This window comes from Rhopalosiphum padi, chromosome 2 (genome assembly GCF_020882245.1).
Source record: "Rhopalosiphum padi isolate XX-2018 chromosome 2, ASM2088224v1, whole genome shotgun sequence".
Classification (NCBI taxonomy): Eukaryota; Metazoa; Arthropoda; class Insecta; order Hemiptera; family Aphididae; genus Rhopalosiphum; species Rhopalosiphum padi.
Window position 1 is genome coordinate 65,371,760 of NC_083598.1, and position 144,179 is coordinate 65,515,938.

Genomic DNA, 144,179 nt, shown 5'->3' on the forward strand with positions numbered 1-144,179 from the left:
TTTTAGGTGAATGCGGTACATAGAACGACATCGGTGTAGGGATCGCGGATATGAGAAACAGCAGGAACGAAACATGGTGGCAAGTCAACACTTCCGCATGTTTTTTGGCGACGGTCCATTTACTAACGAGGACGGCGGTCAACAGCAATCGCAATCAAATGGTGAGCGGATAATCACTAATATAAAAAAAACGACACAACGGCTCTGGATGACGGTGTAATTAATACGAGACCGTAGACACATTGCGTATTGGTAACAACTAGACGAGTCGATATTCGGTTTGCGGGAGGTGACAGAACAACCTGCGGACAACGCAAAAAACCTACTGTGGCACTGTGCGGTAGGTATCTTGACGTTTTTTGTGACGAACTTGTAGCATGTATGCTACATAAGCAATCGGAGACATGCGCACACAATAATAAATTAGTATATCCAGCATCTGAAATTCTGAAGTACAAATGGTATTTAGCGATAATGCAAACAGCGTGGAATTATACAAATAGATACAATATCGCTGTCCAATACGTCTCAAAAGAACAGCGTATCTAACAGAAATAATATCAATTGATAATCAAAAATAAAAACTGTACCTAAATATTCAGTGACACTGCCACACGGGTACACACAAAATAATGCTTAACATCTCTGGGTGAAGCGACAATGTCTTGGTGCGGACACTGCCGTTTTGGCGCCGACTAATATAAGTATATAACTATACATTTGAATAATTTATTTTGTTTTAAATTATAAAATTTCAAAGTTATATTACATAGTTATAAAATGTAATTAAAACTGATAACAAAATGTTCTACATTATATCGTGTCAATAAAGTATAACAATAAAAGCAAATCATCTTGTCTCCCGAAATTTCGGTTTTCGGTGTCGTTGAATCATATACCCAAATCTTTAGATCATATATTACATGGGATCTAACACGTCGATAGACAAGAAAGGTCCACGTTATCTATATCGTGACGATAAAAATAATAAAACAATAAAAGTAAAACTTTTGGCTGAAAGCGTCGTGACTCGTGAAGACAGCGAAGACGGACAAGATGGTACTGAACGAGATCCGTGTACATAATGTAAATATAAATATACTCACAGTAGTTGTAGCGATGGAGTATACCAAAACAACTATCAATTTATATTAGATATACTCGTACCTAAATATATTAATAATATTTTAATATTTAATATACTTGTATTGTTTTTACAAAGATGTATCTTTTTTTGTGACGTTTGTGGCAGTAAAAATGCTACGATTTTAAACTATACAACATTTCTGCGAGAGAAAAGTGAATCTATAGTTGTTACTTTAAGGAGTCAAAAGAAAAAAATTGCTTGTATTTTTCTTAATAATCGGAATAAACTAACAATAACTTAAAGAAAAACGGACATTTTTACACAAACCCAAGATTATATTATTAAAATAATTATTTTGAAACCATAGTAACCTTAAAACTTTTTCATTTATTATTATACTTTCAAAACTTTACAGTTCAGATACAGGATTATAGAATAGAATATAGAATATGGACATATAAAAAAGTAAAAAATTCAAATTTATTTTTCTCATATGAACCATAGCAACCTGTGGATGATTTTTTAAAAAAAAGAACCTAATTCAAGTCTTTATTGCAGTAAATGGTTTTCGCGAAATATTTACAAATAAGCTAAAATGTTAAACAAAACGTCGCCCTAACTTTTAAAACAATCATAATTTCGATTACTAAAAATGTATTACTAAAGGCCTCAAAAAACCAGTTTTTTAAAAAATAAACTACATTTTAAGAGTTATCTGGGTGAAGGAGAGAAAGTTTTCAACTTCGAAATTTCACATCCATGATTAGGTGTGTTTCCAAAACAATATATGGACATAAAAGTTAGTTTTATATTTCTCATATGAGCCATAGTGACCCATAGATGAAAAATAAAAAAACTTAATATAGAGACTTATTTTAAGAGTGTCAGGTGTTTATTAGACTTTTATAAATATAACAGAATGTTCAAGGAACCGTAGAATTGTTTAAAATATTAATGCATTTGATAATCTAAAAATGTACTACGAAAAATATGCATTATCTGGGTGAGGGAGTAAGTTTTGAATTTCGAAACTTTATATTCGTTATACATTCCTTCCCCCTCGTAATCAATGTAACACAATATTGCCGTAAAAATATATTTTCTCTTTGATGATTCGCGTGTGGAGCCATCGATCGCGACGTTGTAGTAAGACTGTAGTTTGTGTTTATTAGATGAATGTTTGTTTTTTAATACCTATTATGACTTGTGCCGGCATTGCCAACCAACTACATAGCTTAACATTCAACTTTTGGGTGCGATGTGAAATGAGCGGTGCTCAATGTGTACTGCACTACTGTGTATAGTAACACCAGTGTTTGAGATTATCCGGAAAGTACTGATATAATGCCCGGATAATGTATAATCTTAATTAAACTTTGCCTTAAAAAATCAGACACTGTACACAAGACGAACTTTCAAATTATTCCTCAACATGTACAATTTTCACTGTCCGTGTATATTATGTACTTAATAGAGTCAGTGCTCAGTTTTCTAGTCAAATAAAGAACTGTTGTTTGAATAAATTATCTACAAAACTAAATAAATAACTCGTGAATAACAATAACATACGTTTTAATGTGATAATAATTTATTTAACTATTGGATCTAGTGTGATGCTCGACTACACAACACCGCGAGTATTTGATTTCTAATTATTTCAATTATATCAGTCAACGAAGTTTTGGCTGCACAATTTTGTTTACGTATTGTTCACTGGATCGGTTCTGGAAGTAAGCACATTTACTTATACATTTTTGTTGCATAATGTCTTGCAGTAGTTGACAAACCGACGAAGTACGTAAAACTGTGGTTGTTAGCTGAAGCCGTCGGTTAGGAGACGACAACGGTGCTGCAGGATCGGGAGTACGAGAAAGAGGAGGCACGGAGTTCGCGGGTGTCGCACGATCGGTTAGAGACGCACGCGTTGAACCCCATCCGAACGACACCCGCGCGTCTTTTTACAATCGCGCGGTCCGACGGCGGCGGCCACACGGTGGACAACGATCAAACGTCGACGGCACCAACAGCAGTTATATGGCAATAGTTACTAATTTACGAGAGCTCGCGACAATATCAATCGTTACGTAACAATACGGCCGACTGCTTTATGGACACGAAACGTCATCGTAGATAACGGTATATATAGTCGGAGCGATAGTGTACCGCATCGCGCGCACAAAGGTATAACGACAAACGGTAGAAAAGTTGGCGGGCGGCGGCGGTGGAACAGTCGGCGAAGAAGCCGGACGACGGCAATGATAAAAACATTACAAACGCACTAAAGCGTTTAACGTCGAGTAGATGCGGCCATGAAGCGGTGGCACACTCGGACGCGCGTCGCAACACCGGCGCGGTGGCCGACGAACGATCGAACGCAATCGCGGAGACGCATAAAAACAATGCGGCGATCGATAAAGCAGCCGATCCAAATCGCAAACGGTATTTTGCGATCGTTTACAAAAGTACAATGTGGGTGTCGGAGACGTCTCGACAATATATTGTGTAAAAGTAAAAACAAATAACAAATGTCGTGTGGTATAGGGATTCACACAAACAATAGTCAGCACGTCTTTGAATGCAGTGACGACGGCGTCTAGTTGCGGTGGTACAACGGCATTGAACGAGATCCATGTATATATATATATATGTATGTACTGAATGTGGCTGTTATGACAACACTGACATCGTGTCACGGACTGCATGTTATGATATTAACGTCAATACATCGTTGACAATAATAATATGCACAACGGGACAGTGTAACAATAACAACTGTAATACAAGGTGACCGGCCGGCGTTTGCATCACCAGCGAGGACGCGCGATTTTGGTGTGATGCGTCGCCCGAAAATAGTGAATGAAACGGGCCGTAGGTATTGACGACGAAACTGATGCGCCGCCGATAACACACAACGAGGACGACGCACGGACGATCGGTACACAATATGTGGTGATGGCAATGCAAATTACACATACCGAGACGAATGGTGGTGAATCGTCGGGCGGTTATACGGTTTACGCACCAAAACGATATTATATGGTTTTACACGGAGTGCGCCAATACACTCGTCACTCACAATACTAACTATTTTAATTGTATGCACACCTATATCGTTAGTTATTTGGTCAATACTTGCAAAACTTTTAAACGGTTATAATCTTCAAACAAAAACGAACATTGTTATTATTACCTCAGACCTAATACGTTCTGTTTCAAAACACTTTCAACGCTAAAAATATCCATTTAACTATACCTATTATTATAATATGTTCTCGGCTAACGGTATACTCACGCCGAGTGTGTCGAGTTCAATCAGCTGCAAATAGTACGTCGAAACACTTGTCGATTAATAATATTTATTTTATCATTAATGTGTTGATCTACGCGTAAATGTAGTCAAATTGTCTGCACAATGCGCCGGACGAGCCGAGTAAACAATATGCGATACACATATAATATATTATTATTATATTTATATTTATTTGATTATTTTAACTTTAATACAGGCGTTATTAGCCATAAAGATATAGTTATACTATACAGTATCGGTTATTTATTTATTAATCGTTCATTATCGTGGCCACCTGTTGACCCATAACAATTTTTCTGGATTCTAACATGAAATCCGATAAGTAGGTATACCTATATCCAAAAGGAGTTTTATCCCATTTTAACTCCTTCAGCTTATAATACAATGTGGGCGCAATCCACCACCTCCTCAAAAATGGGAGCTGTAGCCAATTGCCTCGATATTATAATAGAGTAATGACTTATGATTATTGATATTGTTTATAAATAATCGGGTATATTTTACTCACGAATATAAGTAATAATAACGTAATGTAATTAATTTTTTTATCGTGAACCTATACATAGACAGTAGGTACATACTGCTTAAAATTTAAATGTAATAATACTTATTTTTAATTGAAATTATGACTTGTATAGTTATATATAATGGTTATAAACTTATAACTGATAAGATACAGTCAATTTCGATTCGGCAGGTACCTATTAGTGCAATAACTTTACTATTCTTCAGTCAACGAAAGTTACTTTTTTATTTTTTTTTGTATACGATGTAATATTAATATACCTAAAAAATAAATGACACAATAATTACTGCCTATATTTTTCAAGGGTAAACATCTATACACGTTTGTTATTAGTTTATTTTTTGAGTGTCTAGTCGTCAGTCGATATTTATTGGCGTAAATTGAACCTCGACGAGCTACTGTGTTGTAACCTGATTTTTTCAAAAGTCTAAAGCCGCGGTTGAGTGTCTAATTGATCTGTCATAACCGATGTAAACCAATACTGATCTGAGCAATCCACCTACAGTGGATTGAGTACTCCGTGCTATCGCTAGTGCTTTTTATTCCGCCAATGCAGTTTTTTAAACATAATAAAACCTATAATTTTGGGACTGACTGAGCTAACTATCAACTATGGAGACTGAAGCTTTTAATTTTTAATAGGAAAACAATATTGTTATATCAAAAGCAGGTATAAACATTTTTAAAAATATTTTTTTCATAAAATTTGAATTTTATTGGTACAAAAGAAAATGGTTTAAAAAATTATGTTTAGTAATGTTCAAATTATTAAATCTTGAAACGCATCCATTAGACCGGATCAATAGATCTATTATATATCTATATTATACATTTATCTATCTAGATCTATTCATCTAAAAATTAAGTGTACATAATAACTAACTTATAACTATATAACTACTTGTTTGAAAACTTTATTGATATTCTCAAATACCTATCTAAATTTTCAAAGAATATACCCTGAAATTTAAAACGTATGTACATAATTGTTATTCTAAAAATCAAAAAAAAAATCATAACAATAAAAATCGTTTAGCATATAATTTTTTTTTTCAAAAATTACTTGCAATGCATAATATACGGTCAAAGTATAACTACGGTTATATCAGATATAGGTGAATATTTAATATCTTATACATAATATAATACTCTATAGTCTATAATATACAAATATAAAATATGTATATATATATTTTATTTTTCTGTTGTAAAGTCAGTCTATACAATATCATAATTTATAATATTTATAAAACAAAATATAATAAATATTTCGAATGTCTTTTTTTTGTTCGATCACTAATTTACGTATTATAATATATTTTTGAGTATAGTGATATGTGTGTACCTAAATGTATACATATTTTCGACGGTTTCGTACACTCCGGCGACAGTCTGAATAGTAAGTTCGACAAATATTATCAATGCGACGGAGTAATATTATATACAATATAATATCGTTTGAAATATTGTAATGTGTCTGTATAATTATTATATTATATTCAATTATATTATTATAACGTGCCCAATGCGGATGCTGATGATGCGCTCGAATAGGAATAACAATATAATATATATTATGATGCATCAGCTGCAGTGGATGGTCGGTAGGTGGGTACAAGGATATTTTCATAAGCTACACAGGTTCAAGTTTAAAGTGTTCGGCGATCTCCTTTAGCGTTTTATTTTCAGTTTCTGGTAGACAAAAGTAGAAGTACACGAGCCCGACGATCCCTACGCAGCCAAACAAAACGAACGTGTTATAGAAGCCGATAAACTTCTCAAGGTCCATGTAGAACTTGGTCATGAAGAAGCTGAGGAAGAAATACACCGCGGAACAAATACTGCAACCCAGGTTTTTACTTCTGGAAACAAAAATTCAAAATACACATTAGTTAAATAGGTACATTATAAAAACTGTAAGGTTTGAATTTGGCTGAAAGGCGAAAGTTACAGTAATATATTATAATTCGGTGTTTTGTGGTTTTTAAAATCTTCTAAACACTAACAATTACTATTTAAATATTATATACTATAATATTAAACTTAAGAAAACTCGATGTCAGCCTTTTTTTTGACATTGACAACCTATCTCTTTTACACTACAGTGACTAATGATCACAATATATTATTGATTTATATAGTATGTGTCATACTATATTACTAAGCGCGGACGGCACACAATAGTGATATTTCATACGACAAGCATTAAAAAAAATTGCCTATATCAACTCCTTTAATGCGATCGGTATCGAACCATAAAATTAACATAACATTTATAGGAAGGTAATATTGCATTTTTACATATAATTAATAAACGTGAAGTGAGTTACACCCTACGACCTAGTTATGGAACATTTTGGTTTATCTAAAAATGTAGTAGCCATGTTTTAAACTGAAATGGAGCCCCTGCACGGTTAACGTAAACTATTTTTTTCCAAATCAAGTAGCACAGTGCACAATGTACATAGTGTACAAGTGTAAAATATATTATTATTTTATACGTACTTCATCGGGAACACTTCACTCATGAGGATCCATCCGATCGGCATAATTCCTAGTGACGAGGATAACGTTGAGCCGAAAAATAGTGCCAATTTCGCCCAGGACGTGTACTCGGTGTCCGCATAAAACTGTCCAATAAAACCGATGAGTAGGTAGGACATCGAACAGACGGTTATGGTTGATAGCACGAGGCATCTCTTGCCCAGCCGGTGAACCAACAGGATTGTGAATATGTTACCGATGATGCTAAATGCGGGGTAGGCGGACTGCGCCAGACCGAAAATAATATATATATATATTAGTAGGTGAATAGAATAATTAAAATAACGTTCAAATAATAATAATAATATTAATATAATATATACAGGTCTAAAATTTATATGAAATATGGAATTTGTGATAAAAGTTACTGTTAATTACTGGTAACTGGATGAATTTATTTAAACAGTGGTTATAGTTATATTGTTTGATACTTATTAAATAAAAATTAATAAAATTATACATTGTGATCACCAAATTGTCAACAATTAACAAGCCATCGTTACTCTAATTTTTCGATTTTTAATAGGTGGCTATGGTGCACTCGGGGTGCGTATTTGCCCACCGAAATACTAAAAAATCCAGGTAGGCCCTCTGAAAATTTTAAGACCCGAGCCCCCTACTAGATAGGTAGATTTTTCGCTTAGATTTAATAGTATACAATATTTTTAAAAATTTTAATTAATAAGTAATAACTACCAATTATGGTGTCCTAAAAAAATAGAAAAATACGTAAAGGGGAAATAACGATTTTCGTCGATAATAATTTTGATAATACAACTTTTGGTGAATAAATTTAAGTGATGGTAAACCTATATTATGCATGTGTTCATTAAAAAATAGATATAGTATAAACACTCGCTGACTGATAGATATTATAGAATATAATATAGTAAATATAGTAATATAGTAATAGGTAATTATAGTAATTATAGTATACACAATATTTGGCGTTTGCCATTTTGACTTTTGCTGTTTTATTTAGTACTTAATATTTGTATTTTATTTTTTTGTTATTATTTTTATTTTTTTTAATAAAAATGTAGATTCCGTTTATTAGTTCATCAGACGAAAAACTATTTAGTATACTTTAAGAAAAATGGTAATTTTATTGTCATGTTGTAGTCACTACAACGTAGTATAACAAATATAGGTAAATAACTTTGCTATGTTATAGGAATGAATGAAATACACGGGAATCTTAATTGATATTAAGTGAGCCCTTATTGTATTTAGTTTCCCAGTAGAGAAAATGAACACAATTGGTACCTACGCGGCTACGCGCCTGAGTGCACCGCACCAAAACTTTTATGATCAAACCACCACTGCAGCTAACCACAAACACGAAACTAATAATTTTGATTTTGTAAGAATTTGTCGTACTCCAATTTCAATGCTTGATGATTTTACAAAACAAGATTATCGTTCGTGACATGCACTTGCTTATGATATTGTTGACGAGATAAATTCAGAAACTTTTCCGCGTTTATATTATGATGACCCAAATGATAAGAATATGATTTTTTCGACCATTCGAAGTTCGAACAATAAAGAATATTATATTTTAACTTTACAGGCGATACAATCACGGTTTTTGCTATTATTTTAAAAATGAAATAATTGTATCATATTATATCAATGTTAATAGTAAATAATACCGATATAGATTCTATATCACAGAAATATTTAGTACAATACGAAAATACAGGACTTTTTTAAATGTAAAGTATAAACACGAGAATTTTAGGAAAATACCATACAGCATAATATAGCAAATTTATATTCGATAGAATTCTTTTTATGTTGTGATTTGAATATTAAAATTTATAGTGATGTTAGTCAATTATTATAAAATTTAAAGGTGAAAATATTATCTAGGCCATAGGGCATTTCGTTGGTTTTTATTTATATTTTAATTTTAAAGTAACTTATAGATACACATAATTATGTAAGTAAACTATAATAATTTTAACATTTAATTTGCTTTATAATTAAAATACCAATAAAAGACTACGAGAATTTTTAACGATAAAATTTTACGATAATTAACCTATTTCATATTTGTCTTCAATTTGATAGCGGAGAAACTCAACTTTAAATTTAATTTAACGACATTAAATTGTTCCTGAAAAACATAAACGCTGTACGTTAGTAACATAGTGAATATACATTCTGATGTAACGTCCTCTTAACAGCAGTGACGTGGAGTAAATACACTCATCTACATTTATTTTTAGACTATTATCGCGGTCGCTATACAATTTCGTTGTAATGATAATCGTATTTTATCTTTATCATTATTATTTATAATCATATTAATGATAATAATAATTGAAAAAAATAAAAGATAAATAATTTTTAACCTATTTAATTTATATATTTAGTTTTATAATATTATTCATGGGTCACATAGGATAAATTGTATTATATTTAATATTATTTATTTATTACATTTTTTTAATTTATAAGCGTAAATCAAAGTAGTTTAAAGATAAAGGAATAAACCATTCGTATATAGTTATGTACACTGTACATATACAAAATATACTAATTAACTAATTAGTTATCACTTATACACTAATAAAATTAGTGCCATTTTTGTATTACCATTGCCCACGCAGGTTCTACTTGTGTGTTGAACGAAGCAAATATATTCATCAGATATGGCGCATACGGTACCCCAGACATTATGTTCGAGAAGAATATGTAAATTAACATGAGTTTGAGTGGGCTCCAAAGTCCCGGATGTGAAAAGCTACCCAGAGACTTCTGCTTTGCTTCTTCTGAAAACCCCGTTAAAAATACACAACAATTAATATTATAGTATAATATTATATTACGAGTATATTTTAAAAACATGCATAAGTATATAAATGATTTGTAGAGAACCAGGCATGTTGAAAAATGTATCTAAACATCAGCGTCATATCTCAAAGGGTATCAAATGCCTAAATTCTATTTGTCCTAACTTAATCATAAATAATAAAAAAATATATGAGGATAAGAGTATTTCGTGCATACTACCTTCAAACGAAAAATATCCTATAAAAGCATTTGTATTGTATAACTATTTGTAATAGTGATCTTAATTTATCGTGACGTGAACGTCAAAGCGATCGACGAATTATATGGTATTTCTTATTTACCCGATTTGGCCGATAGAGAAACGTATTGAACCATTTCATGAAATTCTGTGGCGCATTTCTCTTCGCTTACGTATCCCCGAAGCTTCATTAAGACCTTTCTTGCTTTGCCAATCTTCCCTCTGGACAACAGCCACATCGGCGAGTCGGGAGTCTGCGTAGAATAAAATACACTGTTAGTGGTTTCGGTAGTTCGCTTAAGTAAATTCAAATACATATTATACACGAGGAGCTTCGTGCAACGTAAGACACTCTTTGTATTTCTCATGTTCATATAACAAGTGTCGAATTAATCATCTCGTATACATATTATGTGTATATTATGTAAGTTCTTCAAATTTCGTACTACGCATTAATATATTAAAAGCGAAATTTGTTTTGGTTTATCACATAAAAATGAAAACAACGGAACATTAACATATTACCAAACGTATTAAAACGTGCGTTTCTGTAGCAGTAAAGACTCACTATCTAAGGTGGATTTCGTGATGGTTTAAAAAACCATGTGTATATGTTACGATTGTTACGGTAAAAGTATTAATATGTAAAATATTATATATAGTGGAATATTAAAAAAAAAAATATGAAGTTAGTGATGACTGATGATATCGTTAGACTTTAAAAAAAAATCAAAACCATATGCCCCTCTCCAGGGCAAACTGGTATTTTTTATATGAACTAGAGGAACTTACCATTGACAGTGTGACCATGTTGGCCAGGGGCACGGCGACTGTGATAATCAATGACTGTTTCCAGCTCTCGGTAATGGCGTACGCGGTGGAGACAAAAAAAAATCCGACGAAGTAGAAAACGTTCAGGGCGGACGTCAACGAGCCCCGGAGCTTAGGCTCGCAAACCTCGCCACTGTACGATATGCTCAGGCCAGTGGCGAAACCTGTGCTGAGGCCCATCAGCATAGAGCACGCGTACAAGGAGCTCACTGTGATCGGGAAAAGGATCACAACCAGCACCGAAGACAGCTGGATGAGATTTGTGAGCGCCATGCACACCCTGTGGCCTAACCGTGCCTGGACCAACGACAAGAAAAGACTCCCGATGGGTGGTGACAGGTATACCAGACTTCCTACGGAAATAAATAATAATATACACAGTTTAATAAACAATGGTACATAAAATATCACTACAATCCTAATAGTATGTATATTGCAATACGTTGTACATACGTACTGCCCTGCTACTGCGAAAAGCAGTAACTAAAAAAATATCAAAAATGAGGTTTTGATGTCATATTGTTAATGAGATTATTCTAAGTATAATTTTATCAAGGTTAAATACACAAAAATTGACATCTAGTAGCTTAAAATGCAACTAAAAAAAGTCGTAACTACAATACATCTACAAAAATCGTACTTTTCCTAAAGTAAAACGCAGTAATTATCAGTTCCTAAAATTAAAAGCAGTATTTGCATTGAAGTTACTGCGTTTACCATTAGGATCAAAATATTAAATGTTGTTACTGCGTTTTCTTCTATTAATACAACAACTTTATTATTATCATTTGCCGCGCAACTGTCGTAACTTGTTTTTGTCTATCTAAGTATCTAATGATAACTTGGCATTAAAATGTATGTTTAATTATTATTTTTAATATATTTATTTTAATTGTTATTATTCTATATAATTACATTTATATATAAATTATAATTATTATGTCCGCCCCATCAAACAGAGTCAAAAAGTTATTAAACCATACTAAATCTAGTATAATTATTAAAGAGACAGTTAAAAATAACGCAATCAAATGTAATTCCAATGTAACAATGCAAACGAATCAAGAGTCATAAAATTCAAATAGTACAAAAATGGATAACTAATATGATATTGATAATAGTGATAATACTGCATTTTATACATTGCACCACTATATGATATAATGTGAGTAATGCTAAAGAGAAAAGCAGTAACTGTAATATTATATTATTATGTGAAAATTGTCAAAAATAATTTATTAATCACAAAACTAATAGCAATTTTTGAATTTCTAGCATAAATTTTCATCTATTTCAGTCAAAAGGTGTACTTAAAGTTAAAGTTTTCAATTAATTAAAAAAATTACAAAAACACAAAAGTTTAAATTTCGAAAATGGTGTATACAATACATAAGACATTTAAAATCCTATCACAGATTAAACTTCTTCAGTATTAAAAACGTTTTTTATTTTATTTTTCAATTTATTTTTATTTTGTTAAGTCTGTGGCTTTGCGAAATAAAATAATATTAATGTAAGATAAATTAAACGGTTAAATGTTTTACAGAGTAAACAGAGTTAATTAACCAAGCATACTCATTCCATTTTTCCTTTGTAACAATATTATTATTATAATTATAATTTTTTGAATTTTTAAGTATGCTTTATGTATATTTTTATTACTTACATATTATGTTTCTTATACCATTTAAAGAGTAAGTTATAGAGATACAAACTATTTTGTTTTTAAATAATTGTTAAGTAGATGATTTTTTAATTTTTTTATTATATCTATTTAAATTACAATTCGAACGATCGTCATAATACATCTTAGTCCAATTACCATATATATCAAACCTATTATTATGGATCTAGATAGATATTAATTTTCTAAAATAAAAAAATGTTAAGGGTGATGCAGACTGTTGGTTCTTTTTAAAAACTATATATATATCGCCAATGTTTATAGTATTTGCGAACATATGACACTTAAGTATATTTAAACATTTAAAAAATCATAATTTGAATAATTAATACATTAAAACATAATTGTTGGTGAATCTTCCTGTATATATTTAAAAGAAATGTATTCTACAACATAATTTAACTAAATTGAATACATGCCGAATCCCACTCGATATTATATTATCAATCACATAAGGCAATATTAATAGTTATCAAATATTTTATTAATATACACTTTTAAAAAAAAAATTTTAATCATATGGTTATCATTGATTCGTGCACTTGAATGTAAAAGGTTATAGCAGTTGATTGCTGTTGAATGTTCATAAATAATTTTAAATATGTCGGGTTGCACCGTAAATAAATTATATATAATAAAGCATCCATATTAAAACAAGTTCGGGGTGAAGTTCAAGTTATCATAACTAGCATGTATAAATAATATAATGATTAAAAATCTGATAGCGCTCTAAAATATTGAAAAATGTTTTATAGTACCTATTAGAATGCCTAGTTATTATTAAGTGTCATTTATATCCGTCTTATACTTTTATATAATAATTATTTTTTGCACAAAAAGTAATATAAACAAAAATATTTTTTAAAACAATGATAATGATTTATGTGTGTTCTAGCTGATGGGGAGAGAGGTGTTTATATACAAGTTTATTATCTATTTAAAAGTTATCATTATTATACTTTAAATTTGAGCTCCCGTTTAAGATTCATCTCAACCTAGATATTGTCGTATCTAATTATAATTTGTTACGTATAAATTTCAATCATCAGTTTTGATTAAAAAAATCCTTATCTATAATTCAATAGAGACTTAAGACCGAAATCATTACTTTTTTATAATACTTTACGGCTGCAAATTATGTTTGAATAATACAACAACAATTAGCACGTCTCATAGCGTGACTAAGACGTGCACCGTTATCGTCTTATCGATCATAAAATAATATTATATCATATTGGTTTAATTTCATTTACATTAAAATAATTTCTATTAACGTTCAAAATTGTTTTTCTTATGACCTTGCGTTATGCAATATAATTCAGCGACTGGCGGGCATGTATGTTATAAATTATAATATTTACCTAAAGGCTCCTGTTTTCAGATACACTAATTTAACCAAAACAAATTATTTAATTATCGGCTAGTATAGATGAAGCAGACTAGAGATACCTGATTAAGTGGCCATTAGTATATTATTAGTATAATGATATGCTACTGTTTTCAGCAAGTAAGAAATGATTAAGTACTATAACGTTATAGTTTATTCAGCTTTTAATGTTCATTAAGATTTTCAGTTGGTTAGTTGGATAAGTTTTAGTGATGTTGACAAATAATTATTATTATTAATTATCAATTTAAAAATTATTACGTGATAAAATAAACAAATTGTTTTTACTATAAATATCTTTAAGGTAGGAGGTCTATGCGCCGTCTATGCTCCATCCAGCCCTTCTTAAATTACGTTTATCGTCAACCTGCATCAAATACTACATCGGAAGTGAAAGTTTCGTTATGTACTCTTAAAAGGGTTAAATCATATCTTAGTTCGTCCGTGAATGGCGTTCGTTTAGATTCTTTGACTACCTATATTAAACATTGAAACACAGCTATTGCTGAGTTATAACGAAATAAATGAAGACTTCATCAGAACAAAAGCTAATCAAATATTATTTGATATTTATTTATATGATCCTTGAATAAATTATATTAGTATATTAACTACTTGATAAATAGTTTACTTCAATTTTCAATATTATAACTTAAAATTTATATAATATATATGTATATATAATTTTCTTTAAGTAGTATTTGATAATATTCTTATATAACATTGTATTATGTAATAGATAAATTCAGTTGTTTCAAATACAATATACTAAATTAGGACTAGGTAAGGTAATAATGCATGAGGTAATACCCAGTATCAAAATTATATATACGCCTCTGTACATCGATAATATTTATGAATATATTATATTTAAACTAACCATTTTTATATTTAAACTAAATCTTGAAATGAATTAAATAATGTTTCAATTTTTGAAAATACCAAAATTATGAAAAGACAAAGTTAAAATTAAAGATGCAAACACAAAAAAATCAATAATAATACAAGTAATAATGCAAATATAACAAACGTTCCACCATTATGTAGAATTTATATAATTTCTCGTGTTTAATGAATTTGTAAACTAATGTAATGGTTTAATATGAAATTTAAAAAAATGTGAACGCGGTAATACCGACTATCTTTTATTACTATACCGTCAAATAAACTACAGTTTATCACGTTTATGTACATTTACAAGCCAACAATAAAAATTTATCTTTTTGATTTGTTATGTATTATGTATGTTATTGAAAAATTGATTTTATTTCTGGTGGGCTAAAGAAAAAGTTCACCGAATCTATAAATAAGTGAAAATTTCACCTATAGAAATAATATCAATTATTCATTAATTTTCAAAAAGTATGTGTAGTAAGTAGAAACTAATAAATTAATTTATTTTAAAATGGCGGTTTCCGTTTTAATATTTAAAATATTTTTATACATTAATAATTTTCTGAAAAAACTATAGGTACACCATAATTCTATATTACCCAATTTTCATATACCTACCTAACTTATGTCCCACATTAACATAACACCAGAATACCTATCTATGCAAAATATGCAATATGTAATACCTATACATTTTTAAGAATACGCGAATCAATGGATCCAGTTACTAGTATACATAATGAATATTGATATTTTTAGTCACACAATTACAAAATTGCGAACGCCTGAGTACTGGAGATGTTTTAGTATTTTAATTTACAGGATGATTCATTAAGCCTGCGCTGTTTTATCTTGTAAAAATGCTATATTCTCGATTTTTCAAATCCTTATATTTACATTATACATCTAAATATCTACATTTTTTTTTACATCTGATAAGGATATAGCAATACAAATTTTTTTTCAAACAAAATCTATTCATTTTTAATGCAGTTTTTTTTTTAATGTTAATGTGACTAAATTGAAATCCTGATATATATTTATTTAGATTTATGTACTAAGAATCTTAAAACTATGATAATAGTTTTAAAAATATTATTGGGGCTATACGATTTCATTAATTAATATATTACCTTATCTGTTTAAATTTTATAATAATATCAATATGTAATAAAAATCTGAGTACTTATATAATAATTACTAGACTAAATATTACAATTATTTTGTATTTTATGTAAATCCATTATTAAGGAATACACGTATTATATAAATACATGTAATTTTATTTTTTAATAACTAGAGAAACTAATCGTTCCAAATTTGTTTATTTACATCAACATTAAAAAAAAATCATCTGCTCATCAATTTACTGTAAAAATAAAAAATTGGTTACAAAAAAGATGTAACGTTACAAAACTACTTATTTGAAAATATAGACTAAGTATATTCAACAATCAGAACTTAATGAATGCATTATGAACGGATAAAGAGCATGAGTAATGACTAATGAGTATGCTCATGAGAATCACTCTGTGGCCTGTATAAGAGGGCTGAAATTTAAGCAGGCTGATTTTTTTTCTTACCACTAATCCGTTTTTATTTTGTTGACCTCCCCATCCCTCATCACTAAAAAAGAATAACTCAGTGTTAATAAATATTATAAGTCAATCTATACATATTTTTAACGCAAATACAATTTTTTGTTTTTAATGAAATGAAAAACTATAGGAGAACAATAAACACTTATTTCTTCTTTTCTCAAATAACACCCTTACTACGATATCGTATAGTATTACGCATGCCATGAAAAATAATATATACATATAAATATTCTATCGATTTTTTTACAACCTGAGATTATTATATTTTGTTATTTTTCTAGTTTTGCGATGAGATAATATTGAATGCCTTTTGACCGTTTGATCTCTTTTCTATGGTTTGATGCTTCGCCACCACGATACACAAGTACACAACGACAGTAGAATGGTCAACGGTCACCGAACCGATTATTGATTATATTATTTTATCGTATGCGTTAAATGTAGTATATTATCAAAAATATTATTATTATAAAATATATATTAATATTATATTGTTTGCTGATTTTTGTTATAATATCGGTGATTATCAGCCCCGTCGTTTAAGAAGTATTCCTGTTATAAATTCAATGTATCTACTTATAGAATAAATAATAATAAATCAATAGCACTTCCAAGCGATTTCTAAAACAACTCACCGATCCATGATATCTGCTCGTCCGTTATACCGGGCACGGTGTTGTCGCCTCTACGGTTTAATGCCCCAATGATTATCGTCGGCATCATCACGTCTATTCCTTGTTGGACGTTCAAGAAATATGTTGTCGTTAACACCAAACACTGTTAAAAACATATTTTATTAGATCATTAAATCAACAATAAACGTCATATGAATATATGAACACAATGTGGATATATAATAATATGTGTTGGTGCTCCACATATTTCGTATAACATAGGTAGCTATGTAGGGCTCAGATTCCGTCGATTTTTTTCAATACTGTACTCTATTACTGAGCGAATTACAGATATATTTCATCCGAACACGAATTTGAAGTTCATACCACAAAATCATCTTTTATAAATCCACCAAGTCATGTGTACATTCAATAATTTGTAAGTAAATGGTTGGTATTTTCAATGTAATCAGTTTTAGTATATTTTATATCAACAACATCCGTGACTCAATAAATAGAGTAAATAAAACCATAGAACCAATCTGGTTTTTAAATAAATTTATATCGTTTATAGGAAAGTAAAATACAATAAGTATGTAATATAATGTACATATTATACAAATCACTCATGTCGTGAATTATTATCAACAATTTAAAATATATTTTAAATAAAACATTTTTGAGTTGATAAAAAATTGTATTATCTATGTATAGGTAGTTATTAGTAGTGATGACGTTTAATTACTTGTACTAATGTGGATTTTATCCCGTAACCAAAGTCCACTCCTTGTTTCATTTGTATTTTCGTTACTCTGACACTGAAAGTAATAAAATTAACAATTAATTAAAAAATTATGCGTGAGATAATAAATTATACAAAGTGCTCAATAGTTGACTAAAAATATATAGCACATACATTAAAGTAAATAAAAATATTTTTATATCTCTATAAACGTAGGTACATAGTTTTCAAATAATTTTTTTTCACGGGTCAAACAAAAATAATACATTCTGGAGCCTGGACATGATATAGGTATAGAATATCGTTTTTTTTTAAACTAAAATCAAGTTCTAAGTACTCCTATAAATTGTAATGTAAACATTTTTATTTAAATGTAAAAACCTCTCATTTGTCATTATATTTATGTAATTTTATTATTTATTGAGTTCCGCTTGAGTCTATTTATATATAATGTATATTTGACAGATTAACGTAAAAGTAACCACTCAGTATCTTATAACATTATAATTAAAAACTAAATTATATCCTTATTATTATAAGTGTTTTTATTATTTTTACAATATTTAGTTTCACCAAACACAATTTTGAAAACAATTATACAGATATACTGTTTTGGACAACTATATAATATTAGGTACGTATAATATATCTATACTGCAACACAATAAATATTTAACGATGAAATGTTATCTATACTTGTAAAAAAAAGTAGTAAGTTCGTTTTTCAATGTAACAAATTAAACAGTATTAATTGAGCATCCAAAGCACACGAAAATGCAAGATTATTGATAATTTTTTTAAATGAGTTAATAATTTATAGAGATCAGTTTGATAAATTAATAGAAGCAAACATTTTATTAAATAGTTAGAAAATAATTCATGAATTTAAGCATAAATGTCTTAAAACTACAAATAAAATGTTATCACGAGTTTGGTAAGGACCATAGATTAATGAGCTTAGAATTTTTTTATAGTATCTAATTATATTTTATTGTTCTCTCAATAGTATAATACATTTATCTGATTTATTATAAATCTAATCTACAGATAACCCTACGTCCCTACACTTTATATATAGTATCTTTAATAATATTTGTTTAGCTTTTATTATTTTGCAAGCAATAAAAATATCAAGTCTATCTGATTCAAAAGTTTCTGTCAAAACAACAAAATACCTAAACAACATAAATTAAACATTTATTGCGGAAATTCATAGTATAGAAAAAATTCTAACTTGGTTAATATAAAATAATTAATATATATTATCATAATGTACAATATATATTAAAATACTTTTAAAAAAGGCATGTTGATAAAAACGAAAAAATAATAAAAATACATTTCTTGTTTGGAAGGCTAAATATGATATTTTAAACTGTTTGTGGACATAACGCATACCGGTACTTAAACAACAATACTATTTATACACTTTTAACAATATTATTACATATAATTATTATATTATTGTTGCAGTTTTGTTATTATCGTTATGGAACGCCGTACATAGTAAATGTATTCAATCGACAACGGTTATAAAAGATATGCAAAATATATTATCGCATCAACACGCGTTGATCATTGTAAACGGCAATTTAGTTGTTTTGTTTTTTTAGCTTTGCAGGAACATAAAATCTTTCATTTAAGACCCAACTTCATATTGAACTAACCATAAATAAATCAAATATGTAGATATTATTTATGTATTCAATTTTACACAGACGCGTGAGTAAGGTTTGCTGGTAATTTAAATTATCAGTATTGATATAATATATTTAAAAAAAATTATAGTCGTCGACGAGGACAAGAATGTTTTTTGTTTTATAGATTTATTAACTTTAAACAAACAAACACTTTGCACTGGTGTACCGGTTAATATAGGTTATTTTAGAGTGCACTATGATCAAAATCAAAACACGTGTTCGTGTTGGACAAAAAAATGTAATCAATGTCGAACAATGTGTAATGGTTGTATATTGTATACAATAGTGTGAAAAATGAGTTAAGACTAAAATACTGAACAAAAATAGAATTTTTTTAATAGACTTAAATAACTTTCACAAGATTTCGTACTAGCAAATTATATTATACGTACATCATAATCAATTATTAGTATTATTATATGAAATGAATGCGTTAAGTAAATTTGAATTAAATGATAAATTAAGTAAATATTTGAAGATATAAAGTTGTTTATTTTTAAATTATTAATAAGATAGGCTGAGTTAGTTTTTGACAAAACAAATTGTATATAATATAATATTATTTTATTTAACATGATTCACTATTATTAATAATTACCTTTATCTTAAATACCTAAAAGTTATAAGTCAATAATAACGTACAGTAAAAAGGTGTGAACAGTAGAAGTATAATTATTATACGCGGTAAAAATAAAATATTTTGAAAATTTTATCGTGCACCTAATATTGGCAGTAAATAATAATATACGTATTGCGAACGGTTGTTTCAAACCAAGTTTCATAGTATTATACTATTCTTATAGTATATACGTTTTATGTTTAATTGCCGTTTTCTGAAGTAATTTTATCATAAAATATTTACTTGTTTTTTAAGAGCACAATGGGTGTATTGCAATAATTACATTATTAACAAATTTTTTACGCAATAGGAGTATACACTTCAACTGCGAGCAGGTATAATGGTATAATAGTAGTATTATAATGCATATTGTGTCAAATTAATATACATTAGACATTAGAGTCAACATACCAGAGTTGATACTAGATATATGCTGTAAGGTGTATGTGAATTTTTTATTACAAACTTTGAGAATGATCACTAACATGTGAACGAAATCACTTATTTAGCGTTTTGCGAAACATACGCAAATCTCCCGCGGGATTTTTAAAAGGTATTTACGAACTAAGACAGCTTTAATTACCATGATAAATCTTCAAACTGTTATTATAATGAAGTAACGTTTCCTTTATGAGACTTTTCGTCAACCCACAGACTTATAGGTTTTTGGAGATGACATAGATTCTCGTGATGTATTTACTAATACAACATGTTCATAGTAAATGTAATGCTAATTGTTGTGAAATAATTTACAAAATGGAAAATAGATTTTCTTTTCCATTTCACTAACATGGATTCATACTCGATGTTTGCGCGGAAGTATGTTATGTATACTTACTTGTTCCTTCCTAGTTAATTTTTGATTCATATATGGCCTAACCGCATAAACTACTATAAGTATTATCTCAAGTATCAAAATACATCGTATTGGTAAAAAATGAAACACATTACACGGAAATCTCAGTATGTGACTGTCAATTGAATTCTCACAAAGACATTTTGAAATAAATGTGTAAAACTATGAAAATCGAATAAGTAATAGTCGAATACATGCAGCGAGTAAACAATATAGGTTTTATAAAACAATTTAGGTGCACAGTAAATATTTTTGTGTGAGAGAAAAATTGTTAGTCATCTATAGAAATGAACTCTGGGAGGATAATATTATGCATATTTCATATTATACTTACGTGATACTCGAAAACACACTGTACACAAGAGACAATTTTGGATTTCGGACATCAAAAAAAGTTTTTTGTTTCTATATTTTTATAACGATTCAGAAACGAATCTCTATATATAAAATATATAAATATATATGTGTGTGTGTGTGTGTGTGTGTGTGTGTGTGTATGTGTAATTGTAATGCAATTTCAAACAGAGTAACTTACTGAGCCGAAAACTATAATAAAATATCGACCGGTGAATTCCAGAGAAGTGAATATTGCAGCTCTTCAGGTTTTGTTCTCACGTGGTTGATTTGTAGTGCCGTTGTGCAGTGTTCAGCAAATCAAAGTATATCATTTTATTATTTAATTAATACAACCAGGTAATTAATAACGTTTTATCATTAATAAGAATTATTAAGAGAATAAATTATTAAGAATTATATATAATAGTTTACATATTTATTCAGCACGCGTACGCGATTAGTTATAATTTGTACGAAATGTCTACTGGATCATGTTTCCGATATCTTACCGGTCAACGCGTTGGTCATTCAAATTATACTGTAACAGTTGCTGCAATTCACCGCTATAATAATTGTAATAATATAACATGTATTAAATAACTATTACTATCTAATATATATATATAATATTTGATACAATGTATGGCACGAAGTTCCATTGATAAAGTTTTATAATGCAAACAAAGGTTATCACAAATATTCGTTTCCATCCTGATAAACAAGGTAAACCTACCTACACTGCAATTCTATAGTAGGGATATTATAAAAATCGTGGCTCGTATAATACTTATTATCTTGATACATTTTCATAATTAAAAATTAGCAATTTTTCTGTATTGAATTTTTGCTTGTAGTGCTACGGAATTGTGAATGGTTTAACCTTTGAGTTTTGTACCTATGCTTAAATTTTTCATTTACACAATGTTTTTAATGAAACTAAATTTTAAAGTGTTTGAAAAATGTTCGTGTTTTTGTATTTAGAATTATTTTGTTATCTTTTCAATACAAATTTTAAAAAACCATTTCTATAACTTTTTTATGCTGTATTATATAATAAAACAATCAATCTTAATCATTGTGCATACTTATTATGATATACGTATAACTATTTTTACATAGTTAAATATGACCATTAATTTGTTAATATAAGTAGATATTGAATTCACCATCTTTAAAGACCTTTATTTGTTTTCACTGATTTACTTGACCTAACACGAAAGGTTTGATTAAAACAGCTACTCATTAATGACTTTTGACTTTATTATATTCAAATTTATTCTTTTTACCAATTAATTTCACTTGTGTACTTTTCTTGTACTTACTGCAATTTAATGTAAAAACAATAGTGAACAGAATCAAATATTAATAACCAAATATAATTTTTACTTAAACTTTGCTTCTATTTTTATATTTAAGTTACCGCTATATCATGTATTATTTCAGTTTGTTTTTATGTTTCCCACGTACATCCTATATTCTATAGTTTCTATTCACCATATGATTAATTTTTAATTTTTTTATTATCAACGTGTAACAACTTTGATGATTATACTTATGATTTTATGTGCGTATGTGTATAATGAAATCCAGCTTAAAAATTTTAACTTTAGACATTTTTTAATTTTTCTTGTAAGAATTTCTATTTGTTTTTCAATATAAAAGTACCTATATCAATGAGTTCTAAACGAATAATCATACAAATCAATTTACGGTGTAAGTAATAGGTGTTAACTATTAAAGTAATTATACTAATATACTAACTATCAGCCATTTCTGTAGGATTTTTTAATAGATATTTGTTTAAACATTTTAAAAATAAAACTACGATTGAAACATTTTTTACAAAATCTATAACCATTTACCAATTGACTTACCTCGTCTGCAGTCATCGCTCACCATTCTTCATTAATTTACAATGAATTGTAATATAAGCTAAAATATTTATTCTTTTTGTTTATACGATATTCCAATAAAAATATTATTTTCAACTTTTCAAAAAAATAAAATCGATGGTAAAACTATTTTTAAAATTGTTTATTTTCAAGTGTGCCGCTTACTAGATATTCTTAATAGTCACAAACAAGTTGACATATTACCTTAAATGCAATTAAAATTAATAGGTATATTAATTTTATTAATATTATTGTTTATAACATAATTATTGTTCGGTTGATGTTAATGTGCATTTTTATGGTAAGATTAAAGATAATATATAAAACAACATATGACTTTGAATGGATTTTGTTATCAGTCGATCAAGCCATAATGTGGTTCGAATTAATCACAATGCGCTACATCTAAATTAGATTCAAATCTTAAACTTTAAACTATAATAAAATAATAATATTATTTAAATCGATTTGTTCAAACTAATCAGATTATACTAATATAGTGTTATTTTATTGTTATTGCACTTAATTAAAATGAAATCTTTTGTCGTTACGACAATATGGTTACAATGCAATGATATTTCAACGATATTAATATTTTTACTCAGTAAATGTCATTTACAGAGCAACCCTTATTCTTAAATACGCCGTCCGCTAAAAATAGCTTTGTATAGACCACTAAATTATTTCTAGTGCTTGACTCGAAATAAGAACCGGAAATACGCTACTAATACTATATGCTTTGTATACCTATAATGACATAGACTTAGACTTAATATTATAATACGTTTATATGTATACCTACCTACAAATTCTAAATTATTTATTTTTTTAATGAAAGAATAATAAAATTTATATAAATAATAGTGAATTTTTATGAGGAAGCATTATGTGAAAAAAATCTAATCAAATTCAGAATTAGGTATTGAGCACGGACTATATATTGGTATAATATTATACCTCATAAATTTGATACCAGAACGTTCGCACTCCAACATTAGAAGGTAAATAGTACTGAACACTGAGTAGTGTTTAGATTAGCTCAATTGATAATATTGTTTTAAAAATAATGATGACGGCCAATAAATATGTGTTATTTTATTTTGCATTTAAGAAGTGGCGAATTATTGATATCTTATCGATTTAACTTGATCTTAATAAGAATATTATTGCATAATATTTTGATATCTGCTCTCTGACTCCAAACGAAAAATGCCGAATAACGCCACTAAAAACTGTTTTTAAAATCCAATGATTTAAGATTAACTAGGCTTGTTTAAAATAATAATTAATAGCATTAAAAATATATACCTTAATACCTACACTAAAGATAAAAACTAAACGCATAAAAATAATATAAACCAATCTATTTTACATAAGACGTCATAATAACAATACATAATATATGCGTCTTAACTTACAAATTAGGTATATACTATAATACTAATACTAATATAAAATAATAATAATAATAATAATAATAACAACAAAAATAGTCACGTTTAAATGTTGACGCATAATATTACTGTAAGCTGGTCTGTACATCGATTTTCGTGTTTTTGGACTTAAAATGTTCCGAAATCTCGTTTAGTGTCTTGTTCTCGGTCTCCGGGAGCTGAAAGTGCAAATACACCAGACCAATTATACCTAACGCCCCGAACAAAACAAAAGTGTTGTAGAAACCCGTGATCATTTCGAGATCCAGATAGAATTTGGTCATCAGGAAACTCAAAATGAAGTATGTCGCTGAACTAAGACCGGCTCCGACGTTTTTACTTCTGAAACACGACAACACGATGAGAAAACTTATAAGAGTTACATCGTATTTTTAGCTATAAACAAAAAATGTACTACAGTGAGTTTCGATTACTTTAATTTCTATCAGTGGTTTGTAGAATCAATAGTTTATATTTAAATCAAAACATAAAAACATATATTAAATAATTTAAAAGGAATGAACTTTTATTAGAACCATTGTGTACCGTAAAATTGAATTGCTTTAATGCATGAATCAGTCAGAGAATATTTTAATTATAACAATATGACTTATCACTTTTGTAAAATAGTAAACTAATAATATGGAAAATGAATTATGTCATGATAGTGCGTGTACGCTTAACCATTGTTCATTGGTTTTTTCTTTGTCGAAAATTGTTTTCAACATTAAATACCTATAATGTAGGTTTATGTAGTAATATAATATATAGACTTTTTTCGGTTAATAGAAACAAAATGACCTACACCAACATCCATCATTAAACGGAACTCACTGTTATAAGACTTGTTTAGCATAATATCAATAATTATCAATTATAATGTCACGACGTTGCTGTTTATGCATTAAAAGTGTCTAAATTATAGTTATTATGTAGGTATATCATATAGTGAACGACGTGTGCTTACCTCATTGGGAAAATTTCACACATGAGAATCCACACTATAGGCATGATTCCCATAGACGAAAAAAAAGTTGACATGAAAAACAATACAATTTTTATCCACGACGTGACCGGAGACGAAGGCAATACATTTCCGATGATACCGATGGACAGGTAACAAATTGAACAAGTGGCCATTGTGCACAAAGCCAGAAATCTCTTTCCCAATTTGTTTATGGAGCATATGGTTAGCACGTTACCCGCTACGCTAAACGCCGTGTACATCGTCTATATACAGTAAATATACACACGAACTCATTAATATTATCAGATTTTATGTTATTTATTAGCATTTTATTAATTTTACAGTCAACAACTTAGATGTTCAAAGTTTCTTTTTCGATTTACGAGATTTATTTTAACATAGGTACCTATGTATGTTTTTGGACTATATGGAAGTATTTTAATTTTCTGACTCTAACCGATTTTGGGTATCGCTAAGTATCACTAATTATTATATTTTTGGTTTAACTTAAAATTTTAGATATCTAACACCTAACCTAAGATACCTAAATTACAAAATAATAACGAAAAACCCAAAAACATATAATATATGATTCATACATTTTCCTTGAAGTAAAAAATATCGAATATTTTATTCCAAAAATTGTATACTTAACTCTTCTTAGCCCCTATCACCCAATCCAACACCCCCCCTATCATCTGTAGTTTAACTCTAGAATATAGAGTGCTTTATTTATTTCCCTCGAGTAATATATGAAAAAAACATTTATACTTTCATAACATATAATATATTTATAAACGTAAATTAAATAATATCATGTGTGAAGATTGTGAGAGCTTGATTTATTATTATTATTATTTTGTGAAATTAAAGACCTGTGTTTTATACAAGACTCGTAAGAAAATTTTCTTTCTTTTATTTTTAACCAACGCCTCATCCCTTGAGCCAACATCGTGGACTTTTTATATATTCAGGTTTTATTCCGCAGTTTAACATCTATCTGTATTTTGTACATAGTATATTGGAAATAAAATAATGTAATTCTTAAACATGCTGTACGAATTAAGTGAACATTATATTTTAATAATAAATAATATTTTCAATATTGACTAACCGTAGCCCAAGCAGGATGAAAAGACACTTGGAATGTATCGAATACGGATATCAGATACGGTGTGTACGGTATACCGGACAACAAGTTGGTAAAAAAAATCATTATTATGAGCAGTTGCAAAGGTTTCATTGTTTCGGGTTCAATGAAGCAATACAACGAATCTTTAATAGAAGACATTTTCTGTTTTTCTCCTGAAAAAAGTTGAGCATTTTAAAAATAGATAAGTATATGTAAATACACAGTATAGTAATTTCTTACATACGACCAAACATGTATATATTGCATATAAATAGTTCAATGCATATGAGAAGTCATAAGCTGAGTTTTTGTGTTGTATATTATATTTTTTATCAGTAAAATTTATTATTATAACGTATAATAGTCACTCAATATATGCCAAAACTACACAACGACGAAAAAATTAAAAATATATTATGATTCTTTTGAATATTTATAAGATAATGCATAATTTATGATAAAATATCAAAATTATGTTTTAAACAAATAATATGTTTAATTATTACATAATATGATAAAACATAGAGTTTCAGTGAATATTTTTGCATTTAGGTAATTATTAAATAAATAATTTTTATTAATGCGCATTGTTTAAACTAAATGAAAATTTTCATTGCAACAAATATTATTATTATACATACTTTTTCTTATAAAAAATTGCTGATAATTCAGATAATTGTATTATTTTGTTATTGAAATACACATGCATTAGTAAAGTTCTCAAAAACGTTGTCTAGAGTAAAAATTGACTGTATGCGTTATTAGATTATTATATATTTATTATTTATATTAAATAATAACCATCTGTTGGTAAATTTTTCAGATTAATTTCGGACGCGTAATGAACCATGTCCCGAAATTCAACAGCACACTTTTCCTCGCCTGCGTCACCTCGGAGTTTGTTAAACGTGTTTTTCGCCTCATCCGTTCTACCACGGGACACCAACCACATTGGTGAATCTGGAGTCTGAAATGTTATTTAATTTTTAATTTTTAATTTCATATTTGTTTTTCCTTTAAACTAATATTATGATTATTGTACGATTACAATATCATCGACCATCGTTAAATGGAAGAGCAAACGCAATTGTTACAAACTAATCAATGACATTTTTAGTATACAAAAAAATGTTTTATTAATATTAAAAAATAAATCCGTTAACAAATACTAACCATCCTACTGTATAGTATATGATGAGTATGCCTCGTCATCGAGTAGGTCATAATAAAGGTCGTGTTAAATTTTAATTCATTAATAAATTATTGAAAAATGATTTTGAACAAATTATTAAGATGACTTAAGTTTTTGGAAACAATGATTATCAAATAATTATTTAAAAGAAAATATTTAAATGTTCGCGAATATTGGTATTTTTTTCCCGATTACCTTAAAAATAACAGATATTTTTCAATTTTTACCTGCCAAAATATTAATCACATTTCATTCTAAAAACTAAAAACATTCCTCGAAGACCAAAGTTGATGGTCGAAGCTTTTTTTCTACTAGATAAAATGTCCTCAGGCACAAAATTACATAAAATCAATATTACATTCGCTCCACTGAGAATTTAATATCGAAAATCACTATTGTTTTGGTTTGAATGTAGATTTTCATATCCCTCCCGCCTCATGTTTTTGCGAATCGTTATTTTAAACTCGATTTTAAATCGACGTAAAAATCGATTTACTTTCAAATATCGTCCATCGCAAACGCGTCACACGTACTTACCTTAAACAAGACCACAACATTGATGAGCGACAAGATCGCGGTGTAGAGGACGGACAGTCGCCAGTCGGCGGTGACCGCGTACAGCATGGTGATGCACAGGTAACCGGCGAAATAGAACAGGTTGAGCACGGCGGTGAGCGTGCCGCGGAGTTTGGGCTCGCACACTTCGCCGCAGTACGACAGCGAGAAGCTGGTCACGAAGCCCGCGTTGAAGCCCATCAGTGCCGAGCTGGCGTACAGTCCGGCCGGACCGTCGGACAACATCAACGTGGCCACGGACAGCAAATGCGTGACGTTGGCCACCATCATGCACGTCCGGTGACCGAAACGGTCCTGCACGAAGGATACGACCACGCTGCCCACCGGCGGGAATAGGTAGATGAGACTTCCTGCGCACATATTTAAGTCGGGATATTAAGCATGATATTATTATACGTATATAATGTGGTTAGATTGGGTCGGGCGAGTTGAGGTTTATAGACTTCCCGCGCCCACTGCTCGTATACTTTATTTATTATTTCGACAAGTTATCCCGATAAATAATAAATAATATTTCGTTCTATACATTTTTTATATATATTACGATTATTTTACATAGCGTAGTGCAAATGGTGTGAGCTGCAATCTATCAAGTACGATGCGAATAATATTTTTTGAATTACAACAAAACAACAATAACTATACAATCGTCGTTATTTTTCGTTTAAATATCTGATTTCGTATAAACATTTTAACTAATTGAAATGATTATAAAAAACAAATCGTACATAATAATATTTATTTTTGAGTTTTTTTGTTGCTGATAAACAACTTAATTCTGTATTAAATTGTAAAATTTGAATTTCATACGTTTATGAAAAGAAATTGTGCCTATATATTTTCGGTATTTTTAAATTGTAAAGTATTACTTATGAGAAATCTTACATACATTTTACATTCTATACATCTTTCAAATTTTTTTTATTAATCATAAAATGTATACTTGTCACAAAAAAACCAATTCTGTAAAATATATATAAAAAAAATTATGGCAAATAAACATTGTATAATCCGATTTGCTAAACATTTACGCGAAAACATGACACGACAACTATGTCATTCCTCGTGATGATTCGACTTTCACCACGTACCTCCATGAGATATTATTAAAGCATATTCTGTTATACCACTGTGGTATTTACGCAAAGAATGTATTTATGCGAAAAACATATTTACTATTATATTATGTTTAAATGTCTATAACACATGTTATCATGTATGGTTCTATTTCATATTTTATATAATTATTATGTAGATTGATGACTAAAATGGCGTGCGTTTATAGCACCCTCCTCCCCCCGCTTCTAAAAAAGAAAGTTATATTTATTTATTATAAAATTGAAACACCCTCTCTAAAAAAAAAATCCAGGCTACGTGCCAAATTGAAAGTATAATACAATATATTATTCAAATAAACCGATACAATAAAGTACAGCTAGCGATCCATCTATAATCAGCTATGTTTTTTTTGAGTAAATTGTAATGACTTTTTTTTTTAATCAAATGTCGCTTACATCGAAATATATCAACATATTAGTTTAAATATAAAATATATATATTACACATAGGTAACTTAGTATAATGTATACGCGATATTGTCATTATTGTAATCGCGAGCAATATACTATTTTGACTCTCACCTATCCAAGAAATCTGTTCTTCCGACATGTCGGATAGAGGATTGTAGCCGGTGTTGTTGCGTTTGTCGGTCACGGCGCCAATGATTATCGTTGGTGTCATCATATCGATGCCAACTTTCATACTAAAAAGATAGGTCGTTGTCAATGCCACGATCTGGTACATAAAAAAATAATCAACAAGAGTGATCTTCGTATCATATTAATTGAATATCGTAAATCTTAGCTGAATTCAATAAATTCAATATAGATAATGTAATGAGCTATAGCAATATATTCTTCAAAACAATATTATTTTTTTAAGTATTTGTATTTTGTAATATATGTATATCCCAATTGTTTGGCATCTTAAAATTTATAATAATCCATAATAACATACTATTTCCGTTAATTTGTACATTTTGGATTATCTAACTATTTTTTATTCCCCAATAACTATATAATAATAAAGACGAGCTCAATAGTACGTTTTGGCATACCATAAAAAAGTACATTTTAGAATAATTTACGAAAAAAATATTTTTTTATTATCTATATCAGCGGTTCTCAAACTTTTTTTTTTACGTACCACTTAACTATATTATCAATCAGTCGCGTACCACTAATGATTAAAAATAGAACGATCCAAATTCCAAATTGTATAGTTAAATACATTTATTTTAAATAATAAATCAGTAAAATACTACAACTGCAGTATAATTATTTTTTATTTATTAGTTTTTTAAAATAAGATATGAATTGGAAGAAATAATTGAATGGGTTTATTATCCAAAAACGGCCCTCCGCGTACCACCATGAAGTCTTTCGCGTACCACTAGTGGTACGCGTACCACAGTTTGAGAACCGCTGATCTATATTATACTTCATAGAAAAGGTTCATTTTGGATTAACCAGTCACTTTTAATAGCGTATTTGACCGGGAAACGGTACGTTTTGATCTATTATTCTAATAACACCAATTAGAACATTCTAAAAGAATGCACAAAAAAACATTCTTAGAATCGATTTCTAGCAATTTTTCCAAAAAAATCGATACATAATTGGAATTTTAAACTACCTATGGAAAAAGTACGCTTTGGATATCCACCCCTGTGTTATCATCTAAACGTGACCACCATCATTTATAAATTATAAGTTTATTGCACCTACCTGTGCTATAGTGGAATTGATTCCATAATTGAAATTGTTTCTATTTGATTTCATCGAAAATATTGGCCACTTCATGTTTCCTAATATTATCAACTATACGGTACAATATTTAATATTTATAGGTTCGTGACAATAGCAAAATTTGATGTGTATATTTATTTCAAACCTTCTTTTCGAAGAATTATCTGGAATTAAAATGTATACATTTCAATATTAATAATATTATCAAAAATTATGTTTTACGTTTATCCTCCTCACGCATCTGCTGTTGACAGTGTTTGAGAAAAGAGTTTAAATTCCACAATATTTCCGTAAAAATTAGAAAATTGATGTATTTTACTTTAAAAGTTAAAATTACCAATACTATACTATCAATACTATTATGTGTATAATAATTGTATGTATAATTGAAACATTAATATGGTTCGAATGTAGCTGTACATAAAACTGATTGCAGATTATAGTTAAAAATCATCGAAATATTATGAATTATTATTTTATATTCATAATTAAATGGAATTATTAATATTTTAATGTTTATATCGATATTCTATTTTAATTAAAAAATATTTTATTTAACTAATAAATAATTTATTCTATTAGCAATTTTTGTACATTTAAAATTATACGGAGGGAAATTAATATAAATTGATTAGTTATTAACAGTTGAATTGCAAGAGTAAAAAACTTTGATCACAATATTTTAGTAAAAATATTATAGTAAAGACAAGTATAAGTATACATCTAATCAAAAATAAGTTCTAACCTAAATGTTTTATAGAATAAATAAATAAATAAACTTTAAAGTAATTATTTAATTTGAAAAACTATGATTCTGCCTGATTTTAAATATACCTAATTAGTAATTATATAGTTGTTATAAGCGATGATCGAATGACTATTTTGAAAACAAATGAATCCGAAAACGTAATGACACGTCATATATCTCCGAACTTTATAACACACGATACCTACAATATATTTATTATATTATTACAAAATATGAAACACCGAAACTCCGTTGTATTATAAATATGTGCATTCAATTCGACATGACTGCACCTATCGATGCATATCATAATACTAACGAGTTTAAAAAAATGCAGTGGCCGCGTACAACCTGTAAGATACCTACCGAAGTTGAATATATAGAATGATGGTACCTACCTAAGGAATAATGGTGGGGACAATGTGAATGTATATTTTTGGGTAGGTATATTGCTTTACCAACATAATTTGTAATGAATAGGTCAGATCGTACGAATTCATTTTATAGCTGTATAATATTATTATAATATTATATAGCTGTGCTATAAATATTATAATATTATTAAATTGTATACAAAATATTTTTCAAAAAAAAAACCAAGTACCAACAATATCATTTAGATACTTTAATTAAAATAGATAACCTTTAGACGAATAATTTTACACTAGATTCTGAGATAGAAGCTATATGTAAATAATTATTTTGAATCTATTCTTAATACAAATCCCCCTTTTATCGCCAGCAAATTAAAATAAACTACAAATTTCATAGGTCTTATTGATATTTTCTAAAAAAAATAACAATACAAATAGAAAATATATTTAATTTTTGCTCTGTACCTATAGAGAAATGTAAATTTCATACCAAAAGGTTGAATTCTGTCTCATTTGGTGTTATTTTTAATGAAAATTTTATATAACTATTTAAATAATAATATTATAATAACTTGCGATATAAACGGACATATTATTATTAATTTTATAATAAATATCTATTAGTAAGTACCTGATTTATATGCACCTAAAATCTTAAAAATAAGATGATTTATGCTTTATAATTTCATAAAAATGTATTAAATACTGAAAATAATAAATATAAGTAACAGTTTCTAAAAATGTTGAGATAGTTAAATTAATCCTATGATTTTTAAAAATTATTCAAACATTCATATTTAATCTATACTATAGTTATATACTAGTGTATATTGTTTAATTATATTTTACATTTGTGATTTGTGATTATAGCATATAGTTACATATCTAAAATTCAGATTTATGAATTCAACAAAAAATAATAGTAATAACATGTTTTAAATAAAAACTTACTTTATATTAAGAGTGGAAACTGACGAAGTAAAAAATATTTTTTTATAAATCATAGTTTGTAATGATTTACATTTTATTATAAAATATTCAAATTAAATCCCAATATGACAATATATTCTTAAAACATTATTTTGCACAAAATACTCTTTAAACTTGAAATATGCGTTTTATGCGCTAAAAATAGACATGAGAAATGAGACCTTATCCAATGCTTACTTACTCTCATTAAATATACAAAAACATAAAAATCCGATCTTAACTAATAAGTAATGACTTATAATTATAATAATTTATAAATAAAATAATAATTCATCGTGCGTATCACGACAGCACTGTACTGCGCACGCGTGTTCCCTCATAACATAATAGTTGTATTATTATATTGTATTCTGTTTTCGGCGGCAGTCTGTGGTTTGGTCCCGAGACGGGTGCACCGAGTTACTCTGTTAATTTTTTTTTTTTTACATTATAGTTTTAAAAATGTTTTATGTTTTTTTCGTTTAGATAGAGCAGCCACAATTCATTGTAATACGTGCTGCGTACATGTGTCCAGAACGTTACTATAACATTATGCGACGAGTCAATCATTGCAACGTGAGTATAACTATTAATAAGTGATAACTATAAAATATGCGTAACTATACATCTTTGTGAATTGAGCAGATTTATTATATTCGTAAACAGCATACAGCTATATTATACCACGTTAGGTACGAAAGGTAATGATAAATATTAAATTATTAAATTTATTTTAAACAATGCAACTTATTGGATTAATTTAGATAAGTAATATATCAATGTTCCAATCTACGTCCCACAGTTTAAAAAAAAAACTCACCCAATTAACGTATGAAATTTATTAACGACATTTATTTAGACCGGCTCGGAATGAGTTATGTTATTTAACAGATTGGGCCATTAAATTGGCTATGCAATATTATTATATGCCTAATAGAAAGAGCCGTTTTATCATACTCATCGTTTCAACTAAAATTAATGAATTGTACACAATTCAGAAGTTACCCAACATAATGTACCTATACTTTTATAATTTTCTTCTCGTAATGTGATCGATCGATTTCATTGTTGTTGCGTTTTTATTTATGATTCTTATAAAATATAAGACGCCGGTGTTCATAGTTATAACTTATAATGGTATTAAAGGCATAACATATATAACCAATATAATACACAGCGTGGCATTATATAACAATGCTCGTAAATGCGTTTATATGATGGAATACGATACGTTTTAGCTGACACCGGTAATCGACATTTGGCATTGTTGTCGTATGCAGAATAAAAGATTCGTCGTTTGCACAAGTCCATTCTCGGAAACAACAGGACAAAATACATTTTAGATATTTGTAATTCGAAGCATTAGAATAAATGACGAAATAAATTAAAATTCAAAATGTCATAAATATCGTAATGTTTATATTTTGAAGTGTACGCTTTGCATCAAAATGTATAGACTTGAACACACAACATTATTATTATTATTATTATTACAATATTTATATAATAAATTATGTAAATATAAACAAAACGTTGATAAATCATTTGAATGGACAGACTTATCGGAATGACGCATACATAATATAACACGTTTTTATTTTATTGTATATATTATACATTTAACTGTAATCAAATAATATTTTTTTGATTGTGACAAAAATTAATTTTATAACAATATAATATAATATATGTGAATCAATACAAAATAAAACATGATATACTTACATATTTTTTTTAGAAATCCACTTTATTCCAAATACTACGTTTTTTGTCAACCGAAACGAAGAATGTTAAAGAATTTAACGAAATCCCTGGACCATTATCTCTACCTCTAGTTGGCACTCTTTACCAATACTTACCGGTTTTTGGTAAGTACAAATTTGACCGATTACATTACAATGGGTTGGCAAAGCTCCGTCAGTACGGACCGGTTGTTCGGGAAGACATTGTGCCCGGCGTTTCCATAGTGTGGATATTTAAACCGGAAGACATCGAGACGCTTTACCGGAAAGAAGGCAGGTACCCAGAAAGACGTAGTCATCTGGCATTACAAAAGTACCGATTAAGTAAACCAGAGGTATACAACACTGGAGGACTTTTGCCCACGTGAGTTTGAAATACATGTTACATATGATGTATCTGAAATTTAAGCACTAAATATTAGTTATAGCCGTTATAAGACGTATTACCTATTAAGTATCATTATTAACAACAAATTTATTATTTTATTCTATTAATAGGTATATTATAAAAAAAAACAAACATAATGTCTCGTTTTTGTTGTCTATAATTACTAAAATATAAGGAATAATATTTTTGTTAGTAACTTTGTGAAAGATAAATTTTCATTTTTAAATTGATTGAATATTGAACTATCTTAAACTTTAAAATTATAAAATCTGGAAACAAAACTCGTTATACGCAGCATACTCAAACTCTTTTCTTGTTCACAATACACACGCCTTATAACTTATAACAATGGGTGAAAATCAATACATTTTTCGCATTGAAAATCAGTATTATAAAAATCTGATAGGTAACCGCTATAGATATCCAAATACGAATATTACCATTTTAATTACTATGCTTGTGGTTTTTATCATGTAAACGTATTATAGGAATGGCACAGATTGGTGGAGACTTAGAAAAGCGTTCCAAAAACATCTGAGTAAGGTTCAATGCATCAAGGAGTATGTGGATAGTACGAACACAGTAGTTGGAGAATTTATAGACCGGAGAATAAAACGCAAAGTACGCACAGATGATTTCAGCCCCGAACTATCTAGACTTTTTCTTGAACGTAAGCGTTTTTTCACAGAAATACGTATATAATTTTTCTACGAAATTGTATATTATTATTATTATTAAATTCAAACACTCAACAGTAACGTACTATGTCGCATTCGACGAACGACTACAGTGGTTCAAAGACGAAGAATGGGACTCAGATTCGGAGTGTTCGAAATTAATCAAAGCGGCTAATGACATAAACAGTGCGATATTGAAGACTGATAATGGACCACAACTATGGAGAAAGTTTGACACCCCCATGTATAAAAGTATAAAAAAAGGACATGAACACATTGAAAAGTAGGTCATTAAATGAATTAAGCAGCTTAACCAGCATAAAATTTACCAATTTTATACTCGACCAAATTTAAGCATCATCTATAGACAATATTAATATTCAAGTAGACAATTATTTTTTAGTCATTCAAATTCCATGATAATTATCATATTATATAGAATTAGACTATTTGTTGTATGAATTAAAATTAAAATCTAAAACTAAAGATCTTGCACAGTTATCAACTCAGTATCTATTATCTACCGATATCGTGCAGGTTATAATATTCTAAGCCTTTAAAATTCTAATGTATTAAAGCTATTGAAGTTTTGTAGCTACAGCCTTTTTGCACTAAATTTTCTCCAATTTATTTATCTACTGAATAATCTAAAATCTGAATAATGAAATTTAGGATCATCAAGAATTTTTGACATTAAATTTACGATACAACAATCAGAAGCTAGATTTAGGTTGAGAAAAGTTAAGACAAATGTATATTTTAACCATTTGTTATCTTTATAAACTGAAATTAACCTTAATACTAAATTAAAATGTACCATGACTATATTATGTCTATATCATATTGACTATAAAATGTTATACTTAAAACATTATAGCGCTACCTTTAAATTTGAATTACAGAGTATCATTATCATAATCTACGAAGGTAGATTTGGTACAAAAATTTGTCGATGAAAACTTACCTTTTTTTTGTTTTGAGTTTTGACGCAGATGAGCTATATCCTATACCTAATAAGAATTAATTTTTTTTTTGCAAAAATTGTTAATATTCCCGTATAGAGTCTAATCAAATATTTATAAGTACTTTAAATCCAAGTATATCTTTATGTTATTTTTTGTTTTAGAATCGCACTAAAAGTTGTAAGTAAAAAACTAACCAGTATTAAAACGACAGACTCCAAAACATCATTGTTAGGAGAATACTTGAGTTCAAAAGAGACGGACTCCAAGGACGTAATTGGAATGACTGTTGACACTTTGTTAGCTGGAATCGACACGGTAATATTATATTATAGATAAATTTATTTTATTAAATTACTACACGACTATAGAATTGTGTCATGAATTAATATAAAAATCGTCTTAACTAATAAAATGTATGTAATTGTTTTCATAACAAGAATTTTTACCGTCTTGTTTTACTAGCCTACAATAGAAATTACAAAACTAATATAATTTTTGCAAATGTATATCAGCACTGTTTTTAATTCACCCTTGTTCTTTAATGTATATTATGTTATATTATTCGGATTAATGCGGGTCCCGTACTCCCGTGTAATGATCATCAAGTTTGTCATCCCCTTCAATAACAATAAATATTTTCAAATAATAATTTCAATCCAGTTTTTAATACTATATAGCAGCGGTTCCCAAATTGTGCACCGCGGTGCCCTAGGGGCACCTCGAACACTTTCTAAGGGCACCGCGGTCCACGTAAAATTAGTTATTAATGAGTATTTTTTTTGTTCTGTCTTTCGTGTTATTCACAGCAGGGCACCGTGGCTTGGGTCCAAAAAAAGGCACCGCGGAAAATAAAGCTTGGGAACCGCTGCTATATAGTATACAGTTACAAAATTAATTGTATAATTTGTGTAAATTGTATTAAATTATTATAATCCCTTTCAAGGTTAAATTATTATTATTATTATTATTATTATTGTTATTATCATTATTAATTTAGTTTCACCCGTAAACATATTTAGAAAATCAATAATTGATTATTACCTTAGAATTTTAAACCTTAGAATTCACCAATAAAAATTATAATTACACGATTCTGCATCAAAATAACAATTCTATATACAAATCCAGTACGAATGTACGATCATGCTAATGAATTCTCTAGTGGTTAAAACAATAATTAAAATACCTGAAGATTTTTAATCGGTTATGGATTTGAGACGGGAAGCACGCCTGTAGACCATGATTTGTGGGTTCGTCTAAACTAAACATACGTATATTGTAATGCGAATGTGATACACGTATGAGTGTTTACTACTCGTATTATTATTGTTATTTATCGTTTTATGAATATTTTTAAATGGGCTTATAGATTTTATAGAAGGTTTATCTGTTCTAGGCGACGTATTCGTGCTGTTTCGGACTGTACCATTTGTCGTCGAATCCAGACGTGCAGAAAAAAATGTTCATTGAGGCACAAGCTCTACTTCCGGACAACAACACGCCGGTCAACTATGAAATTTTGGAGCGAGCCGTGTACGCGAAAGCGGTCGTCAAAGAGATGTTCCGGATGAATCCGATATCGGTAGGCGTCGGCCGGATACTACCAGAGGAGTGCGTGTTTTCGGGATACAGAGTCCCGGCAGGAGTAAACGAGACATACCTTATTATAAAATATAATATAATAATTCGAGACGTCACCATATAATATATATTTCAAACGCATTTACTGTGCAGTTAATGACTATAGAAAGGTTTTTACTCGAAACGTGGACGACTACTGTACACTCAATCGATACCAGAATTCTCGACCACCGGCTACATATTCAATTTTAAATTTTTTAACCTTTTTTAAAATCATCAGAACGTTATTTTTGAATAAAACAAACGTACTTCATGATCGATAACAGTCATCTTGTAAATTAAATTATTTATATATTTTTAATCACTACATTTTTTTTTTATATATCTCGTTAAGCTTGATAAGTTTCTTAAGAACCGTAGTCCGTAATGACTGTATGACGTTTCATTTATATTATGTTATAATAGTACCTACCAAATTTATGCTGTCGGCAGCGAAGCCTTGATGAAGTAATAATAAACTAAACATTTCATTTTCTGAACATTTTTATAGTCGGTCGTGGTCACGCAAAACCAGGTGAGCTGCCGTCGGGAGGAATACTTCCGGCGACCCGACGAATTTGTGCCGGAGAGATGGCTAAAAGACAGCGTCGATTACCAGTCGGTTAGTCCATATTTGGTCTTACCTTTTGGTCACGGACCAAGGACGTGTATAGCGAGACGTCTGTCAGAACAATTCCTGCAGGTCGTGCTCATAAAAGTAAGTTGTATTTATGAATCACACACGAACTAGCGCATTATACAAATTGTATAAACAGTGTGTAATAGGAATATACCTGTAAAAAGTTTATCTTACCTACGTATGTTTTAGATTGTCAGGAACTTTGAAATGACTTGGACAGGACCAAAGTTGGACAGTAAATCTTTATTGATAAACAAACCGGACGGACCGATATCTTTAATATTCAAGACCAGAGACTGAACAATATCATATTAATTTTAAGTACTTCACTTAATATAAGAATATAATATAGCTTAATAACAAATTATAATTTATAATAAAATATAATAAACTTGTAACTTTAAAACCTGTTGTTTGGATATGCATGTTATGAAAATTAATTTAATTTTTTTGATGGTGCTTGAAACCGGTTATAAACGGTTAAAACTTTATTTTTTTTCCATTTGCTAACATACTGTCCCTAAAATTGAAGCATTAAAAACAGTTCCCGAAATGCAAACTGTTAAAATGTACTATGTTGGTTTCAAGCATTGGCTCTTCGTGACTCAAATTTAAGTATACATATATATATAATGCATATCTGAAGTAATTTGTCACACGACAAATAGAAGATAATCTTTTTATTAAAATTGTATTAAATTTTTAATCATCTAGTTCTCTCGAACTGATTGTAGATCAATAATTAAAAACGTTTTTTAGAAATAATAATTTAAAAAACATGATAAACAAAATTGAATAAAAATAGTTTTAAATAAATTTAGCAATATATTATTATGTATAAGTATAACTCATAGAGTCATAAGTATAGGCGAAAATTCATTGAAATTTTTAGGAGGGGGGGGGGCTAAATTAACTAAACAAAATGTAAACATTTTGTTTGTGAAAATTTAAAAATAAAATCAGATTGAGAAACGCTGTCATAATAACTAAGCATCTTAAGTGCACATTTCATTAAAAAATTAAGAAACGGATCTTCTTAATTATATAAATCCATAATTCATCTTGATTGCGGACATTCCTTTTTATTTAAAAATACTCGAGTTATGTATACAATTTATCAATTATCCAATCTTACAATGTAAAAAGTTATAAATTTTAATAATTTAAAATTAATAACAATTTTTATACATTGGCCATGTGTATTAAATAACTGTATTGAGTTTATTAATTTTTTAATTGACAAATAATAATAATTAAATATTTAATTTTTTTTTTTTATTTTTTTATCTTTTTTTTTTTTTTTTGTCACAAATTCAAAAACATCAGAAATGCAAAAATGTTGATGTTTTTAAAGTTGTGACAAATAAATAGTGAATATTTATTATTCAATTATAGTTGGCATACGCTGAAGTAGTGGTCTTGATTAATGGAGGAGGTGATGGCAAAATGATTGGCTTTTGTTGATCATATAATGAATTTTTTTTTTGAGAAATTGTCTGAGATAACAATTCAGAGTTAAAAGAATTAACTGGCTTTAGAGGTACACCAATCTTTTGTTGTTGATATGGTAATGGTATTGATATTTCTTTTTGTATTTTAATTTGTTGAAACTGTGGAGGTGGTGGCGAAAAATTAACTAATGGCTGTTGTACATACGAAGCGGGCGTTGAAACTTCATTTTGAATCGGTATTATCTGAGATGTTGATTCACTGTTGAATGTCTCGGTTACTTGAGGAGGCGATAGCAAACTAATTATTGATGGTTTTTGCTCGTACGGTGCATTTACTGATACTATTGTTTTTCCTGGTATCGCCGGGTTTAATGAATCTTTGTCAGGAGTCCTTATAAATATCGGAGTTTGTGGTGGCAAATCAATTATCGGTTTGTTTTGTTGTACGTTTGGTTCAGATATTGATACTTCTTTTTCGATTGCGATCGGTTTATGTACTATTTCAGTATCAGAAGTCTTTATATATTGTGGAGGCGATAACAAATCAATTAAGCCCTGTGGTTTTTTATATGGCAGAGATATTGAAACTTCTTTTTCAATCAGGTTTGGTTGAGACGTTGATTCAGCAATGCCGTTTTTGGTTATTTTAGGTTGTGATTTCAAACCAAAATTGGTTGTCTGCGGTTGTTCATTTGCTGGTGATATCGATACTTCTTTTTGCATAAAAATTGGTACAAATACTGGTTTTATGACAGGAACTTTTATATACTGAGGAGATGTAGGTCGATACGCGATAGGTGGTACACGTTTGTCATCCAATATTTCTACAGGTTTTGGCTTGTTAATCTGAATGAATGGAACAGCAGACAATAATGGTTTTTTCTCAATTAGCGAATCTTGTTGATAAACATCTTTAATCGGTATATTATGTGGTGAAAGTGGAATCAGTTTTGACGGGTTACTTTGTTTATCGTTATCTGTCGTTAACACTGCTACATTATCATTATTATTATGTACTTCAGTTGGCCGGAATAATGAATAAGATACGGGAGATTTAATAAATTTAGAAGGTGATGGAAAAGTCAGCGGTGGCTTGACAAATTTGTTTTGTAGACTTTCATCCAATAATTTAACAGGTATTACATCGACTAACTTATGTTGTGGAGCAGAAATTAATGATTTAATTTTGTTCGTCTTATCTTGTAAATTTAATTGAAGGTTTGGGACATGCTTAGGATTTTCTCCAATAAGGTTTCCTTTTTGTAAAAGTGATACTGTAGAATACAATGGTTCTTGATGTACCATTTTATGAAAATTAATGTCAATTTTTTTTAGTTCTACAACTTTTGGTTTTTGAGCCACTAATAAGTCATTCTGCAAATTTGCACCAAATGCATTATTTACAGGAGTCGACTTCATTTGCCACTCATTTGTTATTGAAGGATCTGGTTTATTAGGTTCGTTATTTTCCTGTGTATGAAGGTTATAGCATCGTAAGCTTGCATGCCTTTTTACGGGATTTAATGATTTTCTCAAATTTTTAACTAAGCCCGGATTTTCAAAATTACCATCACTATCTGAATCAGATAGAGGTTCATCATTATTATTATAAGCAGCTGGTGGTGGTAAATTTTTCAAGCGATCACAAATATGTGTAGTAAACCGTACTCGGTCACGAAAATTATTTGATAATAAATCTTCAGCTCCATTTAATTCAATACTTTCAGTTACAGAAAATATAAAGTTCCATAGTAAGACGTGAATAATTGTTATCCACAACAATTTAGGTGCCTGGAAAGACAATGAAAAAGTAAATAAATACAAATTTTATAAATAGTTAAATATTAAAATTATAATTAAAATCATATTTGCTTAAAAAAAAACCTTAAAGTCTATAGTCCTTATATTAAACATCGTTGTACTCAACCAGATTCTCCATAATCACTGAGGTAGAGTTTAGAGTCATAGTTTAGAATTCCGAATTTTAGAATACCAAACTTAGACAAGCTATGTTTCAAAATATAAAATGGTTAAAATGCTGACTTTTAGTCTAAAAGTTTTAGATACTAATTTTGTTTACTACATACTCGTACATAGTAGCATTAGAAATATTATTTTGCATTTTAGCACAGTCAACAGTTTATAATAATTTTATATAACACTAGTCACTATGTAGGTATGACGTAGGACACTGGATTAATGTGAACTATTTTTTAATAATTCTCGTTTTCACTATCACACATATATAACTAATCACAGATGCGGAACTGTATCATAATCACACATTACAGTTAGATATAATAACAAGATAAAACTTATTAATTACAATTATAGTTTAACACAATATTAAATTAAAAAATGTATACTGTGATATTTCTATCTCCCCAATCCCATCTATGTAATTTTATTGTAATTTTTTAACAAAGGTAATAGTAATTTACAATTTATATCCAAGACAAAATTTTTTTATAAGTTTTCTATTCTTAACGAATTTTTTCAAAAGTTTCATACTCTAAATTATACTAAATTTTCTAAAACTTGATTTTCTAAACATGAATCTAAATCTTTCCACAATACACGATTTGAATAAGCGAACTCATAAGTCGTAAAATATTTAATACTAGAATAAATAATCAATCCAATTCCAACATTATCTAAAATTAAAAATAATTTAATAACTAAAAAAGTATGTAAATAAATAACTATTCATTGTATCTCGAGGTACCTGGTCATTCAGTAGTTACGGATATGAATGTATTAAAATTTAATTAAATGATAAATTATTGCATAGAAAAATTATTTTGAGTGGAGAAGTTCTATCAGCCTATATTACTATATGTATATTTTACAATACATTTATATTGTAATTATAGTTATTTTTTACTACGATAATTACTACTTAAAATAAACCTTGTTATACATTTTAAAGATTTTCTTGGATGACCATGAATGGTCAATTTTTTTTTACAGGCATTTCAAAAAAAAAATCTTAGAAAAATAGAAAATTTCAATTGTCTATAAATAGCTTTAAAAAAGTCAAATTTTTTGAATATGTAATCATAAATAGATAACGCTAATTTAAATACTTGGTGAAAATTTCATTTATTTACAATGATTCGTTTTTGAGTTACAGTAAAATAAAAAAAAAATCGATTTTGTCGAAAACTGGTTATGCGTAAAAATTACTGTTTTTCCGTTACTTTTTAGGGTTTTTTTTTTACATTTGACCCCTCAAAGTACTAACTAGATTTATTTTCCTTATCAAAGAGGGGCTGAAGTCAAAGTACTATTACTACTCCAAACCAGGATGACAGTCACAAAAATAAAAAAAAATAATAAAAACTTACATCATTGTAAAATTAATACATTCATCACTCTATTCAGAATCTAAAAATTTAGTTTTAGCTACAAAATAATTTATGATTTTATCAAAATTTTAACTTTAAATAAAAAAGACACAAAAATACTTAAAAAAAATAATTCTTATTTTAATATTCTTAAACTACAATAATTACAATACATTTCAAATGTCTATAAAATAACTAAAAATTAGTCTAAATATTTTATAAATTATATTAAGTATAGTGGTCGCATAAGACCAAATATATTATATTTTTGATAATTTAAAATGATAACCTAACATTATAATATATATTTAAACTTTTTGACCAAAAAAAATGATCTCCAGAAGGAGGAAGAAAAATCCAAAATCTTGGTTTACCATTATATTACTTAATTACTTAATAATTATGCTGCTGATACATATTATACTGTTTAAGTACATATAATATATCAGTCTCTCCAAAAAAATAAACTGTAAAAAGGTATTTAGACTTATAAGTTATAATAACTAAAATGAAGTAACACTTAAAAGTAAGTATAAAAAAAAAAATCTATAAAAATATTTAAAAATTTATAATTTACTCTATTTTTAATTGGGTCTTAACTGCTGAGACTTCATCAAAGTATAAATTATTATCCTATTTTTAATTTTTTATAGTACTTAGATTCAATTTAAAAACTGTTTAAAAGATATTCTTACATAAATATCCTATAATCATGTATAATGATAGGCAGAATACCAATAAAGTAATGTATAGTTGTAACAATATGACTAATAATCTAAAACGATAAAAAAATTTTAAAATTATGATACATATTATACCTACTACAATTTGTAGTTTTTTTTATTTTTATCTACATATCTTAAATTCCAAAATAAGGTATTGAGGAATTAAGTTATTAGGAACTCTAAATAGTCATGATTCATATTTAATGCTAAAATATCACGTATGAACGTTCATATAACGTTCATTATATCTTATTTATATAATTCAACAAATCAGATTTAAGCAGATAAGTACATTAGATAATTAAAACATCAATATTTTATAAAGATCTTGGATCATAAAACATCAAACAACCCATAAATAATAATTATAATCATAAAAAAATTCATTTTCAAAATTTAAAAAATATTTATAATTAATTTAATAGTTATAATAAAATAATATATTGTTTGATGAGTATTATACCAAAAAATAATATTGATTATAAATTATAACAAATAATTATTTAAAAATTAATTTTTACTTATTATAAACAAATACTGAAGTACTTATACGGAAAACTTACAATTTACAAACCGTAAAAAAGTATTTTATAGAGAATAACGATTAGGAGCATTAAATTTGTTATATTTTATAATATGCTGTTTATTAATTGTTATAATTCAATTATTACTTATTAGTTCAGCAAAACATCTGAAAATTGTAATATTAACTTCGTAAAAAATTCTAACTAGTAATTTTAATTTATTCAAGATGAAAGAAACACTATATTAAACATTATATTATATTATAATATTTATGATTTATGAATATTAAGATGTAAAAACGATACACAGTTAATTAGCAACCTATAGAAAAATTATTTTTAAATTTTAACTCGTAATATATTTTTAACATTAAAACTGTAGATTTACATGTACCTACTTAACATATTATTAATAATGAAAATTAATAATATAATTCAACATTCTTCCAATGGGAAGACCCTCTCTATGAACCATGTCTTTTTTATTTTTATTTTTTTATTATTATATCACATTTACTTATGATTCCATGTATTATACATAAATCGTGTAATAAAAAAAACTTAAAATTCAACAAATAAAAATGTAAAATCCTAATAAATGAAAAAATTCAAACTAATGAATATAATTCCAAATTAATTCTGTTTAATGCTTATTACTTTAATATTTATATGATATAAAACTGAATGCTCTCTAAAAGTGATAAATATTTATTGGTTTGGTCAAAAATTATTAAATAATATATGGAAAGTAAAAACATTATACAGAAATGTAGTTTAAGTTGTCGTTCCTACTAAAATATAATACAATTTGATCCTATAATAATTTATGCTTCCAAGTTCGTGAATTTGTTTAACTATATAATATTTACCTCAAAATTACCTAAAAAACAAGTTTATAAATTATATTCAATTAGGTACATCAAAAATAATAATAATTCTATGATTTATGCGAAGTAATATAGTTTATTATCTAGTTATAATAATATAGTTTTATAATTTTTAATAAAATTAAAGTATTTATCGTATAAATGAAACAACTTACCATGACTATTCCGGAGTTCAGCCTAGAGTCTTGTCTGTACTATTATTAATGCCAGACGCTAAACTAAGTTATAAGTAGGTAACGATTCAAATTCTTTGGGCGTCAATAACGATAACACATCCTAAAATCATTTAAGCAATATATATATATATATATGAATATATACATACGAATTGTGATTGTTTGAAATGACATATTTCAGTTTAAAACCATACTGGCTAGACTGTTGCTTATCTTGAAAAAAATGTATTACATTTTCTTCCTAATCGACAATTATTGTTCAAGATACAACTTACAAAAAAATCGAAAGAATGTCAAAACTTGGAATTTCACATTTTCATAGTAGCATAATATGTATATATAAATAATTCGATTAACTGTTTTTATCCATAGTAATGTATCTAACATGTTTAATCAATAAAACACCATAATATATTATTATGAAATAAATCATAAATAAATAAAATATACATAATTTTTAAAAATAAAGTGTACTGGCTAAACGCAATACCAAGTAATTATATCAATGGAAGATATAAAAATGTAATTACTACTAAAAACTATAACTTATAACTTAAAATATATGTAAATATAATAATTATTTGTGTTTACAGTATATGTATTATTATACATATTAGGAGGTACCTACTTAAATTTTTAAAAAATATGTCTAATTTTTTAAATATAACTAATTAATTTAAATAAATTATGGGCATCAGAGAATTATATTTTTTCAAGGTTAAGTTATGATAAATTGTAGATTAGAATATTCTAAAAAAGAATAATAATAAATATTTTAATTTTTAAATTAATAATTAATTTATGAGATATTATCTTGTATTACATAAGAAATTAACACTTTTATGTTATATCAACTTAATAACATTCGGACTAACTTTTACATAAGTATAATTTTACAAAATGTTTGCAGAAATTCTATTTTCAACAAAATCGATTTTGTTTTTAGTGTAACTCAAAAACGAATAATCATAGATATTTAAAATGTTGACCAAATCTTTGTATAATCGTTTTCTATAAATAATATAATTTTCAAAATATTTTTGTTATTTAATTGAAAGTTTTTTTTACTTCTTTTATTATAAATATCAATAAGAAATTATTCACTGGGTAAAAATGTAATACGAAGTTATGTGTTCGTTTACTGATTAAAACACATAACATGAAATATGGTTAGTGATATAGGGTGATAGGCTGTTTCCACTCAGAATCGTTTTTCATTATTTCATTAATAACATTACGTATATAATTGACTATCAAAATTAATATATCCATCACAGTAACCTATACTCGACACCTACCGTAAACAAAAGTGGTATCTAATTGCACAATTTCACTTCATTTTTTTAAATTCAAATTTAGTTCAACTTAGTTTTTTTTAATCATAACAATGTTTGATTTAAATGTTTAATACTTACTTTTACATGAGACGACTAGACGATTAATTATTATCCCATTCGTTATTGTTCATTAAGGACACACGATTAACACTATTTTGTAATTTTGTAGATTTAAAACAATTTACGATAACTCTTTAGTTAGGTAGTTTTAAATTACAACAGTTCTCAGAGACTGCACAAGCCTAGGGCTGTTTTCAAAGTATATGAGGTAAAATGTTTTTTACGTCGATTAAAATACAATAAACTTAAAAAAAATAATTTTTACAGGAATACATTATACATTTTTCTAATCAGGTATTATTTTTTAAAGACAACTAATTATAATCGCTATTACGTTGAGCAACTTAAAAATGCATAAACAAATCAAGGTATGCGTTATTAATTTTATACTTGACAATATTATAATATATTCCAATTTTATTATCAATAATTTAAATATCTCAGAGTCTCAGACTAAACACTTGTGAAATACTTTAACAAATATACATGTGAATTACCTTATGTACCTATTTGAATACTTAATTTTATAGTATTGTTGATATTTTTCGTACTATAATTTTTTTAGATATATAAGCAACGCTCAAAAAGTTGAAAGAATTTGAGAATTTGCTCTGCTATATTATAGGTTATTATGAGTGTTATGACTTATGAGTAACATGCCTCGTCATTGAATAATTCCTCGCAATAGATGATCCCTACTTGAAAAATAAATAAATAAACTAATTTCATAAAAAATTGAATTTAAAACGCCTATAAAAAAAAGTAGCTATTAAATTTTGTAATTTTTTAACCACAAATAGTAATACGTATAAATTAAACCTTGTATACACCTTCAAAAAAAAAAAAATGTTCTACGTGTATTAAAATAGGCCTAATTAGAACATCTCAAATTTAATCAAAACAAAAATAATTTAATATCATTTCTATAAAATCGTTAAATAAATATTTGATTAAAATGTCGAGTCTACGGTTATTCCTTTAGTATTAACAACAAAATCGATTTTGTCAAAAACTGATGTTTCGTAAATAATCCCGTATTTTAGCTGTTTTCATTGGGTTTTAAAAATTATTAAAAAAAAAAAAAAAAATGAGATCTTTCCTTTTACAATGTATCTAAAAGATCAAATTTCTATCAAAACATACCTAAAGTGTTGACGATTGGAGTATTTTTTCTGTCTCGAAAACTACCATAAAAATCACAAAAATGAATAATTTATTGTAAAACCAATACATTTTTCTCTCCACTTAGAATCTAGACAACCTATAACGTCATGCCATAATATTGGGTACAAATACATAAATTGGAAAACGTGAAATGATGACAAACTAATTATCTCAACACATAATATTTGTAATAATTAGTTGAAGTGGTACCATGATAACTATAATATTATGTACATTGCGCAGTGTTATATGTCTATACATATTATAATTATTAATTAATTGTTATTTCAGTAAATGTGCCTTGAAGGTGGCCAATGTTTATTAAAATTAATATCAGCATGTACTTTCTTTTACATTAGTTTTTGGTTAATATTTAAAAAGCCCAGTTCATGATCGTCCTCATAGTCGGCGACTCGATAACAGCAGCCACAACAAGTACAATTTTCATTCAAATATAAATAAACAACAACGATCACAATGACGATGGCCGTTAATATCTATAGAATACACATTAAACGTGTATATTTTATGTAATATAATACATATTTGCTGTTTTACTTAAATTATTACAGATATTTTGTCGTTGTGGATAAGAATTGCATTTTACATAATAATATTATTACAATATAATAGTTTCGGATGTTTTGGTATTTATTTTCCGCAGGTGCAATTCATTGAGTTGTTAGTGTTGTTGTTGGTTAACTACTGTCTATTCTCGGCGACTGCGCCGGCAACTAGTTCAACAAGTCCAAAACGTATTTGGTAAGACATGAGAGCGTCTCGGACACAAAAGGCCAGTTCATGCTAGCGTAAGTTTATTTTTCACACAAAATTGTAATAAGTTCCTACACAGTACACGCGTATTTGAAAGGTTTTCTGATTTCCAAAAACCTAATGGTTAGGTCCTAACCTAACAGTCGTTGTCAAAACACAAGCAAACAAAACATGGATTTTAAACTAACGAGTGGTGCTACAAACTGCATGCGTCTAGTTTTAGACCTACATAAGTGTTCATAAACTATTTTCATACTTCCTCAAATTAACCATAACTGAACCGACCGAACCATTTGTAAAACCTCGATAAGATGGTCAGTAAAAACTACTGTAAAAATTGTCTGTCGATGTTATAGGTAGTTATTATTGAGTATTTCGGTTCACCATTTTTATTTTCTGTATTAACCTACGACTTTACCTTCCAATACTCGTATCATTTATTTAATAGTTATATAGGTAAATTGTATTTGACAAGATATTTAGCCCCGTCGTCTCATTCAAGTATAACTGTATTATTAATTATAATTTTATTAATTGTATTAGCTGTTAAGTATTAATTATTAATCACTACATAATAAAAATTATTACAAAGCTTATAAAACAAAATTGACACCACAATAGCGATAAAAAGTGTGTTTTATACGCGGACCACTAAATATACAAGCTGCATACTATATAGGGAATATTATCTTTGCCACGTCATGTCGGTAAATACATACATTGAAACACCAGTTTCCCTGTTTTTAACATAAATTAATAAATATATATTTATGGTAAAAATGATTTACCTGAAATCCGTCATTCATTTTATAATATAATATTACGGGCTAAATGTTACAATTTAGGTACATAATATTTATTTTTTTCGTTGGACACTTTTACATAACATATTATTGCCCATTGTCGAATTTCAGTTATGCGCTCAACGACGGAACTACTTAGATGAAAAAAGGAACGCTGGTATAAAACGACGATGGAACCGGTTTCACATTAAACCAAGAGGGGTCGTACTCGTCTGTCACCCCCGAAGGCGGCAACGAGAAAATGTCGTACACGGCCGACAAGAACGGTTTCGTAGTGAAGGGATAGGTACCCTCTATAATATGAAATATAATTTATCAAATACATAATAATTAATAATGATGCGATATAAGCTGCGTAATATATTTTGGTATAATGTATATATTATATATATTAATATAATGTCATTTATAACATTAACGTAATATTTTTGTTGATTTTCTACGTTTATTCTCCCATCAGGTACGTAACTCTACGCCTAGCGAGAGATGTAGACTCGATAAATTGTATGGGTAAAAATGAATTTACGTGAATTTTTCATAAGGTTTTAACCGTTGTTAAAATCCAGTGTTCAGAGAGGTTTTAAATGTTTTTACAAGCATAATAACTATAATTATAATGTAGTAGGTAACTACTGATACACTATTTCGGTAGTCTATTATAATTTATAGTCCTTATTAGACGTTACACACAGACATACCATATTTAGTCTTTATACACATATTCAAAAAATAAACGCTGTGTATTAAACACACGTGATCAATAATGTATTAATGTTATGACTCAGTTACACAGTTTAAATTTTATAATAAAATATTTAATATTAATATTTATATAGTTATATATTGTATTACTTTATACTCATATTACCTATTTATGCACTCAATTTTTTATTTATTTATTCATTCATTTAAAATTCATTTAAAACCATGGTATTATTCTGTTTTAATTAGTCACAAATGTTATCACTAATTATGTAAATTATGTTTATTAATGTATATCGATATGAATGATTTCAGATATAGGTTGTTACTTATTAGTTATTAGGTATGGGTGAAATGTCACAAAAAAAAATTATTTAAAAACTTTTTAAGCTACCACATTTTATCAGCAAATTCCACATCACTGAGCAGTGTATATCATATAAGCCAACCAATTTCCAAAAAATGTGCATTTATCATTATTTCTTAGTTTTTTACTAATTAAAAATATTATTAAAATATATTATACTTTTGTTTATTTTTACTAAATTATATATACCAATAATATTATTATTATTTACAAAATGACAAATATTTCATTCCTAAAGATTGTATTAAATTGTTGTTGATAGATAAAGCATACTAATAGATTATAAATTATTGTATTGCTTGGTCATTAGTCTTATTACCGTCTTAAATCAATTATTGTTGATTTTATTATATTATAATAAAATAAGTTAGGTACCTACATTTTAAAAATATATTTTTAATCATAAATCAGAAGTAACGCAATTAATTTTATAAAACATTATTACATAAGATTTTTGTTTATAATTTTAAAATGAAAAAAATGAAGATACTAAATAAATCAATATAAGCATTAACTACGCGTATCTACATACTTATAATATAATAATTACCAAGTATAAAATATTTTGTTACTATGTAATGAATAATAATATTACGTATATGTATTATATTTTTGCAAATTAATGCAATTTTAAAGACCCTTATCAAAAATATTAATTACTAGCAATTTAATTAATAATCATGCCCAAGATAACCAAAATATTAAATAAACAATTATACAAAGTTGTTATACACAGATTGTGTTTCATAATTTGTATTGACATTTGTAACAATTATGAAGTGCAAACATTTACAATAAAAAATTTCATTTTAGTTTTGTTTTTTTTTCTATTACGAAACTATTAAATGATCATTATATTATTACGTGTAATTATAAACGCATGCAATTATTATTTTCTTTGATTTCTGAAATATTTATAATTTTTTTAAGGAGCGACATAATATATCTATATGCACATCTCACAGAAAAGATTTAATAACTTTCTGCAACTTTATAATATGAATGAAACACAATCTGGTCTCTCTGTATATACAAATCAATTACATGTCTTTATTAATATTTCAATATAAATTTGTCGTATAATAAAATAATTAAAACGCGTATAAAATATTAATATGCCAAAACTCTTTCTATTTTTATTTTAGTCAAAGTACAATTTATAATTGCACAGTGTAATTTTTAACATAAAACACTAAATTATTCGAATAACTGTTTTACATATATGTTAGACACCTAATAGGTATTTAAAATAAGTAGGTACCTACGTACAAATATAAATATTTTTTTCTTCCATCGATATTTCTATAATCTGGATTGTTTTAAGGTTTATATTTAAAAATGTTAAACCATTGTTTTTAATTTCATGCTGTGTTGCAAAATATTTTTCCCGAACGTTCATATTACACATATTTTAGATAAATCATTAATCATTAATGTGTATGAAAAATGTATTCGGGATCTCTTTTATTGTTGTAAAATCGGTCCTACAATAGTTTGTTATATAAAAAAAAGATCGATTGTGCAGTTCAGCCGATAAAATTACATAAAGTATAATGTAACCTGATTTAATCTACAAGCAACAAATAATGTATTTTTATTAATCTTATCGTGTATAGGTACATTGAAAGTCACTTAAACACTTAAAAAATATGAAAATACCTCAAAAGAAAGAAGAACATGGCTTTAATTTTTTTTAAATATTTTTAAGAATTACAGCTACACTACTTTTCAATAATAATAATAATAACAATAATAAAATAATAAACAAAGCAAATGTAATTACAAAATGTCTTTGAATCTTCATAAATTAATGAAATGAAAATGAAAAAAAAACATAATTGGATTCGTTCTCTCGTAATAATGATGCAAGTGTCTACTCTAACTATATAGATATAATTACTCTGCTTAGTTATTAAAAATAAAAGTAATTTAGAAGCAATTTATTTATTGTCTGTATCAGAGGTATCCAAATTTTTTCATTGCACGTCTCTTCACAATATTTTGGTGACTCTCAAATGTATTCAGTATAAAAAAATATAATGTTTACATTATAAATAAATCAATATTCAGACAACAAATAAAATAATTATGTACATAGCACTGAAAATAAATGGTTTATATTTAGTATAAATTAATCGTAATCATCAGTAATAATAATGACGTGGAATGAAAAACGACAATATAATAAATATAAATAAAAATGTATTATTTTTTCATCTATACTCTTTTGGAATTGCGCAAACAATTTCATTTTTTTATATCATTGATGTGTCTTGTATATGTAGTGTGCATATCTATAACTATAATTTTAAAATTCATTATCCTGTTTACACATTAAACTTTTAATATCTGAAAAGCGGAAAACCGAATTTACAATTATTCACCTAGTTTAATATTTCTTAAATGATAATTATTTCGCAATTTAATTTACAATCGCCCAATTAATTATTAAACAACACAAACGAAATTATTGAGCGTTTCAAACAATCGTAGAGAAAATTGTATTTTGTTGTATTATAGTTTTTAGTGTATTCATCGATACTCTAGTTTAGTCATGCAATTTGAATTTAAAATCAACAAAAAACAAACTACAGCTATACCTAGTCGTTTAATGATCGATGTATTTTGTATTTTCATCTTTTCTAGCTCTACGTTCAAAATATGAATTCTATGAGCTACTTAAAAACGAATATTACAATTATAAAAATGTATTTAACAATTTATGTTTAATGTAACAATTAAACAAAAATGTGAATATATCATATTATTATAATGTAGGCAAAGGCAAGAGAAAATATACATTTTTATTATTTATCTAACCATGCGTTCTAAAAACCAAATATTTTAATTAGTCCACTGTATTTTATTTCATGTACATTTAATTTCTATGTTCCAACTAAACTATATGTATAATACTATAACTACAAAACTATATAATCAGTTTAAAATAATGATATGAACAATATAAAATTTGCGCGTGGACATAAAAGCTGATACAATATTATATTATAATGATATATTATTTTACTATGGACTATGTTTGGATGTTTTGGTTACACTCTGGCGGGTACATCGTTGGTCGATTCGACAATCTTGAAACCATCCTTGTCTGCTGTATACGTCACCGTAATTTTGATACCTTCGGGAGAAATGTATGAGTATGAGCCCTTTTGAATCAAAACGTAATCGTCTCCTTCGTCGTTCAATACCAACGTTCCTTCTCTAGTCTGTGATGTCCCATCATCCACCTGATAGCTATAATTATACGTCATTCCTTATTATTATTTACCATCGATTTACTTTGCATAGTGTAACCCATGTAGGGTGATTCAACAAGTAGGTAACCTGAATAATTTGGGGTTTTTCCTTTAATAATACATTTATTAAAATTCTAATTTTTGGAATTTTTAACTTCATAAGTATTCTTAAACACGATTCCTCTAAATACTTCTATTTTTAATGCACTTTGTCTTTGTGCTGGTATAAAATTTACCTTTTCAATTGAGAACCACCCTTGTTCATTGTAAATTTTTAAGTCGGATTTATTTATATGCATATGCCATTTACATTTAAGATCAAACAAGTAATTTTTAATTATTTTATATTTTTATTTACTGATTATAATTATAGAAACTGAGATGATTTATTAAAAAGTTAAATTACTTTCAATTAAGGCACATAATAAGTTATATTTGTTTTTAGAGTAACTTCTAAATAACTAAGCTATTTTCAATAATATTCAGTTACTATAATCACTAATCAGTATTAATTAATTTAATAGTCACGTTAAATTATTTTTTATAAAATTTGCTTATTGTGCTTCGGCGTATAATATTGTATAACCGGTAATTCACCACAGTACAATCTTTAGACTGTATAAGAAATCAAAGTATAATTGAAAATTTGGTCTTGAAATACCTATTCTTAACAATTTTAAAAATCTAATATATTTTCAATAGGTAATGCATTTTATTTTAAGTCGTTGAAAAGTTAATATATTTTTAAATGTACAATAAAAGATGAGTTTATTGTATTTCTATCGATATCAAATGACAAATAGTATTTAACCAACTACTAACCATGGTTACTGCAGTAACCAGTATACTATATAAACGCTGAGTAGCTTAGTGCTTAGCTATAATATCCTAGAAATCGACCAGATGAAAAAGCAGTATGTTTATTTATTAACTATGTAACTCACTTGAGGCTGAACTGTCCGCTATTGTCGTAGATATAGTCATTTCTCAACAGTTGCGCAATCACAGGGGTCTTTGGTTTTTCCGTCGGATATGTAGGCACTACGGCAGCGGTAGACCATTGCGAGAAGACAAACACCGCCAAAACTAAAATCTATATTAATGACGATACAAAGTAGTAATAGAAAATTTTAATTTTGAAAACACAATTTATTATTATGCTCATTGGCGCAACTAGGGGGGACTTAGGGAGGAGGGCGTAGCTCTCTCAAAATGTATTTTAGCCCCCAATTTTTTTTTATTATTTAAGATTTAATAATTATGTAAGCATAAGGTAGTGAGATATATCCTATGCAATATATCGTAGATAATTATTGTAACAGAATTATTCAAACGTAAATATAAAATATTAAAGTTTATTTTACAATATGTAATTTAAATAATTTATTAATAATATTTTTATCTAATAAAATAATATTATACGTGCATGCGACTGCGGCCAGTAGCATTGCGGCGAACACCGTCCAATATTTTAGTTTTATTTTGGTGATTAAAATTGGACAAAAAAAACTTATTCGGTATTTTTTTGATAAACCAAAAAAAGTATCCAGTCGTACTCGTACAGTTGTTACTTTTGAAAATGAAAATAACCGAGACGGTCCTTCTAGTTTTTTGGAAAGCATGAAAGTAAGTAAATTAAATTAGGTATTTATTTGTGGGGCTGCAGCCCCCCATACTATTTTAAACTTAATTGCACCAATGATTATACCTGCTATTATTTTAATTGTCTTATACTAATAAAACTATAGAATATAAATGATCGGCTTACCGTGGTTGTATTCATTTCGTTTTTCGTCGATCGATAAAATGAAAAAAGTTTCAGATAGATATGCGTATGGATGTCCAATTGTGTTGGTTCCAGTAGTTGAACTGGCTAGGTGAACGATGTACATGTCAATTTATAAGGTTATTTTTTCGATAACAAAAATACCTTATTTTTCGAAAGAAAATATGTAGACATCATTAGATCAAATGATATATACGTTAGCTGATCAAAAACATCGATTAATTTCGTCTACATTGCTTATATTTAAAAAATCATTAATTTGCACCCATGATTTCTCTGCGTGCAGTAATATTTGAAATTATTCGTACAAAATTGACCTATAACTTGATAATATTTTTGTACACTTGTAAAATAATATTTTATTGATTCAAACTAAAATATTGGCTACATATTTAAATAAATTATTCAACGATACTGATAAATATAAAATCTAGTTTGCCAGCTTGTAGGAGAAATATAAATTATCAGTAATTATATTTTAAATAATAATCGTAACAATAACAAATAGGTAATGAAAACTTGGATAAAATCCTAGGCTAGGTTTGGTATAGCTTATTAAGTTCGATAATGTCATTAAATCAATCACAAAACTTTTATGGTAAATTGTGTAATATAATATATTAATATTTCAATAATTTAAATACGTTCGCTGTAAATCACAATTCAAATTTACTAAGACAAGTACGCGTATTAGATACGTGAATAATATAATATAGTATAATGCCACTCTGATTTAACATTTTTTATGAATATTGTATTAATTATATTATTAACATTATACTTAAGAAAAACTTCAATATGACAAGGACACTTAACTATTCTTTGATCTGCCACTGTTCTCTCGTGAAACTAGAAATTTGATAAGTGATAGTGTTCTGTTTATGTGTATACCAAGAATAATATTATGTATACGCCTAATTATACACACATTAACAAAACTAACAAAAAATAATTAGTATTTTGTACCTAATTTGCACTTGTATCATTAATTCTGAATAATACATACGAGTATTATATAAAAAGGGTTCTAAAATTTCATGAAATTTATTTTTTTGAAATATTTCATTTTTATTAAAAATAAAAAAAAAACATAAAATAGGTTATAAGATATAAAAAATTAAATAGGTTAATTAAATATTTATAACTTATAAAGTTTAACCTTATGCACTATTATATTTATCCTTTTATTACCTATCTAATATTATTTAACCTTTGTATAGTTTTGCTTATTGCCTATTTAAATTCAAATAAAATATAAATATAAAATGTATAATATAGTATAATTTGTATTATAATTATATTAATAAACATACTAAAAAACTCAAAAATTAAAAAAAAAATATTTTTCAATATTTCACACTCATAACAGTCATAACCATATATATATATTTAGTCTAAAAACAAGTAACAATTTTTTTTGTTAGGTGCGGGGCGTAAAAACACAGTCAGAAAACTCAGAACATCAGTGGTATAAATAAAGTTCTGGTAATTTTAAACATATTTTTATTCCTACAAACTACAAGTGGAAATATGTGATAACGAAATTGTTCAGACAAATTCGTATACTAAATAAAATAATATAATATACGTAATCATGAATTGACTATGAAACCAAACAAAGTCATAAAGAATAATAAAGTAAGTAAAACTATTTACTATTCAAACTATATTTGGTTTATTATGAAAAAAAAAAAACAAAAAAAAAAATTAAAAAATAACATACAATTGTATAGAATAACATAATATTTAACATAATATTAGATAGCTGTGACTTTATACGAGTAATACATAAATAAATTACTAATATTGAATATTATATTTTTATGATAGTATAATGCACTAAGATTGTTTGTAATAACTATAGCAATTAAAATAGGAATATAATATAACAAATAGTTCATAAATACATTATGACATATCTACATTAAATCGGATCTGTGTTGTATAAATAAAAAAATAGTAAATAAATAATAAAAGAATTTCATATTATATACCTTGTGAATGTGTATTTTGTTATATTGCCCATTTTCACCCATCGTGTTTATATTTAAGTATTGTTTTGATATAAATCAGGAGCAGTTTGTCTAAGAAATCACAAATATTAGATATAAACGAAATTTAAAATTAATATGAATAATAATATTATTTGTGTATGTTACGATGATAATTACATGACATTATCGGCAGAGAATATTTTTGATAGCAGTTTGAACAGGCCTTTGAAGAACACATACAGCGGATGCTTAGAGCCGACCTTAGTGTATTTTTCAGCACTGCGTGCGTACCGGAAAAAATCATGCGTTTTTCCACCAAATGAGCTGAAACCAATAAATTGAGTATATTAATCAAGATTTTATTATAATTGTATAATATATTATCATATGATCACGTAACGATCTGAAAATTCTCAAAGATCAACAATAATCAGTGTCAAACTAGCATAATATACAAGACCTAGGTTATGGTTTTTTCGATTTTTTCCTCATATATTTGACCTTTGTATCACATGATCAAAAGCGTAGGGAGGGAAGTTAACCTTTTGATACATTTTTACACAAGTCATACATTATATGCTAACTACTGATATTAGTGAAAATCCAGGGATAAATAAATTTACAAGTATTTATAATAAATAAAAATAAAAATAATTTAATACACTCCCCTAAAGTATAACATACTTGTTACATGTTTTCAGGCTCGGGAACGATATTTTAATTTCTAAACGATTTTGGGTAACGCTACCTACTCGATATTTATCAAAATCATATAAATGATTCATAAATTTGTTATCAAAGATCAGTAAAAAATACTCATTGTATGAAGAAAGTATCAAATAAATAAAACATTCCCTTCAAAATATATTGAAATGAAAAATAATTATACATGACGTGTCTATAGGTATTAGGTACATTTAATTTATAAATGAAATAAATGTCAAAACTCACTACCTATGTTGTACTCATATTTTTTAACGTTATACCTACATAAATTATCTACATTGTATTTAATATTCATAATGCTAGTCAGCATCTAACTTAATGTTCACATTGTATACTATGCCAATAACCTTAGTTGTTGCGGCTTTAATAAAATAAAAAAAAAAAAAAATGTCAAAATTCTTTTGGAATAAATCTTTAATAGATCATTTTAATTAAATAAATAAAGTATTTTTATATTTTTTTTTTAACTTATGTATGGCTGTATAAGAGTATAGATAGATAGTATTTAGCGCTTTTCAAAATAATATTTTATCAAATTATCGAGAAACGAGCTAAAAAGCCATAAGGAAATAATTAGTTTCTATGTATTATTTTCAACAACGTTAAACATAATTGCTTACTAACGTGCCTATTATCAACTGTTTACTTAACGAGTAACTTCTTACTTATACATAACGTAAGCTCAACGAGTTGTTTAATGTTTACCAATACCAAAATTCTACTCGGAACACATTTATATTACAATATTATTAATATAACCATATGTTTCAACCCTAAAAAAAAGTTTATATCATATAACATTAAAATTAACAATATCACCTATTTTTTTCAAAAGAGAAATCAATTACTATTTTTTCAATAATCAACATAATGTGAGTAAAAAATTATTTAAAACCTAATATTTTATGAAAGAATAAAAATGAAAAAAATACAATATTTTGAATGATATTATATAAATAAGTATTTTCATACAATATTCCATATCAAATTGTGCCAATTGGGGACTGTTATTTTTATTATACATAAATTAATAAAGCATATACATCAATAATTCAGTATAATAATATGTTATTTAGTAATTTATTATTACTTATAATATATTGAACAACGTACTTATCATTCGAATCATCATAATCTGTAGAAACGGCCGCAGAGTCCGTTCCGATGACGATGACGATGACCAGTGCTAGTAAAACAACCACCTGTTGAAAATTTCAATAGAAGTGTTAATGTTCAGAAATAAAAACAAATAGCTGATTTTTGAAACTAATAAATCAGTATAGTGTACGACATACCGAGAATGTTTTCATTTTGAATTTGTAGTTGATGTTGCAGATGAAAAATGATGAATTGTTGGCCGTTCGAAGAATAGACAATAAAAATTATTGGTCAACAGAGCACAAGCAATGACTACAATTCTTCAACTGGCGAATAGAGCATTCACTGTTCGGCATTTATTTTAATAAAATAATTGATTAATTGCTATAATAACTATGTTATTGAGTATAATATCTAATCTGCATAGAACCGTTACAAATAAAAACGTCGTTAGGTCAACTGAAATATTTTCAAAGTAGTGCATCATCTACGCAGTACAATTAAAAATACTTACAAATTTTTACTAGTTTATCTTTGATAATGTGCTACATTTAAGCTAGATTTAGAACAATTTTTCAAAGGGAGAGGGGGAGAATTAATTGGAATTTATAAGTATTTTTAATAATTTTTAACACCAGCTACAGATGTCAGATACAATAATATTTATCCCTGAATTTTTAATAGAACAGTTAATTTGTTATGACAACTATAATGTATATTCTTTATTTCAAATTAATTATGAAAAATAGAAAATACTTTTAAAAATATGATTAAAAATGTAACGATTTATAAGCTTAATAATTAAAATAATTTCTATATTATTAGTGAACTTGAGTAATATATAAAAGCATAATATTTATAAATATTATTTTAAGTATATTAAATAAATATTAATTTAATTTAGGCAATAGTTGGTATTCTACATGTATAAGTGGTTTATTCTTATTGCCGCTATCCATATGTCTAGTTATTAATTTATAATAACATAAATTATGTTTTTTTTCCAAAAGAACTAAATAATAAAAGTGTTTACACAGTCTACACAATGGTATAACGTGAAACTTGGTGGTCCAAGGGCCTATATGAGGTAAAGGCCCCTTAAATACATAAATTGAATTATTAAATAGGGATACAAAAAAAAATCTAGCACCTACTAGAACTTATACATATTGTGTTCTAAAAAATTAACTTTTTAAGCCTTCGTTTAGTTCATACATATTTTCTTAGTTTTTTATTTATTTATTATTTTTATGTTATTATAAAAGTACTATAACTCCCAAGTTAGACATAACTAAAGAGACCGAGGCCAGGGTCCTGGGTTTAATATTACCACTGCAAGCTATATATTTAATATTACACTAAAAAATCAATTCGTTGCTACCATGTAAAAACTATATGATTTACTTAGCGCCACTATGTTTTTTTGTAGTGACATATTGGTCCGATTGGTCTGTGTAAAACATGCCTTACTATAAATAATTCCAAATAAGTGTTTTTATAAAAATCAATTACAATGAAATATTAATCAAATATTTAAAAAAAAAAAAAAGGGGGTTGTTATTTGAGCAAAAACAGGTAATTTTACTTTAAGGGCTATAAGCACGGGTTAAACTTAACCAATCGTTCAATCGACATATAAATTTTGTATAAACATTGAACCAATTTAAAAATAAAACTGAACAAATCCAACAGAAAAATAAAAGTCACCCTAATATATAGGTAGGTATGCACTTTTTTAACAACTCTGTCAAATGTCGTTTCTCTCTCTACTTTATACGTATACTCCTCGTGGTTAACACAATTTGTTTTAAGAACTTAAACTAACAATAATCTTGTATAGGTATCGTAATATTATTTCTACTGTAATTTGTAAAACGTCAACACTTGTAATATGTGTATATTTTAATATTTTGTATGGTATGATAAGATTAAATAATTATTTATAAGAATTTTAAATTAGCCAATTATACATTAAAGCAATAGAGTACATGAAATTAAATTAACAAAGAATGTGGTATGTTTTTATAATTGTTCATAAAACAAAATGGCATAATAATAATAAATATTTATCTACGTCTTTATAAACAAATACACAGTAAATAAATCACTATGGTCAAAAAGAATTTAAGAGTTAAATAGGGTACAGTAAATATATAGTGTAGATCTATAGAATGGATCGAATTAGTTTCGCTGTAATCGTCTTGGATAGAATCAATTGCGTATTTTTTTTTTGAAACGGCATGTCCACAGCATCTACAGTAACCAAATTGATTTAATTTATATTTTGAAATCATAAATAGCTTAAACGAACCGTTTGTTTTATTATTGTATAGTCATCTAGAAATTTTATTCGAAATGATTTTTTTTCTTATGAAAATTAACTATTCTGAAAAATCATCAAAACAAACCACTATACAAATTATATTACTAGACATAATCTTATATCCGAATGATTATAAAATAAAAATACTAATTCAATAATTAATAATGATAATTAAATTAATCAAATTAATGACACCAATAATTATACCGTAAATTACAAATTATGAATTGTAACAATATGGTATCTATCAAAATTCGATAATATAAGTATATTGACCTTTGTAACTATTTTTACTGTAAATCGTATATGAATGTTAAACTAAAAAATATACTAAAAATGATTAAATTTGTTATTTATTTTTATTATTAAAACAACACAATTACTTTATCAATAAAGTATATAAATTATTTATTTTTATTTTTAAGCAATTGTACAAATTGTATATTATATCTTTGAAATGAAAAATAGTCGTATCTAATTATAAAATAGCTGGTTAAGTATTCAAAAGTAAATTTTTTTAGTTAGATAATACTAAATCGAGAACTAATATCGATGATAGAAATACGAATGATTAAAAAATAGAAATACCAAACTTCAATTATATTACTTTGTTTAAAATTTAAATTTGCAAGTAAAAATACAATTGCTAATTGTTATAAAACATAATATTTTATGTACCTATACTGGCTACTACCTATTAGATACGTATCGTGTATTTTTATATACTTATATGACAGTTATAATTTTTTCATCATAAGAAAATAATGTTTACAATCTGTGCTGAGTACCTAGGAATAGCACGCTACAATAAGTAAACATGATAATTATTAATTACTATTTACTATACATTTTAACAGTGAAATAATATGAAGACGAAAGTCAACTAATGACAAAACCCAACGTGATATATGAGTTTAGGTTAATAAATCATTGCTATATTTTTTCTTGGGTCGATGAGTGGGATTTATTGGTTATGATGAAATTGGACGAAATTTGCAATACAAACGAGTTAATATGGAAATGTAGTTAGGAGTAAAAAGATTTATAATGTTTATTGGATAGTTGGTCAACTGATTCTATTTTGAGATCAGTGTAGTATGTAGTTAAATACAAAACAAAATGCAGAGGTTTTCATAGAGAGAATGATGAGTGGTTGATTGGAATGCTTGTATAGTACGAAATTGGAACGACATGGCCACAGCCCCAAATTTGAATCGCATATATTCATATGGGACCCAAAAGAGATTTGTACATAATACGTTTGCAGCAAATTAGGAGATTTGATTTTAAAATTAGACGAATTAGATGTATTATAATCATAAAAATATGAAATATAACCTATGCAATTTATTTTTCCATTACTTTACCTACCACGGACGTTCGGAGTTTAATTAATTACTCTAATTAAAATAATATTTGTTTATATATAAATTATATATATTTATATTTAAATAATATATATCTTCAGTTCATTATTGAATATGTATTATTTTTACTATGTATGTCTTATTATGTATAAATACATATATTATATTTATATAATATAATATATAATTATAATTTTTATATATTCATGTAAATGTCCTTATTTTATTTGTTATAAATTGTAAATATCCAGTTTAGAAATATGTAACTAATTTTTAACCAAGTTAAATTACCTTTTTCTTATTTAACTTGCGGGTTGAAAAAAAAACTAAAATGATTACGTATTAAATCATTTCAATAATTTAAATTTAGTCGTCTAGTGAAAATGTCTAAATGTTTGTAGTATAAAGTACTTACTAATATTGCCTATACATTACGCCGTACAACACATTATGTAAAGAACTAACCAGGTCACGGAAATGATCAATTCACCTATATCTAATAAAATAACTTTTCTAGTTTTTACACATATAATTTAGTATAACTTTTCTTGTTTCACTTTATAAGCTTTAAATTGTACATGGAAATGTTGGATTTAACTTAAATAGCTATTAATAAATATTAACAAATATTTTAGACCTTTTTAAATATAATCTCGATTGAGAAATTTAAACATAATGAATTAACAATTATAATTTATAACTAAATTTAACCATAAAACATTGAACTGTCTATGACACATAATTAATGGTTATTTTATGGCAATAATGCAATATGTATTATACTAGTCATTACTCTAAATAAATGATTATAGATTAAACAGTTTAACAATAATTATAGCAATAGCTTCCATCAATATGAAACTTATCTCTATATTCAGGTAAAATCACTATGATACTTGATAAGACATAGAAGAATCTTGAAAGCACATGTGTAGTAAACAAAAATAAACCCAATTCATATATATATATATTATAATGTATATAATATATTAGCTCTGCTTGACAATTTTATTCGCATAACATGTATTTTAAACATTTCAAATTAAATAATATTTTATATTGATTATCTCAACTTAGTGTTAAGATAGTAACTTAGTTACTTAGTTTTAAAATAAAAAAATTGACTAGTTCTTTGCCTATAACTCTATAAGTATATCTACATATAGATTACGTATTGAATTACATCATAGTTTGTACTACACATTTGCGTCAACTTATGATTATATGTATATCAAATAACATGAAATAATGCTAATCAAAAAAATAAACACAATTTATCTTTGTAATTTATAAATAAAATATGAGAAATTAATAATTGGTTTCCTACCAATTCTATTGAGTATTGTTCATTAAACTAAATTATTTTTGTTATAACCCAAATGAAAATATTTTTCCTAATTCAAATTTTAAATTGAATTTAATGAATACTTTTAGTTGAATTGAAAACTGTTTATTAATATATATTATTATACAGTGAAGTATACATTGAATTTATATCTATTGTGTAGTTAATATTTATACTTCATTTATGGTATCATTAAACATAATACAAATTAATAATAAGCTATTATTTAATTTCAATTCTACTTCTTTTGTAAAAAAAAAAAAAAATCATTTATTGACAACAAATTATCTTAGTAGGTATAAATATCAATAATACATATATTTTTTTTAATATTATTATTTATATATTTATAAGTAACTAATGAACTTGTCAAAACAAATTTGATAAAATTACAATTGAATAATTTTTATAGACCGATGTTAGGTAAATACTATTGAAAAAACTATTAGTTGGATAAAGCTTGTTTTTCATTCTGCTCTTGGTACTTCTTCATTCTATGTTCAAGTTCAGGTCTAAAATGTCTAATCAGCCCTTGTACAGGCCATGCAGCACCATCTCCAAGAGCACAAATTGTATGCCCTTCAATTTGCTTACTAATTTCCCACAACATATCAATTTCTGAAGATTGAGCTTGCCCGTCAACAAACCTATACATAATTTTGTTCATCCAATTGATTCCTTCACGACAAGGTGTACACTGTCCGCATGATTCATGTTTATAGAACATAATCAAACGAGCAATAGCTTTTACAATATCAGTTTGCTTATTCATTACAATCAAAGCTGCTGTTCCTAAACTAGTTTGAGCTGCTACCAACCCATCAAAGTCCATAATTGCTGTTTCACAAACATGTTTTGGTATAAGTGGTGTTGATGAACCTCCAGGAATTACAGCCAACAAATTATCCCAACCACCAATAATACCACCAGCATGTCGTTCAATCAGTTCTTTTAATGGAATTGACATTTCTTCTTCGACGGTACATGGGTTGTTTACATGGCCAGAAATATTGAAGAGCTTAGTTCCGGAATTTCTAGGTCTTCCAAGACCCAAGAACCATGCACCACCACGGCGGCAAATGGTAGGTGCAACAGCTACTGTTTCAACATTAGATACTGTAGTGGGACAGCCGAAAACTCCGACATCAGCTGGGAAAGGAGGCTTCAACCTTGGTTTACCTTGTTTGCCTTCAAGTGACTCAATAAGGGCAGTTTCTTCTCCACAAATGTAAGCACCAGCTCCTCTGTGTACAAATACATCAAAGTCATAGCCAGAATTGCACGCATTTTTTCCTATAAGACCAGCTTGATATGCTTCGCAAATAGCTTGTTGCAAATTCGAAGCTTCATTGTAAAACTCTCCACGGATGTAAATATAAGCAGCACAAGCTCCCATTGCTCTGCCAGCAACCAAACATCCTTCAATCAATTTATGTGGATCGTGTCTCATAATTTCACGGTCTTTGCAAGTTCCGGGTTCCCCTTCATCGGCGTTAACAACCAAATACTTCGGGCGACCATCAGACGGTTTGTTCATAAAACTCCATTTCATACCAGTTGGGAAACCAGCACCACCACGTCCCCTCAAACCGGAAGTCTTAACTTCATTAATAATGTAATCTGTACCTTTTATCAAGATTTCTTTTGTTTTGTACCAATCACCGCGTTTTAACGCACCCTTCAGTTGCCAGTCATGACGTCCATACAAATTAGTAAAAATCCTGTCGGAATCTGATAGGTTACCGTATGAAGCTTTTAATTCTGGTGTGGGAGCTGCTGCAGTAGTGTTGCGACGTGTCTGTAACGCATTTTTAAACGCCAAACTCTGTAGCCCTAAAGCTCCGCCATGACCTTTGGCCACCAGATTTGACCTCACCAAAGCTGAGCCGTTCATTTCTGTCGATAACTGTAAAATGAAACCAATAAATAAAACAAAACGACTATGCAAAAATCGAACAAAGCCGATTGAATAAAAATGTACGTACCTTACAAGCTGGTAAAAAACTTGTCGTTTGTCGAAAGTAGTAAATTATTTTTGCTTTTCAATTGCTCCTTGTTGTGAAACAGTGATATGACGATAGTGTTATCACTTTTGACGTTCCGGTTAAACGAACTGGACCGCGGTTACCGTATAATAAACGTTATCACTTATCACTCAACAAAATGTTCTTTCATTGCTTTTAATTTTTATCTTAAAGATGTAAAATGTAAATTGAAAATTCATAATTCCTGAAAATAAAACGTAAACAAAAAACAAACCTATTAAAAAATAAATAGATGTATCATAAGAGTTGGTACTACGTACCTACATAATATCAATAACGTATCAACGTAAAAAATGTTGACCAATAAAAATACAAATTGAATACAAATTACTTGTTTCGACAACTGTTATGCAATCGGTTCGTGGGCGACCGTGGAGGGAGCCGCTGCGCTTCCATCATTTACCGTCCAGTGATCATGATAAATTAACATACAAGTATACAACAAGGTGTTCGTTTTCATTACCAATTTAATATGATGTATAATATCCGATAAGACGGCAGAGATTTGATACCGTCGAAATGGGTACTGTTTGATTGTGACTTACATAATATTAAGTAATGAATTAATAACACCAGTGCGTACGGTATTATAGGGTATGGTGTCATTTACTTTTTTTTTGCTTCCTCGGTTTCTCGAGTAGGTACTCATCGTTTCAATTGACTGTTTAATATACTTTCGTCAACTTTTGTGCAGGATAGTCGACAACAACAATGGTTGAAGTAGCTGATGTGTGCATAACCAATTAAAGCTTTTTATTACTGTAAGCCTTAAAAGTTTAGATACTTGAACAATTTGATGATATTAAATATTATTTTGTACATTATACATTTCAGGGTGTTGGAAACAAATATTAATCTGGAATATACCTGTGACTTGAACTTATTGAAATATGTTTAATGTAAGTAGCTAAGCTATACATTTAAAAAATTAAAATTACATTAAATAATGAATTATATTTTACTGAAATATAATACATTATTATTTATTGTCAAATTCTAAAATTTTAATAAATCACTGATCTCTAAAAATAATGTTTTAAATACTGATATTAAAATGAACTTTTAAGATTTTAATGCAAATAGTTTTTATCAGTCTTATATTCATTTTTAAGTCAAAACATTGACATAATAATATCTTTGTGAAATGCCTTATTATTAATATCCTAACGAAGCTAATATTAAGAAAGTAAAAATTATGTATTTATAAATTACCATTTTCAATATAATTGGTACTACATAATATATAAAGTTAAAACCTTATTTTTTAAGATCAATAATAAAAAAATTTGCATATAGGTAATGTAAAATAATATATTTTTAATTATTGACTCTAATTTTTGTTTATTTTTTTAGGAACTCCATTTTCCAGCCATGTTCAAGTATTCATATATTTATGCTATTGTATTCTTGGACTTAATCAGCATTAGCCTTATCATACCAGTATGGGGCACACACTTACGATCTTTAGGCGCTAGTCACTTTCATATAGCCTTACTAGGTTCTACATATTCATTTCTACAATTCTTATCGGGTACACCAATTGGCGCACTTAGTGATCATTATGGTCGAAAAATTGTACTTATTATTACTATATGCATTTGTGCCATAGCATATTTCCTACTAGGCTGTGTGAAATCGTTTATATTAATAGTATTGATTCGCATTCTTCAAGGATGTTTGAAACACTCACAACTTTTATGCAAGACATTAGTTAATGACCAAGTACCAGCTGATCAACAGACTACAGTTTATGGGCGAATGAATGGATTTTCTTCCCTCTCATTTGTTATTGGACCAATTATTGGTGGTCATTTAATGGAAAAAAGTGAAGGATTTTATAGCCTAGCGTGTTCTACTTCAATAATATTTCTAATCAATGCTTTAGTCGTTTATTTTACGGTTCCCAACACAACTGTTCCAAAAAAAGAAAGAAAAAGTGCATCACCATTGAGCGATTTAATGGAAGTAAATTGGAAAGAATGTTGGCCTGCTTTTTCGCTGAAAATGTTAGGTGCTGCAGCGTTGTTTGCATATTTTAGTACCGTTGGTCTTGCTATGAATGAAAAATTTAATTTATCCCCATCAGAAGCTGGTTATACTGGTGCTTTACAAGGACTTACAGGCGGCATAACTGGATTTGCAGCAGGAAAAATAGAAAATATAATATTTCCTTCTAAAAATCCATTTACTAAATGTTTTTATTCCTTCATAATGTTGGGTATAGGATTTGTTAGTTTAGCCTTAGCACCAAATTTAATTATATTTATGGCAGGTATGATTCCAATCAGTGCTTCAAGTACACTCATAAGAGGATTTAACAATGAAATAATGTATGAACAGTCCTCATCTGATCATAAAGGACTAGTTGCTGGTGCAGGAGCTAGTGCTGCAGCAATAGCAAGATTCTTAGCACCAATTATATGTGGATTTACAATGGACATGTTTGGAAATAACTCTGGATTTTTGTTATCTGCATTGTTTTCATTCACTGGAGCAGTGTTGTCATTATGTTTAACTAAGAAATCAAAAACTCATGTTGAATAAGTTATAGTATGTGGAAAACACAAATACTTTTTAACTATGGCAAATTATAAATACTTGGTTTGCATTCAAAATATATTGATAAAAAGAAAGTACTGGTTTTCAAATTAAAAGATGCTATTAGTTTTAGTTATTATTAATTATATGTGTATATAATATTATTGTTGTCTATATTGAGAATTATTCAAAACAAGTAAACTATATATGATACTATTTTTCTATTATTTTGATAATGTAGGTTCTAAATTGAAAATATCTATTTGTTCAATTCAAAAATTGTATTGTTATTAATTAAAAATTAAATTTTATGTGTTATACAGTTTAATTTTTCACTTCAATTTATGCAAAATATTTTAAATATCTAAGAATGGTTATATTCTTTATGTGTTTTTTAAACTAACTACCTATAATAATATAACAACTAAGAATGTTTACATGGGTTATTTAAAATTGTAAGTGACATCATCAATAATTATACGATTTATTTAAGTATGTGTTATATTTGTCTAAAGTATATATTATAATTACTTAGCTTTAAGAGGACACTATGCCCGTATGTGTTGTTTTCGCCTTACAAACACAACATGCAAATTTGTATTCAGTAGAGCCAATCAAATGTTATCTTTAATATTAGAATAAATTGACTTGACCTATTATCAAAGTTAGAAATAAGAATATTATCTGTGCTTAAACTTTGGCTATTTTTATATTAGATATGAACATTTTTAACTTGTGATATTTACAATTCTTACATCTACAATTAAAATATCAAAAAAGCCAGCACTTAAGCATAAATAATTTGTTTACCTTCAACTTTGTTAATAAGTCAATTTAAAGCAATTGGTTCTATTGAAAGCAAATTTGCTATTACATATGTTTGTAAAACAAAGACAACACAGCAGGTGTGGTGTTGTTTAAACTCCATAAACAATGTAGATAATATAAATACTTTTAATTTATAATTTTTGTGATAAGTAATGAGTTAATCATTGACACAAAGTTTGCCGTTTACGCATCATTAATCTGCTAGGTAAAACATTTGGTAAGTTGTTTGTGCATTACATAAGAATAAAATAGTAGTGAATATTAGTTTTAATAAATGGATGATACAAGCATATCTCATGTTAAAAAAAAAATTGAATAGTAAATAATTTTGTAATTTTTTTTTTAATAATTAATGAATCTAGTCAAAATTAGATAATCACATTTTATTTTTATTATTTGTATAACAATACTTATATGTAAGTAGTGTATATGTAAGGTCATTCAAAACAATGATGCACAAACATCTTAATGATATACATTTTGTGTAGATTGTATTATTTTATATACCATTAAAATAAATACACTGGAAAACAATAATTGTATTAATAATATTTATTTTTTGAATATAATATATTATAAACATATTCTAGTTGAGAGCGTTAAATTTTTCTAATAAAATTGTATTACCTACCTCTTAATACATAATATTTACCTCGAGAATAAAAACTGGCCATTTAAAATAACTACTATCATAATATTAATAATATACCTACTACCACACTACTACCTACTAATTGTGTGTAAGTGTAAACAAACTTTTTATTTGGTAAATTTTAAATTAAAAACAATTTTTGTTTGTTTTTTTATTTTGATAATGTTTAGTGCATAAACTTCCGTCAGTAAAGATTACTGAAATAAAGATAAAAAAAAATAGTAAAAATATAATTTATTTTCAAAAACTTAAATATTTTTGTAAATTAACAGTGTATATTATATATAATAGGTATACTATATTAATGGTGTATCCAGTTAAATGTATCACTCCGTATATTCTATTCAGTACTATTCCATTTCTGTTTCAGTACACAGAAGGTCCTGAGTAGCAATTGAAAAAAATGTGATTATCTACGTAAATTGTGATTTGTGTCAAATAATGAATAGGTGTACCTAGCTACCTATTAGAAGCAAATTTAATTATCATTTTAGATATTAAAAAATAATAATTATGACGACTATCAACAAACTATATAATATAATACAGAGTGACGTACTTAGGCAAAATAATAATATCTGGCGACTATTTTTTTTCTTATAGCTGTTATTAATTAAGCTGTAAACCTATTAAACAACTGAATTAACGCCCCTACTTGAACTACGTGCTTATATATTTTACTAAAATTATTTTTAACATTTAGTATTTTTTGTTTTTATATTGTTTCTACATTATAATTTTTGAACGGACAAATTAAAATAGATTATAAGTAATAAATATATCTACGACCAGCTAATCATATAAATCACTAGTTCCCAAACTGGGGAGGCGCAATCAGTTACTACGAAACTGTCCAAAAAAAAGTGATGTCAGACATTATATTATTAATTACATTATGTATTTTTTTTATTTACTATTATTAATATTTTATATTAATTTATTACTATAATATTTCGCCTTAATTGACTGTTACATTTTATTATTTAGTATTATTTATATATTATAATTATTATCATCAATAAAAAAGTAGTCATTTCGAATATTGTATAGTTTATTTTTAAAGTACACAAAAAAAGTTGATCGATTTTTTCAATTTATAGGAGGGAGCCCAAGATTTTTGAAAATCTACAAAGAATAGAAGAGGAGGTGGGGAACCACTGATATAAATATTAATTATTTCAGGGCACAAGTTCTGTAAACTACGTATACTAAACATATAGGGTCAAAATATGTAATATATTACCTACCTAACAATTGGTAAATAATTTTCAATCGTAATATTAAAATTGAGTCAACTACCTATGTACGTAAATACAGTTCGGTACATAAACATAATAGTAGTACATACCTACACGGCTACACAATAGATATCATATATTTACTCACTTTAAATAATTAGAAGAATTGAGTCGATCGACCGAGTCAATAAGACAAAAGATTCAAGAATAAAAGATGTTAAGATATTCACTAAAATAAAAAATTTGGCTATGTATTTTAGTTCATTATGATAATAATAGATATTTGTTTTAAATTGTATACCTATATGAATAGGTATGTTTTGTAATTCATAAAAGTGAAAAATCATAATAATTGATAACGATAAAAAATAATAAAAAACATTTAATAGGTAGGTACGTGTTTGGTGCACTGTTTAAAAATAATAAACAAAATTATAATAGTGATGACTCCCGATTTTATTTTGGTCACTTATAATATAGGTAATATACTCGCATATTTATATCTACAGGAATAGTAGGTATAAATTATAATTTATTTTGAATGGCCGTAGCCATTTTCCTCCAAAAATGAGATACCGTTTTCCTCCAATAGTCCAATATCCATTTTCCACCAATAAGAAATTAAGAATAAAATAATATTTATGTTTCATAGAAATATAATAAGTAGGTAGTTACATAAATGATCAGCAACTATTTGTTTAGTTTTATTTGTGCATATTAGATACAAGGTACCCTAGTAAAATACTAATGGGCAATTAATATTAAACAACGTCACCAACGTGAAAATCCATCTTCTGATTTTGGCTTACACATTAAAAAATAATTGTAATTTTCGTGAATTTTCAAAGGTTTTCCACGAGATCACTTTCCATTAATATCACTATCGCTTTTTCAGAAATTTAAAAAAATAGAACCTGAGAGAAATACAATAGCGTGAAAAACCATAAAACACAATCAACACGATAGTTACTTATCGACGTAGAGTTCGTTCACTACTAAAAATATAGTGTAATACGCTAATACTTATCCCGGGTTTTAAACATTCTTATGTCTGTTGTACACAAGTCTGTATTTGTATCTGTACACAATACATAACAAATGAGTGATAACAAATCCGTATGTATCTGCGTTGTACATTTTTTAATTAGATTTAATCGAACACAATATAACATTACGATTTACGATGTTATCGAATGCTACTCACTCACCTTATAATACGGTCCACAACAATAGTGCCGGCTTAATATAATATTTGAAGGAAAATAGAATCCAACCTTTTTTTTGTTGTGGTGGGGGAATATGAACCCGTCCGTAATAATATATATCTTATATAGGTAATAGAGTTTATTACCTCACCAATAGCACATAGGTATTTTAATTAGCTCCTACATATAGCATATTATCTATTCTATTACCTATACATGACCGATTATTTAATTTGTAACTGTGACCTGTAAAAAGAAAATATTGCCACTGAATAATATGTTGTATTATACAATCACAGATGTTCAATAACATATTATTATAATCGGAAAAGAAACATTATCTATAAACAATAAACATATCATAAACCTATATGTGGGCTATATGTATATGTAATGTTAATAAAATACATTTTTCATAATTTAATTTTTATGGAAATATGATGACTAAGTGAAATAAAGTGCATTGCAAATGAAGAAGGCATAAGAATATTGATGATTATCGGTTTTGTGTTACGAACGCACTTACGTACTTAATTAAATAATGTCCAGTCATTGAAATATAATTAATGCTACAAAATAGGTCATTACTATCACTACCTATATTAAACGAGATCAAGCCACTTTTTCACTTTTATATACTATACTATAGTACATTAATATTTAATACTTTATACATTGATAATTATAATAATTATATATATATATATATATATATATATATATATAATATATATATATATAGTGACGTATATAGGGGGGGTTAGTGGTTCAAACCCCCTGAAATGTATGGTTGGTACGGAAATAGATTTTGATTGTATAATTAATTGGCATTTAAGAATAGACATTTTTTTTTAAACCTCCCTTAAATTAATTTCTATATACGCCATATATAATATATAAATAATTTATGTATTATTGTTATATTGTGTATTAATTAGTAGGCCATATTGCCCATATTATTATGTACTTATTGTACTTGTACAGTACTATTTGTGTTTGTAGTTATTGTATACATTTATAAAAATATTAATCTCAATAATATTATTACTTTATAATAAGGTCTTGTAAAATTAATTAAATTATATAATATACAGTAAAATAGTAAATCCATATGGGTTACTGAGATTTCTGCCAAGAATTATTTACGAATCATGTAGGTACAACGTAACAATTACGTGTGTTACGATACTAAAAGAAATAAGAAAATATTCTTAAATTCTTATCATTATATAATTACATATCATATAATATTATCGATTATAGGTACCTATATAGGTATAAATATTTTAAAATATTATAAAAAATAAAATTCAAGTAATAATAATACACCTAAGTCAAATAATACACTTATATAATTATAATTACTAATATTACTATAGTTTTTAAAAAATCATATAAATTAGGTATCATTTATCATAGATTATCAGTTCAATTTTAACGATTTATTGGACTAAACACTACTAATATTTAATAAGTAATAGCTGAATCTCATAAGTAATATTATTTTTTTATGTCTTTATAACAAATACTATATATGGCTGTGATGTAATTTATTTTTCTGTCACCGACGACTATCGCTGTATATTGTACTGTTGTACAGTTTTCGCGATTATCTATAAATTGCGTAGCACTATTCCATGTTAAATTACTATAAAATAGGTCCTTGGATCTTTGGGAGCTGTACCTTTGTGCAAAAAATGGCTGTACAAATTATATTTTGGTGGAAACGTAGGTATGTAATAGCTAGTGATCTATGGAATTCGATGTTAGATGTTATATAGACATATAGTATTAATAAAATAGTAATTTTATTGAACTTATATTATTATTATTACTATTATTGCTTAATTATTATCCTAATATAGTAATATAAAAATTATTTCAATATATTATATAATTTATATAAAACAAATCTTATTAAATAAGTTATTAAATCTTTTAATGGTATAGAAATTGTTTTGATGGAAACGAGTATTGGTGAAATGGTGGATAAGGGAAAGATACATTTTTGGTAGAAACTTGTAACGCCCATATAAGGCTATATTAATAGACAATAATAATATGAAAAAGGTACTATATACCAAATACTAACATGACAGTAAAATATTAGATACTTGGCGGCTTAGGCATGTCGAAACACAATATATACACAAATTAAAACGCGATAAGAGTCTTATGACAAAACAAGAGTGATATTTAACTGATATCGGATCGACTTCGTGAGCTGTACAATGTCAAAACCATATTATCAATTTATCATGACACGCGCATCTTCTGTAAATACGAAATTCGATAGTGCGCTAAACGGTATGTCAGTTATACGGTTTATATTTACGTTCCGAGTATCGTAGCCCGTAGGTAGGTACGTATGTATATAAAACCCAGGACGCGCCCGAATATAGACGTATACCGCCAAATACACTCGTCCGAGTTGCATCGCGAGAAAAAAATGTCGATCGACAGGATTTCAGTCGTTCTGGTAGTGACAATAATTGTTTCGAATACGGTACGTTTGCTTTTCACGATATAACACGATGTTTTGCTCACATGGGTATATGTAGATGACTTATATATGTACAATAATAATGTTTTTTCATCGCAACATTTTACGTGTTACTGCCTATATGCGATCGTCAAACGAAAACGACGACGAGTGATCGAAATTATTGAGATATCGTGTAAGCTACAACTTATTTTTTTTCAGGTCCACTGTACTGTTTCGACTTTGCCCGCCACGAGTACACACACGGCGCTGCATGATGAATTGTTAAACGTCCTAAAAAAATTTCACTCATCGTCATCGGGCACGGATCCGGAAACGCCGGTGACGGGTACCACACCGATTTCGCCACATTCCGGTCGGATTTCGATTATGCATTTCCCCGGGGCGACCAGTTCCTTCAACGCCGATCAATCGTCTAAATCGTCGGCCAATCTCGTCGGCACTCCTAATCCGTTAGTCCCGGGTGTGCTGCACCAGCCTGCACCGTTAGGCCTCGACCTGCAGGTGCCCGACCGCGATTACAACCAAATGACCGAACCATCGCAATCGCAAGCACTTCTGCAGTCACGAGGACTCGGAGGAAATCCGCTTCCTGTTTCCGTTCCGCCGACGATCACAGACCCAAAAACATCACCCACCCATATGCCACCAGCATCGTCCCATTCCCCGAACCCGACCCTGCAGAAAATAGAGCCCGTCAATTTGTCACCCAAATTCAACCAAGAGCTGACAAAACTGTTGGGCGATTTGCGGATGACTCCCGGTACACTGCAAGAACCGGCTGCAACCCCGGGTCAAAATCAAATGATCGCCCCCGGTCAGGCTACTCGTTCTACGGAATCTCTTCAACTACATTCTCCGGGTTCACCGACCTCACAGCAGCCCCCCAGAGTCCAGCGACCGATTCTCGGCCCGAATCAGACGCCGCTAGACTATTTACTGAGTCCAGCATTCCCGATGCACCAATTAAATTCTATAGATCGTCGACCACTGTCTACCAATAAACAACGTCCAAACTTAGAGTTTGTAAAATATTTGCTGACTTTACCTCGATATCAACAAGCTTTAAACGAATTGATTGCAAGTCAATCTTCAATTCAAACGTAAAATATACGAATGCGTTAAACATAAATTATTATATATATAATTAGGTATATTATTTAATCGTTTTAAAATTGTCTTATTAATTTTTAATAGTTAATAGCCCAGCTCTCTGTGGCTATCTTTTAACTTATTTAATTTATTCTATAAGCTTATTATATAATTAACTTATGTAAATTTTACGTTATATTACATTTAAAATATGCGAGATATAATACGATAAATATAATTGACAATAATATCTAGATTTTTTTTTTTGTATACAAAAGTTATTTACTTAAACAGTGCGAATCAGTGAAATATAACCTATAGATATAATAATAAATTGTATATATGTAAACGATTCATTGATAATAATAAATGGTATCTAATTGAAAACATTTAACATATATTATAGTATAGACTATAGATAATATATATAACATAATCAGCATTAGAGCAAATATTTCTATAAAACAACTTATCAAACAATTTTATTTAGCTTCAAAAGATAAATAAATAATATTATAATATAAGTATACTATTCAAAATGTCGTATAAACAATATAATTTATATTTTATATTTATAACATACCACATTATACATTTTACAAATTAAACCACTAAGACACTAAGTGTGCAGAAAATAAGAAATATTGCGTATTATTACATTCTCAAAAAATTATTTAAATTTGCGTTGAGTTTTTATAAATATTAATTAAATAATATTACCTATTTATGTGGTATACTCCTAAAGTAAATATTTTAATATTTTTGTTTGTTTGATGAAATCAGGACCAGCAAATATTGTGAATTCGCAGCAAAAGGTGAAAAGCCTGTGTAACTATCACGCGCACATATCTATTAAATTAAACATCGCGATTTAACATCATACTTTGATAATTTACACTTTACAGTAATGCTGTTTGTTCGCACTGTATTATCGGCCAAATGTAAACTCCTACACTAATAACCTTTTAAAATTTTTACCTGAAAATCAAAGATATTGTAATCTCCTAAATAGAAATTTTTCCCCTTTAAAAAATAGGGTAATATTACTTAAATTCACGATTTTGAAGTTGAAAAGCTCAAAAAGCTCAAAAATATCATAACTTGAAAATAATAAATATATATTTATCAAACAAACGTTTGAATAGAGCATATTTATACGCTGTATGATGATTCTCGAAGGTTGGCTTATATCCATATTATATACTATAGTACTATACTATACGTTCATATCGGCACTTGCAGTACAAAATGTTTTAAATAGATCAGGCATCAGCGATATGGTATCGAATATTGTCAAATAACGATAAAACATGATAATCTCGTCTGTATTGCAAATTTCCGAACAAATTGCTGTTTATTGCCGATATCGTAGTCCGCTCGTAACTGTATAACTGCAGTGTATTGTTTGAGTTTATTGTAGTGAATCATTTGCGTCTTCCACCGTTTGTGCAGTAAAGTTAGTCACAGACAGACAAAAACAATTTCTAAATATCAATTCATACTTAATCAAAAAAACAAATATATACGAGGAGAAATTTCACGTTTTGAGTTTATCTCAAAAGTATGCCATAAAAATATACGTAAATGATTATGACTAAGTTTTGTTTTATTGAATTTTTTATTATTTTTTTCAAAAAAATTTTTATTTTAAGCTTAAATGATTTTGACTATTGTTTTATTATATTTTTCAAACAATTTTTATTTTATGTGTTAATATATTGCAAGACTGATATTTTTTTACAGCTAGCAATAGGTACGAGCGGTATTAATTTTTTGTAGGAGTTAACACTATTTTTTGTAGTTGTTTACCATTCCCCGTATTATCAACTATCACTCACAAATAATCATATTCATAATTAACCTTTTTTGACCTTTATTTATGCACACAATATCTTATATGCATTTGGTATAATAAGTATAACTAAGTGATATCAACAAACATAGAGAGAGATTAAATCACGACAACACAAACCTAACTGCCAGGAATCGGTTAAAATAGCCAATAGGTGCATTATTTGCGAGGATGTTTATTGTTTAACTTGTTTAAGTAATTAATAAAATACTTATATTGCAATAATGAATGTATAATCTTATTGCTACACCTCTGTAGACATGCAGTTACTTTACCCTTTACCTACAAATTATGTTTTTTCATTCATTTTTTAAAAATGTACTAATTCTAAATACACTTTAATTGTCTTTAAGAATATTACAATATGTACTTTAAAATATAATATTGCACTTAAACATATATTTGTATGTATAAATATGACTATGTGTGTATAAACACTATAAATATACCTAATGTTTAGACTCAATTAATATATACATAAAGTGTTCAATGAGTTTTGAAACGGTCATTAGACTAAGTGGAATTTATAAACGATAATAATATAATATGATATAATTATATAATGAGGTTATTAAAATATATATTTTCTATTATAAATGCACAGCAGCGATTTTATCTTTTATGCATACCTAAAGTAATTAAAAAATGTCCAAACTTATTGAACACCTAGTTACATAGTAGATACATTTAAGTAATTGTTTGATTATCCACTTGCCTTTCAACCTCAATAAGTGCGGGTAATTGGTGATATACTGCAATATTTTGATAATTTTGATAACTCGTTATAATAATATAATATGATGACATCAGAAACATTGGCAAAATTAGCTCACGATGATGAATTATCAATAGCCTTTCCAAAACGTCGTGTAATTTTTGCATTATATTATCACAAGCAATTTTAAATATTACATTATTACATTACCCAATAAAAAAAATTATCATATTATATAATAAAATATACCAGAAAATCTTAGCGGTGCAAACGCTGTAGGGATAGAGGAAACGCGCGAGATTCCTTTATAAAACATAATGAATACTTGAAAAAGTCCGTAAACTTATTTCGTATTAGTTAATCAAACCAATTATTGTCTTCGGTGTTGTCGATAAAAAGCACTTTATAACTTTACTATCGTTGGTTATATACAAATTCAATATATTACCTATTTCCAAGAGCATTTTTTATTTAAAACGAAATTTATTTAAATTTATCAATATAAGCAAATTCAATGTAGCTGTTTGTGAAAAAAACCTTTCCGTACGGCCCTCTATTCTCAAATCCGACTCGAGTCACACGTTTCGCGACGTCTGCTGCAGTTATAGCTCCACCTGCTGTTACTGGTCAAGCGGTGCGGGTCAACGCGTCCGCGTCGTAGACGTTGTCGACGGTCAGCGTGTAAGACGGTGTTCCGGTGGCGTCGTCAGATCGCGTCGGTCCAACCACTGTGGCGTTGGTGTTGAGCGGCAGCGGATTGTTGACGAACCCGTGACCGATGCCGTCGACGCGGAACACTGGGAACGGCACGGTCGCCGCGAACCGTTGGAACACCAAGGCGGTCAACGGCTGCTCGTCCGACGGTATACCGCTGAACGAACCGAATACGACGGCCACGGCGCCTTGGAATACGCCGGCAAGCTTCATGTGGTCGAGACTCCGTTCCAACGAGTACGGTCGGACGTGCCTGTCTTCCAAGAACACGATCTTACCGTCGCCCCTGAAGCCGAACGCCGTGCCCAGCGAGTTCTCGACCAGCGTCATGTTGCCGCCCGTCACGCTGGCCCGAAGCGACAGCCCGTCCGGGTGGCCAACGGCAATGACCGGCCGCAGCTCGTACCGTACCCGGTCCGATCGGCCGGTCACCAGGGCCACCAGCGCATCCACCGACCTGCCGTCCACCGTGCGGTCGGCGATCATTTCCAACATGGGGCCGTGCACCGTCCGCCACCCGTACACCGTGTGCAGGTACACGTGCAGCGCCGTCGCGTCGCTGTAGCCGACCAGCGTTTTCCGGGCGTCCCGGATCTTCTGCTTCCGGTCCGCCGGCAACGCTTCCAGGTACGGTATCAGCCGGGACGCGCCCTTGCCGCCGCGCGCGCACCACACCACCGTGCTGTCGTCCGTCAGCGCGTCCACCAGGTCGTCCGCACGGAACCGGTCGGTGTTCGCGTAGAACGGGTCGGCGCCGGCCCGGTATATCGAGTCGTCGACGTGCGCCGTCATGCCGGCGTCCCGCAAGAACCTCCTGAACGCCTCGAAGTCCGACGGTTTGCCCATGGACGACGGCGCGATCACGCGCGCACGCACGGTCGTCCCGTCGCCGTCACTGCCGACATTTCCTGATGGTGCAACGTTCATGTTACGTGTCTTGCACAGTGACATCTACAGCAATGAAATAATACGAAAAAAAATGTTGCGCTGATTTTATAATAATATTATATTCATAATTCAATCGCAAGTGGTGCTGCAAATATGCGTACAAGAATATAGTGTAACCACGATACTACCTACCTGTATAATATTTCACCAGCATCCAAGTTCAAGATCAATATGTTATATACGATATGTCGATATAGGTACCTCTAATGCACTATGTAATAGGTAGGTACAGTATTTGTTTGTACACGTCAAACGCCCAGAACAAAAAAAATTATATCTATATTAATCAGTCTGTAATTATTGCAATTGTGAACAATTGAGAAAATTAAATATGACCTTAACTATGCGTTAAACTATTGTCAATTTCAATATAATATCGTATTCATTTCAATAATTTAATCAATTTATTTTTTTTAATATTGTGCGACAGTTGGTTATGATAGTATTAACATTTATTATATATGAATGTGAGACAATTTTACACGTCACTTGCACCTTCGTGTCTTAATAATATTTTGTTTGTTAGTAATGTGATTGAAAAAAAAACCAAGATTTTAATTATTTGTTATACTTAATACCATAAAAATGTCCAATTAATATGTCAATACTTCAATCTACGATCAGCTCATTGCAACAAATACGTGATTAAAAAAACGACACAGCTAAATCTCAGTCGATGGGAACCACATGTTCAGACCCCAGTAAAATACAAATAATATGTTATATTCTTATATTAATATATATATACCCAGAAAATAAGTCACAAGTATATTATATTCAGAAAATATGATAAATGATAATTATGATATTATTGTGTAAATACTAAATTAACACGAGAAACGAATGAAGCGCAACTGTTCAATATTTATTACCATCGCAACCACACTGCTGCGGTACTTATAATCGACGTTTTAGTTATCGTTTTTTCGGTGAACCTCAATCACACTGCTGTCAGTATTATATAGTAAAGTTTTATCGAAGTTTTAGTTATCGTCTTTTCGGTATACCATAACCGTGTAATATACACCATAATCAAATATACACCATAATATACCCATACCGATTACAAATAAACCCATTATCATAACCCATAAGTCACTATTTTCCACCAAAAAAATAATGTAATGATAATCGCTTATCAGCGAGTCAAAGTACACGTATAAAGTTTTTTAGTCAGTAACACTATATAATATATTGTATGTACTATATAACTAATATAAAATAGTGTGTGTTTCTTAAGATAGGAATGTTGTTACTGTTATTACAATGCGAGGCCAGGCAAACCCAAAATAAAAAACAATTTATGTTTACAATAAATCAATTTATCAACAACTTATTACAATGTACTTAAGTATAATAATACATGTAATGTTACGATTTTTAAAAAGATAAATATACAGCAGAGAAATGTTAGTCAGTCACACCTCGCCTAATCTCATTCTATATAAATTCTATATGAGATCATCTTTCTTTCGTACTAGGTATATCTCATCACAAGAGATGAAATTAATTGCGAAGTCTGGGTCTGTCATTAGATCGATGCAATCATAACTATAATATGATGTACATATACCTATACTACCTAATTAATATATGTATAATGTATATAGGTATATATAGTATTATACAACGCTAGCGAATGTATACAAAACTCGAGTACCATAACATGAACTCATAATATAAGTAGTATATAATGTATAGTATATTAAATACCCAGAAATGTACAGACATATAGAAACAATATTTCAAACAAAACTCTGTGGCAACGACCGCGTGGACGTGGCATTATACATATTTATATGCGATAAAGGCTGCAATAGATAATTTATACAGAATATCCGTAGCAACAAAAAATATTGAGTGTCAATCGTCAGTGCACCGACAACTACGGCGGACGACGAATACTGCAGCTGGCGATGTGCCGGAATACTGCATAATATAATAATATTAATATGATGGTTACGCGTGCACCGAACTACTGCACGTCGCTGTGGGTGTACCGGACCACTGCGGCGGCGGGTGCGTCGGAACAAGATCGTCGGCGAGGCCGTGCACCCGCCTGTGAGCGAGCATGTTGCGGTTGTTGCCGTACCGCTTGCCGCACACGGTGCACCGTATACTCCGTCTGCGGACCCGCTTCGTGTCGGATCCATTGCCGACCGCGGTCGTTTCTGCAGTGTCGAGCTCGAGGACGTGCCGGCTCCGCACGTGATCGATGAGCGACCACACGTCACCCTTGTACGAGTGACACACACCGCACATGGCGGCCCGGGCCTCGGGATGCGCCACGCTTACGTGCTTGTAGTACGCCGACCGGTTAACGGACAGTCGGCCACACAGTTCGCACGTCAACGGCGGCAGGCCACTTGGGCCTGCGACGTGGTGGTGCTGGTCGTCGTCGTCGTCGTCGGATCGCTGATAGCCGCCGTCGCGGTGATGCGCGCTGTGGTCGGCGCACATGGCCGCAGCGAAAAACCGTCGGCCACAGCCGGGCACGTGACACGACAGGTCCGGGTCGGCACCGTGCTGGTCTCGGGCGTGCCGCCACAGTTCCGTCTTGCCGCCGGCGCAATGGGCGTAGCACGTTTCGCACACTTCGCCCAGGTCTGCGCCGGCCGTTTGTCCGCCGGCGTCGGACCAGGACGCCATAAAGTGATCGGCCACCGGCATGGGACGTGAGTACAGCATGTCCATCTGCGGCCGTCAACGAAAATCATAACAATATATTACAATATGTTACATTTTTTATTTTTTATTTTATGTATCAAATTTATTTATATATTTTTTCTGTAAGTTTGTAATAGATTTTTTCAATACTGCGTACGATATTCTATTGTTACATGTCTGTATATACTAGTAACTAGTTGATCCTGTATTGGCTGTATTCCTTTACGGTGTTCTGCTTGACAAATTAAATAATGCCGCAGTGGATTATTTATCCTATCTTAAACTCCGCTATAATATAATATAAACATATGTTATAATGTAATATATGTTTACATTTAACGGAGTTTAAGATGCACATATTTTTAATACAGTAGGTTATTTTGGTTATTTTTAAGGACATTTTGACTAAACGTGAAATACAAGTCTTAACATGTATCCAATTATAATACCTATTTTATTTTATTTTACCATCGAGTGGGACCATCTGAGTCCCTCTTTTTTAATTTAAAAAATTGGTTTCAAGTTTCATCGGTGCATATCCTCGGGTATAGGATTACCTATGTATCAATTTCAGAACTATTAAATTGTATTTATCTATAGGAAATATGATTATCTGAATGGGTGAATGGCCTTATTTTATTAGAGAAAAATGTAAAATATCAGCGTGCGACAGTGCGTGTCATTTCAAAATACAGTTTATATGATATGTATAGTAATTTACTACTAAATATAAAGAGACATTTTGCCTGGCATTTTCAAAATACTACATAATATATTTTATTATTATATAAGTATTAGTGTATTACCAAACTAAAATACTAGTGTTTATAATATACCTACAGACACAGAGAAACTTTATTTAATGTATAATTGTATATAGTGAACTTGAGAATGTTCAAATTATCGCATTATAAAGTATAAATTTATAACATTATTTTTATTTTGTATCAAAGCATGTACAATATTTGCACATAAACGTATGTCGTACTCGTATTAAAAATTAAAATATAATAAACATACCTAATACTGTATATTATTATAAAATTTTAATTATTTAATATTGTAGAGTATAATTACTATATCTGAATAGTTCATTTCTATTTTCTATCACGACGATATTCTCAAGTTTAAGAACGTGTTGCAAATTGAATAATTTAAATTACAAATCAAAATTGAAGAATACAAAAAAAAATTAAACGTGCACGCAAGATAATTGTTTTATAAGTTGTTTTAAATGTGTATAAGTATTGCCAACAAGATGATGACGTTGTGCATAACAACGAATATTTAATAATGTTATGCAAGTACGTTTATGATATATAGCCAGTGTTTATATATTATCTATTCATAAAAAAAAAAATAATAATTTTAGCATTAAACTAAAATTGTAAACTTATAAAATATAGATTTACTATTTACATTCAATAATATCTGTTGGCAGTTTCTTCAAACTTGCAGAATCTTTAGAAACTAGACTAACGGTAAGAATGATAGTTTTATTGTATTTTCGATAATTTTATTTATTTATCTATTAAAACAGTGAAAACAGAGGTCCTAGTAGAGAGGGACGAGTAAGGGTCGGCTGTAGTGTAGTTAACGGTTGTGCGATATTCAACGGCGTCGCAGGAAAAGGCAATAGCTGTAGCAAATTGTACGGGCCTTTAATATGATTGTGTTGCGTGAAAGTCGAGGTGAAAGGCTCTAGGATACGGACTGCAAATTCAGCTGCAGGATCGTGACCAAAGTGGCTCGGGTGAGTTGGAAGCGGCGCAGGACCATCATAATCATGCCCACAACGAAAGTTCGCCACGACCTAGCTAACGATAACAATGCAATTATATTAGCTAGTAAAACATAGGTAATGACGGCGTGTAGAGAGTTAATATTTTTTTGTTATAACTGTTTAAATCCGCTGGTTATAGGTGGTTACCTGTAATGCTGGAACAGCTGCCAATAAAAACACTGATACGCCGACAATAAAGTTCATTTTTACGAATAATTTACGTCACTATAACTGTCTGTGAACAGAAGTTTATGTTTGATTTATGCCAACAACTGATAAATATATAATGTACAATATAAGATGTGATGCTATTATGCTAGATACGTTGATGAATGATGAGCGATGTAGGACGTGATATTTTAGGTATGTTATGTTATATTACCGTTAGGCTTTTATACCGACAGTTCTGCATTGGAACAGTTGGTAGGTATTGTATTATTATTATTATTGTCCAGAGCTCAGATATGGATAATACAAAGCCACGAAGGTAATATTTGTGTTGTTAATAATATTATCCTCAAAACTATATCTATATTTGCGACCTTGCACGATTTGCTGTAGATAAAAAATGTGTGGTATATGGTACACGTCCCACGCGTGCTAATAATTATTTTACATTTTTTAACGATTAAAATAATTATCCAGATCGAAGCGCCAGTTGTTTTGCCATTAGTTATTTAAGAGCTAATAAACTATAAAGTAAATATAGTCATATAGAATATAGGTAATACTAACCAAGTAAACATCAGACAAATTAAACTCAATCATTATTTTTATGCAGTATGCATTCACGTAGCCACGTAGGTAACTTATATAATAATAATATCAATATGGATTCAACTGATTCAAGAACTTAAGTCGAATTTAATAAACATTGGTGTATTGAAATCGAACGATGTAATAATATAGTAATAATATGAAAGTTGAATTTATAATAGTGTACATACTACATACATACTACATAGGTACAATCTTATTTTTTTAACAATAATTGAAAATGTTTGAAGGTTTTTTACTGGGTATTGTATTATAAAAGCTGGAAAAGTTAACTAATGTTTTCAACTGCAAGTTAAAATATTCAATTACTATAGAAGTTTAAATTAAAAGTTAATTTTCTTTTTCTTTTTTAAGTAGTAAAAGTTTTAAAAAGTGCCTTTTTGATAAATATGTAATTAAACATATTTAATCAATATGTATATATTATTACCATAACGTTTTATAAATAATAAATTTAAACGAAAAATAATTAATAATAATGAAATGTATTACTATACAAATGTCCACATACAGATAGTTCAGATTCAGGAATCAATTAACATGTCAGGATGGCCGAGCGGTCTAAGGCGCCAGACTCAAGGTTAACCTTGGCCTATACTGTAGGCTTGATTTGAGCGTTCTGGTCCTCATCTGAGGGCGTGGGTTCGAATCCCACTTCTGACAAATTTTTTGCATTTTTTAAGAATCACATATTATTATCATAAATATTAGTAATATTATATATTTTTAATTTATATGTACTTGAATATATACTACATAAAATTATGCAAATATCTAAGTACTTTAAAAATATATACTGTTATGAAAAAAAGTAACAAATAAATTATAGCGATAAAAAAAATTATTATCAACAATACAGTTAACACTAATGATGCTGATGCCAATATCCAAACATAGACAAATTTTGTAACCACTCTGTAGTTGCAGACAGTACAGTAAGTGTAATAGAGAAAAAATGTAACCAACGGAAACATTAATATGGTTGTTCAAAACCCCAGCGCAACAAAATAAAGAGTAGCCGGGAAGAGAAGTAATGGCACTGTAGAATCTAAAGGAATGTGTCTTGCTCCACCCTGCCAAGGAATTCTAAATCAATCTTGAAAATTTGCCACCATTATAGTCCATAACATTTATTTCTATGCCACTACTCACTAGAAGGTAGATATTTTAACAAACTGAAACAATAATTATTGTTTATACTTGCTACTTACATATACTTAATACTCATTAATAGTTTAGTAAAATTATTGTAATTTGTCACATATAGCATATACATAAGATATAGCATTTATATATACTGGTATACTAAGCATATATTTAACGTATGTCGTATACTTGCATTTTTTGCTAATATAAATACATACCGATATAAAAATAATAACAATTTTAAATAATTAATATTTATATTATTAAATATTTTTATTGATATTTATGTACCTATCAATTATCCGGGATATTAATATACGTTATGTATATGTTACGGCTAAAGTCCGAATTAAGCTAATGTGCACATTATCCGGATAATGTACCTACATATTATCCAATTTTGGACTTTAGCCGTGAATAAAAACTATTAGGAAATGGATTATGTATACATTACCCGGCTAAAGTAACTTTAGCCATCGTATTATGGCTAATGTAAAATATTATTAATAAGTTCATAATATATATTTTATTTCAATAAAATTGATTAATATAAGTTAACAATTAAATATTAAACTACATTTGATGCAATATTAACTTTATTTCTATTTATTAGATAACATTATTTTCATTATTTATTTAAACATGGTAAACTTTGATGACATTTAGAATTGCATAAAATGCCAGATGCTTTGCATTTACATTTATTTGTTTTGCAATTTGATTTACATGCACTATGCACAACGTTGATAACCCTAACCACCTAACAATGACATAATTTTTGCGATTTCTCTTAAAGATTTTTTTGTATTTGACACCTCGTCAACTGTAATTAATGGCTCAGGACAAACATCAAATTGAGACCTAGTGTAATGTTGTTCTATCGTTCCATCTTTATTACCTAGTTCATAATATTCTCCGTCTTTTATTGATATTACTGCAAACAAAATATTTTGCGGATCTCCTCTACCTCTATTCACGTCTGGACTCGAACCGTATCACCGATGCTGGCAGGTGGAAACTTATTAATTGATCTAAACTTCATTTTTTCAGCTTGATGTTTTAATGCTTTTATACTAAGGTCTCTTTGGGACTTAACCATACTCTGAAAAGTTGGTTTAGTAACCAGACCTTTTTTTTTTACATTTTTGCTTCATTTGGCAAGGTTCACAATACTTTAAATACATTAATATAATTTCTTGTGTGATATTTTTATATTTTTTCTTTGTCTCGCCAATCATTCTGTGTTTCCCCCGTGCCCTATATTACAATGGATTTCATGAAGAATATCGTACAAACTTTCGTTTTGAACATAGTAATAGATTGTTGAATCACCACCGTCTATAGGATAAATCAATTTGTCTTCTCCGTCAATAGTTATTACATCATATCTTTTTAAACGTCGGTAATCTGTGCTTGTTTTTTTTTTTTTTTGATTTCGCGTTTTTAATTTCTAATATTATTTCAGAATAGTTTTTTTGTGATAAATAAATCGAATTCTGTTTTTTTTCCGCAGTTAACTTATTAAAACACACGTAAAAATCGTCTTATGAACTCATTTTATTCACGTTTTACTCCGAACACAACAAAATTTAAATTTATGTTATAGGTACTCATATAGGTAACATCAAGCGATTACGATAAAATTTAATGATCGCAAGATAAATGGTAGTATCTACTATCTATATAGTTCCATATTATCTTTGTATGGTTTTCTCATCGTAAAAATAGCACCATAAGTAATTTCATGTTTTACAATTAGTTAAATAATAAATTGAAAATATAATTATATAATAATATATTTTTTTGTACATTTTTTCTACCCAGTTACTTCATCCATCAATCAATGGATAATATACAAAATAGCCGGTTAATGTACGAAACTATGATTCTAAATGTTAAGTGTTTACTTTATCGAACTATTGTGGATTATGTGCACATTATCCGGATAATGTGCACTTTAACCATGTTTCGGACTTTAGCCGTAACATATACATAATACATGTATAAGTTACATGTAACTATATTACGTAAAGTACCTACTAAGGTTGATACAAAAACATATTATTGAAAAAACTCGTTTAGTCACAATATTAACAGTACAAGAGTAGAATAATTATTGAAATATGACAGTTTATTCAAAGGAATTCAATGTGCACCAATGCACCATCATAACTTCTGAGTCTGTGTGTGCCTTAGGATGGATATCGTATTTTGACTGTTCCATTTTACATTTTATAATAAAAAATTCAAATTATTTAACCCTTATCGCTCACATACAAAATTGTATGAAAATGTATGTAAGTACTCAGTACCCTTGTCCCTAAGCGTTTAGTGATCTGTAGACTATAAATAAATATGAAATCAATATATGTATTGATATATATAGGAAAATATATTGGGGAAATCCCCAAAATACTGAAAAAATGTTAATAGCAGTGACATGTTTTAGGTAATTTACTTATACTATTTTTATTGATTTAGGTATTCAAATTGACAATTTAATTATATATTATTATTAATTTCTAAATTAAACGTGTATTGAGTATGTGCATCACTATTTTATAACGCATATTTAAATCCCAGCTTTACATTAATCACTACTGTATTATACATTCAACATTTATATTCTAAAACCAAATATTTTAAAACATTTTAATTTTAAATATATATTCCTCATAATATTATGAATATATATGATTATATTTGAATATTATTAAATATTATTCAATTTTATTGTGGTGCTTGGTGCTATTATCGCGTTATCTCTTAGTCTTCACGGTGTTATCATTCTGGTCGTTATTTATTATTAGTTTTTAGTTGATAACAAAATTGTTGTTTGTTTATGTTTACTTTTTTCAGTCTTGAAAGTTGATGAAACTGCAAAAACATAAAATTGAGTACAAAATTGTAAAGTGCAAACTTCTAATTGCAAATTTCAATTGTTTGATGTGTTTAATAATTCCATGTTACGGTTGATTGATAGAAGACTTCAAAAATATCGGTCGTTTAGTTAATGACTGTGATTTCTCGGTTCTAATATGGATGATTAGGATAAACATTATGCCAAACAAAAATTATTAAAACTTGATTTTCATTGTTATTGTCATCATGGTGAACATTGATTATGAAAACATTAAAAAGTAAGTTGATAGAAAAAATAACCTTAGTAGTTATTAGTTCATCTTTTGACTGCAAAGTGCTAAATATAATCACATTTTCGGATTTTCCTATGTTATGTCCTAATATTGATTTTATAATAGTACAAGTATTGTCAAATATTGTTGACTTGTTAGGTACATAATAATTGAGTTAAAATATTTGGGTTCAATTAACATAAGCATTATTTATTATTTTATTACATTAGCAATCATTTACATTTTAATTTTTTTTTTAGTTTGATTAAAATTATAGTTTTAAAGTATACTGAATTTAAATGAATTCTGTCTAATAAACGAATTAAATGTATTATTAGAATTTAAGTGTACATTATTACCTATTTAAATGTTTAAAGTTTCAACTTTTTAACTTAAATACTTGATATTTATGAACTAGTTTCTGTCAAATTGTGTTTACTTACAATTAGTTGCTATTTGTATATTTTAACATGTAAAGCAGAATTTTACTATTATCATTAGTTAAATTTTCTTTTTTTTAGTTCCTTAGATGTCTTTAAAAGGTTACTTTTAATATAAAAGTATTATTAACCTTAGTGTCTCAGTTAAACCACTCAGTTTAACCTTCTTACTAATACAAATCCCTTCCTATATGGGATAGTATGACATATGGTTCCCTTTTCTCTTCCTACTTCCTCGACAGGTTATAATTTAAATGAGTCGCTGCAATATATTTCTATTGACAATTAAGATTCCTTTTTGATTTTGTAAGTGTTTATGTATTTTAAAGCTTTACTGCATCTTATTAGTTAAATGTTATTAGATATTTTTTATTGTTATTATGTTCACATAATTATTGTTTTAAATATGGTTATTTTAATGTAATTTAAATATAACAATTGTAAATTAGGATAAGGCTAAGCTTGCATTATATCATTGAAATAAAAATAAATGAAGTGTAAAATCTTATGTTTTAACTATTATGTTTTACTATAATAACATTTTATTTTAAATACAAATCAGGTGCATAATTTTAGTTTTAATTATTGACGCTAAAGTGTTTTAAGGCCATTTTAAAATCATTACCATGTCACAATAAACTAACTACTTATTTCATATTTCTCTTGTAACAATTATTGCTTTTTAACAATGTTGTAAGTAATTATATATAATTTAACTATTTTAACATTGAAATTTTTTATTGTAATTTGTCTTGGAGTTAACAAATAGTTGATTGAAAGTTTATGTTTATTTAATTCAGTAATATTATACAATAAAATAAATAATAATTTGTGTAATGTAGGTACATTATTGAGTTTAAAATTTTAATCAACATTTATTAAATTATAGGATCTTAGTTAAGTGATTAAAATAAATTAGCCAGCAATAAAATAATTATAATTGTATACAAATTTACATTATTATTTTAATGTTTTCTAGGTATCCTACTGTGGAATGTGCTCTTTGTGGATTTTTGTTTCGCAATAAAACCAGTCTAAAAAACCATCTTGATTCTATGCACAATGGAAATAAAACTGTACCAGGTTTTATAGCAAAAAGGCCTAGAAAAAGCACTGATTTACAATGCATGGAAAAAGGATGCAAATGTAAATTTTACAATAAACAGCTCTTTATTAGTCATTTAAAATTTGATCATTGTATTGATTTTGACATACGCAGTTTAAAATTCACTTCAGAAGATGGTAATACATTATATTATAAATATCAACTTATAATCTATTATTATGAATTGGGATTTATTTATCTAACAATTAAAACATTTTCAGAATTTCTAACATGGAAAGAAGACTTTGAACAAGAAAATAATAGTCGCTACGTCCGTGTTACTGGTTGCAAGACACTTCAGGATGGTAAAAAACTTTCTTATTACTACTGTAATCGGTCTACATATTTCACTAGTAAGTCTAAAGGAGTGCGAAAGCGAAGTACTCCTATTAAAGTAAAAGGGTTATGTACAGCATCAATTAAAGAAGTCCAAAACAAAGATGGCTCTGTTGAAATATTATTGTGTGCTACACATTATGGTCATGACATATCAACTGAACACTTGAGAATGACTAAACGAGAACGAGAAGAAATTACTGAGTTAATTCAACGGGGTGATCATCCAGACTTTGTCATAAATGCGGCTCGCGCCAAGGCATCAGATACGTTGGGACGTGTTCATATGCTAAATAGAAAAGATATTAAGAATATTGAACGTAAACTGGGAATTAGGCATCCAGAATTTATTAAACATAGGACAATCAATGATCTCAGTACAGATAGATGGATTTTAAAATTACAACGTACTCCTGATAATCCTATATTGTTTTATAAACCTTATAATGTAGCATGTGAAAACTTTGAACCTAATGATGTTATGTTAATATTTATGACTCGAAATCAACACAATTGGATAAATAAATTTGGAACGGACGGAATATTCATGGTGACTGAAATGAGTATGGTCCGTGCTCAATTATATTTGACTGTGCTATATGTGTGTGATGAATTTAATGTGATGTTACCAGTATGTTTCATGATGTGTAATGATAGTAAAATTTATCAATCATTTTTTTTAAATATAATTTTCAATAAAATGGGCTGTATTTATGCTAAAGCATTAATCACTGATGACAACTATGACTTATATGAAAGTTGGTGTTCAATTATGTCACCAGTTAGGCATGTTATTAACCAAAGATATATTGATAATCAAATAATAGAAAAGCTTCAAACTGAAATCGAAAATCAAGATTTACAACATGAAATTTATGATAAAATATGCTCATTTTTTAATGCACCTGATGAAAGTATTAAACAAGAAATTATAAATTATACTAATAATAACCTTAAGATGAACAATGAAACTAAAGTATTTGGAACTTTTTTTGATCAGATGTTTGCTAGCAGAGCAGATATGTGGGCTTTCTGTTATTTAAAAGAATCTCTTAACTTAAAACAAATGATTAACATTAACACTGTTTATAACCAAATGATAGTACTATGTGAAAATAAAAAACATTTTACTCCGAACTTGTCAAAAAATATGCACATTTTCTTTACAGCTCTCTTAGAAATTCAGAAAAATAGAAAAACTAAAATTGAAGAAATTAATATTAAAATTTCCAACAATCACAAAAATGCAATGTGTTATCCATCTAAACTTATTTTCCCCCTCTCTAATAATAAATGGCGGGTTACACTAGAAGATGGTACAAATGATGGCTATGTGACAGTTACTAGAAAGTTTTGTAAAATAATAGATTGCACAGTCAAGTGTGAAGCATGTTATAATATTTGTGCCCATATTTATGAATGTTCGTGCAGACGAGGAGAAATTACTATATGTGAACATGTACATATGTTAGGCATCTTTAACAAAAAGTCACTAATTGATATTGACGAACAATTAAAAGAAGAAAAACTAGATGTTGAAGACATAAAAACAAATATTTTATTAAAATTAAAACGAATTCTTGGCAATATAGACTTTGTCAATGATGAAGAAATACTTAGAAGAATCAGTGTAACATTAAGTAGAGTAGAAAACAGTGTTGTTAAAGCAAAAAACACTGACGATTGGTATGATGATTAATTTCTAGAACATTTCTCAATATTTTTAAGCTTTGTCATTGATTTTATAAAATTATCTATAGTATAATAGTGATAATACAACTTATTTTCATTGTTTGTTTTAAGCTATTTTTAAATATTTATGTGTTTCCTATTTCCTTTGTAATTTATATCTTTAAATGTCTAATTATCATTTATTGTTGTAACATAAACCTAGGATTTTAATTTCTATTTATAATACCATTTTTTATTAATAAATTATGCATAACTAAACTAAATATTATGTATTAAAGTAATCTCATTATTATGTAATTTATTTTATAGGAAAATGATTTAGATAAATAAAATATAAACCAAAGACTTGTAGTATTATGACATATGAATATAATTGCTTTTTTTAAATTAAGATTCTTTAAAAATGTTGTTCGATAATATAACCTGTTAAACTGAAAAAATAAATGATATAAAAACTTTTTTTTTAACTATAAAATGCAGTCTTATCTATTAAGTCTATTCTAATCAAAATCTATTAAATATTTACATTCAACTCCATACAAAATACTGGTGTATTTTTTTTTTTTTAATTTAAAAAAACAATATTCCAAGAGAACTTTGTTAAATAGTAGGTAATGGATGATATTTTTTCAAAAATATTTTATGGTTATCAGTTATTACTCTAGTAATACTAATGAAGTAATGAGAAAATTAAATAAAACAATTACTTTTTTTTAGAAAATTAGAGGACTGATGATCCTCAAGTTTATGGACTACATAAAACTTTTTAAATTGTTCACAGAAAATTTTGTTTTAAGAAATACAATCTATATCTAAGGATATAATAAAATTTTTTAATTATAATATTTATTCATAATATTTTATAAATAGAATTTTTTTCCTATATAATGAGGCTTTTTTTCCAATGAATGTTGTTGCTTTGTTAGTTTTTTTTTCCGAATACCATAAGAATATGTGCTACAAGCAATTAATACATGAAATAGGGGGAGGAAGAGCCATCCAGTGATCGCACTTTTTTATGCTCATATATATATTAAATATTAATTTTTTTAATTTTTTTTCTTCCTTTCGTTAATATTGGTTATTATTGTTAATAATTAAAAATATCTCTACACAAATTTTTTTTTTTAGACATAGTGGGTTTTTACTGTTTCTAGGATTCTTGTGAGTGGATATAAATGGGTTAGGATGAGAAGGGAGTCTTTTGAAAAATCGTTTGTCTAATACGTTTTAGTTTCTTCATGAATGATTTTAATTTTCAAGTTAGACTATCAGAGTGAAGAGTAAAATTAGAAATACAAGGAGGGGCGTTGATAATGGATTTTGTTTTGAACGGTTTGAACTTTGTTGAGATTGGATATTTTGGCATTGCCCCAGAGTTGGAGCCGTTGGAGGCTATGTGTCCACATCATGTGGCGTATTTAGCTTTTTGGAGCCCATAGGCTAAATTATTCTGGCGCTCCTATCCTTACCTCGTGGTAGGTACCAAGGAATCAACAATATTTGGTCTGAACCTTTCGTCCTTTCATGATACATTTTTGTATGCACATTTTTATTAAAATAATTTATATTAAATCTTTAAAACAAACAAATTTAAAAAAATACGTATTTCTGCAGGCCTAATAGTTTTCTTTACTTGTCAATACGATTCTTGTACAGTTGTCAGTTCCATAACAATGGAAAGTAAAAAATCAACATATATAATCATACTATAAACATAAATAATATCAATAGCAAAATCATATAAAAAAACCTTTAAATTTATTAAATCATTACCTTTTTTTAAGTGTTACAAATATTTTTAAAAACAAATAAAATTAAATATAATAAAATAAAAAATATAAATATAAAATTAATGTACTATAAACCTTAATTTATTAACAAAATTGGACCAAAAGTAAAAACAAAATAACATATTAAACACTAGAATATGTTTATGTAGATATAAATAATACAAGAATATACAAATCAAAAAGATTAATTTAAGCAATTTACAATATTTATAATACGTAAGCGCTGTAGAATATTTATAAAACTGTTTATAAATTATAAATTAGCTTGCTAGAAGCTTAAATAAAATAATGATTAGTTATACCTAATCGGCTTGACTTGGCTTGGCTTAGAATGTTAAGATATCCAGTTTTACACTACTCGTGTTCGTTGTCAACGTTAAAATGAATTTAAAATAATTAAAAGTTATACGTTTATTGAACATAACATTATAAATTGTTGCTAAAAATATACAATGACTTTCTGTTACAGTGGTTCAGAAGATTAGACACGGGTAGCAATTTAGTGGCAATAGGAAATAGCAGTTATATTTTTAGAAAACACATTCACATGAACCTGTTAAACGACTTGTCACATGTATCAATAATCAAAACATATTTTAATTTATAAAATATATTAAAATAATTTTTCCAAGTACCTATCTCTTGATTTCAAAAATAAGCCACCTCTCCAAAAAAGCTGCCCTAGGGCTCTAGAGTCTAGCCTCATAGCCTGTCCCTAAGTACGCCACTGAGACCACGTAGCACATTGGCTTAATTATTGCAAATGAGCAATTTGATATTTAATTTTAAATGTTTATTACTTTATTAGATATTTAGATAATATAATTTTAAGCAACCGAAAACGTGCATTTAAGGCCAGTTTTTTCCCCTTATATGTAGTTCCCAGGTGAAGCATCGGTCAATAACTACCCTAGGTAATTAACCAATTGAGAAGATGGGATAGGGATTCAGCTAAGAAAACTTCAGGACAGGGAGCAAGGCGAAGAGTAAATAAGTAAAGGTAATGTGTAGTGATTTTGATTGATTTACTTTAACTCGCAATTTATTGTAGTTTGTCATTAAGTTAAGGTATTATTGTTGAAGATTTTGGGAAGCAGAAATTGAGTCTTCATGTATCGCTTTAAATTATAATTGCCTTGTCACTCACAAACCCAATCACACACATATATATATATTGTATAGTATTGGTGTAAAAATGCCACCCCGAGAGACTCCTGCATTAATATTTGCAATGTTTGAAAATAAAAAACCAAACCTGACTTGGAAGTGCCAAGTGACGGCCGGTGAGATATATCAGCAAGTAATATGTTGGTGGAAGAAAATTTTTTAATTTATACAGTAGCCTTTCGTGCCAGACTCCGTCAAATGCTTTTGAATTTGTGATACACTGACACGCCAAGGAGCACACAGGAACAGTATTTTTTTTATTCAAGTGTAAAAGGAATCTAGGTCAAAATATCCAAATGTATCCGTTTTTTCGAAAATAAGTACATTACACTTTACTTTCTAATAAAATATAAATTACGTTAATAGTAATAATATCACAAAATATACTGCACACATATTAGTCAAATAATCAAATAATAGGTATAAAATAAAATGTAAAATAATTTGTTTTTATAAATACAGTATAAACACAATAAAATAAAATATTAAATAATTTTCTAAAAAAATAATTACATTGTTTTAGTTTGAAAACCAGATACTATTATTGATATTATAGTAATGTAGTATAGGTACAGGCGTACAGCCATTGAGCCACAGCTTATTATAGTCCGTATGGCCATAAAGGTACAATATTACAAAATCTAATAAATAATAATTAAATATTCCGATAAAATAAATAGTCACTCACGTCTCACACTTGTCGCCGTCTTGTCGATATTGTAAACGATAAGATACGTAATATTATAGCATGGCATCTCTTGAAATTTCCAGGTTGAATACAATTATTATTATTTATTATATATTATTACATTTTACCTTTATCGTAGGTGTGTGTATGTACCTATACAGCACGTCGATCTATGAGCTGAGCTGTCTGAGCTTGACGAGTTTTGTTAATATTATATATAATGTAATTAATATGTATATAATATATCAACAAAAATTAAAAGCTCAACTTATAGAATTTTATTTGGTTTGTCAATATGCTTGAAAATTATTTTATATTTTAAGTTTTAACTATACATTATTTCATATTATTTGAGCATTTGATCTAATTTTATTAGAAACAAACTAGAAAGTAAAGTGTAATGTACTTGTTTTCGGAAAAATGGGTAGGTACATATGAATATTTTGCAGAGTTGTATTGAGCCATTTTTTATTCTGTCACACACTCGCAGTTTTTAATATTTCATAATAAGAGTAGGAAATAACTGAAAATTAGTAATTAAGTTACAATCAAAACAAGAAATACAATTTTTAGCCAGAAGTATGTAATTTTCAATATTATATATACGGATCAGTAAAAATCTTATATTGTTAATAAGCCAATAATCAATTAATCATTTAATATTGTTACGCCCCCTAGCATCAGGCAGCTCCGTTATCCCAGCACTGCCATGTTTGAAACTGAATATAAAAATTATCCAGTATTATGTACTTTATTTTGTACAATTTTGTATAACCAAAATACAATTTTGTACACCTCCTCGAACACGAGAAAACGCGATTTCCCCGTGTCCGTGCTGAGGAATAAGTGCATACAACATATAGGTATATTAATAGTTATAATAATATAAAATACTAAATAGTAATATTTAAAGACTTATAGTCATTAAATTATAAACGAGCCAATGGTATTTATATAATATTATGATAGGTAAATATATAATTTAAAAACATGAAATTGAATTTAAAATTAAATAAAAGAATTGTATAATTAATTTTTTTTAAGAAAAACTAATTTTTTCAAAATTGTGGTCAGACAAATTTCTTGTAGTAGGACAATGAATGAACCCAGAAAATGAAAATAACCTTTCAACTGGAGTAGAAGAATAGAGATTTGTATTAAATTTTACAAGCGCCTCGCTCACCTTACCCTAGTTACGGCTAATATTTTGTCCTTGGATATTTTGACCAATTACCGTAAACAAGGTATAGTCGACTAACCCATGCAACTATAGTGTGTTGTATAATGAGAGGCACGAAAATCAAATTGAGTGTTAGGAAGAGTACGTTATTGGAGTAGTTGCAAGGAAAAAATTCTTTTTAGAATTAGTCTTTCAAATATTTTTGTAGAGGACAGAAGGGTTATAGTTCGATATGAGGAATTCATGGAAAATCAAAAAAAATATATTTATAAAATTGTATCAAATAAAACCAATACAAATTTATTTTCCAAGTTTTTATTTCAAATGTGTTGATTTGTTTTAGTGTCCACTCCACTGTATCCAGTGTCTAAAACGTAAGTGATGGATTTTGATTATGATTTACTAATGCATTTAAAACCAAATCGAATAATAACCTAAATAACCTTATGAATAATAAATAATACCGTAATCAATGACCACTGATCAGTCTCCTAACACCACAAACCATGAATTAGTGAATGTTGTTTTCCCATTATATTATAAGTTATAATTTATAACTTATGAACTGTAAGGTGTTATTATATAATTTATCGAACGGCTGACACGTACCATAATAGTTATTAATATTTATTTTTGTACGTACAAATTAAATAGTAGCTCTACTTACAACGGAGATGCGGCTATTTAATCAGTAATAGATCACGTGTATTAGTCATTAGTTAATAATTACCTATACCTATTTAACTTCCGTCTATTACCTAACACGATCATAACGCGGCTTTACTACCAATAATAATGGTGTAATGGATAATGATCGGTTACACTGTAGGCTGAGAGGTAGAGTGTAGCCATGTAGGTAAACACTTTCAGTTTAAATACGATATGAGCGATGTACCTATATATCCAATAATTGATTATAAATTTATAACACGCCTATAACTCATATAGTATGTTATTTATAAAATAATATACAGACCTAGATTAATGTATTTTTTACTTTTTTAATTTAAACTCATATACACGCATTAAAACGCATTAAAACGCCGAAAATATGAATAACTCAGTAGTTCGCTTCGGCAGCTTTTTATTTACACGCTCTTGCCACCGAACAATTGCACGTAGGTCTCTGTCACACTATCCAATCGATGATATTTTGTTCAACCTCAATGATGAACAAATTCAGGTAAAATATTTATTTTAAATCGGTCGACATTTTTATAAGTACCTATTAGAATTGATTGTAGAATATAGTCTAGTCTATAATCAATGTTAATAGCCAGTAATAGGTACTAATCTGACTAACCAAACTCAAAGGTAGGTACCACCGTATATTTTCAATAAAATACCTAATTATTAGTAATTAATAACTATAATATAATAATGTACAAATGTGCTTATAACGGTTATAACTATTGTCGTAAGTAGGTAGGTAAATATGAAATACCAATATTATATTAATAATTACTAAAAAATAAATTTAATTTTCTAAGGACCTCATTTCTTCGTAAAATATTGAATTTGTTATAATAATTAATAAATAAACGATAACTACATCTCTGTATAACAACATTATATAATTTTACAATACGTTTAGAAAAAACTAATAAGAATGCTTACTTACCTATTTACTTAAAATCAGTGTCGGTCTGGCTCATGACTGGGCCCCTGGTTAACTAATTTTGAATGGGCCCCCTACAAACTTAATTTCAACTTAAACGAAAAAAAATTTAACTGTCATTTTATAAAATATTTAAACTATTTTATACATAATTAATAAAATTAGGTCGTTTTTTTTTCAACGCCTTTGTCAATATAGATCTATTATTAATAGATTATTTAGACCACAATAATTACCATGTATATATGTTCAATTTTTACATATTTATTAGAGTTGTATCCGATTAGAATTTTAAACACATACATATTTTTTATTACGTTTACGATTGGCTAGGGGCCCCTAATATTGAAAAATATCTGGGTGGGCCAGACCGACACTGCTTAAAATACAATTATCTAGGTTCCTATCTACTATAATACTATGAAGTATGAGTCTTTAAATTTAAAAAGAATAAGGTAGGTAAATTTAATTGGTCTAAGTTTATTGCAATTTAAATTAATCTATAAGTGATTTTATCATAATAATATTATATAATTAATTACATAATAATAAGAACAGACAAAAACAATAGTGTAGGCACTATAGATACATAATTAACTCGATTTCTTACTAAGCTAGGTAACTTATAGCGATAGACGGAAATGAAGAGGACTAAGTCTTGACCTTCACCAAATATTTGTTAAATCTCCCTAAAATTGTAATGGATTTCCGCCATATAGGTAAAGCTAATTACGAATTCGCGTATTGTTGACATAATGACATTATATAAATACCAATATTTAATATTTAACTATTGGAATTTAGGGACAAGTAAATCCACGATAATTAATAAATGTAAATTAATTACAACTAGACAACATAATATATTGATTATTGAGATATATAATATATTAATGTATAAAGTATAACTATACTATATAAATATCTAATATTTATATAACTAAAAAATACAACTATTTTAAAACTATAAAATCAAAATACGAGATTGAAGAAATTACATTTAACTATTTTTGTTTATTTTCAGTTACGTAAAACCGTTTTTGATTATGCTCAGAGAGAGATAGCACCGAAAGCGGCTGAAATAGACAAGACTAACACGTTCAATGATCTAAGGGTAATTTATTACTTGAATTTATAAAATATAATATATTAATATACGTAATATATATTATTATCTATAATACATACCTATTTTGTAGAACTGAACATGTAATATAGGCAATAATATTTTTTCGTTGTGCTTATTCTCGCAAACGAGTACGTACACAATAACTATAATAAGATTATGATATATAGTATGCAAGTATGGAAGTATGGAACATTATTATAATAAATTCGCGTTGTTATTTTATTAAATATTTTTAAATGGGCATGGACCAATTGTATCTAAAACAAAATTTTTGTTCGGGTCAGTGTACCAATTGCGTTTGTATTTAAATTAATTAAGGCAATTTCAGACAGGGTTGTTATGTTTAAAACATTAGAAAAAACCCGTATTGATTTTGTTTTAAACGTTTAAAATACATGTTTTAAACATCAATAAAAAACGTGTGTTTAAAACAATATTTTTAGTAAATTGATAGGTGATTCTTATAATAATAATATTCAATACACAAAATATTTCTCAGTGTTGATCCATTTTGTGTGAATAATTTTTTTTTTGGCCGGGGTCCCCATCTATAACGATTATATATGACATATGGAATATGACAAATGTTCACTTGAACAATTTTTTTGACCCCCTCCCCCCCCAAGACAGAGAAAGCCCTGAGCTATAGCTTGTATAGCTTATATATATAAATTCGACACTGATTCCATGTTTAAGTTTTATGAATATAATAGTTTAAACTCGATATATATCGTATAATATATCTAAATCAAGTATAAAATATTTACATGTAAATATTCATGCATGAATACACGATCATTTATTATTGTCAAATTTTTGACAGAAATGTTGGCTGGAATTGGGATCGCTTGGTCTCCTAGGCATAACCATTCCGATAGAATACGAAGGTACTGGAGGCAGTTATACTGACCATGTCATTGCCATGGAAGAGATTACTAGAGCCAGCGGATCTGTGGGCCTGAGCTACGCAGCTAACACTAACTTGTGTATGAATCAGATTCGATTGAACGGTACCCACGAACAAAAGGCCAAATATTTACCACCGGTTTGTACCCACTACCCATTATTATACCATATACAAATATACAATTATTACATATTCTAAACATTAATCAAGAATTAATCATATCATATATTCATATACGTATATAACTATACACTCCGTATATTTGGATTATATAATTTAAAATGTTAATCAATATTTTTTGATTTAAATTAAAGTTATGCAAAGGCCAAGCTGTTGGAGCGCTGGCAATGTCTGAACACGGTTCGGGTTCTGACGTAGTTTCTATGAAGTTGAAAGCAGAACGAAAAGGATCTCATTATATTCTAAATGGTAGTAAATTTTGGATCACGAATGGACCAGACGCTGACGTGCTAGTGGTATACATTTTTATTAAATTATATTAAAAATTAGTATGAAAATATTGGTTTGTTAAATTCCCAAAAGGATTAAAACAAATTTTAACTTGTCATAATATTTGATATTTGTACATGTGTAAACACAAAACAATTTATAATAATCATTATTAATCGTAATTAAAAATTATATTTTATAGGTCTACGCTAGAACGAATCCAGATATTAAAAAACAGCATGGTATTACTGCGTTTATAATTGAGAAATCGTTTGAAGGGTTCACTACTGGCCCAAAACTCGATAAACTTGGTATGAGAGGTTCTAACACTTGTGAACTTATTTTCCAAGATTGCAAAGTACCTGGTAAGTATAGGGTCGTCGCCATCTCAAAGTTTATTGAGGGTTGGAGGCAAATTAATATGAAGGCCCATCGACTATCATAATACCATATAACAAAAAATATTTTTTACACTATTATATTAATTTAAATGTAGTTATTTTTATTTAATATAACATACCGGGGCACCAGGCACTGGTAATAAATAATATTTATTTTTATAAATCTATAAATTTAAAAATAAAACTATAAAAATTTACATTTTTTAAATCATTTTTGTTGTTCTTGAAATATCCTGTAACAACATTTTATTTTGGCAATAATTATTACAATAAATAAAATTATATATGCAGTGAACCACAAAATAATTAAAAATATGCATATAAATAATATAAAGCTAGAAATTAATATTTTATTACGTTTAGAAATTACGCTAAGAATATTATTATATAATAAATAATAATAATAATTGATTCACATTATTCAGTATTAGACGGTATCAGTGCCGTAACTACATTCCGTGGCGCCCTTGGCGAATTTTATTCTGGCGCTTACTTTTGTTTTATTTTATATGTATTTTGGTCGTAATTAAAAAAAAATTATAATTATCAACTAAAGATTATTTATGAATTAATAGGTACATTTATAATTAATTAAAAACTACTGTTTGTTTACATTTTTAATTACTGTTCGATAGGCCAATACGCCGGACTATTTAAAAATAGACTTTAATATGAACGATAATGTGGGTATTTTTCATATTATATATTCAAAAAAAAAAATTAAAATAAATGACATTATTTTTATAATTTTATACCACATAATATAAACTAGATTTATGATAATACAAAATAAAACGTTATATTATACAAATTAGCAAAAAATAGCATTATAAAATTTCATATTTGAAGTCCCTGGTGCATAAAACAAATTTATAGCTCACTCTGCTAATTTTATCTGTATCCTACTATCCTATAATAATTAGCAAATGCTATAAAATCCGAGCCCTGGTTATATAACTTTACATAAGTACGAGTAAAAGTATAAACTAATAAAATATATTTTGCTATAAAAGTAAATAGGTATACTATAATTTATAATCTGATCTTAAAACGTTTATTTAATAGTTCTAAAACTCTATTATAACAATATGTTGTAACTATTATCTTATCTACTTAATTTATAAATAATTTAAGCAAATATAATACATTATATTATCATCCTACCGCTACCGCATACCCATATACCTATTGTTTGCATCAACTGTACAAACTTTTATTTATGAATTTATTTTACTATACAATAGTAATAATATTATATAAGTACCTATAATCTTTATTTATTATATCTAACCTATTGTGCTAAACATTTAAATGGCGAACGAGAAGTGTTATTCATTTATTGTTATATAAAAACCTGTAAGGCTAAGTATACATAGGCGTAAATTTGCCTTGTTAGAAGGGGGGCTGCTAAAATTATAAACATAGAACAGGCCCGCGGAGGGTTTCGCCCCGTACCTCTACATATAAATTTTACAATTTTATTGTAACATTTATAATATAAGATGTATATAAAAACTTAAAAATTATTTACTTAACGGCATATAATACATAACTTTTTATCGTTGTCGTTATAAAATATTATAACGTATAGTTCAATTATTTTAATTTTATTATAAATTTACAATACAAAATTTATACATGAAGCTTAAATGTTTACATATAACACATATCTATCGGATATCCTGATTAGGAATTACGTTTTACATTTTATATAATTTTCTCTAATAAAATATAACCTTAAATTTCTTGAAAAATTTTAAAAAAATATAGTAGGGCTAAGCCCCCCCAATTTACGCCTATATAAGTATAGTATAGCTATAGGTAAGTTAACAGTAATAGAACTTAACTATAAACATACAAATATAAAATGGTACTTAATTGATAGAGAACAGTATCATACATTATATAGTTTTAAATAAACAGTATTAATAAAAATTTAACTATTACATATTACTTTTGAGTTTTGACGTACTTATATTTTATTATTTACAACTTTACAAGAATGTTCCTCCGGACTTGTCTCCGTCTTACAAATGTTAAATATATCGAATTTGAGTTCAGCGGAACCAGTTTTTTATTATTGGCTTAAATAGTTAAATATTAAAGCAAATTTACCTATTTCCAAATTAGAATATTAGAATTATGTAAAAACATTATCTGAATTCTCTATTTTTTTGATATTTTAATTTTAAAGTAAATTATGATTATACAAAATATTAAAATTTAAAAACCTATAGACTTAGTATTTATTATAGTCATTATTCATTAGTTAAGATCCCCGTATAAATATATAACTATGAATACCTACATAATATAATGAATCCAGATTCAATATTATATTAATTATCTGTTATATTTTTTTATTTTTCAGTTGAAAATGTTTTAGGCGAGGAAAATAAAGGTGTATACGTTTTAATGTCCGGACTAGACTTGGAACGAATGGTGCTTAGTGCCGGGCCTGTTGGGTATAAATTGAATTAAAATCACATATTTGTTATATTTTTGTTGTTGTTGACTGTTGAGTTATTGAGTCCTGGTGTACTTCTGCACTTTTTTCGTTTATTATATATACATTATGCATATATTATGTAGGGCTAGATCTAGAGGGGAGATGAACCGCGGAACTGGCCCCGGAAGTCTTAGTTGGAGGGCGTCAAATTATCAAATAGGTAACAGTGGTTAGCGGCATAATATAGGGGGGCTGAATTATGAGAGGGCACTAATTTTATACTTTTTCCCGGGTAAAAAATATACTAGATCCGGCCCTACATATAATATGTGTATGAATTATATTTTTTATTTTTTTAATGTCTAAAATTCTACATTTTAGATTAATGCAAGCGTGTATAGACCTGACATTTGATTACGTACATTCTAGAAAACAGTTTGATACTAAAATTGGAGAGTTTCAATTAATTCAGGTAGATACGTCTTCAATTAATGTTAAATATTAAAATAACCTAAACATATTTTCTTTATTGTTTATAATAAACAGGTAGGTATATATCGTATGATGTCAATATAGGTCAATTAATATAATATATTATAAAATTTATATCTACTTGATATTTATATTTTTTTTTAATTTCAGGCTAAAATCGCCGATATGTATACAATATTGAGTGCTACTAGGAATTATCTGTACAATGTAAGTAGAGCTTGCGATAAAGGTCACATTTGCAGCAAAGACTGTGCTGGAGTGATCCTTTTTTCTGCTGAAAATTCGGTTAAAATGGCATTGGACACCATACAATGTTTAGGTAAATATCATACTTTTACTTTCGCTAAGTTAATTCGTTATGTATTTTTTTGTACTGAATTAATAGGTGGAAATGGGTTTATAAACGATTATGCGTCAGGCAGACTTTTGAGAGATGCCAAATTATATGAAATTGGCGCAGGTACCAGCGAAATCAGAAGACTAATTATTGGTAGATCACTAAACAAAGAATATTCTTAAAACTTGTTGTTAATTTTATTAATTGTTATTGATTAAATACTATCTTAACAGATCATATATTTATCACGTTATAATTGTTTTTTTTTGTGTATGTTATAAATTAATATAATTATTATGATTGTTTTATAATCTTAAACACACATTGTAGGTATCTAGCTACAGCTAATGCTGTTATATATTATAAGAACATTTGTATGATTTTGATTTAATTGTTTATATATGTGCAAATTGTATTATAAGTTATAATATAAATTAAATATATATTATTTATACACAACTACAGTATATTTTATTATTATTCTAGGTACCTACATACCTAATAATTACCTATTATTAATATAAGTTATATATTATTGTATATTTACAGTATCTACCTAGACGTATTCTTTTCACATTTCAATTATTTGCAAGTTTTCTATGATACATAATTATAGATATTATTTTTAAAACATGAAACTTTCAACAAAGCGGGATGCTAATATAATTTAATTTTACACATCCATTAGACTCATTAGCAAAAATAAAAAGTTATGAGGTAAAATTGGCAAAATATGCACAATATATTATATAAATATATAATGGATTTAATTAAAATTAAATATAAATTATCAAATAGGAATGTATATTTTATTCTTTGATTATTCATATTTTTATTGGGGGGAGAGGTAATGGTAAATCTTGCACTGAATCATATTATGCAAAATAGTATGACATAATATACATATACTAATATATTATAACTAAATATAATATATTTGGTTGGTTAAAGAACTAGATGACTATTTTTTCTCTTATAAAATACACATTAACAAAACATTTAGAAATAAAATATATATTTAAATTAAAATTAAAATGTTTAACAATGGTAACACATAAATTAAGCCATTAGTATCAATTTTGTAATTAATAGCCATAGAATAATATTAGAAAATCCTTTTTAAAAACAACTAATTTATATAATATAATATATCTAAGACTAATAGTAAATATGAATAGGAGTGTACACTTTGGTTCTTTAATTGTTCATTACAATAAATAGAAATTATAATTTATACAATTAAGTAATTGTTATTCACTTTAGTAATTTTAGTTCTATGGCTGTAATTAAACTATCAAAATTAAATTTACTACTGTCATATTTCAAATATTTTTGTTTTTAAAATTATTATTATAATATATATAATAGTATAGCATAACAATAATAAAAAGCTATTCTATATACTACCAATATATTGTTCAACGCACCGAAATAATAATAAATACAATAACAAAAAAAAATTAAAATAATTCACACACATAGAAGTAAAGAAATTTAAAAAGGAATGGAGGGATTGTTAGTTAATTAAAATAGGAATGTCCACCGTCCACTATGGACAAATATAAATAAATAAAATTTTGTTCAAAGTTTGTTCAATGATTTGTAATAGCTGGCCAGTACTTCCCAGGCTGAAGACGCCATGAACCCAGCAGGTGGTTCAATGCCATCTTTGGCTAGACCTTAAAATACAATTGGGTTGTATAAAAATTTCTGGGTGAGATTAGAACGGTTTAAATGTTTACGACAAAAATATATACCTCTCATTTTCGTGCCAGAAATGAAATTGAAATCATTGTGTCGTGCAGAATCATAAAAGTCCATGGCTTTTTTTGTTTTGTCATAGGCTGCTACACGAAAGGGAATAATTTCCAAGTCTGACAGACCTGGTGCCATAGTCAACACACGAGCACCATGAGTGGGATCAAATAAATCACCTGATATGTTAGAATCTGGATGTGGAACTCCTGCTGGATCCCTACCTACAATGTAAAAGTTTGCTCCTGCGGACATGCGAGCTTTTGCATGCCATTGCACCTAAAAATAAAATTTTAAAATATATTTTCCAACATACCTATATAATTATAGTAAATATAATATTTTATAACAAAACAAAGTTAATAAAAAAAATATTTAGTTAAAAAAGAAATCATATATTTTATGTTTAAGAAATTATACCTCTGTAGGCCCAGCATAATTCATAGGTGCTGGAAAAATAGCCAAAACAGTAGCTTCTGGATCTAAAATTCCATCTCTAAGTACAGCTTTGTGTTGAAGAATTCTCACATGAAGTGGAACATCATCATCTTTTGTCCAGCCACCAAGAGGATGTAACAGTAAAACCGGTTTTTTGTATCCGCGTTCCAGAAGTTTTTTCTTAGTGTCCTAATTAATCATTTAATACATTAAATATAGTAATTGATAAATAAGTCATAGTACATACCTGCATTAATAGTGCATGGCCATTATGTATTGGGTTTCGAAGTTGGAAAGCAAATATTGCATCTGCTTTCATTTCTCTCCATTTAGCACGGAGTTCATTTGGTGTGAAACGAATATCATCCAAACCATCATTCCACAAGATTCTTTCTATAACGTCTAAGTTACCACCAACCAACCAATCACCACTTTCATAAATTGTCTAAAAAATAAAAATTTAAATTAAATATCAAATATCAATTTGATTAAAAGCACTTAAAAATAATTTACTTTTATGTAAGGATGATTGGGATGCGATGTTCCAAATTGACGACATACTCGTTCTTCTTTACGGTGGGGATAGAATGATGGTTTACGAAGTATTGCTATCGGTTTTGAATTATACCATAAAGCAATTTCTTCACAGCCAAACAATTGTTCCTTTTTATCAGTGGATATGGGCAAAACAATAGGTATAGATTGATTAACATCTTCGCTAAAACTATTGAAATGCAAAGTCTGAAAATAGTAATAATAGTCTATAAGTAAAAATTCTTTAATGTTTTATAGTCTTATAGGAAAATTGTTATTGTATACTTGTAAATATTCTTCTTCGTTCATGAAACCACCAAGTGGAGCTGCCCAGCCTTCAGCCAATACTTGTACCCATTGTGTGTCTATCTTTCCAATATCAAGCCGAGGAAGTAATAGTGCTTCAGATTTAGTTTTTTCAATTGCATTTTCTGGGACAAATAGTTCAGGTACGCGGTCAATATCACGGTTCATTTGGAGGGGAATTATTTCCTAAAAAGAAAAAAATTTAAAATTAAAACAAACAAACAAGCAATAGGGTTTTAGTATTATTTTTAAGATGTTGTATATTCTAAATTCTTAATAATATAATATCTAATAAATTAATCAATTTATCATAATACCTTTCATTTTATTTCTATATTTCTTTTTAATCTAATATAATAAGGTGGGATAATACATCTCTTACAAATTCCATTTAATGTTTATAACAGTATCATTACTTTAATATTATAGCAAATGAAATCATATTCTAATAAATTTTCATTGGTGAATTTAATTTAAAAAAAATAAATAAGATACAATTTATTTTATATACATATTACATAGTGTGTTTATACAGTTTATTGTCTCATGTATGAGTTAAAATCCAAATATTAAATTAGTTTCTTTCTAAGACAACTTAGATATTTTGAATGTACCATTTTAAAATACAAATAAGACGCATGTTTAATGGTATTCTCAGGATTAACGATTCAAGGGTTTTACCGCCCAAAGGCTATAATGATTAGTCACAAATCTACATATTGATATTTTACTCCAAAAAGTGTTTTGTAAAAAAAGGTATTATATACTTTAAAAATTATCATTAATAAATTAAAATTATATTTACTAAAAAAATAATAAAATATTACATATTATAATATATTCATTCTCTTCATATTATTGTCTTAAATTATGATTTTGATTTTGCAGTTTTCAATAATATTGCCATAAGATAACTGATTTGTTAATTCATTTTTAATACTTTCAATGTAAAATAATAAATATATTAACTATATAGTTTAAATAAATATAAGATAATAATAATTGACCTGTTGTCAATTATTGGAAATTTTCTCCACATCATATGGAAAAAATACCAGTTATAAATTTAAATTCAGATACAGATTCTAGTATTCCTTTACAGGCTGCAACTAACCATGAATGCATGAATAATGTAATATATATATATATATATATAACTACGACTGCAGTTTATTTTGAACACTTAATATTGATATTGTTTCATAATATCATAATACATTCAAATTATTTGTACTTGTGTTTTTAAAATAATGTTTCAACGTCAAAATAATATTTTGTGTTACACTATAAATTTTATGTTTTTTGTTACCGTCTTACAAAATTTGCTGGCATAGTCTATAGCCTAAACAGCCTAAGCGATTATATGGTCTTGGTTATTGTGTACATGACTGATTCTTCAAGACTTTATAACAGTTAAAACTTTATTACTATGTATATAATAAATAATAATATCATATATTATTATATATAACATAATAACTCACATTTTCTTCAAGCATTTGTACTACTTGCATAGTACTCTCTTCTATGGATAAATGAACTGTTTTAAGAACTAATTCTGGGGAATCTGGTTTTTCATAGACCTGGTCAACTCCAGTAAATCCTAAAAATTAAAAAAAAATTAAAATGGTTTTACTTCTTAAATTACTTATTTAAGTACAACTTATTATAATTTCTATTAAAATAATGAGTCTTTCACTAAATTGTTAGTGATTACTGATTATAGTATACCTAAAACAATATAATGTATAAATAATAGCCCATTTTATATAAAATAAATAAATAACATATAATAATTAAGTACTAAAATACTAAGTAGCCTACATACAAATTATACATAGAATTTTATGTGTTTAAAAAAATAAAATAAATAGATTACCTTTAATATGACCAGCTCTGGCCTTTTTATAAAGACCTTTGACATCACGTTCTTCGCACACACTTAAAGGTGCATCGACAAACACCTCGAAAAATGGTAAATCAGCATCTTTATGTATCTTTCTGGCCATTTCTCTGTCCTACATCATGACAAAAACACCGTTTGTCAAAACCACCTGTTGTAATATTTGTAGGTACTTTGGTTTTACACCAGCCGCTCACTTGTTGGAATGGAGACACAAAACTGCACAATGTAACAACACCACTGTCCGCGAACAATTTGGCCACTTCAGCCACGCGCCTGATGTTCTCCTCTCGATCGGCGGGGCTAAATCCCAGATCTCTGTTTAAGCCCGTTCGCATATTGTCGCCGTCCAATCCGTAAGCTGGTATTCCTCTGGCCACCAAATACGCTTCCAATTCGAAGGACACGGACGTCTTGCCGGCACCGGATAATCCTAAATAATATTTGATTTTATTGACGTTATATATGAAAAACAAAAAAAAAAAAAAAATGATTTACATAAACGTTTAATAACTGTACTAACCTGTAAACCAAACGGTACAACCACGGAATCCCCGCACGTTGCCAAGGACTTGTCCACGTTTATCACGAGAAACGTGATGTTTCTGAACGGTGACATTGGTCGCTACCTGAAAATTTATTTTGTCTTTTGTATTAAAAAAAAATATCATAGTTTTCAATAATAATATAATATAATTTTTTTTTTCAATAATAATAATAATAATAATTTTAATATGTAGTTATCAAGTTGTTAATCACATATAAAATACATAAAGTACAGCGATTTGCAAATGCCTCCGCATGGAAGCTATGCATGGAAACAATCCTAAAACAATTTTAGCTCAGGAAATATTGCTGCAAATAAATAGCTTTTACAACCAGACTAAATGTTTCTATCTTTCTAGCTAATGTAATAACCATTAATAGCATAATAATATAATATGCTTTCTTCGTTTTACTAACGTGCACCGAAACAAATTCGAGTTCAGCAGAATTTTATGCTGTATGCTTTAACCCGCACGTGTTGTCTTTGACTTACTAACGTACATCATAAAAAATTTACATTCAGCAGAACACATTTTGTTATGTTAGCTTTAATACTTTAATATTAGAGTAAATTTACCTATTATCAAATTTAAAGGTCAGAATATTATCTAGAAAATGACATATACTTTTAATGATATTATCATTTTAAAGTAAGTTATGAACATTTTAAAGTTGTAATATTTTACATAGCTATAACTCACTTAAAAATGATAATATCAATAAAAGCATATGTAATTTTCTAGATTATTCTGACCTTTAAATTTGATAATAGGTAAATTTACTCTAATATTAAAGCTAAAATCACAAAGTTTGTTTTGCTGAACACAAATTTGCTATGACATGATGTACATAGTACATGTATGTTAGTAAGACAGAGAGAACACATGCAGGTATAACGTCCTCTTAATAGTAGGGTAAATTTACTTACTATACAATTTAAAATATGTAAGGCATCGCATAGACTTTTATTGATATTTTAATTTAATTTTTTTTTTTTCGTATGGCGTTTGAGAGTAGGACCAAAGGCCTAATCCGGATGTATATTTGGCAGAATTTCTAGTTGGGCACCCGTAGGTTTCTGCTATACCCGAATTTTAAATTGAATTATAGCTATGCAAAATAAGACTTTAATTCTCATAACTGACCTTAAAATTAAAATATCAATATCAAGCCTATATAATGTCATAGATATTATTCTAACTTTTAAGGTTGATAATAAGTCAATTGACTAATATTAAAGCTAACAGTATAAAATGGATTCTGCTTTACGCAAATTTTCTATATTGAACGTTCGTAAGACGAAGACAAAACATTCATGTATGAGGTCCCCTTTATGCTTTAAATACTTAATGCAAAAAAACAACTAGCTAAATACAAACATTTACAATATAAATGATTAAAAGTTGCTCAATAATTTTATTTTATGAATAGATAAAAACATAATTTCTCTCTAAATATAACTAATATAGCCATATAGATTATAGGTAGCTACATAAAAATTGATAGGTAACACTGTAACAGAAATTTAAATTGTAAATTATTTATAAAAAATGGTAATAACTAATAAATAGGTATATATTTATGTCTATCCTTTGAATCATTGTATAGGCTGATTAAGTTATTAATTTAGATCATCAAAAAAATAATTTTTTTCCTTAATCGTTTGATACAATTTTTAGTATTTAAGTTTTAAATAATTTGTTTGTTACTATAATACTGAACAATTTTTGTTTTTAAATAAACTTTTTATGATTTTATTTTTATGTAATATATTTTTAGTTTGGTCTTTGGTATGATTATTGATTAAATATACATATATATATATATATATATCCGGAGACATAAAATAAATGGTTAGGTAAGTACTTAACAAAGAAGTAAGTTGAGACTTAAAAAAACTCAAACACGTAATAAGTACTAGGTAGGTACGTCTTGAGAAATAGTTTACTCTGACGTACCTAACCAATATAATATTTTTTATTATATGCAAACATTTAAGTAATAATGAAAATGGTTTTATTATTATTTCTAATTTCAAAAAATACATACATATATTTTTTAATTTTTATCGTTTTTTGATTTTCATTAATAGGACCATTGGTAATAAATACTTTTTTATAAATTATAATCAATGATAGGGCGTTACGTCATTACACCCGCATGTATCAGTCTTACATACGCACAAGACGGAAAATTATTATTATTATCTATGTTCAGAATAATCCATTTTAATTTGAAAATAAGAATATCACAGATTTTTTTTAATTTTGAAGCAATATACTATATTAAAATGCTCATAACTTGTTTCAAAATTAAAATAACAAAGAAAGCCTATATGAGGTTTTATTCTTACTTTTAAATTTTATTATAGATAAATGCGTTTTATTATTAAAAATTACAAATTAAAATCAATTATTCTTAGTCTAAAATTTATCATATTGACATGTTTTACGTATCTATAAGATGGAGATAATAAATACGGGTATAACGTATTCTTAATTAAAAACAATTTTAATCTTTGGTATATATATATATATATACATATAATATAATATTATATAAATAAATAATACTTATAGCTCTAAAAAGTAAACATAAGTTGATAATAATACACACACAAAGATTTAAATTTTTTTTTTATTATTTAAAATTGACAATTATCCACTTATTATACACGTTTCTACACTGTGTAAAAGTAACATTTATGAACACAGTGGAATTTTATAATATGGAAGTACAAGATAAATAATAGCCACAAGGAAATTAACCAACATTTTAATATTAAACATTATTATATTATCAGTGACGTATTTAGGGGGGGCTTGGGCCCCGGGCAGTAAATTTTAAATTTTGGAGAGCATTTTGATATAATACGATAAATACGGTACGCGTTTATTTTTTCTTATCTTGGGCGCAAAATTCCTAAATACATCTCTGTATATTATATAACACATCCTATAACTAATACATTGCATTATAATATATATTTTTAATACGAAAGTGTTCACAACATATTTTTGTTTATATAAAAACATGCACATGATTATGAGATACTTTTGATGATGATACGGAAGTGTTATTACGAAACTATTCATTAGGACAGGAAGCAAATCCGGCCTAATGACTGTACTACGAAACTCGTATATTAAGCTACTTTCTCCGGTGAAAGCCAATTATGACCTTCAATCATATAATTGTTTTACAAAAATATTACTTAAATATTGGTACCAAATTAAAATATTGTTTTTAAATACGCAATTTAACTATTAGAAAATTTACAGGGAAATAACATAAACATAACATATACTTATCTATAGTTTTATAACATTATAGCGATACTATAAAACGTTAATTTATAATGCTCGACTAGCTATTTAAGTTAAAATATGTATTATGTTTATTGTGTAATCGTTTTCGACTTGAGTATTAACTATTAAATCGTTTATCGTTATTAAAAAAATAATAAATATTTTGTTTAATATAATTTGTTTAGTTTTATTGTAGATTTATTATGGGCTAGGTATATAAAAAGCCTGTAAAATAAAAACGATCGAATAAAAATATAAAGTAAATAAGTAATACATTTTATATCGTTAAAATATTTTAATTTTTAAGCATAAATAAAGTCTAAGCGTTTAGTAATTCGATCAAACATTTAAGGAGACAATGTAATTTCATAGTATAGCTTTACGGAAGTCTATATAATAAATATATAGACTACGATCACACTAAAAATGTATTAATTTTTATTTGAAAATTAAGCATGTACCTACTTAATATAAGTTAAGGTAATAATTTTGAGCTAATTTAGCTAATTTATAGAAATAATAAAATAATGAATATTAAAAAAAAATAATGTAAAAACTGTACATTTAGGTATAAGTAATTTACTAATTAATGCAAATAAAACTATACATTTGTAAATACAAAATGTTTAGTAAAGATAATGCATAATATACATACACTTCTGCTTGGACCACGAACCGCTTTGGTCCTTGTGTTAACTGACATTTTTAATTAAAAATAATAAAGTCTTTATGAACAAAAACCAATTTATAATTTATAAGTAAACGTGAAAAAAAGTAAAGTTACCAGTTACAAAATAAAATAATATTAAAAATAAGAGAGCAAGTTATTTGGTTGTCAGCTCAACGAGCGTGATTTTCCAATTGATCAGAAAAAGACCGGAACACTAGGATATCTAACGGATTGCTGAGAACCCCCTCTATACGCTGACCTCCATCGTCCAATTATGATCTCGTGCGAAAAATGTTGCTTTCGCCTCCGCAAGTACAGAAACCAATGACAATTTAAAGAATTTTTTTGTGGATATAACTTGTCGTTAAGTATTTGAATAATTCCAAAAAATATTCAAATTGTTATCAATAATACCTAGTTTATACAAACTAATACTAAATACATATACTTTGTAAATGTATGTTGCATAACTAAATGAGATGCTTATCCTAGCTAATCAGTTATCACTTTTTTTATGTTTAGTACTAAAGTTAACCAAATATTAAAGATGTTTTAAACTTATTTATCAGGACCAAACAATTTAATATTAATGAATTCATCATGAACCATCAATTTAAATTGGACATTTTTCTAGGATATAAACGATCTTTCTAAACTTACTATAGTCACCTACATGTCTATAATATATAGAAATATTGTACCAAACTAATGGTTTGGTTATAATAGTTTTTTTTATTTATTTTATGAAAATTATATTGCTTGAGATGATACTGAATAATGAATAAAATAATTTAATATTTGTGAGTTAACGTGTATTAATATTAACTGTATAATTCTCTTGTTAACTTTCTACAAACATAGTCGTAGAAAATTTAACATGTTACGCATGTTTGCAACCTAGTATATAATACGAATTGGCGAAAACTTGATAGTTAATCTATGAAGTATATTAGATAATACATGTATTATAATTATTAATTATACAATATATTAATGCAGCACTTTTTATAATATCTATAATAGGTATCATAATTATTATTTATAATTAATAATTAGTCTCTATGAAAATTTAAAAAAAGGAATAGCATTATAAATGTTTTAATTAATATCAATAATAATAATATGTATCACCAAACTCTATAGCGATGGTAATTTTAAACAATTGGTTTGCTAGTATGAATATTAATGGAAAATAATAAAAATAAGAAAAACAACGTAGTAATAACCGGAATATGTCGTTTATACTACCAGACTATAATTTCCTGTCTTAATGGTATTTGCGATGAATGATGAAAGATGAGCATCATCTATTAATTTATTATATATATATTAATATATTATTCTCTATTAATAATATTCAAGGCCAAACTCTAAAATTCATACTACAGCATCCAGTGTGTAGATGAAAATGTCAAATAATTTTAATACCTAGGTAATAGGTACAGGAGTACAGACGCATACAATCAGAATTTGACTAATTTATTACCCAATTATGATTATGATAATGATCACATCAATAATTCAGTAAATAAGATTTAACAACTGAAAGTCTTTATTAGTCATAAATAAAGTATTTAAACCTTAACTGTTTTGTAATTGTAGTTGTTTAAACAGAGGTTGGTTTAAGCGCTCGATTTTTAATTCTTTAAGTTCCAACTAGGTACCTAAGTATTTTTTAATTATTAATAATATAGGTTATACTAATTTATAATAAAGTCTGATTATTCTTGATTATCAAGTATGATTATACATTATTATAATGTTATTATTTGTATAGCTGAAAGGAAATTAAATATCAACAATAAAAGGATACAATAACAAGGAAATCTAATCAAATTAAAAATGCTATAGCTATAAAACCAATGATTAGATAAGTATAATATACTAATATTGAGTATATCAAGGGCGGCTCCAGACTTGGTTGGGGGTGGGCTAAGTCATAATACTTATACTATAGATGATAGGTACATACTCTTAATTACATACTTGTATGTGTTCATAATAGCCAATGGTATATATAATTTTGTTTTGAACAATATATAATATTTTAGGAATAACAGCTTTGGGGGAGGGGGCTAGGCCAACCCTAGATCCATCCTCGTATATATCACCTATAATCTAACTTATTCTTTGAAGTGATATAATAGTTACATAAGAAGCCAACACGTCAGCTTACATTTGCAGATCAACAACACATTATTACAACATTTTGAAGTAAACTAACAGTAGATTAATTATGTATACGTATTAATGTATTTATATTGGTTAAGAACGATACCATTCCAAGAAAAAAATGTTTAACATACATAAGTATATTATATTAGCGATAATAGATAAAAATACAACAAACATTTATTATAGAATGTTCCAGAGTTCCAATGATGTACGAAAATGATTAGTATTTAATCGTATTTTGTATTGAATTATATATTTAAAGCTATAATAATATAAGAAATAAAGTACTATCCCATTTTACTCATTTCAGAGAATCTGAGTGTCATTGTTTTTTTTTTAATATTTATTCATCGAGATATACTCCAATTTTTTATCGGAAATTAATTTTACTACCGCAAGGTATGAGGTTACAACTTCCAAGGTTTTGTATATTAGTCTATTTATTAAATTGAAAAAAAAATCAAGTTCAAGTAACGTTCAAGTGTTCAACCGCTAAAGCCACAGTATAATTTCCTAGCGAGTTTGTGGCACATTGAGTACCATCATCAACTGTCAGTATGTTATTATCGGTTATTACTATTATTATTCCGTATTGATATCTATAGATATTGTTTATTGTATTTTCAACAAGGACGTTATTCAAAACTGAAAAGGTAAACAATAACGAAATATGAAACAGAATTAATGTACCGTGAAAATTCCATTGCTGGCTTTATTATGACATTGAGCTACAAAGATTTTTTCTCGCAAAAATTGAACAGTGATGAATATATAGTGATTTATAATATAATATATATAGTGATGATCAATATCAAATATCAATAGTAACACGTTGTCGAAAAATAACAGAAATCAAAAGCGTGGTTGTTAACAGCATGACGCTTTACCATAGCAATTAAAATATAATATAATACAATCATGAGGATGCAAGAAAAATATATATGTACCCACCTACCAATCACTAATATCATTAAAAAAATTTCCATTACTTCACCTTGAAGTTTGTGAAAATAATGACGAGTATAATATACGAGATTATACTAGATAGTAGATAGTATATGAGATTATGATATGTACAAATTCTAATTTCAAAATTACAATTGGAATTATTTCACGAAAGTTGAGAAATTACATTTTGTTATCAGTAGCGTATAAAGAAATTCATTTCAAGGGGGGGGGGGGGGGGGTTAAAAATTCCATTCTTAAATTCCCATTAATTATACAATTAAAATCAATGCTCGTACCAACCATACATTTCAGGGGAGGGGGGTTTAAACCCCTAAACGCCATTGTTAGTTATAAGTTTATAACAATGAATATCACTTTAAGACATCGCAACATAACTAATCATACACGTATTATATTTTGAATTAACATAAATCATAATTAATGAAATTAGTTAATACTGTAGTCTATAACCCGTATGTTTATCTAACTTTTGTATTTTCCAAAAAAAATTATTAACTATTATTTTAAGAAAAATTTTAGTTAACTGTACAATTGTTTCAAAATATATTTGTTAGATAATTTATGATGATTAATCTTAAAGTATAATAGTTCTTGACTATAAGATAAAAATGTAATTAATTTTCTTGTCACAATTGATTGGCATTTTTTTTTTTTTTTTTGGTACTAGGATCACTGAGCCAGGGTCTACTTATTTGAAACCATGACCTGTTAATACCTACATCGTCAACCTATGCGTTGTCATTGCCATATGGTATAATAACAAATTATGTTAAAGTAATATTTTGTAAGTAAACTATTCATCATTATATAATTTGTTTATAAATTAATAATAAGTATTTTCAACAAAAATTTAATAGTATCATGAAATGTATCATATAATAAGATACAATTAATACAATTTGATAATATTCTATGAAGTATATAAGTATTATAAATATAGTAGTATTGTATTAAATTACCTAAACAATCATGTATACTACAAATGGGCCATGTTATAAATTATAGATTGCTTGTATGCACAGACATTTGTAGCAGGATGGACAATATACTTACCTAGGTAACTTAATAATTTATTTTTTTTAAAAAAAGGTTCAAGACTAACTATAGGTCAGTAGGTCACCCATGTATACATATATTTTTTTAAGCCTAACCATACATCTATGAAATATATATAAGTCTGGGTTTTTCCATGGCAATAACTATTTTTTTAAATTAATAATATTTTGAAAAATCATAACATTAAGTTATAAGATAGGTTTCTTTAATATTAATGCAAATCTATTCAAAATATGTTAATACATTTTATAATAAATTTAAAATATGACAATAAATACTTATTTTAAAAAACATTGGTAAATACAATACTCAATCATTACAATTTATTAAACATTCCTAGATGGCTACTGGCTAGATAGTAAATATCTAAATAAATTTCTTAACCAATATAAATTAAATAGTTGCATAGTTTATATTAATATAAAATACATAAATATCTACCATAGGGTGGTCAGATTAGTTTTTTTTTTATATCTAAGGCAACTAATTCAAACTTTATTACTATTCTACTAAAATATAAGATATAACCTAATAATATTATAAAATAAAACAATATGCTTTTAATAATTCATTTTAAATCAAGTATTTAGTATAATTATAAACAATACGTACAAATATTCTATTTATTTTTCAGCATAAATACATTAACTAATTAGATATTTTTGTGTAACTACTATGAATATTCGGATATTCCTCACAAATTAGTGGTTTTTTTTTTTATTATTTTTTTATGAAATTCAGCAAAACAAAGGAAAATGATAATGACCAGTTTAGTATATACCCATAAGGACATAACCATACCACATAATTGTACTTAAATTGATTTAAAACAATGAAAATTATTCATAATTAAAATAATAATACCAAACTTTAAAAACCAACTACTAAAGCATAATGTTAAATACTGTGACATTATTAATGTGATGATCAAAACTAATAACAACACTAAAGAAGCTTCCTGCGATAAACCGAGCCATGATTTCCTAAATATGTAATGTCTCAGATCTTGCGAAACAAAAATCGATCCTAATCTACCACCGTAGATTGATCATAATAAAGTGTATAACAAAGATAAGAATTTATATTTTTATAAAAATGAAAATGTAAAAAAAAATCATAACATTTTTAAATAATTAATAGTAATTTCTTAAAGTGTTAATTATATTTATATTGTTGATGATGAAGCAATATAGTAATATATTATAATTAGAGTTGTAATTAGTATTTATCAAATCTGGATACTCACTGTTCGACATTTAGATGAAGATTCGGGCTTTTGGTTCATTTTTAAATGTAATCAAGAATTAAATACTATGTATGATGTATATAGTATTTGATTGAATAACTATTAACTGTAAATTTAACAACTACTACTTTTAGTTATTAGTTAAGAAATCTCAGTAATAGTACACTGTAACTACTACAGTAGTGACAATTTTTTATACTTAAGCTTTAAGCACAATAGTAAGTTGTTAATTCCACTTGTAGTACTGTACCAAAAAAGTACTATAGTACGAACTTACTACAAACGTACCGCGGAAGTATGAAAACATCGTTCTATTATCATGATTCTATATCATAGATAAGATCTTATGTCAGCTGCTATTTAATTTCCATCGACGTGATAAAAGGTATCAATGATATCACTGTCATAGGTGTTCTGTTGATACTTAATAATATTCAAATATTGAGAGTTGACAATTTGATATTTCCATAGACCTTATACTAGAACTAGACAATATATTAAGGTTTATGTCAGGGGCGATTTGTTATAAGAATACTAGGAGCGACTGCTCCTGCCCCAAAAATTGGGAAACAAAATGTTTTAAGTTTAACAAGTTTGTTCATAATTCATAACAAAAGATAGATTATTCAAATAAAAAATAAGTGTATCTATATCATAAATTGTTAAAGTTAATGAACAATTTAACTGAGAAAGAACCTAAAAATATTACATTAGTCCTAGTAAATGTAGTTGGTGGGTGGGTTGTTTAGAAACTTGCTTCTTGAGTTATGAAGACTCAAGCCGCCACTGATTTATGGTATAAAAAGTCACTTTCACTTAATCACATCTGACATTGATAAGATCTTAAATCAGGCTTCATTATTTCATATTTGGTGCTCTGAATCTTAAATAAAATCTTTGTAGTCACTAGTCAATACATTAAAACGATAACTATTTAATACTTATTACACTATAGTTACTATAATATAGTTGATCAACATATAAATTTTTTTTTATAATTCTTTCAAAAATTACATATTATTATAAATTATATTTAGGATACCTACAACAAACTTGTATTAATATAATATTATCATCTATAAAAGTTTTATGTAGTATGTATTAAAGCCATACCTACTTAAGTACTTAACTATTGTTATTATTATTAATTCAAGCTAATTTAATTTAAGTAAATCCAAGTCTGTCATTATTTTATTTAATAAATATATTCTACAAGAGCTGAAGTACTCAATTTAAAAGTATTATCTTTAATCTTTTACAATATTTTTATTGTCAAAATTATGTTTGAATAAGTTAATAATATTGCAGACTTATAAGTTATAAGAGATATGACATAACACAATTTAGGTAATAGGTGGTAAAAATTAAGATAGTATTAACACATTAAGTACCTACTAATTAATTTTAACTGAAGTACTGAAGAATCAAAGATAAATAATAATTTATAAACCTTTGTTTTTAATAAGATTTTCTTATTTATTTATACAATTACAATTAAAAGTAAAATAATTTTATAGTTTTATACATTATAGTTATTATACTTCTATGTACACAATTTACAAAGTCTAAATCTACATTAAAAAAATACTACTATTTGTGCAGTAATAATTTGTACTTAACAGTTTGCTCTTTAGCAACCATTGGGATACCAACTGTTATGTCTTTATTCAGGCACAGTTTATGGTATACATCGGTTTTAACATTCATGTTCCCTTTGAAGTGCAAACGTAAGCGAATTACAAATTCTCCCCAACCATGTCTTGTTAATGAAAATGGTTTTTTAATTACATCTACAATATGGTTAGGTTCATAGGATTCATGTAAGAAATATGTTACTTTGTCAATGTAAATCAAATTGTCAACTCCTTCTTCTGCATTGCGAACATAAACAGTCCATTTGTATTTCATTTCATTTTCAGAATCACTTATTTTAACAATATTTCCAATAACAAATGTTAAATCTATCAACCCAGTCTTAGGAATAAAGTTTGCGGGAGGTAAAGTATTTTGTAAGATGGTTTTGCTTAATTCTTCAATGTTGCTCATGGGTTCAGTTTTTGTTTGTGTCGATAAACTATTCAGATTTGTCATAAATACACTCAAATCTTTAGCTTCGTCTTCACAATCCAAGTTTTTCAGAAGGGCATCTCTTTGACTGTTTTTATGACCATCAGTATTATTTTTCATTTTTGCATAATGTGATATAATAATACTTCTTCTAAGTTTTTTTAAATTGTTGATACAAGTAAAAATATTTTGATCAATTTGATCTAGAGTTTGTTTTGTTTTAATTATTTCATTATCCAAATCTGCTTGCACACCTGCAACAACTTGCGACATTTTATCTGCACTCAAGTTTTTCAGAATTTTTTCAGTTGAATTCATTTTAAATGTAATAAATATTAATTCCCCTATAACAAACAAAATAATTATTTATTTCTTATTTTATAATTTTATATATTTTATATTAGAAATTTAGAAGTAGACCAACATATTGTGGGATATGTCTATAACACTCCACTCTGTAAAAGCCTCCAAATTTAAAACTCAAATTGCGCCTATGTAACTCATAAACCATTCGTCCGAAATTCGACTTTTATGTATCGAAATACTCCGAAAAAAATGTCTTTAATTTAGGATTGGAAAAAAAGTATTGGTTCCCATTTGAATTTCTTAAGTTGACCCAAAACCCCTCCTATAATATAATAAAAATTACTTATCATTTTAGTTATTTTTAAATAAACTTTCATGTTTCTTTTCTCTATTATGAATATTTATAATGATAAAATGCCTATAACATACTTGTCAAATTATCCAGTATATAATAACTTATAATTTATTAAGTTATAAGTATTTACATTATTCTCATGTACCGAACATTAATGTTATAAGTTAATAACTGTAGTGCAACCAAGACGATGACCAGTGTGGCATAATAAACCAATATTGTCCCATGTTAACTGGTCATCATCTGAACTTGGTTGCACTATATGTATAAGAATGTTTTCTTTGTGATAGTCATAGTTCTTCCTATTAATCAACCGAAGACAAGGTAGAAAAACTCATGATACCACTCTGCATTGTGTTTATTACTTGAACAAAACTGTGTAAGTAATTAACATTCAATATTGACAACCCCCAAGCAACAACAAAGAATTTCCCAAATCAAGCTGACCTTCCAAACATCTATCCAAACCCTTAACTGGCTTAACTGATATCCTAGCACAGCGTTTTTCAACCAGTGTGTTCACGGATAAGTCCAAATATGTCTCAAAGTATATTTAATGACACAACATTTAAAAAAATTTAGACATAATTTACTAAAATTAATAGGTATTTGATATAGTTTCTATGATGATTAAAATATTATCTGTTATCAAAATGTATCTATCTATATTTTTTCTTTGTTATTTTTTAGTTTACATTACCAATTAAAATTTAAATAAAATCCATTATATATTTATTTTTTTTACTGAATGTCACAAAGTATAAAATATTTTATTAGTGTATAGCAATAATATAAAGAATAAGAAACATTGCCCTAGTTCATAAAGTAGAGCTAGATTGGCCTGACGAGTTACCGAGGAAAACTCAGTGGGCCGCTCAAAATATAGACTGGTTTTGAGAATTTGGTCGTATTTTTTTTTTATTATAATGATAAATTAGTACAAAGATTGGTAGAAAATATAATTGATTCGAATTATTTAAGCCATAAAATAGTTGTAATGAAACATGAAAAATGCTAAAACTCGGTAGGCCTCAGTAGATACCTTACCAATCCGATGCTGCATCAAGTAACAACCTCTACTCAATCTTAATTCTCCTATAGAATTCCAAATAGCATTTAAAAATATGTTATATTTAAACTTATTATAAGTCCATACCTAATTATTGGAAGTAGTAACAACAGAAGAAGGTCATATTCACTCGCATTGTATCATATTCTAGACACCTAGTTAAAATTTAATCATAATTACTTATTGCAGATATTGTTTCTTAATACAAATTATAAAATAAAAATAAATAATTATTATTAACAAACCTGTAATGTATTATTACGAGTCAAAGATGGAATCATAATAAATATGAATTTGCATTTAACATTTCATCAATTAGGTAGGTATCATCTTTTATAAATTCCACAATAAATAAAAAACTAAATTACAACAATTGTAAGTATAACGTGATAATATTAATATATTATAAAAAATCCTAATATTAAGTTATGATATGGCACCGAGAAAATATAGAATTATTGTAATTTGTATTTTGTGGTAAACTTTATTTTATTTCAGGACTAACATTTCTTACTGTTTACCTATTACAATTCTAAAATCCAAATAAACTGCTTTAAATATTTTATCAATTCTGTGATAAGCAAGGTTTATATTCTGTGATATAATCTCGTTCCTACATTGTGATAACATACGTATAACTATTAACTGCATAGATATTTTCTTTTTTTTCTTATTTTCTAAAAGTGTATAGTCTAAATCTAAACAGTCTAGTCTTACCTACTTCTCTTTACTTCTTAATTCTCTTTGTCAAAACTTATTAATTATTATTCTGCAAATCGAGGTAGATTTCATGATATAATAAATATATCATGGTAGATTTAATATACCCACCTTGGTGCAAGTGTAATGTGTTGTGATATTATAACAAGCCACAAATAGATATAGTATAATATTAGGTATATATGTTAAGGTGTATGACCGCAGTAGGCGAATGTTGACAGTCACCGGTGTATGTCGACATTTACCAAAAATCGTAGTGAATGTTGACAAATGGTCTTAACGCGTTCTTACACCGGTGATTGTTCAAATTTACAATTAATGTTGGCAAATGTTGACCAGTGACCACACATGAAGCACGATGTAAATCACTATACTAAAAGGTATTTTCTTGTTATTTTATAGAATTAAGACGTTATTGTCCAGTCACAATATGCTTTGGAGAAGTTTTAACGTTAGTATAATGTTATGGCATGATTGGCATGAGATAATCCGAATGATATTAAGGATAAACTAATCGTTCCGTTGAAACTAAAACTATTCATTATGTAAAGAACGAAGAACTACTAAAAATTCATATAAAAACATATGATCAACGAATTACAGAACCAATTCAAAAATATATTGTAAAAAAATATAATTCAAACAAATATAACTGTATAAGAATGGGGAATACTCTGTAACAGTAAATGCCACGATAGTTAACCGTGTTGTAATAAATAGGTACAACTTAAAAATTAATTTGTTAAACTACGAGTATATTTATTTATTACCTATATATTTGATTATATATGTTGTCAAGCATGTCAATATTTAGTAAATAACTATTGCGTTTATCAACAAACACTGGTAAAAGTCTACATTCTAAGATATTTGTAAAAATTGATAACATTCATTAAAATGATCGGTAAATGTCAACATACACCGGTGACTGTCAACATTCACTGCCATGCGGTCATACACCTTAACATATACATATATATTAATAATAATTAATATATTATTAAATAAAAAAAACATAAATATAATAATAAAACACTACATTCTTAAAGACGTAATATTGGAAAAATACAATTAATATGTCCCAATAAAAAAATTTTCTCCAGATTATTAAATAAAATACATATCACCTAAATAAATACATGTGAAGTTACGAAACTCTAGTCACACCTTTGTCCTAAAAATATAAATTTCAAGTGTTACAAAAAAAAAAAAAACGGTTTTTCGAAGCAAGGCCATAAAAGCGTGGGGGGATGTAATCGTCCAGATCCCCCTTCCCCAAAATTTTTAAAAGTAGAAACATTTTAGTGGTGAATATAGTTTATTGACTATACATTTTCAGTATCTATAATTAATAAAATGTTGGATCCCTTCTTCTTCCGATATTTTTTTTCAGTTACGGCTTGATTTCGAGGCCTTTCCTTGTAAATATTTACGTTTTTGAAATTTTAGTTATCTTAAAAGAAATGTCGACGTTCTAGCTTCTAGCACATTTGTGTAAGTTTCAAAAAATGTCTACACTTAAAATACGGAGAATGAAAAATCCTATTTATTTATATTATTAGGTATTTTTTAGGTAATTTGACAAAAACTACTAACTAGGAAGTATAAAACTAATTACCGATAAAGAGGTATAGACGTATAACATATTGTATACTTACAACTTGCTACAACTTATCCAGGAGTGGTAAACTGAGTCCCAAAAAATTGGGTGGATATTGGTGCTAGGTAAACTGAGTCCTGAGTAATAATATTTTTCGAAAGAATAATTTATAAATAACGACAATGTACCTACTTAAAAATAAAAAATCTCTTCAATAAATACTGTATAGCGACTATAGTCACCAATTAGTGATTATCGATTTACTTACTTCAATACATCCAAATAGATATATATATATATAAATACGCAGCAAAGAGATAGGTAATTAAAATGAAAAAAATAAAAATATTTCAAGATTTGAATTCGTTTAGAATATCTGAATCTATCAAATAAATTTTTACATGTACATAAATAAAAAAAATAATTTAACTTGAATTTGTATATTATATATTTAATTAGTTGTGATTTTTATGTACAACGTAGTGAATTATACTAGATATTAAAAGCAAAAAAGCACTATTTTAACCACGCCAGTTATGTTAACAATAGATAGCACCAAACCCTGTAAAAGTGAGAAGGATAATGTGCTGTTTTGGAAACTAAACCTATTATAACCAGGGACTCAGTTTACCACAAAAATGGTATTTCGGACTCAATTTATCTAGCCCCAACTTATCATATCCTATGTGATTTTAATTAATAAGACAGTAATTATAATTATAATTTATAGATGGTATCCAGGGGCGGCGCTATACGGGGGCCAGAGTGGGCAAGTGCCCCTTTCCCAACATCTGATTTTCCCCTCCATTCCTCCCTATAATTTAATGTTAAAAAATGTAAGTAAATAAATACATTTTATATCATTATTAATATATAAAATAATATTCATTATTTTAAAAAGTTTTTAGAATTAATTAGTTATATTATTTTAAGTTTGACTGTTATATTTAAATTAAATATGCTTTTTTTGCATTTTTAGAAACAAATATACAACATAAATATAACAAATATAAAGAGTTAATACTAACGGCACACTTTCTAAAATCTCATACATTAAAAAATAAAGTTATGTACCTATCGTTACATACAAATAAAAGAAAACGGAGGAAATTTGAAATTTTACTTTTACCTAGTACATTTGTGATAATAATAAACTAGGTATATTTTTTGATTATTTATTTAGAAATATTACATATTATACCCAAAACATTTTTAGCAATACTTTCCTGAAAATATGGTAGGTATAAACAAATTAATGGATGTAGTCGTCAGTCGTCATACATAAATGCCCTACCAACACAATAAAACAATTTCGCTCGATATCGCCCCCCCCCCTAATAAAAAATATCTGGCGCCGTCACTGATGGTACCTAAACAAATATTAGTCGTTTTTTTCTCTAATCAATATTAACGAATAAGAACATATAATATATTATATTGTATACTATATACAGTGTATCTTATGTCGTTGAACGAGTGGTTTATTAAAACTTATTCATTATCTAAGATCATGGATTAATAATATCGTTTTTCAAAAAAAAATTAAAAAATGTATTTCTTTATTTTTAACTATCAATTTTGTAATCAAATTATTAATTTTAGTTCCTAACTAATTTCTAAACTTTCGAGTCTAAAGTTTTGTAAATTAATAATTAGTTTCAATCGATATAAATGGAATAATTTTCATTTACTACTGATTTTTTTTTTTATTTCTTAACGTAATTCTATATTTTTTTATAGGCTCAAAGCGGTAATATAATATTCTAAATTCTAATTTTTAAGGCCCACACACAAAGTGTATTCCATTTTGGGTTAAATGCCTACAAAATATTTTGTTATTATTTTTATTACATGCACATTTCCAATGTTATTACTTATAATAATAATAATCAAATGCAATAATTAACTTAGCCACTTAGATATGTATTAAAAAGTATTTAAATTTAAGTTATTGTAAGCAAAATAACATCGAAGAAAAATTTTTCAAGTATAGATAATCAATTAATTATAATTATAATAATTACAATAATAGTTCTTATATTAGATATAATTACTTTATATAAAATAAAAGTAATGGACTATGTTTGTAAACTACATGTATTATGTAGGCATTATTTATCTCAAAATTGAATATTTATGTCTTATGTGTGTGTGTAATATAGAACTATATGAACTAAGGATTGAACCAAATGACAATGGTCACAACTTACAGAATATTTATATGTTTTAGTGTCCTGACTCCCGGGGTAACTTGGATAAATTATACGGGGCTTATCATAGCTAAAGTTGGCAGTACCGATTCGATGGAATTTGGGGCTCGGTGAAGAATTTTTCAGGGCTCACTGGGCTCTATATAAATTTATTTATTTATGTATACCTAAATTAATTTTTTTAATGTATATTCGTAATACATATTTTGCGAGACCACGCCGCGTCGCTTGACACCCTGCAGTGTGCGTGTGTGTGTATGAGGGGGGATTTTTTCATATTATATAATTTTGCAAACACAATATTTCTTATAATAATAATTTATTATTCCTATAAATAGCTCAAAAATATAATTTTATTGTAAATAGAAAATTTCAAGTATCCACATTAATTTTATTCGTTTTAGTTACATTCAAAAACGAAAATCGATTTTATCGGAAATGAAATTTCAGTAAATAATCCCATTTTTCCTTTTTTTCAAATAAAAAAGTTTTGAGTTTTCTATCTTGACCTCTCTAAAGCATAAGCTAGATCCAATTTTATATTTAAAATAAAATACCTATATTGTATAAAATAATTTTTCCAATTACTCCTCAGTAAAAATGTTACTTATCTATAACTAGTATAACTATTTTTGCATAATTTTTGAGTACATAATAATTCATAATTTATTATGAACATAAAACATGTATTAATGTATTACAAATTACAACAATACTCAATATTAAAATATTTTATTAAGTTAAAATATTATAATAACTTCTATATAATAATTTATAATAGGCTTAACTACTTTTTTTTTTTTAAAACCAGTCTTTTTTACTGTGAATTATTAAGCAGATCATATTTATTAAAATATAGAAGCCTATACGTCATGAAATTTGAATGACTAGATCCTGAATTTTTTAACATTGTGTGCTAAGAATAACAAGTTTTCAAGGTAGTAATACTGAAAGGGGTTATGATGATTTGGAATTTAAACATTAACATAGTATATTTTATAATTATAGGTATTTTTTTAGACATATTTTATAATTAAAATTGTGTTAGAAAAAATATTCATTACTACTTCAGAATAACTCCTTAAATTATATACAAATCTAAATATCTGAAATTAATAATTCTAAAAATGAATTAAAAATTTAAATTAATAGAAATTTGAATACCTGCATTCTTCAAGGATAAAAGGGTGCTTGGTGAATTATTCTTAATAGGTATTGTAATATTTTAAATGATATTGTGATTTAACTATAGGTAAATGATTTTGTGTTGATATTTTAATACTTATAAAAGATAATAAACAATAACTAGGTATTAAATAGTAAACTAAAGCATTATAATTAGTTTATATAAATACACAATATTAATATTACTGTATTACAATTCATACTTATTTGTTAGATTAGAATAAAGATTGAATTTAATAAAAATAGACTGAATTATGTTTTTTTGTACACAAAAGTAGAAATTTCAAATGCAACAGCATAGAAAGATCTTAAAGGCGTATAATTTATTTTTAAATGAATAATTAAATTAAATAATATATAATATAAATTAAGGCATAACAAAATGGATAATTTTTATAATTATGTTATATAAAAATATATAAATTAGAAACTTATGTTTAAGATGTCCATTAACTATTATAAATGCTATTATATTATGTCGAAAGTAAGAATTTAGATTTTCAAAAAATAAATTAAAAATATTGAATATCAATCATACTTTTTAAAGCTTTTCTTACTGCATCCAACTTGGCCTCAACATTATTTCTATCATTTTTAAAACTTTCATCTTCTAAAAGTACCTCATCAATTTTCTTTTCAATTAAATAAGTTTGAAAAATTTCTTCATTTAAACGCTTATCGAGGTCTTTTAAAAATGAATTTATCATTTTATGTTTAATTCTTTTGGGCACAAAGTCCCGTATAATTTTTCTGATGTACTCAAAATAACATTGACTTAAATCTCTATGTAACTTTACCTGTTCAGACGATTCTAAGGATACTTCTTGGTTATTAAGACCTGATAATAATTGATTCAACATTTGTATTCTATTAATTTCTATTTTTTTGAGTTGGGCCACTTTGTCAGGAATTAGTTGGGAAATGGGAATTGGCTTTCCTAGAGACTTTCCAAACGTGAAAGCAGGCTGGGTTGTTAATAGTGTATCTGATGTATCATCATTAGCATAATTATTTATATTTGCCGCTGCAAGAATTTCTTCTTGAATTGTATTATTCGATTTTACAATTTCCATTATAAAATCTGGATTTGCAGTATTTAAACATTCTTGATAAGATTCTATGTATGATGCAATAAATTCTTTGATATTATTCACATTTTCTTCCAGCAACTTATCAAAAACTTTTTGCACCTAAAATCATAAAATTATTATTTAGGTAAAAACTTAATAAAATACTGGGGTCTTAAAAAGTCTTTTGTTTCAGGAAAGGCTATCTTCAAAATTATTTGATGACCATCTCCTACAATGAATATTTATATGAAAAAAACTTAAATGAGCATAATAAGCTTCAAATTACAAAGAAGCCTGGGTTGTATGATAAATACAAAATCATAAAATAATAAATTAAGGCTAAACTTACATCTTCATTGAGTTGTGGGTATCGTTTGAGTGTTTCTAAACATCTGATATCAATGGAATTCAATATATTTAACATCTCATTGCGTACCAATTCTACACAATCCAATGATGGCTCGATCAAGTTATTTAATTGTCGTTTTAAAATCTTTTGTAACGCCTTTTCATTCACAAAAGTACTTTGGTTAGTACCTGATGTATTTAATAATATTTTTGCAATATTTTCGTTTGATAAATCCTGTAATGGGTCAATGGCATTTATTGTCTTTAGATATTTTTGTTGGATTATTCGAGCAATACTAGCGCCACCAACAATTTTTTCAACTGAAACATCATTTTGATTTCCATTTATAGTGTCTTCATAAGATTTGCTGATATCCTTTAGAAGTCCTATTAAAAAAGATATATTGTTATCTGGTGTATGCATGGCCAAAAGTTTTTTTCCCAATTTATGTTTCATTTCTTCGAGTTCAAATTTAAGTTTTGGATATACTTTTTTAATGTGTGTTATCAATACCATTTGCAACGTATGAGCTAATGCTTTGTTGCCGTGTTTCGTATATATATCTGGATAGTTAGTTTTAAGAAATTCTGTTTCTGACGTCAGTGTTGCGTCCATTGATTTATTTTCAATGATGTCTTTTTGACTTCTGTTCACTACACCGATGATGCCTAATTTTACCGGAATCCTACGACCACACAGTAAATCCTTTGTGTCTTGTTGTGTTCCATCATCAATCAGATCCAATTTTGTAACTACAGCTATAGTTCTAATACCATCAGGGTCTAATTTTTTTGCTATTTGAAGACTTTCACTTGTTGACGGGTCTGTATTTGCAGTCACCACTGCTAAAATAATAGAGTTGGACTGTTTTACATAAGAAATAACCAATTTTTGTATTTGTTCATCGATGTCTTCAGGTTGGTCTCCTACAGCTACTTTTGTTATTCCTGGCAAATCTACAAAAGTTAGATCGTAGCGATTAGTGTGAATTTTCAATAAAATTTGACTGTGTGTTATGCCCTTATTGGTTCCAGCTAGAATGTTTGTCCTACATTCAATTTCATCGCGTACCAAATTGAAATCAATAAAATATTCATTTGGCTTATGTAAAAACTCTACCCATTCTGTTAATGTTTCATTGTCCTCAATGTTATTTGACATTAACATAGATTTTCTTGTTTCCTCAGTGTACCTTATCATTTGTATTACTAATGGTGCCCTGGTAACTACACCAGTTCCTCTAGGTAAAAATGATTTTCCCACGATGCTTTCTAGAACTGAACTTTTTCCAGAACTTTGAGTTCCCACAACCACAATCTGTGGTAAATTAACAATTTGTGGTAAATCAGTAAGTTGCTGTTCTCCAAACACAGAAAAAACATCCTGAAGTTTATTTACAATTCGTATAAGTGAATCCATAGTAATTTCACACTGTTTCAATCTAGTTATAAATATATAAAAAAAAATGAATTATAAAAAAATATTAGTAGTATTGTAGCAGTATTAATAGCTCTTGATTGATACTTAAAGATTTGATATAAATTGGAACTGATTTTTTTATAGTACAGTAAAATTATTAAGCTAAAAGTAGGTAGTCGTATTTAAAATAATGTAATTATATAAATAACATCATTTAAATACAGGGTGTAATGATCAGGTGCAGATATAAGGAGGTGGGCATAATAGGGCCTTTCTAAATTAAAAAAAAAAAATGTACGACAATTTTTATAATATTATATTTAACTTTAATAAGGTAATAAGTAATAATTAATAACTAAAGCTGAAAATTATGTACCCTAGGAACTTATTAAATATGTATGCATTTATGCTATAATAATTAACAAAATATGCCCATAAGATATACTCTAAAAAAAATAAAACTATAGTAAATTCTAAAATTTTATTTTCAATTAAATGATTACCTACATGTATTTTATACATTACTCTGCAAATAATTTTAAACTATTGATAAAAAAAAAGGAAGTAGATTTTTTAATTTTGATAAACATACAATACCTAACTTAGGAATGAAACAAATTAATATTTTATTTAAAAATTTGGGTATACCTAGTATATTATCAGCTCCCTTATTTATGACCTAACTTTGAAAAATGTATTAGTTTGTGAAAATTCTAGATTCATCAAGTTAAAAATATCTTACATATTTATAAATTCCTAAATATGCTCTAAAAGTGCACACAATCATTATACATATCCTAAAAATGTAAAAATATGCAAATAAAATTTTGTATACAAAATCGTTAACCCATGAAACAGATTTTGGTGTAAAATAGCTAGTTTAGACCAATCAATAACGCAATAACAATATGCAAATGCATACATATTTCAGCCTAACTAATATCAAAACTTGAAATTGAGAAATGACTTGAAGTAATTTTGTCTCGATCATCATATCTGATGTCAAAGAATTTTAACATAGGTAAACTCTGATAATACAGTATGTTAATATTAAATATTTAAACATTTAATATTCATTAATATATTGTAGTATACAATTAATTAGGATTAATAATTGGACTCGAGCATTCCTCATAACATCACAAATACAATCCTAATTATTATTGACGTTAATTTCAAGCATTATAGTTGTTCCCTTAAATGACAATATTATGAAATTTGAAAATCTGAGACTTCAATTTAGAGTTTTGGAATTATCAATTATTTAGATCAATTGGTACTATGGAATGAAAACATGTCTAAATCATTGTTATACTCTTAATTAAGTACTTTGTGTAAAAGAGAAAAAAATTCAGAGCTCAATCCCTCTTCCTAATTTATTTAAACAACTAAAGCTATTTAGATACCTTATTTTAAATGTGTATTTTTCAACAACGCTTAAGAGGATGTAGTACCAGGCACCAGCATGTGTTGTCTCCGTCTTACACACGTGCAACGTACCAAATTTTCCACGTAGCTTTTTATTGGTATTTTTAATTTTAATTAAGTTATAATCATTTAAAAATGTACAGTTTCAAAAAGATCATAACTTACTTAAAAATAATAATACCAATAAAAGGCTACGTGGGGCCTTGGATAATAATTTTACCTTTGAATTTTATAATAGGTCAGTTCACTCTAATATCAAAACTAACAGCACAATATTGAAACTGGTCAACTGGTGGACGAAAATTTGCTAAGACGGAGACAACACATGCAGGTTCTACGTCCTCTTAATAGAAAATTAATTTGTGTAACTATTTTTTTAATTTAGTAAATAAAAGTATTAATTTTATTAAAATATGTAATTTAAGTTCTTTTGTCAGGATATAAATGCTAAAAATATTTCAAACACTTGAAACTAAAACAAAAAGGTTATGTCACATAGATGTTAAGAAGTATTTAATAAATTTACTTACAAAACCAAGGATTGCAGTTAAAATGATTAAATATCAACTCTCTACAGTAAGAAGATAATAATATACGAAAAATAATGTAAGATTTTTGAAGTTCAAAACTTTTAAAGGTAACTATATTAACTAATAACTACAACCCGGTCACGAATTCACGATGACCAAAAACAAAAAAAACAACTTTACAACATAATCTCTCAGCTCTCATATTGACAATTTTCTCATTCAGTTAACAGTTTAGATAGATTACAGAAAAATATAAAATTCCCCATCGCAAATAACGATACCTCTTGGCTCTTACCGTTACCATTGATTATATTATTAAAATTATAAATATAGTATTATAGTATATATATAATGTATAGTATAAATACTATAAATAGTATTTATAATCAATGCTCTTACCTATTGGCAATTACCTATTACCTAATCAGTAACCACTACTCACTCAATCGACGCTTATACATCAGCCACAGGCAAATATCAATACGGCCCGTATTATACGGCATTGGAAAAAACAAAATAATTAATGATACATTGGTAAACAATATATTAACTATAAACCTATAAGCTTTGGCCGGCCGAGTGATTCAAATTCAATTTTAAACTGAATAAAGTATTATAAAATTTAACTATTTTTATAAAAAATAACTTATTTAACTATTCTTAAAATTAGGGAACTATAATAATATTATAGCTAGCTATAGGTAGCTAAGACAAATCTTAAATTATATTATTGTGTACTTTGTGTAATCATTATAAAACACATTTTTTATGTTATTTAGCAATAAATAATTATATTATATTATATTATGTTTATATTTTAATTTATTTTGCATAATATATTCTTTAATCTCATTAGCATATATTATATTGCAGACTGCAGTAGGTTCTCAAAAAATTGTCAACATTCCTTCTCTACTTTAAACTATTTATAATTTACAATACGATTTATCTATCAGTAAATTAATATTGAACACACTAACACATCCGTTATAGTGTTGAAATTGACTCAAAATCTACTAAATAATGGAATGCATTTCATATATTTTTTAACTTATTTAATTGGACTCAAAAATGGAAAATTAAGATAAATGAATCTAAATTGGTTCAAATAAATTTTTCTCTTTGTAAAAACGAATGCCCTCAACTGTCGCTCAATTATGTACCAATTCCTAAATTCCTAATGCAACTAAATACCTAGGAGTTCATCTAGACAAAAGATTTACTTGGGCCCAACACACTAAACACAAAACAAAACAATCAAACTCACGCCTACATCTCCTTCGTCCTTTATTATCTCCTGCAATGAGCTTAAAAAACAAAATATTAATATACAAGACAATTATTATCCCCCTTTGGTCATATGGCATTCAAATCTGGGGCCAAGCCAAACCATCTAACATAAGACCCATTCAAGCTTTCCAGTCTATATGTCTTAGACAAATAACTGGAGCCGCATGGTATATGACCAACGACGCACTTTACAATAATCTTCAAATGCCAACAGTAAATGAAATAGCAACTCGACACTACAAAAAATTCCATTCCAAACTCTATTCAAACCAAAACTCTCTTATTTCCCGCGTGTCCTCTAAAACCATCCTCAGCAACCTTCCAAGGAGATTAAAAGAAAATGGCCAAGAGACGCCCTTACCGGCCTTACCTAACAAAATTTGTTATTAAAAAAAAAAAAACGGCTCTCCACGAACCCATTAAATAGGAGGTACTGTTGATGGACGGTTTCCCCCTCAATTCATTCAAGATATATGTTACTAATTTTATTATCAAATTTACTTATTGTGCTTTTTTTTGTATTTGATTGTAAATATAGCTTTAATATAAAAAAAAAACTTATTTAAAAGTTAAAAAAAGCAGTTATTTATAGGTTCATCAAATTTACAATTTTGTGATAATACTGTGTTAGTATTACCTAACTATTAATTCATTTTACAAGTTTTACTTATCAAATATTATATTAGGTATTATATTATAAACATATTAAACAATTAAGAAATTATTGTAAAGATTCGGCAACAATAAATAGCTAACTACCTAAATTTTTTAAAATATTAACTAATAAAGTAATACACTTGTTACATAGAATGAAAGTATCTTATATTTGAACATTACTTCAAGTTATGCATACAATATACAAATCTATTTTTATATTATATTATAAAAAATGTAATTTAGAAATTTAATCAACTATTTATAGTTATTTATCATTACTTGTAATATTTTAATTTTATTGTCAATTTGAGAAAGAATATATAATAATATATAATTATATTTTCAGAAAATAGATTTATAATATTGAATTTCAACCATATTTTTTAACGCTTTTCTAACAGCATCCAATTTGATTTGAACATCTTTTCTATCCTTTTGAAAACATTCATTTTCTATAAGTACTTCATCAATTTTATTATCAATTAAATAAGGTACATTATAACGATTTTTCTGTAAAAATTAAACTTTACATAATATACACGTGTAGTAAAATTATAACTTACTTATTGATACAATACAAATATTATTTTCCATTATTGTTATAATATGTAATTTAATACATGCACTTATATTTATATGGTTCTCAGTGCTGTGAAATATTTGAGTAAAAGTATTCAAATTCCATTTTTAAGTATTGAATAACTTTTTAATTACTTTCGGCATAAAGTATTTTCAATACTTTTTTTTGTATTAAATACTTTTGGTTTTTTTCCATACATTTTATTTAGTGTGGGTGGAGCAATCAATACCAAAAAGAGAACCAGTTTAAGGGATGAACATTTTGAAAACATAATGTTTTTAAACTGTAATAAACATTTATCCAATAAAAAAATTAAATAAAAATAATATTAAACCTAATATATGTCTATATTTCTAATACCAAAAGTATAAAATACTTTTTTAAAGTATTTGAGTAGTATTTGAAATACTATACAGTTAGAGTATTTGGGTAGTATCTTAAATACTTGAAAAAAAAGTATTTGTGTAATAACTTAAATACTTTTAAAAAGTATTCTTTACAGCACTGATAGTTTAATGATAGTTTTTTTTGTTAAAATAAAATAAAATAGATTGTACTGAATATTCAGTAAATACCGGCTGTCAAGAGTCGAATGCTGATTGATTAATAAATTATGAAAATGATATTATAGTTCATTATAAGAATGATAAAAAAAAATATCTCGAATACAAGAAAGTAAGAAATGATGGCGCGTTTAAAATTGCTGTTAACTTGATAATACAGTTACATAGTATTAAACTAACACCACTGAAATCTAATTTTAAGGTTACAAGTTATAATAAGTATACGTTGTTGTTGTAGGTAGCTACAACAATACCGTCAATACCTACACTATACAAGCAATATCAACGCAATTAAAAATATCCTAAATTTGTTGATGAAATATTCACTGTTCTTATAAACACTAAACCGAGAAACGTTTATTTTTTTTTGTAAAATTTAAATAAAATCAATTTTAAAGTGATAAATAATTATCCGGTTGTCATATTATTATCCAAATTATTTATACTTTACCTATATGTATTAAAACAGAACTAAAATACTACAGTATACAAATAAACTATGAAAACCCGAAATCAATAGTATATTTATCAAACTATAGTTAGTTATCAATAAAACTATAAAAAGTAAAATAATTATGACTGTTGTGATAAATCAATAATATTTATTATGTAGTACATTATTTGTTCTTATTGGTTTTTGATTTTACCTGATTTTAATAGTTAGACATTTAAAAATACTCGATTAAAATATTTTATTACTTGAAAAATGATTTTTATATAAGTTTGATACAATGTATAGGTACAGCATATATGTATAATATACGTCTTATTTGTCTGAAAGGTCGAAAATGGACTAAAATTCTCGCAAATAACACTATTTTTTGATAACAGTTTCTAAATTTTAGACAACTTTAGTGAATTAATTAAATTTGTATTTTATAAGTTATTCAAAAATGATTAATAAACAAATTTTGAAATTTGAAAATAGGCTTGAAAAAAATGGTGATGTTTTCGAGTCAACATGTCAAGTTTGGCTGGCCGAGTTTACTTACGAAATACTTCCACAAAAGTAATAATATTAATAGATATAAGATACCTATACCAAAAGTTAGTCTATTAAATTAAATAAAAATAAAATATTTGTTATTTTAATCATATGATACCCATTACCTAATCATCAAATAAAAAAATAACTTATCAAATATATGAACAATTTATAGTTATACAGTTATACTTACAGTAATAAAATCGCTATGTCTACGCTTTGGGTAGCTATATATAATGGTTCAATGGTTGTTAAAATTTCAAAATTCTCAAATAATTTGGACCAGCCGGAACGCTAATGACCAGACAAACACAGCTGAGACGTATTCTTACAAATAAAATAACAAAATAATAAAATATGGGTATGACTGCATGACTAATAATTGACTATATTATATTATTGTCGAAGTTTTGTTTACTCAGCGCTGTACCCGCCAACTCCCTACACACACATTCACTATGTAAAAAAAAAAACATCGATAAGAAAATAACTGTTGTCACAATTATATAGATGTATAATAATATGTTTCTTTTATGTTTTGATATTTCACAATCTGTGCGGCGGTGGCTATACCGATATTGTATTTTGTATATAATATATAATAATGTATACTTTTATCTAAGTAAAACTAAAAATAAGACGAACATCAAACAATAATAAATCGACGAAAGATGCAAGTAGCCAACGCAACGTTACAATTACGATTTACGATAATTATTCTAACCCATTGTTCTCACCGACTTATACGTTTCTTACCGTTAACGGCGTTAACTTTGATATTTAAAAAATATTATTCCAATTAGCATTTAAACCTAACAAGTAATAACCACGGACTTAGAATAATAACACACAACTGACACTATACTAAAGAAATTTATAATTTCTGAATATGTTTTATTTTGTATAGGAATCCATGTGGCTGGGCTTCCGTTTTAATGCCCATTCCCAATTTGTTTTTGGAATAGAACTTTAAGTTTTTGTGCACAAACGACGGGACTTGGTGCACATTTCTGCACAAACAATGTACAAACGTTCGGTTTAAGGGGCCGCTACACCAGCATTTGTTTTCTTTGTCTATCTCCCACAGTCCCACATAATATATTATGCATTGACCGGATAGATTTTTAATATTTACAATTTTTAATAAATTATTAATGGTTAAAAATAATTTAAATTAAAACATGCTTATATTTATAAAAAATGTAAATATTAAAAATCAATCCGGTCAATGCACAGGAAATACTCTTCTTTATAAAATAGTTTTACATAAAATGTTTCTGCTATATAACTAACAACGCGTGTAATGTTTCGGAGTTCAAAAATAAATACTTCACGGCGACACGTATGGTGATGTCAATTAAATAAAACAATTAAATTAAGTATAATAATATTATAGGTATCTACGAGGACATGCGGTTTTAGAATAAAAAACAAATACTACTTGAACAAAAAGAAATAAAGGAAGTTAAAAAGAGTTGCAGAAATTTTTAGAAGTTACAAATAAGAACAGAAATTGAAGGAAAATAAATATTATTTATGATAATAAAAACTGAAAATTTTTGAAAAATGTTTTTGAACGTACTTAAAAAATAAAAACTATAATAAAAAATATACAATTTAATTATCTATTAGTTCCTTATACTTATTAAAAGAAAATTAATAACAAACATTATTTAGCCAGCATATTATTTTATTATACTATTTTTATCAGAAATAATAATATAAAATATGAATAGTTTATGCTTTATATTATGTCTATATAACCAACATACGATAATTAGAAATAATAATACCAATTAATAAAGTATATTATAAATATTAAATTGTTCTAGCCAATAGCGTCGCTAAGGTATGACGAAGTATGCATACGAAAATAGTATTTTTATTCTATCGTCAGAATGACATTTTTTTCATATTCATTATGAAATGTGTATGACTTTGTTTATTTATACACATTAGTATGAATAAATTATGAAAATGCCCAAATGTTCCATTAGTGTCACATTGATTATTGTTATTAACGCGTACAATACGTATTTTTGTCAATTTTTTTAATTGATAAAAAGCGCTTTTTTTCCAAGATTGCCAAAGGTGCTAACGAGTTTTCTTCCGCTAACGCCAAGTCTAACAAATATCCTACTCTCTTAAAAAAAGACTTAAAATTAGTTTTTTTTAAATAAACCGTCAACAAGTGGCTATATTAATGAATGATTAATAAAATAATTAATATTGTATAGTGACTATCTGTAGCTAATAACGCATGGGTTTAAAGCTAAAACGATAAAATAAATATAAAATATATAATAATAATAGATTATGTGTATTGCATTACTCGGCTTGTCCGGCGCACTGTACAGACAATTTGACTACATTTATGCGTAGAGAAACACATTGATAAAAATATATTAATAATATTATCATGTCTAATCGAAGTGTTTCAGCGTACTATCTGCAGTTGATCTAACTTGACACTCCGCGTAAGTATATACCGTTAGCCGACAACATAATAAATCGGTAGCTGAATGGATATTTTTAGTTGTAAGTCTTTTGAAACAGAATGTTAGGTGTCTTATAGGTAATATAATAATAATGTTAATTTTTGTTTGAAAATTATTATCGTTTAAAATTTTTATAAGAGTTGAAATAATGAACGATATATATAAATACAATTAAAAATGAGTTAGTGTTGTTTGAGTGATGATGAGTGTATTGGCGCACTCCGTGTAAAACCAAATAATATCGTTTTGGTGCGTAAAACGTATA

General features: G+C 27.5%; 14 protein-coding genes, 1 non-coding gene and 1 pseudogene across 26 annotated transcripts; 7 read left to right on the top strand and 9 right to left on the bottom strand.

Annotated features, from left to right (window-relative positions):
• Nucleotides 1-6,088: 6,088 nt before the first annotated feature.
• LOC132923252 (uncharacterized) lies at nucleotides 6,089-32,818 on the bottom strand. The gene is made up of 14 exons (XM_060987113.1): nucleotides 32,605-32,818; nucleotides 31,750-31,934; nucleotides 30,604-30,757; nucleotides 28,925-29,313; nucleotides 27,997-28,162; nucleotides 27,178-27,368; nucleotides 26,064-26,326; nucleotides 25,204-25,438; nucleotides 17,540-17,681; nucleotides 11,300-11,691; nucleotides 10,611-10,761; nucleotides 10,072-10,247; nucleotides 7,429-7,691; nucleotides 6,089-6,785 (listed from the first exon to the last, which is right to left on the bottom strand). The coding sequence occupies exons 2-14, from the start codon at nucleotides 31,822-31,824 to the stop codon at nucleotides 6,557-6,559; spliced, it is 2,826 nt and encodes a 941-aa protein (XP_060843096.1). The 5' UTR covers nucleotides 31,825-31,934; nucleotides 32,605-32,818; the 3' UTR covers nucleotides 6,089-6,556.
• A 1,438-nt stretch (nucleotides 32,819-34,256) lies between these two features.
• LOC132923251 (cytochrome P450 302a1, mitochondrial-like) lies at nucleotides 34,257-40,299 on the top strand. 2 transcript variants are annotated; one of them, XM_060987111.1, is made up of 8 exons: nucleotides 34,257-34,437; nucleotides 35,600-35,967; nucleotides 36,480-36,661; nucleotides 36,747-36,951; nucleotides 37,795-37,948; nucleotides 39,030-39,278; nucleotides 39,765-39,971; nucleotides 40,083-40,299. In XM_060987111.1, the coding sequence occupies exons 1-8, from the start codon at nucleotides 34,387-34,389 to the stop codon at nucleotides 40,191-40,193; spliced, it is 1,527 nt and encodes a 508-aa protein (XP_060843094.1). In that variant the 5' UTR covers nucleotides 34,257-34,386; the 3' UTR covers nucleotides 40,194-40,299. The 2 variants fall into 2 exon arrangements, with proteins under 2 accessions (XP_060843094.1, XP_060843095.1); XM_060987112.1 differs by having other exon boundaries at nucleotides 39,030-39,215.
• A 792-nt stretch (nucleotides 40,300-41,091) lies between these two features.
• Nucleotides 41,092-47,097, bottom strand: LOC132923250 (uncharacterized). Its single transcript, XM_060987109.1, has 2 exons — nucleotides 46,983-47,097; nucleotides 41,092-43,135 (listed from the first exon to the last, which is right to left on the bottom strand). The coding sequence occupies exons 1-2, from the start codon at nucleotides 46,983-46,985 to the stop codon at nucleotides 41,279-41,281; spliced, it is 1,860 nt and encodes a 619-aa protein (XP_060843092.1). The 5' UTR covers nucleotides 46,986-47,097; the 3' UTR covers nucleotides 41,092-41,278.
• Nucleotides 47,098-50,041: 2,944 nt separating this feature from the next.
• On the top strand, nucleotides 50,042-51,479 carry LOC132919546 (uncharacterized; annotated as a pseudogene).
• Nucleotides 51,480-55,050: 3,571 nt separating this feature from the next.
• Nucleotides 55,051-57,392, bottom strand: LOC132922850 (flexible cuticle protein 12-like). Its single transcript, XM_060986570.1, has 3 exons — nucleotides 57,236-57,392; nucleotides 56,412-56,560; nucleotides 55,051-55,465 (listed from the first exon to the last, which is right to left on the bottom strand). The coding sequence occupies exons 1-3, from the start codon at nucleotides 57,248-57,250 to the stop codon at nucleotides 55,264-55,266; spliced, it is 366 nt and encodes a 121-aa protein (XP_060842553.1). The 5' UTR covers nucleotides 57,251-57,392; the 3' UTR covers nucleotides 55,051-55,263.
• Nucleotides 57,393-66,314: 8,922 nt separating this feature from the next.
• Nucleotides 66,315-68,327, bottom strand: LOC132919305 (NADH dehydrogenase [ubiquinone] flavoprotein 1, mitochondrial). Its single transcript, XM_060980761.1, has 2 exons — nucleotides 68,092-68,327; nucleotides 66,315-68,012 (listed from the first exon to the last, which is right to left on the bottom strand). The coding sequence occupies exon 2, from the start codon at nucleotides 67,998-68,000 to the stop codon at nucleotides 66,552-66,554; it is 1,449 nt and encodes a 482-aa protein (XP_060836744.1). The 5' UTR covers nucleotides 68,001-68,012; nucleotides 68,092-68,327; the 3' UTR covers nucleotides 66,315-66,551.
• On the top strand, nucleotides 68,292-72,101 carry LOC132919306 (major facilitator superfamily domain-containing protein 9-like). 6 transcript variants are annotated; one of them, XM_060980765.1, is made up of 4 exons: nucleotides 68,292-68,788; nucleotides 68,846-68,912; nucleotides 68,986-69,050; nucleotides 69,505-72,101. In XM_060980765.1, the coding sequence occupies exons 3-4, from the start codon at nucleotides 69,042-69,044 to the stop codon at nucleotides 70,693-70,695; spliced, it is 1,200 nt and encodes a 399-aa protein (XP_060836748.1). In that variant the 5' UTR covers nucleotides 68,292-68,788; nucleotides 68,846-68,912; nucleotides 68,986-69,041; the 3' UTR covers nucleotides 70,696-72,101. The 6 variants fall into 6 exon arrangements, with proteins under 6 accessions (XP_060836748.1, XP_060836749.1, XP_060836750.1 ...); XM_060980766.1 differs by having other exon boundaries at nucleotides 68,292-68,745; XM_060980767.1 differs by having other exon boundaries at nucleotides 68,292-68,674.
• A 4,843-nt stretch (nucleotides 72,102-76,944) lies between these two features.
• On the top strand, nucleotides 76,945-78,594 carry LOC132922870 (uncharacterized). The gene is made up of 2 exons (XM_060986591.1): nucleotides 76,945-77,118; nucleotides 77,317-78,594. Exons 1-2 carry the CDS (start codon nucleotides 76,981-76,983, stop codon nucleotides 78,220-78,222), a joined length of 1,044 nt encoding a protein of 347 aa, XP_060842574.1. The 5' UTR covers nucleotides 76,945-76,980; the 3' UTR covers nucleotides 78,223-78,594.
• Nucleotides 78,595-81,218: 2,624 nt separating this feature from the next.
• On the bottom strand, nucleotides 81,219-83,327 carry LOC132922097 (putative carboxypeptidase RC0549). 3 transcript variants are annotated; one of them, XM_060985433.1, is made up of 3 exons: nucleotides 83,309-83,327; nucleotides 82,569-82,647; nucleotides 81,219-82,439 (listed from the first exon to the last, which is right to left on the bottom strand). In XM_060985433.1, exon 3 carries the CDS (start codon nucleotides 82,437-82,439, stop codon nucleotides 81,402-81,404), a length of 1,038 nt encoding a protein of 345 aa, XP_060841416.1. In that variant the 5' UTR covers nucleotides 82,569-82,647; nucleotides 83,309-83,327; the 3' UTR covers nucleotides 81,219-81,401. The 3 variants fall into 3 exon arrangements, with proteins under 3 accessions (XP_060841416.1, XP_060841415.1, XP_060841414.1); XM_060985432.1 differs by having other exon boundaries at nucleotides 83,185-83,315; XM_060985431.1 differs by lacking the exon at nucleotides 83,309-83,327 and adding an exon at nucleotides 83,015-83,295.
• Nucleotides 83,328-84,244: 917 nt separating this feature from the next.
• On the bottom strand, nucleotides 84,245-85,124 carry LOC132919037 (replication initiator 1-like). The gene has a single exon (XM_060980390.1). The coding sequence runs from the start codon at nucleotides 85,122-85,124 to the stop codon at nucleotides 84,396-84,398; it is 729 nt and encodes a 242-aa protein (XP_060836373.1). The 3' UTR covers nucleotides 84,245-84,395.
• A 3,081-nt stretch (nucleotides 85,125-88,205) lies between these two features.
• On the top strand, nucleotides 88,206-88,326 carry Trnal-caa (transfer RNA leucine (anticodon CAA)). The gene is made up of 2 exons: nucleotides 88,206-88,243; nucleotides 88,281-88,326. It is a non-coding gene; the product is annotated as a tRNA-Leu (tRNA).
• Nucleotides 88,327-91,662: 3,336 nt separating this feature from the next.
• On the top strand, nucleotides 91,663-95,903 carry LOC132922228 (uncharacterized). Its single transcript, XM_060985633.1, has 3 exons — nucleotides 91,663-91,949; nucleotides 93,363-93,625; nucleotides 93,710-95,903. Exons 1-3 carry the CDS (start codon nucleotides 91,918-91,920, stop codon nucleotides 95,521-95,523), a joined length of 2,109 nt encoding a protein of 702 aa, XP_060841616.1. The 5' UTR covers nucleotides 91,663-91,917; the 3' UTR covers nucleotides 95,524-95,903.
• Nucleotides 95,904-101,153: 5,250 nt separating this feature from the next.
• LOC132922144 (isovaleryl-CoA dehydrogenase, mitochondrial) lies at nucleotides 101,154-108,587 on the top strand. The gene is made up of 9 exons (XM_060985496.1): nucleotides 101,154-101,527; nucleotides 102,987-103,076; nucleotides 103,915-104,136; nucleotides 104,313-104,474; nucleotides 104,651-104,813; nucleotides 107,221-107,314; nucleotides 107,680-107,770; nucleotides 107,941-108,109; nucleotides 108,176-108,587. The coding sequence occupies exons 1-9, from the start codon at nucleotides 101,396-101,398 to the stop codon at nucleotides 108,307-108,309; spliced, it is 1,257 nt and encodes a 418-aa protein (XP_060841479.1). The 5' UTR covers nucleotides 101,154-101,395; the 3' UTR covers nucleotides 108,310-108,587.
• A 538-nt stretch (nucleotides 108,588-109,125) lies between these two features.
• On the bottom strand, nucleotides 109,126-117,793 carry LOC132921016 (bifunctional 3'-phosphoadenosine 5'-phosphosulfate synthase). Its single transcript, XM_060983814.1, has 11 exons — nucleotides 117,573-117,793; nucleotides 113,587-113,692; nucleotides 113,261-113,496; nucleotides 113,040-113,178; nucleotides 112,645-112,763; nucleotides 111,140-111,346; nucleotides 110,834-111,061; nucleotides 110,568-110,765; nucleotides 110,303-110,509; nucleotides 109,885-110,161; nucleotides 109,126-109,806 (listed from the first exon to the last, which is right to left on the bottom strand). Exons 1-11 carry the CDS (start codon nucleotides 117,618-117,620, stop codon nucleotides 109,709-109,711), a joined length of 1,863 nt encoding a protein of 620 aa, XP_060839797.1. The 5' UTR covers nucleotides 117,621-117,793; the 3' UTR covers nucleotides 109,126-109,708.
• Nucleotides 117,794-124,484: 6,691 nt separating this feature from the next.
• LOC132922731 (YEATS domain-containing protein 2-like) lies at nucleotides 124,485-127,373 on the bottom strand. 3 transcript variants are annotated; one of them, XM_060986396.1, is made up of 4 exons: nucleotides 127,076-127,373; nucleotides 126,918-126,985; nucleotides 125,525-125,728; nucleotides 124,485-125,444 (listed from the first exon to the last, which is right to left on the bottom strand). In XM_060986396.1, exon 4 carries the CDS (start codon nucleotides 125,416-125,418, stop codon nucleotides 124,624-124,626), a length of 795 nt encoding a protein of 264 aa, XP_060842379.1. In that variant the 5' UTR covers nucleotides 125,419-125,444; nucleotides 125,525-125,728; nucleotides 126,918-126,985; nucleotides 127,076-127,373; the 3' UTR covers nucleotides 124,485-124,623. The 3 variants fall into 3 exon arrangements, with proteins under 3 accessions (XP_060842379.1, XP_060842378.1, XP_060842380.1); XM_060986395.1 differs by lacking the exon at nucleotides 125,525-125,728; XM_060986397.1 differs by lacking the exons at nucleotides 125,525-125,728; nucleotides 126,918-126,985.
• A 5,417-nt stretch (nucleotides 127,374-132,790) lies between these two features.
• Nucleotides 132,791-141,750, bottom strand: LOC132922131 (dynamin-1-like protein). 2 transcript variants are annotated; one of them, XM_060985480.1, is made up of 3 exons: nucleotides 141,610-141,750; nucleotides 133,965-135,405; nucleotides 132,791-133,735 (listed from the first exon to the last, which is right to left on the bottom strand). In XM_060985480.1, exons 2-3 carry the CDS (start codon nucleotides 135,381-135,383, stop codon nucleotides 133,058-133,060), a joined length of 2,097 nt encoding a protein of 698 aa, XP_060841463.1. In that variant the 5' UTR covers nucleotides 135,384-135,405; nucleotides 141,610-141,750; the 3' UTR covers nucleotides 132,791-133,057. The 2 variants fall into 2 exon arrangements, with proteins under 2 accessions (XP_060841463.1, XP_060841461.1); XM_060985478.1 differs by lacking the exon at nucleotides 141,610-141,750 and adding an exon at nucleotides 137,342-137,539.
• Nucleotides 141,751-144,179: the final 2,429 nt, after the last annotated feature.

Excerpts from the sequence above, each read along its gene's own strand:
- LOC132923252 (XM_060987113.1), bottom strand. The coding sequence starts at position 31,824 with ATGAAGTGGCCAATATTTTCGATGAAATCAAATAGAAACAATTTCAAT. Across the intron at positions 28,163-28,924 it reads ATGTTGTGGTCTTGTTTAAG|ACTCCAGATTCACCAATGTG; the intron begins GTAAGTACGTGT and ends ATAACATTTCAG. Across the intron at positions 11,692-17,539 it reads CGAGCAGATATCATGGATCG|GAAGTCTGGTATACCTGTCA; the intron begins GTGAGTTGTTTT and ends TTATTTCCGTAG.
- LOC132923251 (XM_060987111.1), top strand. The coding sequence starts at position 34,387 with ATGTGTCCAGAACGTTACTATAACATTATGCGACGAGTCAATCATTGC. Across the intron at positions 36,662-36,746 it reads ATCTAGACTTTTTCTTGAAC|TAACGTACTATGTCGCATTC; the intron begins GTAAGCGTTTTT and ends AACACTCAACAG. Across the intron at positions 37,949-39,029 it reads TGTTAGCTGGAATCGACACG|GCGACGTATTCGTGCTGTTT; the intron begins GTAATATTATAT and ends TATCTGTTCTAG.
- LOC132922850 (XM_060986570.1), bottom strand. Across the intron at positions 55,466-56,411 it reads AGCGGACAGTTCAGCCTCAA|CTATCAGGTGGATGATGGGA; the intron begins GTGAGTTACATA and ends GTATAATTATAG.
- LOC132919305 (XM_060980761.1), bottom strand. The coding sequence starts at position 68,000 with ATGAACGGCTCAGCTTTGGTGAGGTCAAATCTGGTGGCCAAAGGTCAT.
- LOC132922870 (XM_060986591.1), top strand. The coding sequence starts at position 76,981 with ATGTATATAAAACCCAGGACGCGCCCGAATATAGACGTATACCGCCAA. Across the intron at positions 77,119-77,316 it reads CAATAATTGTTTCGAATACG|GTCCACTGTACTGTTTCGAC; the intron begins GTACGTTTGCTT and ends ATTTTTTTTCAG.
- LOC132922097 (XM_060985433.1), bottom strand. The coding sequence starts at position 82,439 with ATGTCACTGTGCAAGACACGTAACATGAACGTTGCACCATCAGGAAAT.
- LOC132919037 (XM_060980390.1), bottom strand. The coding sequence starts at position 85,124 with ATGCTGTACTCACGTCCCATGCCGGTGGCCGATCACTTTATGGCGTCC.
- LOC132922228 (XM_060985633.1), top strand. The coding sequence starts at position 91,918 with ATGGTGAACATTGATTATGAAAACATTAAAAA. Across the intron at positions 91,950-93,362 it reads GATTATGAAAACATTAAAAA|GTATCCTACTGTGGAATGTG; the intron begins GTAAGTTGATAG and ends AATGTTTTCTAG. Across the intron at positions 93,626-93,709 it reads AAAATTCACTTCAGAAGATG|AATTTCTAACATGGAAAGAA; the intron begins GTAATACATTAT and ends AAACATTTTCAG.
- LOC132922144 (XM_060985496.1), top strand. The coding sequence starts at position 101,396 with ATGAATAACTCAGTAGTTCGCTTCGGCAGCTTTTTATTTACACGCTCT. Across the intron at positions 104,137-104,312 it reads AGGCCAAATATTTACCACCG|TTATGCAAAGGCCAAGCTGT; the intron begins GTTTGTACCCAC and ends TTTAAATTAAAG. Across the intron at positions 104,475-104,650 it reads CAGACGCTGACGTGCTAGTG|GTCTACGCTAGAACGAATCC; the intron begins GTATACATTTTT and ends TATATTTTATAG.
- LOC132921016 (XM_060983814.1), bottom strand. The coding sequence starts at position 117,620 with ATGTCAGTTAACACAAGGACCAAAGCGGTTCGTGGTCCAAGCAGAAGT. Across the intron at positions 113,693-117,572 it reads TTCGTGGTCCAAGCAGAAGT|GTAGCGACCAATGTCACCGT; the intron begins GTATGTATATTA and ends ATAAATTTTCAG. Across the intron at positions 110,510-110,567 it reads GCCATGCACTATTAATGCAG|GACACTAAGAAAAAACTTCT; the intron begins GTATGTACTATG and ends ATGATTAATTAG.
- LOC132922731 (XM_060986397.1), bottom strand. The coding sequence starts at position 125,418 with ATGAATTCAACTGAAAAAATTCTGAAAAACTTGAGTGCAGATAAAATG.
- LOC132922131 (XM_060985480.1), bottom strand. The coding sequence starts at position 135,383 with ATGGATTCACTTATACGAATTGTAAATAAACTTCAGGATGTTTTTTCT. Across the intron at positions 133,736-133,964 it reads ACCCACAACTCAATGAAGAT|GTGCAAAAAGTTTTTGATAA; the intron begins GTAAGTTTAGCC and ends TTATGATTTTAG.